The sequence below is a fragment of the Podarcis bocagei genome (assembly GCF_964188305.1).
Source record: "Podarcis bocagei genome assembly, chromosome: 9".
In the NCBI taxonomy this organism is placed as follows: Eukaryota; Metazoa; Chordata; class Lepidosauria; order Squamata; family Lacertidae; genus Podarcis; species Podarcis bocagei.
Window position 1 is genome coordinate 63,979,284 of NC_138134.1, and position 144,179 is coordinate 64,123,462.

The following is a 144,179-nucleotide window of genomic DNA, read 5'->3' on the forward strand; positions in this document are numbered from 1 at the left end:
CAAAGTTGGCACCTTACCCCAGATATGCCCACTCAGGCAGTTTTATCTACAGAACTGGCAATGTTACAGAAGCCCCTTAATACTAGTTCCACAGTGGTAAGAAATCAATCTTTTGATGCTTCATCTCCCTGCCTATTGACAAAACATTTTTGTTTAGGCAGGCCTATCCAGACCTGGGGACGTGGGTGGCGCTGTGAGTAAAACCTCAGTGCCTAGGACTAGCCGATTGCATGGTCGGCGGTTCAAATCCCCACGGCGGGGTGAGCTCCCATCTTTCGGTCCCAGCTCCTGCCCACCTAGCAGTTCGAAAGCACCCCTAAGTGCAAGTAGATGAATAGGTACCGCTTTATAGCGGGAAGGTAAACGGCGTTTCCGTGTGCTGCGCTGGTGCAGGATCGCCAGAGCAGCTTCGTCACGCTGGCCACATGACCCAGAAGTATCTCCAGACAGCGCTGGCCCCCAGCCTCTTAAGTGAGATGGGCGCACAACCCTAGAGTCAGACACAACTGGCCCGTACGGGCAGGGGTACCTTTACCTTTACCTTTATCCAGACCTGTAGAAGGTTGGCATGTGTTTTAACCTAGTTTTTAGCTCATCTTTGGTTTTCATTTATTAAAATGTTTAGTTGTTTTGAACACCTTTTTTAAAACTGTTAATTTTATTGTTTAAATCTCTTTGTAAACCACTTTGACGTTTTATTACAATCAAGTGGTTATATATAAATCTTGTGAAATTAAAAAATACTGTAAATGAAAAAAGATCAATACAAAGAGTTGTATTGGTAATTTCTCAAATTAGTGGTTTTTGTTAATATACATGCAAGATACAGATTCACGGTCATGTGTGCATTGACACATGTAAAGATCTGGTAACAAGCCCCTAGGCCTTCACAAAGTAGCTCACAATATATAAAAGCAATACAGATATATTAAAAACAATGAAATCTAATAAAATAAACCATCACACCAAAAGGATATTGATGCAATCATTGTCATTGTTCATTTACTTATATATACTGCATTTTTCCTCAAGTAAATCTGTGCTCAAAGCGGTTCACACAAAAATCGAAGTCTAAATACAGGAATACAAGAACAAAACATAATAAATCACATAATCAGTTACTGTATATGATCCCATCAAGATTGCTTTCGCGGAGTGTTTTTCCAATATGCACAGGTACACTGGAAATGCTGAAGGCACAAAACGATCAAATAAACTGAAGCAATCTAAGATTAAAGCAAACTGTGCACACATAATGCCATATACAAAATTAGAGTGTGTGGAGACAGAACAATGGAAAATTCCTAAATGCATTATTTCCACTTCGGGAACAAGACAGGGTAATTCAGAACTCCAAAATCTGGGGAGAAATTTGGATGAGAAGAGTTTGGGGGATCATCCTTTAAAGGATGTGAGGTGCTCTGAACATTTGCATAAATGCTAGGTATTATTATGCTCAATGGGTATAGCTGGTAAAAATGTCAGGGGCTGTTATGTTGAGTCTTTGAGCCATCGGTGCATCTCTGATTCAGAGGAAACAAAAAGTAATTTCCCCCTAAGCTAGTCTCAGGAAAGCCTTCACGGTCCTATAGATTTATCTTTCATTTGCATTCAATTGGCCATGCAATGGCCATCTAATCAGCTAAATGCAGGGCAGCGAGGCCACCTTCCTGCCTAATCAGCAGATAGTCAGCAATACTCACGTGGGCCATGGGCTACACAAATGTAACAGGCCTTTGGTCAGGCTACAGCAATGTAAAATGTTTGTGAGACGAATGGGATATAATAAGGCATCATTTCCCGTTTCCATCCTATATTTGTTGCATGCAGCACTGTTTCTTTTCCACCGCAGTTCGTCTTCTGCCAAAAACAATGTTGTTCATCTCATGAGAACATTAGAAGAGCCTGTTGGATCAGGTCAATGGTGGACTTCGTCCAACATCCTGTTTTTGCAGGGGTCACCCAGATGCGTGTGGAAAACCCTCTAGCAGGACCTGCGCACAGGAGCACTCTCTCCACCTGTGGTTCCCAGCAAATGGTATTCAGAAGCATTATTGCCTTTGACCTTGGAGGCAGTGCACAACCACTGTGGCTAGCAACCACAGCTAGCCTTATTCCCCTTGCATTTGTTCAGCCCTCTTTCAAAGCAGAGCAGAGCCATCAAAACATGATCTGTTGCTGACTGACCTTCCATGCCTTCCCTTCTAATCCTTATGTCTGTTTTTCTTCTTCAGTTGTCTCTAAAACATGGTATGTATTCTACAGTCTGGTCTCAACCTCTTGGCCTCCCATTGTATCTTACAAGACATTTTCAAGGCTCCCAGTACATTTCCGGGCACAATTCAAAGTGTTAGTGCTGACTTTAAAGCCCTAAACAGCCTCGGTCCAGTATACCTGAAGGAGCGTCTCCACCTCCATCGTTCTGCCTGGACACTGAGGTCCAGCGCCGAGGGCCTTCTGGCGGTTCCCTCACTGCGAGAAGCCAAGTTACAGGGAACCAGGCAGAGGGCCTTCTCAGTAGTGGCACCCGCCCTGTGGAACGCCCTCCCACTAGATGTCAAAGAGAACAACAACTACCAGACATTTAGAAGACATCTGAAGGCAGCCCTGTTAAGGGAAGCTTTTAATGTTTAACAGACCACTGTATTTTAATACTTTGTTGGAAGCCGCCCAGAGTGGCTGGGGAAACCCAGCCAGATGGACGGGGTATAAATAAATCATCATCATCATCATCATCATCATCTTGGCTTGGCTTTGGATGCCTTGGGCTAGTTTGGAAATTTAGGGACAATAGGAAGCTGCCATATACTGAGCCACATCCTGGGAAATGGCTTTGATTGGCCGGCGAAACCAGTTGAGGGTAGCTGGTGGGTCTCAAACCCTTGGTGATTTAGGGACTTGCCCTTGCATGCAAAGACAACCTCCAGCAGATTGAGCAGATGAGACCAATAGCGGCTCCAATGGTCAAGAAAGTAGTTTCTGCACGTGCCGTAGAGGGAAGTGAGGGACAGGTGGGGCTCGTCAACCTGGGAAGGTAGCCCATCTAGGAGAAAGAAAACTCTGATCCTAAACCTCCGCTGTCTTGAGGGATATATTTGGGAGAAGAAAAGGCTAAGGAGTAAACCCTACACAAATGCAGAGTGGAGTCCCTAAGGTGGTTGGATGGCACTTTGTGCACCGCTTTCCGGCAACTCCTGCAGCCAAGCTGGTGCCAACCATATTGCTGTGATTTCATTTGGACCACATCAGTGAGACTGAGGGTCTTGTCATCGGGACAGCTCAGGACTTCCATACACACTGCCCAGGCTTGCGCCCTGAGGGGGTGTGCTGCCAAATACAGCAGTTATTTTCAAAGATATCAGGACAAAAGGAATGAGGAGGTGGAAGAGAAACCAAAACAGTTTTATTAACAAATAAACAGCAAGCATACAAAGCATAACGTAAAACATACCCGACAAGGGCTACCCAATTTCCCCTTCTGGTGCCCGGAGCCCCAGGTAGACCAGCAGGAGAAAGACCCTGACCGTCGATCTCCCAGCATCAGGTCCTTTGATCTGGGCAGAAGCTCTCCAGACCCCTTCCACCTATGGCTTTTATAGCCTGCCTTGATGTAATCAAGTGCACCTGGCATTACTCATGATTAGCCCAGGACCCTGAGATGGAATGAATACAGAGCGGCTGAGAGTCTCCCACTACCTGCAGCCGGGCATCCAGCCAACATTTGCAACACAGAAGAACCCAAGAAACTCCCGACAGGTGTGTGAAACACAAGAATCAAACTGGGGATGTTAAAGGGAAAGGGACATGCCACCTAACTCCTCAAAATACAATTGTCTTCCGCATTTCCACTACAGGGGGTCACTTTGGTGCTGCTAACACAGCGGTTTGACTTCACCCCTAGAGGTGCACTCCACTGTCCCTGGACATTGCCAACTCTCAACTCCAACTCCCATCTAGCTTAGTCTTGTCTACACGGACCGGCTGTAGCTCTCCAGGATCTAAGAGCGGGTTCTTTCTTAGCCCCACCTGGAGATGCCACAGATCAAACCTGTGAACTTTTGCATGCAAAGCATGCAACTGTGGCCCCTTCCCAAACTTCATGTTTCACATGTGCCGTTTTTCAATAAGTCTAATTACTGTTTTATTTGTTGTCAAAAGTCCTGCCGCAGCAGGAGAGCTTACCTTGTAAACAATTCAATGATTTTTATTTATTTTTAAAATTCTCCTTACTTCTGATTGCACCTTTGTAAGACAAAGTTGTTTGCAATGAGGGATCCTCAACGAGATATGTTTTGCTTAGGTTCATCAGTGTCTTGTGTCTAATATATGGCATGACAGGCTGGGATGTAAGTGGCTCTTTGCTGTTCATTGACATGATGAATTGCATATAGACATTTCACACAGTGCACTTATTTAGTAACCTTGAAGTCAGGCTTCACATTTATCACTTGGGTGAATGTTAGCTAGGTCTCTGCATCATATTGTCTTCAGCATTAGTTATTCTATTTCAGTTGGAATTATTATTTTCTTCTTTTTGGTGGGCCATTTCATCTCTCATTACTTTTCCCCTCTTCTTTTTGGCATAAGCATTCCTGTTATTACAGTTGCCATCAAACTTTTGCTTGAGGAGAATCTGGGCTGTCTCATTCAAGCCAAACATCCACAAGGAATGTTGAGGAGAATTGATACTTTTGATAGGATTGATGACATTTCTCAGTAGCATTTTTTTTCTTTGCACATCTAGGGTTTCACAAAAGGTGGTAACCAACCACACTTCAGTAAAAGTGAGATGTGAGGGGGATATGAAGGATCCTCCTCAAGCGGCAGATTGGTATGAATGTCAAGGGAAGATGAGTGTTAAACACTGGGTGGTTTTTTAAATTAAAAAATATATATCTCTAAATAAGATCAGGCAAGGGATCAGGAGCTAACCTGAGCTTCATGAAATGGATGACATCAAGGAATCATGAGGACTTCCAATTGGAGGAGGAAGAAGTAGATGCTCAAAATCTGGGTTAAGGGCCATTTTCTCAAAAGTCAGTCCAGGCTGATCTGAACATTTCCATGTATATGAAAAGTGGTGGAGCCATTGCCATATTCTTCCAGCTGAAAAAGATTCCTGACTGCTCCAACAGGGCCATAGTTCAGTGATAGCTTTGCACACAGAAGGTTTCAGGTTCAATCCCCACCATCTCCATGTGGGGCTAGGAAATAACTCCACTACCACTCAGCATAGATGATATGGAGCTAGTTGGACCAATGATCTGACTCAGCATTTCTGTTGGGAACACACAACCCCATGTATGTGTATCTCTTTGTCTCATTGTGTGTTTTATCCCATTCTTGAATCACAGTCCTTTTCACCTGGCTGGCCTGGGTACTCTGAGCAAACATTATCGGAGGGAGAGAGAATTGGATGGCATTAGCGAGCCCCCGCCTACATGCACTGCTTAACTGCATTTAACTAGCACAGGTTTAGTGGCCTACCACCAAGGGTGCCATTTAGACCACCAGATGAGATTTTTGGAGTGGGTATCAACTGATTTTGGCTTACTGCATGAAGATTAATACCTGTGTAGAAACCTAAGAAGAATTTTCATCTTATTTGCAGTACAATTGGGATTTCCTCCTAAAGTTGCAGAGCTAATGTTACACTAGGGCAGGGGTCTGCAACCTTTAAGACAAAAAGAGCCACTTGGACCCGTTTCCGAAGGAAAAAAAAACTGGGAGCCGCAAAACTCGTCATTATAAAAATAACTTTTTTGTCACTTTTTTATTATTTCTTTGTTTGACCCCTCAGAATTACTCCTCCTCATAGAAATAAACGTTAAATTAACAAGTTACCTTTTTGTGTGTGTGTGTGTGTGTGTGTGTGTGTTCTTCACTCCCCTTCAAAACAGTGACCAGCGTACATGCCCCCTTTCAATGCAGTGACCAGCGTACATGCCCCTTACAATGTAGCGGGCGGGCGGGCGGGAAGGTGACGTTGGGACGGTGCGTGACTAACGCACACACCGCCCCCATGCGACGTCACAGCCAGTACAGCGCCTGCCACAGTGGGGAGTGTCGGGGTGCACAATGCACCTCCTCCCCTCGCTAGTATCCGCCCCGGAGCCGCGGCAAAGGTGTAAAAGAGCCACATGCGGCTCTGGAGCCGCGGGTTGCAGACCCCTGCACTAGGGTATTCAAAGCACAAGCAATCCTCCAACCCCTGCGAAAACAATGTGTCAGAGACCCCATGCTGCTCTGTGGTGTCCTTGTCCCAAGCACCGTTAATCTGCACTGTTTGCTCCTAACGGGCTTCCTGGTGCGCCAGCCCAGAGTGAAATAGATATAGTTGAGTAGCGCTAACGCATTGCGTTTCACACACATCCCCGCCATGTGTATTAATCTCCATGTTGGAGGAAGTAACGATGTGAGGCGGCCCTTCATTTCCTATTACTGGTGATCTCCTAAGCCTCCCATCCTTTCCAAAGGCACCGCTTTCTAATGAATACGTTCCACATTCAACATGATGAATGGTTTCAATTAAAAACAATCTTTGAGAAAATGTTGCTGTTGTATGGCAAACGAACATACAGCGTTATTCATTTATTCTCGCAGGCCATTGGAGCTAATGTGTCAGTTTTGTAAATTAAATGTTTGTGTGGATCCGGGGGGCTTCTGGGGTGGGGGTGGGGGCAGCGGAGGAGAGGCTTCGAGAAGAACCCTTTAAGCCTGAGAGCCATAAAGTCTAAAGAAAGCCAGCACGGTTCCCTTTTGACTAACAATTAAACAGAACACGGGAGCTCAGCCAGGCAGAGGAGAGTGAAAATACCACCCTGTTCCATGTGCCAGAGAGAAAATTGCATTGATATTTATAGAAGAAAAGATCTACCTGCGCTTAAGGCTTTTATAATTGTCAGAGGTGTCATTTGTAAAAGACAGCGAGGGCCGTGAATGCGTCAATGTCAAGAGAGCTGCGTGATCTCGGTAACTGCGAGAGGAAAACCCCACTGTTACTCTCACTTCTGTGAAGTTGCAAAGCCTTGGAAGGGAGGGCAGCTGTTGCAGGTTGGAGCTTTTAATTGGGAATTTCACTCCTTTCTTCCTTGGCTCAGGCGATTTTCCTCCTGTGGGCTTGCTGCAGCTGCCAAACCGCACACAAGCACCCAGTCGACCCAGCATTGTAAACAGAGGGCTTAATGCACAGGTCAGAGCATGCCTGCCAAGAGAATGGCTTCATTCTGTGAGCACCTCAGCTGCCTTGGGCCATGAGTGTGGTCCAAATTTGGCTGGCCAGATTCTTACTCTGGTTTTAAGTCCAGCTGAGTGAATTGACTATAACTTATATTTTCCAAAAATAAAGGAAACCTCTACAGCAGACCTGTGAACGCATAATTCACCACAGTATCACTGAAGTTAATGGAATGGCTGCTGTTATTGGATAAGAATTCTTAATTTCCTTTTTCTGTGTTCAACATGTTTTGCAGCCTTTATTTGCTTCATCCTTGCAATGACTGTGTTAAGAAAGTCACTTAGGGAGCAACTCCATGAACAGTAAAGGGTAAAGGGGACCCCTGACCGTTAAGTCCAGTCGCGGACGACTCTGGGGTTACGGCGCATATCTTGCTTTATTGGCCGAGGGAGCCCGCGTACAGCTTCTGGGTCATGTGGCCAGCATGACTAAGCCACTTCTGGTGAACCAGAGCAGTGCATGGAAACGCCGTTTACCTTCCTGCCGGAGCGGTACCTGTTTATCTACTTGCACTTTGAGATGCTTTCAAACTGCTAGGTGGGCAGGAGCTGGGACCGAGCAACGGGAGCTCATCCTGTTGCGGGGATTCGAACCGCTGACCTTCTGATCAGCAAGCCCTAGGCTCTGTGGTTTAGACCACAGCGCCAAGTTGGCGCAAATCAAGCCAGTGTAGAGTTACACCAGATCCAAACCCCACCCAGTGGTGCAGCTGCTCAGTCTAAGCCTGAAAAAAGGAGAATAAGCCTTTAAAATTGTTCTATGCCAGTCGGCCAGGTCACCTGACTGGGCTGAACAGGCTAAGGGTTCAGCCTAAGTCCTCCCTCTCTGGTATTACCCCTGCCACATTCACACTATGTCTCTTTCTGCCATTGGCTTGGCTAGTTTCAGGTGAACTAGGATGAGCAAATTACACTGGTGTGTCTTTGGCTGAGCCAGGGTTGGGGACTTGCTGCATACCCCTCAACCATCCCGATTTGACTGGGACATCCCAGAATTCCCAGGATGTCCTGTTTTGGCTCCCAAGCTCAGCGAGAGCCAGCTGGCTCCCACCAGAGTACAGGATCAGAAGACGCACGGTTTTTGGTGCCGCACTCTCACCTTGCAGCCATGCTCCCTCCTCTGCATCATATGGTCCAAACGGCACCTGTTTCTGGATGTTCTGAGTCCCACCACTAGGAAATTTGGCTGGGGGTGGTGGTGGTAGGAATCACTGTGGTCCTCGTGTGCATGCATGTGTATGTGTTATGGGGGCAGAAGGGGCTGGTAAGCAACTGTTGGAGCAGAGAGGCAAAGTGGTGGTGGGGTGACAGGATTGCCCCGAAATAATGGGACCAGATAAGTACTTACCTGGCAAGGGAGATACCATGATCACCAAATAATGGGACCCAGTTATTCCCAATTTAACAACAGTGAACTGCTGCTGAGTGACTTATTCAAGGGCAATGTAAGTCCATAACTAAGATGCAATCTGAACTCTGCTCGACAACAAGCTGTTCACTGAACTACAGTGCCTGTCACAACATTTGATAGAGATTTTTTTCTGAAGTCTGTGTAAGACATGATTCAGGATAGGAATTAGGATTTTGCTAGCAGAGAATTGTCTTCTGAAATGCCAGGCTGACTTACTAAAGCTGACGTTGCTTCCTTTAGATTTCTACAGTACACCAGCTGGGCAAATGGAGGTTGCACAAAACATTGATAGCATAACTCTATGCACATTTACTCAGAAGAAATCCTTGCTGCTTATTCCCAGGGAAGCGTGCATAGAACTACAACCTTAGTGCACACATTCTTCTTAGGTCACAGTTGCAAAACTGCTTTGTCATCTTAAACTATATATGCAAAACTGTTGATGTTATGTAACTGCAAGCTAAATAGACCTGTTGTTGAGCACCTGTTGACTACAAGACCTATGATGCAATTCAGTGTTGAGTTTAATGAGAATGTACAAAAACCACCTGAGATCTGAGGCTGAAGCAAATCATTGCAAATAATAGGAAGTGTGGAAATACAAATAGGACTTGTTGAAATTCGACCGGGCAGTTGGATTGACCATGGAAATTTGTGGCAATCCATAAAGGTGATTTAAAGCTGGAATACCCCCTGACTGATTTATGCTAAGTGGGGGGAAATGTTACAGCACTGTGACCTCTTGGTATGTAACCAGCACTGAATATTAATTCTCAAGCCCACTGTTGCAATTAAAGAAAAATATCTACATAGAAACTTACGGTATTAATATTTACCCAGTCAGTGGTGCATGATGCATTCTTACACATTTTAATTTTGAAGTCACACTTCCCAGAATAAGTGAATTCTTCATTCTTCTATATTTGCCCCGCAGAACATCCTAGTGCTGTTTGGAATTGATCCATTCTCTAATATTCTTCCTCCATATTATCATATGTTGAATGTCAACACTGGATATCAAATGTCAACTTATAATGTAGCAAATGCAGACTGTCAAATGCCACACATTGTCCAAGTCAAATATGGGATGTCAGGTGTCAAATATCAAATATCGAAATTTCAAATGTTTGACAAACAGACAACACCAGAATCCACAGTAACAATGTCTAGAAAAGACTGGAGCTGATGGTGACAGTCTATCATTATAGGAGTTGCAGGGGAAAGCTTATGAGCATTGGAAACTGGTCAGAGCAGAATGAGATCCCCAAACTCAAAAGAGGCATGCAAAAAGTGGGTAATTTGGACTGACTCCTGCACTGATGTCAGAACATGCATGTAAATGGGACACTAGCAGCTTGGATAGCTCAGTTGGTAGAGCATAAGACTCTTAATCTCATGGGCTGTGGGTTAAAGCCCCACATTGGGTGAAAGATTCCTGCATTGCAGGGGGTTGGACTAGATGATCTGTGTTGTCCCCCCCAACTCTGCCATTCTGTGATTCTATGGTAATGTGAAATGCCCTAGACGTGACATTCCACCCCTTTGAGCCTCTTTCTTTTACGGCCTTGCCAGACAAACCTCTCTCCAACTGAGTGTGTCAATACAACCTGATGGATAGGCTAGTAATACTCCCCCCACCATCCCGCTTTCTGCTGCAAAAGAAGTTCAAGAAAATCTATGGATGTGTTTACACATACCTTACTGCTTAACTTCTAATTTCATTCCCATGGCAACTTCAGAAATGTTAATGTGCATCGGTAGTCATTTTGCACACACAGTTCAATTAGGGACTTAATAACATCTCCTTTCCATGGTTCACCATGGTGTCTCCTGCATACAGACAGAAATAATACTTTCGGTTATCACAGGATCCCCTTGTGGTATTTTTATTTGGAATACTACTGTCTGCACTGGAAATTTGGGCTCGGTTCTCCAATCTGTTAAGGTCATCTTGAATTCCGATTCTGTCTTCTGTGGCAGTTCCTCCCAGTTTGGTGTCATCTGCAGATTTGATGAGCATCCCCTCAATTCCTTCACCCAAGTCATTTATAAATACTTTGAACAACAACAGACCCAGGACAGACGCTTGCTTGTGGCACCCCACTTGTCACTTTTCCCCAGGATGATGAGAAACCATTAATGGGTACTCTTTGGGTTCGGTCAGTGAAGCAGCTACAAATCCACAGTTACTTCGTTCAACCCACATTTTACCAGCTTCCTCACAAGAATATCATGGGAACTTTGTCAAAAACCTTACTGAGGTCAATATACACTATGTCCACAGCATCCCCCTGATTAACCAAGCCTGTAACTCCATCAGAAAAAGAAATGGGAGTCGTCTGGCATGGCTTGTTTTTGAGAAACCCATGCTGTGTCTTCATAATCACAGCATCCTTTTCTAAGTGCTCACAGGTTGCCTGTTTAATTATCGGTTCTAGGACCTTTCCTGGATCTTCTCCCCAACCCCTAACCCCCCGCTTTTTGAAGATGGGGACAACATTTGCCTGCTCTCCAAGAATTCTCAAAGATTATAGATTGTGGCATTACGCTAAAGGATTTTGCTTAGCATGGGTGTCACAGAAATACAGTAACTTTATCATTTAGATGTTGACCATGAAGACATTCATAGGTCTCTGGTGTCTGGGGTGGCAGGGTGAGGACAGGACTGCTCCATCCACCATGTTTCATGCTGGGTAATAATGCCAGAAGATGGGAGGGCATTGAAGGCACAGCAGGACTGAACTCAGATGTGTCCACATGAGTGCTAAAGCACTAGCAATGTGAGGGAGCCATGAATCATTTTTTTATATTAGTAATGATCATTGTCCATCCCAAGTAGCTTAATGTCAATCAGTACATTTGGGATAATATTGAGCCAGTGGTGGAAGTATGATGTCTAGGGAGAGAGGGACAAAAACCAATGGGGAATGATGAGCGCTCATTTGAATAAAACAACACGAGAGATTGATTGGGCTTTAATTCATAGATAATAGGGAAGTCTTTAACCTGTAGAAATATACCCATGAATCATATCAGACAGACTGCCATAGATAGGTCTTTAGGTAACAGGCTTTGCAACTGAGAAATAGAGTCATGTGAGACCTTCCTTAAACACACTACCAAACATACTCAAATTATTTTAACTTCCCTAAAAATTCTTCTAAAACGTTCCCTCTGAACAGGCCCAATATGCTCACCTCTGAATAAATCCTCCAAAGGAATGAAATTGATCCGTTTTTAGCAGGGCAACAAGAGCCATAAATTTGGCCCACTGGCACCTCCCCTCGATATAATTCCTGGCAGATATATTTTTAATGCAATTATGAATAAAATTCAGTAATTGTTAGATAGGGCCTGCACACAACAGAAAACCAGACTAGCCTTGGTCAAGAGATATGGTATAAATATGTTGAGTCTATTTGCTAGAATTGTAGTAAAAATAACTTATAATCTCCATTAAGCAATGTGGTATACCTATGGGAATTTAATTGCTTAATATCTTTAGTTTAGGAATGAGTAGTATTCTGTGGACTCTGGAATCTGTCCTCATGAAAGAATAGTGCTAAATAAGTCCAATAAGTGTGGAAAAAGATTTTCTGAGAAGTGTTTATAGTACTCCACACAGAACCAATCTGGTTCTGAAGATTTACCATTCTTTGATTCCTTAATCGCATTTCAAAATTATTTCTCACTGATTGTGGCTCAGGATCATAATACATCAAGAACTGCCTCTTCCCCATGAACCACCCTGGATCCTGCGAGCATCACATTATGCCCTGATTTGTGTGCCTCCACAAGAGCCCTGAAATGAAAATGGGACTTTTCTGCAGTGGCTCCCCACTTTTGGAATTCTCTCCCTAGGGAGGCTCACCTGATGCCTTCATTACATATCTTTAGATGCCAGGCGAAAACATTCCTCTCCTCCCAATCTATTACCTTTTAAACTGTTGGGGTGGGGGTATTGTTTATGTTTGTTACTATGTTATTTATTTCCGTGTTTTTATATTGTCCAGCGCTCTGAGCTGCAGACCTCTCACAGCAGGAAATGAAACCTGTGAACTAAGCCTTTGTTAGTTGATAGAGCCAGTAGCAGTAGATGCAAAATTCAGCGATAATGATCAAACAAGATGATTGCATAGGATCTCTCTCTGGGATCAGAGAGAGGAAAATTACTGAACTGTAATGTTGATGGGGCAACATTGCTTACTTGTTTAAGCACAATGTGTTATTGTGTTTCTTTGTAATGTTTATTTGTAACTATCTTAAGACTGTTTCCAGTACAACTTTGTAATTCATTCTTGTGGTGGAAAGCAAATTCATTTTCTACTCTGCACAAGGTCTAGATCAGGGATTTCACTCGCATCAACTCTAACATCCGCTTCTGCATAAATGACTTTATTCTGACCTTGTCCAACTGATCTCCCTCTTCTAACTTTTCGACCACACTCCCCTTCCCTTAGAAGCCTTGTCTTTTTCATTTGTGACTCTGAGGGAAGGGCTTGTATCTCCTTTTATTTTTTTATTGATGTGAGCCATTTTGGGAGCACATATGTGTCTGCAAAGCGGGATAAAAGTAACTGAGCAAGCACTCTGTTTCCTGCATCACTTTGGAAGAAGCAAGCCGCAAAGCAGAGGGCCGCGTAGATCTTCTGTTCTGAGACGTTTGTTTCCTGCCGTTCCTAGAGACAATAACGCTACTGAAACAGACCCTGCTCATTTTGCATGTTGTCGCATTCGAGAGGCATTCAAAGTGCTTGCTCAGTGGCCCATTCATAGCTAACCAAGCAAGGAATGATATGAAGTCAGAAGGCATTAATAGAGGTATTGCATTTATTTTTCGTGACTGGCTATTGTGATTGAGACTGCAGTTCAGTGCAAGAGCACATGTTTTGCATACAGAAGGTCCTCAGATCAATCCCTGGTATTGCTGCTTCAAAGGTTCTGAGATAGCAAAACCCAAGACCGGCTTGCAAAACTGTTGCAGATCACAGTGGGTCAGAGGGATTAACATAATAAGGGGGTGTCATATAAACGTAGGTGGAAAGATATTTTATTGTATTATTTGTATGATGTTAGCCACTCTGAGCCCGGCTCCGGCCGGGGAGGGTGGGGTACAAATAAAAAATTATTATTAATAATTTTATTTTTTAAAAAATAAATCACATTGATCACTTGAATTTGGTTTGGCATATGACATATTTGGGGGGACGCGGGTGGCGCTGTGGTCTAAACCACAGAGCCTAGGGCTTGCTGATCAGAAGGTCGGCAGTTTGAATCCCCGCGATGAGGTGAGCTCCCGTTGTTCAGTCCCTGCTCCTGCCCACCTAGCAGTTCGAAAGCACGTCAGTGTGCAAGTAGATAAATAGGTACCGCTCCAGTGGGAAGGTAAACAGCATTTCTGTGTGCTGCTCTTCTTCGTCAGAAGCAGCTTAGTCATGCTGGCCACATGACCCGGAAGCTGTCTGCAGACAAACATCGGCTCCCTCAGCCAGTAAAGCGAGATGAGTGCGCAACCTCAGAGTCGTTTGCGATTGGCCCTAACAGTCAGGGGTACCTTTACCTTTACCTATGACATATTTGATGGCTTTCTCAAATGATCACTTCAGCTTTTGGACCCATTGTGAAGTTTTAGTAGTCTGACTTCTAAAACTGCAATTCTATAGATACTTTATCTGTGAGTAAGCCTTGGTGAACACAATAAGGTTTACTTCTGAGTAGGGATAGGTGAATGTCCTTTTCTGTTTCTTTCTCTCTCTCATTTTTCCAGTCTTACTTTCAGTTCTCCACATTTGTGCTTCAGTATGCTTTTTTATTATTTAAAAAAAGTCCTCATAAGATTGTGCTGTAAATCTGTGGCCAACTGAATTCAGTATGTGGCTTTTGCCCCACTGCTGCAGACGTCTTTCTTTGAGCACATGCCAAAACATGGCAAATGCTGACTTCTGAGCAGAATAGTTGCATGGCTGAGAGCAACCAATCCTCCCTCCGCCGAACTAAAACAACAGAGCTTCCATGTATAACAGTTAAATAAACAAAGAGAGCATACAGTTGGGTGTGATCGTAATACATTCTTCTTATTCTTATCTCAGCATTACACAAACGGTGTGAGCTACACCTGATGAAACTCCCTTTATTAAAAGTGTATGAGCCACTTAGCCGGAGGAGAGTCCCACCTCTCACAAAAAGGCGTTCTGGCCTTGTTACTCTCACCTCTCTGACTATGAGTGTTTCAACATGACCTTCCCCCTGGATGGGGGTGCCCACATGGACTTAAAAAGTCTTGCGACTGACCATCTGCCAAGGGGGTTCAGCAGAGAGAGAGAGGGCAAGGAGCCCCAAGACAAGGTGCACAAGGTCCAGAGCCAGCCTGAATACAATGTTCCACTATTCTTGGGCTCGGTTCTCATGTCAAAGCAAGAACTGTGGAACTGACTCTCCCTTATTTCTCTCATTGAGCGACTCTCTACCTGTGGGCTTCTTATCGACATCAGGGTTGCCCAGAGGATGCTGGACTAGAAATGTGCTTGGTTTGATCTGGCAAATGCTTCTTATGTTCCTTATAGATATACAGTGGTACCTCGGGTTAAGAACTTAATTCATTCTGGAGGTCCGTTCTTAACCTGAAACTGTTCTTAACCTTGAAGCACCACTTTAGCTAATGGGGCCTCCCGCTGCTGCCACACAATTTCTGTTCTCATCCTGAAGCAAAGTTCTTAACCCGAGGTACTATTTCAGGGTTAGCGGAGTCTGTAACCTGAAGTGTCTGTAACCCAAGGTACCACTGTATACCTGTATATATCAACTTGACCTGATGATATTTGGGTGTTTTTTTAAAGAACTTCTTATTTGGCTTTTTAGTACTGGGGATTTAAGCCGCATTGGCCGCATTGGACTCAATCTTCTTGTCATGAAATTGTGCTTTTCTATGCATCCTGTCAGTCATTCTGCCATAGGTCTCTCTCTATAGTTAGTGCCTCTACATTTGGACTGCCACTAATTACTGCCGGAAATGTCCCATGCACTTGGCTGAAAGGCAAGCATTTTGTCCTAAATTACCCTCTGTCGGATCAAACCTCTCTAGGCCATTGCCAGCCACAAAGGCCACTCCCCCTTCCCTTAGTCTGACTGCAAAGGTTAAAAGAGGGGGCGTGTGTGCTGACTTCCCATTATGACCCCCAGTATGGTACCATTAAATCGCCCCTCTCTGTATAGGCTTAATTGGCCAATATATGATGGTTCCTATTGACTCTCTGTATTAAGGACACAGTGCGCTGTATTTGCAATGCATATAATTCATTATGTCAACGTCATTTTCATCGGCTGGTATTGTTCATCCCTTGCTGCTTCCCAAATTATTATTCCATGTGAATTTCCTACGTAATTAAGAGGTTTGGTTGTGGTTTCAAAGCAGAAATGACAAAAGGCAGAAATGCCTCCTGAAACTGGGTTGCATTCAGCATTGTTTGCCTAACCATTAGCTTAGGCCAGCAGATGTCAGCCTAAATTGAAAAATGGAGGTGGTGTGTATGGGAGGGGGAGAGTAAGGGTGAGTGGAATACTGTATCCTAATGTGAGCATTTCATGTGCCAGATGGGAATTTTACACAGACCGGCAGGAGAGGTAGCCAACAGTGGTTAAAATTCAGTGTTGGAAGTAGCTTGGTGACATGGCATATGCTGATAGCTTTTGCTTTTTTTTTTTTTGCGTGGGTGGGGGGATTATAGGACTTAATTGTATCATAGATCAATGATACTTTAATTTATGAGGATTGATTTTGTTAATTCAAGCAGTTCAAAAGGCACTGTTAAAGCTTCAGTTCGTTAAATTGACACTGGCTTGTGCTTCGCTCAGGCTGCCAGAAGATGAATGACTGTATATAGTTTGTACGTTTTCATTTTTCCTCTGTTTTATTTTAGCACCTGTCCCTTGCTGCGATTCACTTCTGAAGGAAAATATGGGAATCACATTGAACCCATGCTTCAGCATCACCATTGGCCTCCTGGCGCATTTCAAGGTACAAGGCTTTGGCCTAGAAAGTCCTGAACAGCTTCAGTCCTGCTGACCTTAAGCTATATCCAGATGGCATCTTTTCCCACTTATTGCAGCACTAAATCAAAAGTGAGGAAAATGTATCTCTACTATTCTTGTGGGACTGCAGTCGCTGAACTGACCATTTCAAGTAGGATCTGCATTCCCCAAATGGCTTGTAGATATCAGGCACACATGTCTGTGTAATCTCAACCCCTCCATTTTCTTACGTTGTAAACTGCCCTGTGGTCTGCTGGCAAACACCTCCTGACTGCCTTCTCCTTCTATATGTCCTGCTGCAACTTCCCAGATCTTCTGGCAGAAGCCCTCTAATTATTCCCTTTGTTATGTACTGAGTTGAATAGGATCCAAATTGCAGCAGTCTGATTAGTCCTAAAACAATAGGATTCAGAATGCAGCAGTCTGATTGGTCCTAGAACAATGCAGCAGTATGATTGGTTGGCAGGAACCACCCAATCCTGCTCCAGATAGAAGTGAATCCACAACCTGATTGGCTTACAGTAGAATTCCGGAATTAGCCAATCATGTGCAGCCCATTGTGTAAATAATGTATATAAAGCAGATACTGTGAGGGGACTTTCATTCATTCCTCCTCACCACTATGAGCTGAATAAAGAGCATGAAATCACTTTGCGACTCTGAGTATATTTCACCCTTCTTGCTTCAAGTCCACATGAAAGAGCACAGAGAGGGACACTTTTTCAGATAGATCATTTGCAGCTGTGGTCCTTCATTCCCAGGAGCCATGGAAGTCTTGTTCTCAGGGCTGGAGTTTGCTAACCAAGTTCAAGGATGAAACTAAGGTCCAAGTGTTCTCCTTTTCTCTAGTTCCCCCTCCTACTCCCCAGAAAAGTCTACTAAAAAAAAAAAGTCCAACTTGATGTTGTCATGCTCCAAGTTCTTTGCCCTCCTTCACTTCATTAGCTGGAGCTTGAGGGACAGGGGAAACTCGGGCCACAATGCTAAGATGGCAAATATTTTGTCAAGAGTGGCTCTAACGTTAGGCAGGGTGAGGCAGAAGATGCTGGGGAGTGGTGATGAGATGTTGGAGTACAGAGTCATGTGTCCCAAGTGACTTAATCATAAACCAGCCTCCTGCTCTCTGGTGTGGTAGAAAACGTGGTTTCATCTCCAGTCTTGAAATAAGATTCAGCTGCTAGTATGATCAGCTTCAGTATGTGAAATGACTGGGGACCATCTTGTCCAGTAAATAAAATAACCTGGGTCAGCCCTGTGTTTTGTTTTTGCTGCCAGGAGAGACGTTGTGGAGTTGCAGGGGTAGGTGGACAAACCCACATTTCCCATGACATGTTTTAAGCATGCATGAGATCACTTTAATTTACAGTGGTACCTAGGTTGTCAAACTTAATCCATTCCGGGAGTCCGTTTGACTCCCGGAACCATTCAAAAACCAAGGTGTGGCTTCCGATTAGCTGCAGGAGCTTCCTGCACTCAATTGGAAGCTGCGGGAGCTGCGTCACACGTCCGGCTTCCAAAAAATGTTTGCAAACTGGAACACTTACTTCAGGGTTCGCTGCATTCGGGAGCCAATTTGTTCATTAGCCAAGCTGTTCGACAGGTACCACTGTAGTGAGTATTTAATACTCTTAGTTTTACGTCTGAAATGTTGTTATCTGCCTTGGGCTAAGGTTGGGTCAAATTAGAAATCTGAATGTAAAATACATCAGCACATTTTACACTACTGAGGCAGCCTTCACCAGGGGCTCTTAAATCTTGTTCCTTTTTTAAAAAAACCCAAATGGGCTTGATGGCATCACACTGGCCTTCCATTATCAAGCATGTTCAAATAATTGTGTTTGGAGACTCTTAAAGATAGCACCCTCCTACTTTCTGATCTGCCGAATGCCAGGCTGGAAGCAAAGGCTTAGACTCCCTGTGTTTCTATAGCAAATGTGCCAACCAATGATCGATAATTTCACATAAGCAGGAAGATTGTTGGAAGAATGCGAGTGGTCAATTTGTTGAAATCATCTTGAAAATTCAAGTAAAATGTAAGAGAAAATACAGACTACTGTATGCAAATGTTTCAAAGAGTGTGAAAATTTGATTGTCAACCTTTTAATTGCACCAAGGATTACCTTGGCACGATATTGGAAAAAATTTCAACAACTCCATCTGTTAGAGAATGGCTACAGAAAGCATTAGAAGTTCCATGTATGAATAAACTAAGTGATTTAGGTAACGGTTTAAATAAGATATGGACAAATTATTTTCTCTTCTTAAAGACATTGCTTTATTTTGGGTTGGAATAACCATTTTGGACAAGAGATTACCGGTAGATATTTCTGTATTTAGAGAATGTTGAATTGATTTTTTTCCTTTCTTCTTCCCCTGATTGTAGCAGGTGGGAAACTTTAAAGCATTCTATTTGGGTAAATTCTTGATTAGTAACATTATGTTTAAAAGATTATTAAGGGGTCAGGTTTTGTTGTTTGTTCTTATTCATTTTGTGATACAATTATGCATGCAGTTATGATAATAATAAATGAATAGAAACTATTTTTTATTATAATACTTTAAAAGGGGTGGGGGTGGGGAAGAATGGAGGTCAGTCAATGAAAACTGATTAAGTGCATTATAGAATAAATCTGCCAGCCCCTTCATACTTAAGAATTACATAAGCCTATGGCTGTAGGAGAGATGGAAATGTATAGGAAGTTGTCAATAGCATGTAATGTTGTACATTTCATCTGGAACACCTGGTTCTGGACAGAGACAGGATACTGGGGGAAAGGCCCATTGGTCTCACCCAGCAAGGCATACAATACATTTCATTATAAGCTGTGATCTTTGCGGAAGTTTTTAAATGGTGTAAATTCTTGCCTGTTAAGCAGTAAACTAGGTTTGTTTCCTGTCGTCCTTGCTCACCCCTCCTGAATCCCATAGTCTTTCCCCATTTTTCATATGATTTGAGAAAAGCTGCCAAACAATGTTCTTCCTCTGTCACTTCCTGTTTTGCATGTGCAAACCCATGGACTTTGCAATGCTCAGCATAGCGCAGTGGCTTTCATTCCTTTTGTTGGCTCTCTCCTCTGACATCTGTTTTCCGCTCTTTCTTGTTCTGGTGCAGATTTGTTGTTATTATTGTGTTAGGTCCTACAAAATGGGAAACAAGTAAGCATGTAAGGAGATAGCTTTTTAGGAAGTCAGTTTCCAGTAAAAGGACTTGCCTAACTGCACCTTCTGTCTCTCTCTTTCCTTCACCTCAACTATCAACTATTAATACCTGCCTTTTTTGGAGAAGGAATTCTTTGGGTCACATGCAATGATCTCTCTCTCTCTCTCTCTCTCTCTCTCTCTCTCTCTCTCTCTCATATATCGGGATAGGCAACCTGTGGCTCTCAGCCTCATTTTATGCAACTGAAAGCACATCTTCAAATGGATTCAAATGGATCCATCAGCTGATGGATACTTACAGCAAACTCCTTTGAACTTGGACAGGTGCCAATCACCTGCTATCATCATGACATCAGCAGAATGACAGGTAGGTGGTTACACAGACTTGTCAAAACTGGCTCATGGAGCATGGGGAGATAAGGATCTGGTCCACTAGCCAAATCCAATTCTTCACTACTGCATTAAACTAATTTATGATCTCATCCTGGTGCGCATGGAGTTTGTGGAATAGTTTTGCAGATATATGTGAGGGAAAATCCTCCAACATCATTGGAAGGGGCTAGGGTATTGGACAAGGGCCTGGGAGATCAGGGTTGAAATCCCCACGCAACCATGAAACTCACCAGATGCCCTTACACCAGTCACTCTTTCTGCCTTTACCTTGCTGTGAGGATAAAATGGAGAGGGCAAGAACCACAGGCTATATACTGCCCTGAGCTGCTTGAAGAAACAATGGGATGGAAATGCAAGAGTCCTTGGGTAAGAAACCCTGCATGGGTGATTCTCCTTCACTACCAATTCACTACCCTTATTACCTGTTGCTCCTCTTCATCTCCTCATTGCTTCTTGGTCCTATCTACTTGCTTGACAGACAAGAAGAAGAGGAGGAGGAGGAGGAGGAGGAGGAGGAGGAGGAGGAGTTTGGATTTGATATCCTGCTTTATCACTACCCAAAGGAGTCTCAAAGCTGCTAACATTCTCCTTTCCCTTCCTCCCCCACAACAAACACTCTGTGAGGTGAAAGGGCCTGAGAGACTTCAAAGAAGTGTGACTGGCCCAAGGTCACCCAGCAGCTGCAAGTGGAGGAGCAGGGAAGCGAACCCGGTTCACCAGATTACGGATCTACTGCTCTTAACCACTACACTACACTGGCTCAGAGATGAAATGAGCAAGCAGTCAGGGATGTCTGCTCCCTCCGTAAGAACCACCAACATTGCCTGGAAGAGAGAGAGGCAGAGGTGGGTGAACAAGCAGGTTGGAGGGGACTTTTGCCACTGTGCATCAGCTGAGGTATTGTCCCTCAGCAGGTGCCCAAACACATCAACCCTTAGCTCTGGCCGTGCTGCTGCCAATCGAATATGCATTCTATTCCAGTTTCTTTCTGTTCTGCCCCCCTTCCCTCTCCACACAGCTCCAGCTGTAATCATCTCCCCCCCCCCCCCGCCGCCCAGTTTACATTCTTTGAGTTTGATGGTGTGGTGCATCCGCCTGCTATAAAGCACAGTTCATGAATCTCCGGGGAAGAGTCTGTCAGATTCGTCTGGTTGGTGATCATTTACAATTGTTGGCAGGCAGCATGTAACTGATCACAGAGCAAATGGAAAGCTGAGAGCCGGTGTGATGGGGAGTAGCACAGCCTCTCCAAGCGGAAACCAGAAAGCCTCTGGTTCAAATTTCACCCCAACCCTGAATTCATTCAATAGCCATAGGCAAAATTCCAGCGGTGTGGTGTTCCAGTCCTCCACTCCCAACTCCTACCACAAGCTTACTGGGTGAACTTTGGCAAGTCTCTCTCTCTCCTCCCCTCTCTAGCCATCTGCTTAACCTACCTCACAGGGTTGTCGTGAGGTCAAAATGGACTGGGGAGAATGATGGCCAAAATGACCCTTTCATTTTGCCACCAGCAACTAGGGCAGCATGAGAAACAAGGCTGTGCTGTACTCAGAGTAGACCCACTGAACAATGATTAAATTATAACAACACAACAAGACGGAAGAAGAAAAAAAAAAAGTGAGACAGATCACACATGGGTGAAGGGGAACGGTGGGTATAGGGGAATTTGAAATATTATTTATAATATAAAAGCTTTAATATAACATTTCTAACTGTGTTGTATTTGTATACAGCAAAGAGAAGTTTAGAGTAATTAGGTATATTTTAATTTAGTTAATGATGTAATAGGTTTATGTTAGAAAATGAATATGGATGTTGAATTTGATGTTTGTAATTTTTCTTTTTTCGGTTTTGGAAATAAAAAATTAAACAACAACAACAACTCAGAGTAGACCCACTTACATGAATGAAAAGTTTCCCATGTCCATTAACTTTAATAGGTCTACTCTGAGTAGGAAATTGTAGATTTTAGTGATTCTTAAGGAGATCTTTCTTTGAAACATCTATTCACACCACCAGCTTATTTCCCCTCATCCCCTCCACGTGGTCCAACAAAACCCTTCCCTACATGCTGCTAGTAAACCCCAGGATGGAAATTCACATTGGCATCATTTCCTGGAAGCTTCCTAGAAACTTTGAGGTGGAAACATTTTCAGATGTTTCTGTAAAGGTGATGAGAATTAACCCCTCCCCTCTCCAGGTGCTGCAGCCCTGATCCTGTTTGGTCTCCCTGAAGCTGCTATTGTGGCCCTTGAGATGTTGCTGGACTCCAACTCCCATCAGCCCTGGCTAGCATGGCCAATGGTCAGGAAGGATGGGAGCTGGAGTCCAGCAGCATCTGAAAACAAACCTGTTATATGCATAACCGCATTTAGTGCTACCACACTAGCATTGCAGGTCTTTAAGCAGAGGTTGCGTGGCCATCTGTCATCACTGCTTTAGTTGAGATTCTGGCATTGCAGGAGGTTAGATTAGATGACTCTTGAGGTCCCTTCCTTCCTGCTATCCATCCCTCCCCACCAGTACTTATATTAATATAATATAATCAAATAGGATATATGGTATGGTATGGTTTGGTATAGCATGGTATTGTGTAAAATAATATATTACATACAATCAATAGCTTGATTAATAGAGGGCCACATTTAACCACTGCAAGTCTGCATATATTATCAGAAGCAGGTCCTATTGAGTTCAATGGGACTGGTACCCAGGTAAGTGGGCACACGGTTGCAGAGTTTAGGACCCCCATGTGCTCCAATCCAGCCTTGCAGCCCCCAGAATAATCACCAAACAAGCTATAACCCACAGTTACCAAAGGATCTCGGCAACGTTTTCTCGGTTGCAAACGGACTTACGAGCAAAAGTCTAGATGTGCTGCACAAAATAAGATTTCCTTCGTTGCTTTTAGGAGATATCAAGGTTCGTGGATGACACCGTGCCTACAATCAATACCATCACCGACAATAGACAAGCCCAGCAACGTCGAGGCTGGCTGCACGCTGTTATCAGCATACATGAGCTCATGATCGGAATGCAAGTCTGCAAAAGGGCAGCCTTCACGCTGGGGGGAGATCAAAACCCAGACAGAAAATTTCTCATTAAGGTTGTTAGTTGAGAAGCAGCTTTGTTTCTGGCCTGTCATTGTCAGCACTTTTTCCCAATGATTTTAACTAGAAGAGCAGCAAATTAGATGTCTTCTTTTTTTCCTTCTTTTTTTTGAGGGGGGTGAAGAAGCGGGGGGGGGGGGGAGAGAACACACCACCCAGTTCCAAATCATCAGCATCTCCAACCCTGGTAGCTTTGTACTTTATGTGCGCAGACCCATATTTCATTGCATCCTCTCCGGTTAGAAAATAATGCAATTCCATTTCATATATTTCTCTAAATGGGCCAGGCAACATTAAGACCAAAAAAAAAGGGGAGGGAGAGAATAAGTTTGTACAAATGGGAATGCTATTAAACATTAATGTAGTGCCGTTTGCATATTTAGAATCTATTATTTTTTATTACCTTGGACGCTGCCAGGCTGTCTGTGGTGGGATTCAGCCATGTACCAGCATACCAGCACATTCAGGTTGTGCCATTAAAATGGGTTTGGTGCTTTGCCTCGACAAACGGACTTCCGAAATCAAAATCTGAGCTATATGCAGTAGGGAAAGTGATGGGGAAACAAATGCTTCAGTTTTTCAAATATTGTTTGGGGTGCAAGGCCCGATTTGCAGGATTGAAATGGAGTCCAGCAGATACCAAGCCTCCAACCCACGTCCCATTTCAGAATTTGCTGCTGCTGCCTACCACCAGTGGGAGAATCATCGGGAGGAGCTTACCACCTGCCTGGGCAAAGCTGGGGCCTCCGCCGTGACACAGCTGCAGTCCTCTCCAACAACAGAGGCCAACGAAACGGGCTGTGTGCCAGCTCCTAATCCCCCCATTGACTTCATGTGTTAGGACTGGACTCTACATCCTGCAGTTTCTCTCTTGTTCTGGCAACAGACGCTGCTCCCATTTCAAGAGCTTTATTTAACTAGCATAGCTCTTGTGTCATTGACATTTGCATGCAATAGCTGCATTATTATACAATAACCTGGGGAAATTCAACAGGTGGAGTCCCCCTCTCCTATCAGTGCAAGAAAATGCTACATCAATTAATTGGGGGGGAGGGGCTGCCAGGAGAAAAGGCAACACCCCTAATTTTAAGACAAATAGAATGTGCTTGCACACACACACACACACACACACACACACACACACACACGGTATACAAATGCACACACTCCAGAGATACACATTGCCCAACCAATTAATTACCATGCCAATTATCTTTGTTCAATGAGCAGAAGAAGAGATATGCTGCAACTCTACTCACAATGCAATGGGCTTTTACCTCTACAGGTTTATATCCAGCAGCCAAAAACAATGTTTTCCTTGCTTGTGCTAAGACATCCGCTGTCAAAAATGTGTGTTTCTTTTTCTACAAAAGAAGTTAACACTTTTCTCTTTTTATCTTCTTTCCACCCCTCCCGATAAAAGCATTGCATGTCTCCTCAGCCATCCACGTCTTGTCATGAAAAGGGAGAGAGAGAGAGAGATTCAGATTTTTTTTTTAAGGAAGTGATGCATTGAATGGCAATTTTTTTTTACCCGTTTCAATTTTCCCCCTCTAGTGCTCAATAAAAGTTCTTTATGTCTGTTGATCTATTCTTTTCTTTCACTTCCCCTTAGCGTCTCCTTGTTGACGTCCTAATGCCACCTTTTGCTTTATTCATGCCACCTCTATTATGTTATTAGTGCAACTAGTCAGAGGAAAATAAACTGAATTTTAAGCTTTAAAATGCAGTTGCACAAAAGAGTGGCCATGGCCCAATGAAGTGCAGCTTTTGAGAAAGATGTGGGGTGTGTGTGTGTGTGTGTGAATGAGGAATATGCATTTAATGCTTGCAGTTGTTTGTTGTTGTTTAGTCGTGACTGACTCTTCGTGACCCCATGCACCAGAGCGTGCCAGGCAGTCCTGTCTTCCACTGCCTCCCGCAGTTTGGTCAAACTCATGTTGGTAGCTTCGAGAACACTGTCCCACCATCTCCTCCTCTGTCATCCCCTTCTCCTTGTGCCCTCAATCTTTCCCAACATCAGGGTCTTTTCCAGGGAGTCTTCTCTTCTCATGAGGTGGCCAAAGTATTGGAGTCTCAGCTTCAGGATCTGTCCTTCCAGTGAGCACTCAGGGCTGATTTCCTTCAGAATGGATAGGTTTGATCTTCTTGCAGTCCATAGGGCTCTCAAGAGTCTCCTCCAGCACCATAATTCAAAAGCATCAATTCTTCGGCGATCAGCCTTCTTTATGGTCCAGCTGCAGTTGTTAGTGAGGAAGAAATGCAAAGTCTGTAGCTTGGGAGAAAGCCTTCCATCACCTTTGTGACAGCTGAGTCATAAAATATCCTTGTAAAAATTATTTTATATATTTATTAAAATGAGCCATGCTCAGGGAAAGTGAGGACACAGACAGCTTGGTGCTGCCCTCTGTCATGGGGTTAAACTTTTTTTCATTCTTTCTTTCCCTTTATTATTCCATTTATAGCCAACCTTTCTTCCAAGGAGCTCAATGTGGCATACATGGTTCTCCCCATTTTATCCCCACAACAACCTTGTGAGATAATAATAATAATAATAATAATAATAATAATAATAATAATAATGATAATATATTATTTATACTCCACCCATCTGGCTGGGTTTCCCCAATCACTCTGGGTGGCTTCCAACAAAGTATTAAAATACAGTGGTCTGCTAAACATTAAAAGCTTCCCTAAACAAGGCTGCCTTCATATGTCTTCGAAAAGCCTGGTAGTTGTTTTTCTCTTTGAAATCTGGTGGGAGGGTGTTCCACAGGGTGGGTGCCACTACCGAGAAGGCCCTCTGCCTGATTCCATGTAACTTGGCTTCTCGCAGTGAGGGAAATGCCAGAAGGCCTCAGTGCTGGACCTCAGTGTCTGGGCTGAATGATGGGGGTGGAGATGCTCCTTCAGGTATACTGGGCCGAGGCCATTTAGGGCTTTAAAGGTCAGCACCAACACTATGAATTGTGCCCAGAAACGTACTGGGAGCCAATGTAGGTCTTTCAGGACTGATATTATGTGGTCTCAGCGGCTGCTCCCAGTCACCAGTCTAGCTGCTGCATTCTGGATTAGTTGTAGTTTCCAGGTCACCTTCAAAGGTAGCCCCACATAGAGTGCATTGCAGTAGTCCAAATGAGAGATAACCCGAGCATGCACCACTCTGGTGAGGCAGTCCATGGGCAGGTAGGGTCTCAGCCTGCGTACCAGATGGAGCTGATAAACAGCTGCCCTGGACACAGAATTGACCTGTGCCTCCATGGACAGCTGTGAGATATTTACAGAATCACAGAGTTGGAAGAGACCCTGACGATCATCTAGTCCAATCCCCTCCAATGCAGGTTATCTGAGAAAGTGAGCGGGAACAAGTTCACCTTAGTGGGTTTCCAAACTCTATTTTTCAGGGATAGTCCTGGATTTACAGAAGCCGTACCAGTTTTTAATTTGACCCTGGAATGTCCCACTTTTCCTTAGGGCGTCCCTATTTTCCTTGGAGAAATGTTGGAGGGTGTGGATCTCATGACTGAGTGGAGATTTGAACTCTAGTCTCCCAGCTCCTAGTCCAACACTCTGACCACTACACCACACTGGCACCACTACCAAACCCCACACAGTTTGGAAGTGTTGACATGGTGTTTATACTGGATTTTGCTAGTAGGTTGGGCTTCTAAACCTTATTTCCACCTAAGTGGTTTAATTGGATTTTAATGACATGTGTTGTATTCTTTTTCTACATTTACTGTGGCTTTGGGAAGGATATATACATGATCTATAGGATAAATGTATTCTTTGTACAGGATTTTTTAAAAAACTTGTATCATCCCTTTGAATTACTTGGATTAACATGAGCTTCATTCTGTGTCTCTGGTTTTCAACAAGAAATCCATTAATTACATGTTTGCACTTATTTCTTTTGCCCCGCCCCTTTATTTTGACAATGTGAAGCTTCATTAGAGTCATCTTAAAAGGAATATCCCAGTAAATTTATACAATAAGGATATAAATAAGTTAAAACTATAAAATCAGATTGCCTGCTGATTAAAATGCCAGCTGAAATAATAATAAGAAAAGGTCTTCAGTAGCCACTGGAAGATCAATAGGGAGAGGGTCTGTCTGACTTTGACTTGAAGGAAGTACCATAAAATTGGACATACAATACATGACTCCTAGTGATTATAAGCTGTGCATGCCAACCATGGGGTACCATTAATAGTGATTCCTAAACTAGGCTTCCTCAACCTCAGCCCTCCAGATGTTTTTGGCCTACAACTCCCATGATCCCTAGCTAGCAGGACCCATGGTCAGGGATGATGGGAATTGTAATCTCAAAACATCTGGAGGGCCGAGGTTGAGGAAGCCTGTCCTAAACCTAAGTTGTTAACGGCCCTGTAAATTAATACAACAAACTTCATCCTGGTAGAGGAGCATATAGGCAGCTAAGTTTAAATTTTTAAGCACCAGAGGAGTATATTTCAGGCTGGTGGCAGTCTGTTTCTATCAACAATCTAGCTTCAGCCTTTTGCACCAGCTGGAGCAACTTGTTCTTCAGCTGAACACAGGGGTGCCGTGTCTCATTTTGTTACTTGTGGCAAAACAGGAAGTGCCACCTTGCCCTGTCCTGCCGCCGGTATTGCTTCTCTGCCCACCCTGCCCCCTCCGTCGCTGACAGAGAAGTGGAGCCGACTTCTGCACCAGCAACAGAGGCGGTGGGGCAGGTGGGGTTGTCTGTGGGGCTGCCGCCTTAGCTGACCCTGGCTGGACAAGGCATAGCCATCTGCCTGCAGCAGAAAGAGCTTGTAGAACCCCATGATGGAAGAAGGAGCTTCAGAGTGCAACTTGGGAATCATAGCTTTGAATGCTCCCCTACGTTGCAATAATTCTCTGCAAGTAGAAAATTAGCACAGCATGGAAAAGACCAGAACATGTCTCCCTGACATCTTCGCTTTCTACTTGCAGAGTTTCTTTCCCCCATGCGGAAGCATTTTCCACTCATGTAGTACCACCCTCCATCTTGCCTCAGGATCCTACCATCTCATTCTTCTGCATTTGTAGACCACGCCTGGATTGGGGTTGTTGTTTTTTCTTCCAGTGACACTGCATAATGGATTCTCTGCAGTTTTGTGAAGGGAGATCTCACACGGGGGTGTTTCAGCCTCCCTTGTCCCTTTTGTTTTCGCACAGGGTAATAATGTTGGCATCACAATTGCCCTGTCTTATGGAACCACGCCTTCCCTTCAGCAGCAAAGCAGGCGATTGAGGAGGCTGGCTAATGACCATCTGGATGCGCTTAAGTGCCTTGGCTGGGATGCCGATATTTCTAAGAAGCATCCACTTGCCAAGGAATCTGTGCCATGGCTAATCTCTCGCGCGGCAGCTCCATATTGAGATTCTCCATGACAGGCAGTTCTGGCAGGGTCCGGAGTGCTAAAATAGAATTTGCAATGCGTAAGGTGATCTGATACTGAAGAAATGGATGCCAATCAAGTAGCTGCAGTGGGTATCTAAGGCATGCCATCATCCTATTAATAGGAGTTAATCTGTGCTTGCAGTATAGTCTTAACATATTTTAAAGGGAAGGTGGAGTGGTAGAGCAACAGTGGTGGCAGTCCTGGCCCACCCATGAGGCAAGGTGGGGCAGTTGCCTCGGGCAGCACATCAAGCCTCTTCATCCACCTCTCGCTAGCTCGTCGGCTGCGCCTGCCCATATGGAACTAGGTACACCAATGGTTTTAGTTTAAGACAGCTTCCTATGTCCCTGTGACATCACACATGCTGAATGCTGTCAATTTAAGAGGTGGGGGAGTTCTTTCAGTTTGCATTTTAATCCGAGCCTACAAAAATTATACTTCCTGAGCCCATATGCTAACCAAAACACAGCTCTTCTTCAAAACTTCCGCTTTTCTGAATTTTACAGTGCAGTTCTCCAACCAAAGAATACACAGAAACTTGCATGTATTAGTGGAAGAGGGAACACAAAAATGCATATCTTAGTGAAAATAACATGCACAAAAGCAAGGAAAAAGCCTTCTATGCTTGCAAAGATTATATATATAAGGCAAAATTGCATGCAAAAATCTGTATGTTAGGAGTAAAGTGTATGAATGTTCATGTGCATTTAAAAAGAATTTACAAACCTATGTGGTAATGAGGTGAACTGATCTTAAGCCTGAAAATGAGAAGCTGAGAGAAATCAAACTTGGCAAATTTGTCCATCTCTCCTCAATGCCAATGAAATACACAAGTTGCTTCCCATATTGAGTAAAGAATTTAGTGCTATATCTTGAGACTTAATAGGTGTTGTTGCCTTTGGGTAGTATATAAGCAGAAAGCATGAATATAATCATAAACAACCTTCCCTCACGTGCTTTTACATGATCTGAAAAATAGATAAGAACTACAGTAATGAGTCACTGAACTCTTCCTCCCCACCTCTGCAAGGCAATTTGCAGAGGTCAGATTGCTTAGATAGTGTGGAGAGTGATTCTCTCTCTCTCTCTCTCTTTTTCGAGGCGTCTATCAATTTTGTCATGTGAGTTTTTAATTGCTATCCCTCCTGCCTTTGCTTCCAGATAACAAGGTGGAAGGCTGAAGCTCAATAGAGATTTCTTCCCCATTCTGTAGGAGGATTCCTTCTGGAGACAACTGGTGCCTTCCCTTCAGCTAACTTTTCTTGAAAGGAAAAGTGATGTGTGTGTGTATGTGCGTGTGTGCATGTGTGTGTGTGCGTGTGTGTGCGTGTGCCAGGTTCCTTAGGCTCCTTCCTGAACCAGCAGGGCTGGTATCCTAAGGCCAACATGCTTGGGCATCTTAGGATGGACCATATCGTTCTATGCTACCTACTGCCAACCTAGCAGTTCAAAAGCATGCCAGTGCAAGCAGATAAATAGGTACTGCTGTGGCAGGAAGGTAAACGGCATTTCCATGCGCTCTGGTTTCCGTCACGGTGTCCCATTGCACCAGAAGCGGTTTAGTCATGCTGGCTACATGACCCAGAAAGCTGTCTGTGGACAAACGCCGGCTCCCTCGGCCTGAAATCAAGATGAGCACCACAACCCCATAGTCACCTTTGACTGGACTTAACCGTCCAGGCGTCCTTGACCTTACCTTTTTTTACCTACTGTCAAGAACTGTCCTGGACCTCCTATTCTCCACTGCAACCTTGGCATGGCCATATGAACCTTCTTGTGTTGAATGGTGTTGACAAAGGGCCTCTGTGGAGTTCTAAGTGATTCAGGGGAAGCTCCACACATATCCCAGTAATAAATAGAATAACTTTTGAGATATGATTTCACCTTCTCAGCAGCTGAATTTGCTGCAAACCTGTGTTCTCTGGAAAATGCTTCTTGTCAGAGGTGCCAACTTGGATAAAATGACATGGTGCCTGAGACACAGTGCACAATACACCATTTAAATGGCAATGCCCATCAACTTTGGGAAGCATCCAGCCCCCTCAAATATTTTATTTGTGGGGCTGAAGGGACCTTGGCCCCTAGGAGTTGGCTCTTACGCTTCTTGCAATTGCTCAGGAATAAGGTCATCATGACTCTTCGATCCTGATCCAAAGAGGAGATTTCAACAGAAGCTATTTCTGACTCTCATCAATGAGAGCTCCCCCCAAATGCAAATAGGAGGTCTAAATCAAGTTCACAGCAGGGGGGGTCAAAGGTCACCTACCACTATGCTGTGTTGACCTTGCCACTGCCTCATCTCATCCTTTCTCTTGCCCAGTAATTTCCAGCGATGCTGGTGACATGAAGTCAGGTAAGCTCTGCCACCTTTACCTGCCGGCTGATGCTGGTATCTACATAATCTGTGGGCCAACACAAGATGGAGAAATTCAAGCAGTCCTGAAGCAACCAGGTGGGGAGAGCGCTGCAAAACGAATGAGTGAACAAACTCAAATGAGTTGTGTGGAAGGACTGAAAACTATGACAAAACTTCTCTGTAGAACAATAAATAATCTCAAGGTCTTCTTGTAATAGAGAAGAAAAGGGAAATTGGGGGGGCGTTGCTCACACGGGTGTTAATATCACATTCTGATTAATAGTCGGGGCTAGTTCCTGTTAACCGTTGGTTGAGGACAGGGAAAGCACAAAGCTGACATGCGTAAGATTAGGTAAAAATCACTTGGGAATTCACTTTCCGAAGTGTTGTACGTTTCACACCCTTTTAAAAAAGGGTTAATCAGGTCTTGGAAGTTGCTAGGTAACTGGGTGATACATTCATAGTACGATCAGTCGATGAGAGTTTGATTTTTACATTACAAGCTCATCAGGCCAGGAACCTGCGTCTTTATCTTTGTCTTGTAAAATGCAAAGTACCCTGTCAGCACGTAATTAACAATGCTAATATAATACTTGCTACTTTTCCCTTCTCCCGTTAGAGCTTTGTTGTGTATGAAGAAGAGATCCAAGGCTCAGAGAAATGGCGTCTTTCCTTGACGTGGGGGGTTTGTGTTTAAATCGTGTCTGCTTTCGAAACATTTCCTTGAAAGCACATAGAACCAAGTTTCTAATGGTGACTCAGGAATCAAATGGGGACTATTCACACAGTCAACCTTTCCTACCATCTTCCTGAAGCACACATGGAGAATAGGTGGACCAGCACCATACAGATACAACCAGCAGTGGTTTCCTTTAGCCACGGTTGGACGTTTTCTGTCAGTGGGCCATCCTGTCCTTGAAGCCTCCTCAGCTGTAGTGTGTCATATCCAGCATGTGAATAACTCCCTGGTTTTGCTAAGGAAGAAAAGGAGCATACAGTGGTACCTCGGGTTAGGTACTTAATTCATTCCAGAGGTCCGTTCTTAACCTGAAACTGTCCTTAACCTGAAGCACCACTTTAGCTAATGAGGCCTCCTGCTGCCGCCGCGCCACCGGAGCACGATTTCTGTTCTCATCCTGAAGCAAAGTTCTTAACCCGAGGTAATATTTCTGGGTTAGCGTAGTCTGTAACCTGAAGTGTATGTAACCTGAAGCGTCTGTAACCCGAGGTACCATTGTATATACAGTATATATATGATCAAGTCACTGGTCGGCTGTCTTTATCTTGGTGAACCCTGCAAATTATGCAGGCCTGGATAGGAGAATGAGAGAGGAAACTATCCATGGGAAATGTGGAGTCTTGTGCCTGAGGAGGGAAGCCAGGGGCTGTAACCATTGCGCTTCCACAGTGTCTTGGACCTGTGGGGCCCAGCTTGGTGGCCCCAGAAAGTTATCAGTAGCCAGACAGCTACCCTCCCTCTGTCGGCTGCCTGTTAAAATTCAGATTATGAACTCCAAAGGGCGGAGAGATGTCATGTCTTCTTTCCATTGCTTATGCCAGCTGAGTCAGTCAAAACATGCAGTGCTGATGGTGCTACTTAATTAATTGACCCTCACAGAAATGGGCTGTAGGAATCATTTTTTAGGCACTGGTCCCTTAGCTGTGCTGCAATTCACGCAATATAAAAACACAAAAATACCCCCTCATGCACAGTTTTAAAGGTCATAGATAAGGAGCCGCAGCAGAAGAGACCCATTCTCGTGCTACCACCCTCCGGACCTCATGTGGAGGAGCCACACAAAGGAGGGCCTTGGATGATGAGTGCAGGGTCTGGGTCAGTTCATATGGGGAGGGGCCGTCCTTGAGGTTTTAGCAACTCATCGGACAGATCTGAAACGTTTAAAACATAAGAAAGAGACAATCACCACTGTACCATGCAGCTTCTGTTAGGATCAGAGCAAGAATCCTAACAGCTTTTCCTCCTCTTACATTCAGTGTAGACAATACTGATCTTAGATGGGTCAATGGGCATTTTCACATTGCCACTTACTCTACATCCAACTTGTTCCAACCATTAGTTTTTGAAGCCACATCCACGCAATGTTAGTCAATTACTCATAGCAACTGTGGAAGCTGCCTTCTACTGAGTCAGACCATTGGTCCTCCCAGCTCAGTGGTGTCCACACCAGGCTTTCCTAAACTTGGGTCTCCAGCTGATTTTTGACTACAACACCCACCATCCCTAGCTAGCAGGACCAGTGGTCAGGGATGATGGGAATCGTAGTCCAAAAACAGCTGGAGACCCAAGTTTGGGAAACCCTGGTCTACATGGATGGGCAGTGGCTTCCAGGCTTTCAGGCCAGGGTCACTCCCAGACCTATCTGAAGATACCATTGGGGAGTGAACTGACTACTTCTACAGCACTGAGCTAGAGCCTTTCCCTGTAAGGGAATAAGGAAGTGAACATCTCCATCTACACCTTGCATTACCTTACGATTTTTATCTTTTCCTCTAACATTCCATAATAGCATGAATCTGTTTCTAAACCTTTAAACCAATCATTTGTCTAATGTACCAAATTGCCTGGCTATTTAGATTTTTGTAGTTTTCAGAATCCTTCATTAAGTGCTGTCCATTTAATAATCAGTTCTGTCTTAAAGAGTCTTTGATTACATTTCCACGGTCTCCAGACTGAGTGCCGGCTGAGGGACTGGCACTCTTTTTACCCCCGGGGAGCAGACCTGAGTGAAGTCCTCAAGGGGCCCACTCAGCTCTTGCCCCCCCAGAGCATGCCCGTCCCAAAACCCGCCTGCTATAGGCTAATCTGCTGTCGGGCCAAATTCAAAGTTCCTCAGCTGGCGGGAGACGCTGTTGCATCTTCTGCCAGCTGAGGGACCCAGCTGTAAGGGCCAATAGAGAATTTGGGGGCATCGCTGTACTGCAACCCCATGTTATCGCTGAAGGTAAGAGGAATTTTTGCAATGGTAAGAATGCGCAACACCGGGATTTGTTTCCCTGCTGGCATACTCTTCACAGTGTTCTTAAAGAAATGTAACAAACATCCCACCAAGTTCGTTTCAACTTTCACTACAAAAATTAGTGTTTCACATTGTCATCTATTTACTTGTCACAATCACAGCCTCCAGATTTTTCTTTCTTGGGAGGTTAGCTTTGTTATTGAGAGCGGCTCCACTTATTGCAATTGGCTCCATTCTTTCTATAGTTTTGTTGTTGTTTAGTCATTTAGTCGTGTCCGACTCTTTGTGACCCCATGGACCAGAGCACGCCAGGCACTCCTGTCCTCCACTGCCTCCCGCAGTTTGGTCAAACTCATGCTGGTAGCTTCAACAACACTGTCCAGCCATCTCATCCTTTGTCGCCCCCTTCTCCTTGTGCCCTCCATCTTTCCCAACATCAGGATCTTCCCCAGGGAGTCTTCTCTTCTCATGAGGTGGCCAAAGTACTGGAGCCTCAGCTTCAGGATCTGTCCTTCCAGTGAGCACTCAGGGCTGATTTCCTTAAGAATGGATAGGTTGAAGGATAAATTCAGTGCAGTTTACATTTAAAGGTAAATCTGATTCATGCTTTCCAGAACAATATGTGAACCAAAACACAGCCATCCTACAAAATTTGCACTTCTCTGACTTCTGAGATGCAGTAGTCCCGTCAAGCAGTGTATACCAGAGTGGATATATCAAGTTAAAGTGTGCTTACTAATGGACATAGTAGTGAAGCTAATATACATGTATGGAGCATCATTTATTTATTTGTCATGCATGCTTTAGTTGAGATTCTTGCATTGCAGGGGTTGGTCTAGATGATCCTCAGGGTACCTTCCAACTCTACATTTCTATGAGTCTATATACATTTTAGCTGAGCATTTTAGGATGTTTTCACTCTGATTTTTATACTTGATTTTAAGGGTTGTTTTAAAAGTCACTTTGAATTCACTTTTTTTTAAAAAAAAGCGACAAATAATAATAGCATTGCTTTGCAAAACATGTATATTAGGAAAATTGGATATGTGTATATGAGGAGAAATTTGAAATAAAATGCTCTTTAATTTTCAGGAGGACTTTTTTTTTTTAAAGTCACAAACTGATCAAGAAATGTGGAAAACTGAAGAGCTGAAAAAGGAGAGATTAAGAGAAACTGAAATTGACAGATTTGCACATCTCTATTCCATGAAAGTAGCCATCTGTCCAGATAACTATGTTCAAAGTCACCCATTCTCTTTCATTATTATTATTTTTTTACTACTGGGGGCTTGTAAATAAAGTGTGCAACTGGTACTGTTAAGCCAGGGAAATAGGATCTCTTGCTTCTTGTAAAACCTGCAGCTTGCAACAAAGTGTTTGGAAAAGTGACGTGCTGACAAACACTTTCAAGGATGGCTCACTTGGCATAAGTGAGGAAAGAATCGTGCAAAGCACCACGATAAATTGGATGGGCTTGTCAAAGCCAAAGCAGATAAAAATGTTGCCATGGTAATTGGGCTATCCAAATATACAGAGGAGGCAGCCTGCTATGTGCCGGGTGCCGGACTTGGCTACCGTTTTTTGAGCTTTGGGGAAGAGATAAGCGCTCACACTTGGATTATCAGGGAAAGCATAAAATGAATGTGCTGCAGGAGAGGCTATTTGCACTTATGCTTAAAGACAGTAGCAATGGGGAAGCTGGGAAGGTGGAGAGAAAAATCTGCAGGAAGCTGGGGTGATTGATTTCACTCTCTTCTGCATAATGGTTAGCCTGACCGATTTTATTGATCTGCAGCTATGGTCAATGACAAATGCTTCCTGAGACCAAGGTGTCGTTAGGCCTAGTAGCCCTCCTTTCCTGTTCCTAGACTTGCTGTAATGGTAAAAGAAGTGAGCTGGACCCAGGAAGGAAATGGGCTGTGGTGCCATTCTGGGAGACACTCTAGGATGGTTCACTAGTTGATGATACAGCATTAAGGGAGCCACATCTGCAGTTGGGTGTGGCTTGGTAGCAATGTGCATGGTCAGATATTTATCCCATTTTAAATTCAGTTCATTACATTTCTGCATCAGTTTGTGGATTTTTTAAAAATCCTCCTGAAAATTCACCAGCATTTCAATGTTTCCTGCTTGGCAGGGGGTTGGACTCGATGGCCCTTGTGGTCTCTTCCAACTCTATGATTCTATGATTCTATGATTCTAATGTGCCTTTCATTAATAGGTACATTTTTTTTTTGTATGCAACTTTGTCGTAATGTGTACATTTTTGCAAGCTGATTTAATGCATTTTTGGGGTGCTGTATTTCCACATGAATGTCTGCATTTCCATACATACTTACCTCTAATATAGACTTCTTCTTCTCCTTTTAGAACTGAATTGCAAAATTCAGAGGTGTGAACTTGGAAGGACAGCTGCATTTTAGTTCTTGGGACGTGCTAATAGATGGATTCACATTGAAATGTGAACTAAACCAAATTCCTCCCCATCCTTAATCATGATGGGAACAGGGCTGGGGACGATTACCTTTGCATTATGCTAAGGTTTATCCAGCTGCCACAGAGACAGCATTACTAATGCATCTCTATGCACCTGATGATGTGTGCTGCAATAGGGCTGTTTTAATGGGATTGCAATTGATGGCTGACACAGCAAGCTGGGCTTAGCTTACTGTTAGCGATCTACGATCTCCAATTAGTTCCTTCGGATAAGGGAACATCAGCAGACAAAAGAAGTTTCTCCTTCCAGTGTCTCTGCACTGCCAGCTGAAAATCAGCACAGAATTCAAGTCGAGATCAATTTGGGATACAGCAATGCCGAAAGCATGTATAATTTGCTTAAGAACAACAGACACCATCCCAGTTATTTTATTTTTTTATTAATGGAGTTTTACTAATGGAGTTATGTATTGTTACAGAATCACCAATAGATGGCAGGGACCATATTAAACTATAGACTTATTCAGGTTGTCCTTATAAGTTTCTCCCACTGTTAAGGCCATGTTCATGGAAGACAATCTTACTTGGCTATGAGTGATTACCAAAGAAGAGAAGAAGTATAAGCTTCTCATGTGCAGGTAACAGGAAATAACATAACATCTCCTGCTGGCCCCTCTTGTCGTTGTTGTTTAGTCATTTAGTCGTGTCCGACTCTTCATGACCCCAAGGACCAGAGCACGCCAGGCACTCCTGTCTTCCACTGCCTCCTGCAGTTTGGTCAAACTCATATTAGTAGCTTCGAGAACACTGTCCAACCATTTCGTCCTCTGTTGTCCCCTTCTCCTTGTGCCCTCAATCTTTCCCAACATCAGGGTCTTTTCCAGGGAGTCTTCTCTTCTCATGAGGTGGCCAAAGTATTGGAGCCTCAGCTTCAGGATCTGTCCTTCCAGTGAGCACTCAGGGGTGATTTCCTTCAGAATGGATAGGTTTGATCTTCTTGCAGTCCATGGGATTCTCAAGAGTCTCCTCCAGCACCATAATTCAAAAGCATCAATTCTTTGGCGATCAGCTTTCTTTATGGTTCAGCTCTCACTTCCATATATCACTACTGGGAAAACCATAGCTTTAACTATATGGACCTTTGTTGGCAAGGTGATGTTGTGGTCATGGACTGGCTGGATGCAGAGCACTGGTGGGAGGCACCAGCTGGGGAACCCCCAAGGGAAGAAGGCGATGTGCGGTCAGAGGGGGAAGATAGAGCAGAGTGGGAGGAGAATTTGAAGATGTAACATTTGTTAATAGGTAGTGGTGGAGGAGGAGCCAGAAGCCAATTTGCTCAATATTCATTTTTTTGGGGATGCCTTAATTTGAAGGGGCCATTAATTAATGCTGGGGTCCTGGAGGTGTCCACAAATTGTGCTTGCTGTGTGTTCTGTACACAAACCGACATGACAAAGACTGCAGATGTGGTGTTTTTTTGGTTTTGTTAATTCTTGTTTATTCCAAAAGAAGAATAATAATAAAAAGATGTGTTCAACAGAACTCTCAAAAGACTTGCATCACTCTTAGAAACATTATTTTGTCTTAATAGCCATCTGTTAAATTATTACTCGTAACCAACAAGCTTCAAGAGGACAACTATGGAGAAGTGTGTATAGGTGTTATTTTTTCAATAAGCAAATTGGGTGTGGTTTTCATTATAGGTATACTCTCAGTAAATGCGTTTATTTGAAAGGGTTATAGGTCAGAGGTCTGCTCTGGGGAAACGAAATTTGTTAGTATCAGGGAGGAAAATATACAACAAGAGAGCCTTATCAAGAAATGGACTTTAGAAGAAAACAATTAGCAACTCTGAAGATGGAGACCTGGCTTGAAGGATTAAGCAGGGAGGGCAGGAAGGGCAGTGAAAGTCATATTTAAAGAGAGAGACGCAGTCTCTGGTGGGTCATTTGAATTTCATCCGCAGAGTAATTTCCACGCTATTTAGCCCTATCCATGGCAGGAATAAAGAGGGCTAAACAGGTTATTAAACTGACAAAGTCATACAAGGGGTGGGGAGGGATTTAGCCATGTGGGCACGACATTTGATAAAATTCAATGATACGCTAGGATAGGTTAGTGACAAATGGGGGATTTTAAGTATTTACAGAAAGATAAGGTGCAGCTGATGAAAGAAATGGTTGGAATATATATATATATATATATATATATATATATATATATATATATATTCAGAGTTCATGGTATGTTGGAGATTACTTTTATAAACAGAAGACAGGATTAAAAAAGCAAAGCATGAGCTCAGCCAGTGTTATTCTTAACAGCAGTTGTAAATAATATTCAGTTCCTTTGCCGCAGTCTCCCACCCATTTTTTTTTGCCAAACATTTTAGCATCATGGATTCATTATCAGAGAATATGACCCAGCAGGAAGTGAGGGGGGAATGAATGTGTTAACCCCTTAATTGGTGCTATTAATTGTCTAATTTACGAGCCGCAGATTAAATATATGGATTGTTGATCAGGTTTTCATCAAAGCTCTCCCCTGTGAGTGGTGTACTGTGTAAACCATATAACTCCCTTGAATTAGGATATATATATATCTATATCTATCTATATCTATATCTATATCTATATCTATATCTATATCTATATCTATATCTATATCTATATATCTATATCTATATCTATATATATATATCCCCACATCAACAATTATTGCTGCTATTTTTAAAGCAAGAGAAACTACCATCAGGGCCGGCCCTACCATTCGGCAGAAGGAGGTGTACCCCTCAAGAAAGAGGTGCTGGGCAGGTGGCATGGGATGACACTATTCCATCACTAGTGTTAAGGTTCAAGTGGCAGCCCAGCTGGTTTCTGCACATGGACCAGGGAGCGGGCACTCTCTTGTCCTTTGCCTCAGGCACCAAAATGTCTTGGCCTGGCCCTGACTACTTCCATTCAGTTGCCTCATAGCATCACATTTCTTTTTGTGCTCTGATTGATTTCTTAATCTGTTCAGTGTGCACCGCACAATTTATTAAAAACTTATAGGACGTTCGCAATTACAGAGAATTTACACTTCCTGGAATTCTGCTGTTTAGATGGAATCTTTTCAAAGTAAAATGTGAATACCTTACATGTCTGACCAGCTACAAATTTGGGTATGAACAAAGAAAAATGAAAGGGTAGTGGTGAGACTAAACAGAAGCCAATTGAGTATATATGCAGGCGTGGTTTTATTTGGCCTATGTGCACATTGCTTCTTCAACTAAGTATTCTATGTAACCAAATGAAGAGTGAAACCTAATGATATCTGGCCATTTTGGACCCGGGATTCCAAAGCTTAGGTGCTTCCTAAGCATGCCCCTTTCACAGAAGTGGACCCATTGGGTTGGGAAAATCTCCCAGTGATGCAGTCCCATTCTGCTGGTCTGTTTATGTGACCATTCCAGTCACAAAGGTGGTGCCCTTCCCAGCTCAGTGGCCCCCGCCATCCCAACAGCTTCCTCCCAAAATCGAAAATGGTGTCATCATGATCTGCCTGGTACATGAGCAAATGGCTATGCCAGGACAGGGTGGGCAGAAGGAATCTACTGAGTGATTTGCAGTAGACACTACACATGTTTTGGAATCTCAGTAGCTTGACAAGAGCAACAACAAAAAAGCTTTCCACACGCTGAAGTGAAAGGCTGAACTGAAGGAAAATGGGAGGGAATCCAGGAATGGATCCTTGTGTGACAGGGCAGTAAGCTCAGTTCCAGAGTGAAGCATGCATTCAGAGGTCCCTAAAAACTTAGTGTATGTCTTGTTAAGTTGTGGGTGAACATATCAGACGACACAGCGATTCTTCAAACAGCTCTTCTTTATTCAGAGGCCAGACAGAAACTGAACTGAAGAGCTCAGTCAGCCTGCTTATATAGAGCTCCAGAACAATGTAACTGTTGCAACTTTCTAAAACTATCCAATCACTGAACGTCACTTTCAATCCTTCATTTGCATACAAACTATCCAATCACTGAACATCACTTTCGATCCTTCATTTGCATAACTATCTACAGTATCCCCCTGCTGGCCCAGGGTGAGAACTTCAGTACATAACATGTCTGCCCCCACCCTGAGCCACTATTGTACAACTGGCTGGTGGACCATAAAAGCAAGGCTTAAGTTTTACCCACTGGTAGCCTGCGTCACATGAATCTTGAAAGGAACTGAAATCAAATTCACTTAAACAATGGTGATAACATGCATAACTTCTTGTACATTTCTTTTATACTGGTGCAAAATAGCTGCATAAAAATAATGGACATACTGAAGACATTCAGCTGATGGGGTGCCTAGAACTATGGGAGACCTATTTACAAATACTTCCATTTTGCCAATCAAAGGTGCAATGGGACAGCTGGCCGTTTTCAAAATTTGACATTCAGGTAACTCCTATCTAATGAGATGGGCCTCATCACCTATTTTCCACAAGGCCTCCCCTGCTTTTAACATCTGTGTGGCAGGCAGAATGTTGCTTCCTACAGCACGAAGATGCTGATTTGGGAAAGAGGTTTCATGCCTCGTTTCTGCCTATCATGCAGCTGTTAAAAGAAAAGATGGCAGCCTCAAACAAGAGTTAATTTTATTAGAAGCAAAGGAGAAGAGTTTCCATTGTGGGTGACCGCTTTTCTATAGAATGGAATTTATGTGCGGTACAATATGTAGCCAGTAAATGTAGTGACAGGTGGGTATTTGGCTGGGATAGAGCCTGTTGCCAGCCTGAGCCAGACTTCTTGCCCATAGTTCAGTTCCAGTAAGGCATCTCCAGTAACCACTCTCTCCAGGTATTTGTTCTCCTTCGTGTTTTCAGACCGAAAGCCCAGCTTGTCTATTCCGTCGACCACTAGGTAGCCTGAGAGGAGCGGGCTGTTTGATTCAATGGTGTATTCGAAGACATAAATGCCAAGGTATGGCACACGGAACCGTCCATTTGCTGGGACATAGGAAGACCCATAGTTGACATCCAGATTGTTAAATCGAATAGGGCCAGGAGTATTCATTCCGTAGGTGTGCGAAGCAAAAAAGGCCACCATTGGTGCATATCTGTAAGACCCTTTTGTAAAATCTGCAAGGGGGGGGGGGAGGGAACAAACATAATGCAAAGATAAGCACATTTGCTAGAACCGTTGGGTGAAGCTAGATGCTATGGCAATCATGGGTCTGCTATTGAAATTGCCAGACAAATGTGTATTTCTTTCCGTCTTCCCCATAACATCCAATGAAACTCAGAAATGAAGGTTGAGGAGATCTCGAAGTTGCAATATCCTAAAATCTCCTCTGACCCTAGCCAGCATAGCTAATGGTTAATAATTATAAAAATTTATTCTTTATATGCCTCATGTCTGACTGGGTTGACCTAGCCACTCTGGGCAGCTTCCAAGAAATGATAAAAACCACAATAAAACATCAAACATAATAATCTCCCCTGAGCAGGGCTGCCTTCAGATGTCTTCTAAAAGTTAGATCGTTGTTTATTTCCTTGACATCTGTTGGGAGGGCGTTCCACAGGGCGGGCGCCACCACCGAGAATGCCCTCTGCCTGGTTCCCTGTAACCTCACTTCTCGCAGTGAGGGAACCGCCAGAAGGCCCTCAGAGCAGGAGCTCAGTGTCCGAGCTGAGTGATGGGAATGGAGACGGCCCTTCAGGTATACAGGGCCGAAGCCATTTAGGGGTTTAAAGGTCACAACCACTTATCCTTGGTTTAGCTGTTTTATGCCTGAGGAAGAGTTATAAGACTTGAAATTCATTGGGCTGATAAGACACCTTCTCCCTCCTTTACCTCACTGTGAACTCCGTCCTGTTGCCTGCCCCACAGCAGCCAATAGTACAAAGCAAAAAGGTGAGGAAACCAGCACAATGCTGTCATGTTACGGAGCGAGTGTAAGTACAGGCGAGCAGGAAGATCTACACGTAGGGCTGCTATTTTCGACGTTCACCCCACGTCTGCCATAACATCCAGATCTGCCTTTTGTTGTTTTCTCCTCAAGCGGAATTGCCTATTTAAATGGGATCAACTCTGTATTGCAGACACAGGGGTGGTTGTAAACTTTCCCCCCAGGCCTCCTGTCAAGTTCTCAAGAAGCTAAAGAAGAAAAGCGGAATGAATTCTTAAGTACTGTATAGAAAGCAATTTTCTCCACAATTAGCGTCAAACGCACCAATAGGGGAAAAAAATGCTTCTTTTTTTCGGAAACAGCAAGGAAATTTCAGTCTTGACTGTGCTGCATTATTAAGAAGAAAAGCTTTCATGCCATTCTCTTCCCCCCCAATGGCTGTGTCACAGATTTTTGCAAATGTAACATGCTTGCATATGCCCAAAATTTTGCTCGCAAGCAAAGATTGGGGAGATTTGGAAGCTTAATAATAATAATAATAATAAATGGGGAAATAAAAATGTCCTTTGTTTCGTTTCCTTCACCCGTAGCATATAAACCCATGCCTGCACCACTGTAAAAAAAAAGATTGAGAAACGACAAAATTGTGGCTGAGAGAGGCATAAAACACAGATTTCATGTATTCCTAATGCAAATCTCAGCTTGCTCATTTTTATAGCAAGTGTCACTGTGATGGCTCAACTGAACATTTGTGGCCGAGCAGAGTCTATATTGGTGCAAGAGCTCAAACCCAGACACAAATTCCTCCCACATTACAGTGGTACCTCTGGCTAAGAACTTCCGGAGGTCCGTTCTTAACCTGAAACTGTTCTTAACCTGAGGTACCACTTTAGCTAATGGGGCCTCCTCCTGCTGCTGTGCCGCTGCCGCTTCGTGATTTCTGTTCTCATCCTGAAGTAAAGTTCTTAACCCGAGGTATTATTTCTGAGTTAGTGGAGTCTGTAACCTGAAGCTTCTGTAACTTGAAAGGTCTGTAACCCACTGTATTATTTTTGTTACAAATGTTGTAACTCACTTAAGGGACATTTCATAAATCACTTTGGGAGGGAGACATCTAATAAATTTGAGGTGAATGCCTAAAAATGGAAGATGTGACTGTGATCAAACACAAGGTATCCCCACACTGTTGGAATAGATGACCGCTATGGTCCCTTCCAACTCTACAATTCTATGATTCTACCCCCATCCCCAATGACTGCCCTGGGCAGCTGAGTCTGGGAGCTCCTCTTCTAATTTCCCAGAATGCCCCAGAATGATGCTTCATTGGAGTTACTGTGGGAAATGAAAAATGGTGGATCTATCGGAGGGCTGATGCCACTGACTGCTGTTTCTGCATTCAGGGAAGTTTGCCAGGGTTGCCAAGTGATGAAGGAGGGATCCACCTTGGAACTGACCCTGTCCTCATGAGACTCCCTGTGGCTCCCTATTGAGTGTCTGCTCCGAGTTGTTGCTTGCACACTGTGCAAAATGGTCCAAAGGAGCTGAGCAGGAGTGTCAGCTTGGCCCCACGACTGTGGGTGTCCAGGGACGTGTGTGCCATGCAGCGTGCATGGCTCTGGTGCCAAAATTTGTGGGTGCCCGGCCCCTTCGTGGGGAATTTTGTGGGTGCTTGGGCACCCAGCACCCCAGGGAGCCGGCACCTATGGTGCTGAGAACATGTCACAAGCAACATGGTGAAATGATTACATTTGTCTAATCCTCTTTTAAAGCCATCCAAGATGCTGGCCATCACTGCCTCCTGTCGGAGCGTGTTCCATAGTTTAGCTATGTGCTGCACGAAGAAGGGATGAGTCTTTTTCAGAGCTCCCTTTTATGTAGATGGAGCCTGAAATATACTCAAAGTCGAGAGTGGATTTCATGCTCTTTATTCAGCTCATAGTGGTGAGGAGGAATGGGAGTTCCCCCAGAATGTCTGCCTTATATACATTATTTACAGAGTAGGCCCCACATGACTGGCTAATTTCGGGATTCTCCTGTAGGCCAATCAGGTTGTGGATTCCCTTCCACCTGGAGCTGGATTGGGTGGCTCCTGCGGACCAATCAGACTGCTGCATTCTGGATCCTATTGTTCTAGGACCAATCAGACTGCTGCATTCTGAATCCTATTGAACTCAGTACATAACAGAGCCAACATGCATCTCATTGTACATAAACTAGTGCGATTCACACCCTTTCCTGAACTCATGAAGAACCACAGGCAAGAGGCACCAATTCCATTTTCTCCCCTCCTGAGGGAATGTGAGAAAGGAACTTCTGCGGCACACACAGACCTCGAATGTCCGTTGCCTTTATTTATTTATTTATTTTTATTTTGAAATGGAAGGCGCAGCCTTAGTCAAACGCGTAATTTCCCAATAATGCAATTTCACAGCCTCTGTAACAAAAAAATTGCCAGCTTGCTCTGGCCTATTTATGATAGCGCTGCTCGGCTGACAACCCTCTTGTTCAATCCCTCCATAGAGCTGCTTGCTATTATTTTTTTTTATGGACAGGCTTGTGAAAGAAATCAAATTTTATACTTTGTGATGTGGGACGCATCAAAACGGGGGATTGCAGACTCTCATCATGAACCGAGTGCTTTAAAGGAGAGAGAGAAAGCCATGACTCTGCCGCTGGGGAGCTTTTGTCGAGAGGAACTAGGAGAGAGAACTTGGGTCTCGTAATCTCTGATCTACAGCAGAAGAGGCACAAGCAAAGGGATGGCTTAGGTCGTACTTATACTCGCCTATACTTGTAGGAGCGTTTTCCGCCACCATCTTCGTGCTGCAGTTGGCTCCTCCGAAAGGATAGCGGCAAGCGCAGACAAAGCTCTTCCTCTCATTGACACAGGTCCCCCCATTTTGGCACGGGGAGCTGCTGCAGCTCAGATAATCACCTGCATTGAATGGGAGAGAAGGACATGAAGGCACAGAAGCAAGGAGCTTTCGGGGAAGGCTTTGCAAAGACTTCCAGATCGCAGCTTCCTACCCCAACTCTTCCCTAGCTGTATCTGAATCTCAAGTTAGAGGCGATATGGGGAGAAAGACAACCGCCATTGTTTATTTGCATATAAATTACACCATTTCCCAGGATTGTGTGGTAGTGGTGTTTTTGCTTAATATTATTTGCCACTGGGGAATTTAGTCAGACACTGCTTGCTGCCACTGACTGGGTCTCGACTGGCTAATTGCTCCTCATTTCTGCCAACCCAAGGCATGAGGGAAGCGTTCAGTCCCAGCCTCCATGTCGAAACATACTGTCAAATAGTATTTTATCCCTCATTTATATGCTACTTAGCGCTTTACAATCCTGCTCCCATTTTACAGATGGGGAGCTCCCTTTGAGTCGCTTGCCCCAGGCCATGCAATTATCCTAGGGCAGAGCTGGAAGCATCTTGAAATTATAATAATAATAATAATAAATTTTATTTATATCCCGCCCTCCCCAGCCAAAGCCGGGCTCAGGGCGGCTAACAACAATCAAATAATCAGTAAAATAATCACACAATCTAAAAATATTCATTATAAAAATTAATTAAATCAAATTGATGGCAACCAATTAAGCAGAATTATGTGTAGGTTGCCAGAGGAGGGAGTCAGGCTGCGCCCTGACCAAAGGCCTGGCGGAACAACTCTGTCTTGCAGGCCCTGCGGAAAGATGTCAGGTCCCGCAGGGCCCTAGTCTCTTTTGACAGAGCATTCCACCAGTTTGGAGCTGCAGCCGAGAAGGCCCTGGCTCTAGTTGAGGCCAGCCTAACCTCTCTGAGGCCTGGGACCTTGAGGATGTTATTATTTGCAGACCGTAGGTTTCTCTGTGGGGCATACCAGGAGAGGCGGTCCCGTAGGTACGAGGGTCCTAGGCCGTATAGGGCTTTAAAGGTTAAAACCAGCACCTTAAACCTGATCCTGTACTCCACCGGGAGCCAGTGCAGCTAGTATAATACCGGATGAATGTGCTCTCGCAGCGGAGACCCCATAAGGAGTCTCGCCGCGGCATTCTGCACCCGCTGGAGTTTCTGGGTCAGTCTCAAGGGCAGCCCCACGTAGAGCGAGTTACAATAATCCAGTCTGGAGGTGACCGTCGCATGGATCACAGTGGCTAGGTCAGGACGAGAGAGATAAGGGGCCAACTGCTTAGCTTGGCGGAGATGAAAAAATGCCGCCTTTGTTATAGCTGTAATCTGCGACTCCATAGAGAGGGAGGTATCGAAGATTACACCCAAACTCTTAACGGACGGTGCTGGCACTAATTGCACCCCCGCAAGAGATGGGAGTTGCCCCCTCGATCCCATATCGTCCCGCCCCAGCCAGAGGACCTCTGTCTTCGAAGGATTTAACTTCAACCGGCTCCCACGTAACCATCCAGCCACAGCTTCCAGACATCTGGTCAGTGTGTCTGGGGCCGAGTCAGGATGGCCATCCATCAACAGATAGAGTTGGGTGTCATCAGCATACTGATGGCAACCCAGCCCAAAACTCCGGACAAGCTGGGCGAGGGGGCGCATAAAGATGTTAAAAAGCATCGGGGAGAGAATTGCACCCTGAGGCACTCCACACACCAAGGAGTGGCGTGATGACAATTCCCCCCCAAGCGCCACCCTCTGTCCCCGACCAGAGAGAAACGAGCGCAGCCATTGAAGGACTGTGCCCTGGATCCCCACGTCGGCAAGGCGGTGGTCCAGGAGTTCGTGATCGACCATGTCAAAGGCTGCTGACAGATCTAGAAGAATCAGCAGCCCTGACCCGCCTCGATCCAGCTGCCTGCGGAGATCATCTGTTAGGGCGACCAGAGCCGTCTCGGTCCCATGACCAGCACGGAAGCCGGACTGGAATGGGTCCAGAGCAGATGTTTCATCCAGAAACCTACCAAGCTGTTCAGCAACCACTCTCTCAATCACCTTACCCAGGAATGGAAGATTCGAGACCGGGCGGTAATTGGATAGATCTGAGGGATCTAATGATGTTTTCTTTAAGAGCGGACGCACCACCGCCTCCTTCAGTTCCCCTGGGAATATCCCGGTGCCAAGGGACAAATTGATGATATCCCCCAGGGGGCCCCGCACCTCGTCTGGACACGCTCTAATCAGCCATGACGGGCACGGGTCAAGAGGACAGGTGGTGGGCTTTCCAGCTTGGAGGAATCTGTCCACATCGGCTGGAGATATCCAGTCAAAGTGGTCCAATACTGGACCCGAGGACAGTCGAGGGGCCTCCAGTTCCTTTATTGTATCCAAATTGGCAGGGAGGTCATGGCGGAGCGACAAGACCTTCTCCGCAAAAAAGCTCGCAAATGCCTCACAGCTGTGTGTCAGATTGTTATATAAATTTGGCTGTCCCTCAAGGGACGTTAAAGACCGAATTATACTAAATAATTGCGCCGGGCGAGAGCTAGCGGATGCAATGGAGGCCGCGAAGTAAGACTTCTTAGCAGCCTTCACTGCCATCTCATAGGTTTTCATAAAAACCCTATAAGATGTTCTTGAGGCTCCGTCACGGGCACCCCGCCATACTCGCTCTAGCCGTCTGAGGTCCCGCTTCATTTTCCGAAGCTCCTCGGTAAACCAGGGAGCCCGGTTTCTGCGGGGTCGCAGAGGGCGCTTAGGTGCGATCTCATCAATGGCTGCCAGGAGCTGGGTATTCCAGCCCTCAACAAGCTCAGTCAATGAGTCGCCAGGGGGAGCAAGGTCCCGCAAGGCTTGACGGAATCTATCCGGGTCCATCAGCCTCCGCGGGCGAGCCCAAATCGGCTCGCCACCTAAGCAGGGTGGGGGTGGAAAGTCAATCCTGGCTTTCAGAGCGTAGTGATCAGACCATGGCACCTTCATCGAAGGAGACATGATCACATCTATACCGGCGCCAAAGATCAAATCCAGCGTGTGGCCTGCTTGATGTGTGGGGCCCGAAACAAACTGGGAGAGCCCTAGTGTCGCCATGGAAGACACCAGGTCCAGAGCCTGTGAGGAGGGAGTGGCATCAGCGTGGAAGTTGAAGTCTCCCAATACCAATAGGTTAGGGAACTCCAAGGCCCAGCCGGCCACCGCCTCCAGCAGGCCTGACAGGGTGGCTGCTGGTGCGCTAGGTGGCCGGTACACCAGCCAGACAGCCAAGCTCTCCTCGGAGCCCCACACTAGGCCAACACATTCAATGCCGGGGATCGATGGCGATGGTAGAGCCCTGAAAGAACAATCTTCCCGGATTAATACTGCCACCCCTCCCCCCCGGCCCACGGTCCGTGACTGGTGGAGGACGGAGAAACCCGGGGGCGCCATCTCTCGTAAGGTAACAGTTACCCCTTCGCGCACCCAGGTCTCCGTCACACAAGCCAGGTCAACTCCCTGCGAGATAAAGAAATCTCGCAGGGTAGCAGTTTTGTTGCCTATAGACCTGGCATTGCACAACACCAGTGAAGGAGGTGAGTAATCCTTGCTCGCCCTACCCTCGTCTCTCGGGATGGGGCGCAGATTGGAAGGGGTACGAGCATATCCATATCTCGATCCCCTTCGCCTATAACATCTGCCCCCACCGCCATACCTCCCTCGCCCCTCCACGGTCGCAATCCCAAGCCTCATACTAACCTCCATTTACAAATAGAAAACAAAACAACCAAAACAATTATGCCCAAACAAAACCAATCCCCGCCCCACTCAATGTCCACCCCCAAAAACAAAACAAAATGGAACAAACAAAAATACATAAATAAAAACCACCATTCACGGTGGTACAACAAAGTTAACAATAAAAGCACCCTTAAAACACCTTAAAATATATAAAAACATCTTTAACATTTGCAGCAGATAATGAAATAATATAATATTATAAAAAACAACAACCCCCATTTAAGATGCTGCAAATTAAAAGCAATTAAAACATTTAAAACTATTTTGTCCATTGCTGCCGGTAGCTGCTCTGTCCTCTAAACTGTGATGGTAGTGCAGGCCCCGCCCCCTAGGCCGGATGGAGTTGGCAGGAGAGGGAGCGGTCTTCCTAGCACTCACGAAGCAGCAACAGCAGTCGTGTCCCGGAGGCCTCTCTCAGACCTCTGATGCTGTGGCGATGAATGCAGGCCCCGCCCCCTAGGCCAGATGGAGTTGGCAGAAAGGGAGCGGTCCTCCCAACACTCACGCGAGCAGCAGCACCAGCAGTCTTGTCCCGGAGGCCTCTCCCAGGCCTCTTATGCTGTGGCGATGAGTGCAGGCCCCGCCCCTTAGGCCAGATGGAGTTGGCAGAAAGGGAGCGGTCCTCCCAACACTCACGCAAGCAGCAGCACCAGCAGTCTTGTCCCGGAGGCCTCTCCCAGGCCTCTTATGCTGTGGCGAGGAGTGCAGGCCCCGCCCCTTAGGCCAGATGGAGTTGGCAGAAAGGGAGCGGTCCTCCCAACACTCACGCGAGCAGCAGCACCAGCAGTCTTGTCCCGGAGGCCTCTCCCAGACCTCTTATGCTGTGGCGAGGAGTGCAGGCCCCGCCCCCTAGGCCAGATGGAGTTGGCAGAGAGGGAGCGGTCCTCCCAACACTCACGCGAGCAGCAGCACCAGCAGTCTTGTCCCGGAGGCCTCTCCCAGACCTCTTATGCTGTGGCGAGGAGTGCAGGCCCCGCCCCCTAGGCCAGATGGAGTTGGCAGAGAGGGAGCGGTCCTCCCAACACTCACGCGAGCAGCAGCAACAGCAGTCGTGTTGGTCCAATTAAAGATTGGGCAAAGGCTCTACCAGTCATAATATGCCATGTGAGGTGGGCATCTGCACATACAGAAACCTGAATCATACCATTTGTGTACTTCAGCAGGAGGCTCTCAACACATGCAGGTGTCTGTGTAGAGCAGTGATGGCCAAACTTGGCCCTTCAGCTGTTTTGGGAATACAGTTCCCATCATCCCTGACCACTGGTCCTGTTAGCTAGGGATGATGGGAGTTGTATTCCAAAAACAGCTGAAGGGCCAAGTTTGGCCACCATTGGTGTAGAGATAATGCATTATAGACATGGCAGAGGTAAGTGTCCCTGTCCCTCTGCCACCTTACAAACTAGCAAGTACTAAAGAGCTCCTATTCACGGGCGACACACCCTGCTTTGCCACCTGAGGAGAAAAAAGGAATGTGCCGCTTCCTGCCCCCACACTGCTGCCCTCCACTTCCTCTGCATGCCAGAACATACACATGCTTGCCAAACTCAGTGAGATTTGATGCTCACCTCTTTGCCCCAGGAGTGGGGAAGACGAGTGGCAACATGGTGCGTTGGAATGTCCCCTCCCCATCACTGTGGGGTGGGGAAGACAACGCCACACACTGGAACGCTTCCAGTAAGAGGGGGCATTCTGCTGGTGGCAGAAGCGGTGGGGCAGGTGGATCACCATCTCTTGCGCTTCTGCCGCCTGAGGCAGCTACCTCACCCTACTTTAAAGGCCGGCTGGCTCTGCTTCTATCTGTAGGCTAGGTGTGGGAAATCTTCCATATGTTGGTGAACTACAACTCCCATCATCCTTGGACGTTGGTCATGTTTGAGGGTCCGATGGGGGTTGGAGTTCATCAGGATCTGCAGGGGCAAAGATTTATCCCACCTGCCATAGACTGAAGAGGTAAGGTAAAGGTAAAGGGACCCCTGACCATTAGGTCCAGTTGTGGCCGACTCTGGGGTTGCGGCGCTCATCTCACTTTATTGACCAAGGGAGCCAGCGTACAACTTCCGGGTCATGTGGCCAGCATGACTAAGCCGTTTCTGGTGAACCAGAGCAGCGCATGGAAATGCTGTTTACCTTCCCACTGGAGCAGTACCTATTTATCTACTTGCACTTTGATGTGCTTTCGAACTGCTAGGTTGGCAGGAACAGGGAGCTCACCCCGTCGCGGGGATTCAAACCGCCGACCTTCTGATTGGCAAGTTCTAGGCTCTGTGGTTTAACCCACAGTGCCACCCGCATCCCTACAGACTGAAGAGGTACAATCACAGTAAAACTTGATTATCGCTTGATTCTATGCCATGGATAAACCGGGCTGAAGTGTGAGGGACAATTCCCCTTTCCCCTTGAACTGTCCACTGTAAATCACAGCTCTCTGTCATCTGGGGATTAGACAAATTGAATTGCCGGAGACTATTCAACAATTCCAGCTCTTAAGAGTCCTACGCAGTGACAATAGGGGTATGCACATTCTTGCGATGAGATTGCCAAGTGGGCCAGCCTCTGAAACTTGAAAGAAAGCAAGCCCAGGAACGCTCAAGAAGCAGGCTAGGTGTGGGGTGATGAAAAGGGTGTTTCAGAATAAGCGCTGATTGCCGGCAGATGTGTGGAATTGCCTCTTTTCACAGGCACTTCATCGGCACTCTGAGCTATCTTTAATTTCCAGCCCAGTCATTTCAGATGCCATGGCGCTCCTCGGTCGCAGCACTTCGACGGTGATGGATTTGAGCTTGCCAGGCTGAATGCAAAGCTTTGTGCGCTTCGTGCAAAGTGGGGGAGACCTCCCCCCACAACACACTGCTCCTGGGGGTAGACAGATGAGGTTTATGGACTGCAACATGCCAAGGAGTTTCTGTCCGACTTAAGTAATTATTTTCTCTCGCCGCTTTTCCCCCCGCGAACACATTGCATCTCATCTATCACAACAATAAGGCTCAGGATAAAGCAATGTAGGAGTGCAGTTCGAGTGCCAAGAGGAGAAGAGGAGAAGCTGCCTCACTTAGCTTCATATTTAGGGTTTGCCCAGAGATTGGAGGAAATCTACATACACACCAGGAGCTACTGCATGTTCTCACTATGGGGGCAAACCTAGGTTTGGACAGCATGGCTTCAGGCCACAGGTAAGGGTCACATAAATGGGAGATGCCTCATGTTAGCCTTGACCAAGCTTTTTCCTTCCAGATGTTTCAGATTACAGTGGTACCTCAGGTTAAGTACTTAATTCGTTCCGGAGGTCTGTACTTAACCTGAAACTGTTTTTAACCTGAAGCACCACTTTAGCTAATGGGGCCTTCTGCTGCCGGAGCACGATTTCTGTTCTCATCCTGAAGCAAAGTTCTTAACCTCAAGCACTATATCTGGGTTAGCGGAGTCTGTAACCTGAAGTGTATGTAACCTGAAGCGTATGTAACCTGAGGCACCACTGTACAACTCCCATCAACTCCAGCCAGCTGGGGTTGTGGCCCAAAACATCTGGAAGGAAAATGCTTGGTCAAGGCTGCCTGATAACAGCAGCAGCAGCAACAAAAATCCCATCACATTTATGTATTTATGACATGCATATACTGCTTTTTCCTCCAAGGAGTGCATGGTTCTTGCGCCCCTTGTTTTATCCTCACAACTACCCTATGAAGTAGGTTAGGCTGAGGGGCAGTGGCTGGGTTGGGCTGTCCTCACCCCACCGGCTGAAACTGTGGTCTCACAGGCCCTAGTTTGGCACTCTAACCCAGTGTTTCCCAACCTTTTTTGGGCAAAGGCACACTTGTTTCATGAAAAAAATCTCGAGGCACACCACCATTACAGCCCCGTGACGTCAGCGCGCAGCGTCATGCCGGGAGGGACATGAATTGCTAGCAAATTACATAATCACCTCCTTGAGGGCTGGCTCATCTTCTCCGAAGGCAGAACCCCATTAATTAACAGCACAGACTCACACCATAGCCAAGATGAGGGGGGAAAACCTCAGTCCTGCACAGTCATGCACATGTGGGGGCTAAATGAGGACGAAGACCGGGCAGAGAGCAGGGTTCAAATCACCCCACCTGGCCAGGACAATCCCTGGGTGCTCCCTTGGGCCACTCGCCTGACCCACCTCGCAGGGCTGTTGTTGCGAGGATAACACGGGAAGAACCACGCGCGCCCCCGGGAGCTCCTTGGAGGAGAAAGCGGGTGATGAATGCAATGCACGAAATATATGAGAGGCGACCAGGTTTTGCAGGTGAGGGTCCCCCGCCAGCCTCTGCTTCCAACACCCGGCGCAACGACGCCGAAGTTTCCCCCCAGGCTCGGCTCGGGGAGCAGCGCTGCTCCCCCCCGGCTCCCCTTCGCCCTCCCGGCTCTCTCTGCCGCCCACTGGGGACCCCCCTCACCTGCCAAGTCCGGAGCGCCGGTGGAAGTTGCATGCATGCATGCAGGGCGCCGCATTGCCATTGCATTGCACTGCACTCCATGCAACGCCTGCACGCATGCATTGCCTTGCACGCCCGCCAAGGGGTCTCCCCGCGGTCCGATGCATCCCCTCCGGCGCGGATGCAGCATTGCAAAAATAAAACCCCCCGACGCAGCCCTACCTGGGGGGCAGCCTCCGCCTCCGCTGCTCCACCTCCACGGGGATCCCCGGGCTCCATCCTGCCGCCCGATCTCCGCGGGGGCGCAGGCAGGCCGCGCGGGGTCTGCGCGGAAGAGCCCCTGCCCGCCCGCCCGGCTGCCGCCGCTGCGCTCATTCCATGGCCGGGAGAAGAGCGCTTCAAACAAAACGCCCGGCCCGCCAGGCCACGCTGGGAAACGTAGTTCGCGCACCCCACGCGGGCGCGGAGCCCAAGGGCGAGGGGACTACGGATCCCGGCAGCCCCCGCACCGGGGACGGAGGGGGAGAGGCCGGGTGCAGGGATGGAGGGACGGGTGGGCGAGCGAGTGAGTGAGTGGCAGCCGCCAAGCCTTGGCCAAGAGCCAGGAAGGGCCTCCCCGGAGGAGGAGGAGGAGGAGGGAGGCACAGAGCGGGAGGGAACCCCAGGGGTCATCTAGTGACTGCGCCCCAATCAAAAATTTGACTTTTAAAAAAAATCTTTCGAATTTTTTAATTTTTCCCGCGGCACACCAGGCAACATCTCGCGGCACACTAGTGTGCCGCGGAACAGTGGTTGGGAAACACTGCTCTAACCACTACACAACACTGTGGGGAAAGTGTAAGCTAAATTAAATCTCCTTGACATCATTCTGAGTCCCTTCTTCAGCTTATCCCCACTACTGTGACCTGTACGACAGTCTTCCCTTTGAAGGGCTGTCCAGCCCAAGTCTGGCGTAAAGAAGAAGTACCAAAAGAAAGAAGTGTGAGGACTTTAGAACTGAACTGAGCAGGCACATGAGCCCCCTAGCCACTCTCTTCCCCACTATGGAGATGTGCTGTATTTCTCTTTAAATGACAGCCATCATTTCTAAGTTTGTAGCTATGCCTATACAGAAATAACTTTCTAAATTGGCTCCCACGCACATAGATTAGCATACGCAAGTTTTATGTAAATATCCACCCTCTTCACCAGCGATGCATTTCCTATTTTGTTGTGATACATAAATGTGCATTCTAGTCTCCTGCAAGTGTATGCTAGCCAGTGGCGTAGCGTGGGGGGTGCAGGGGGGGCCGGCCGCACCGGGCACAACATCTGGGGGTTAGGGTTAGGGGGCGCAAATCCACGGGTTAGGAGGCGCAAATTACTTGCCTTGCCCCGGGTGCTGACAACCCACGCTACGCCACTGATGCTAGCGCATGGATGAAGGAGTGGGGCAGGGACAACATGGTAAGGTGTCCTCTCTCCTATGAAATATCCCAATATTTAAATGGATATCCAGGAATAGATTTTCCCTATGTCCAGTGTCAGAGACACGGGAGGAGATGATGTGACAGTGAATGGTCCAGCTTTCTCCTTCTTCTTTCCCCCCACTTACTTGAGCCGAAAGAAAGACTCACTGCTGATGCTCTGTAAGCTGAAACCTCAACGTCTGCATCTCAGAAGGGCAATTTTCCTTTCCTTTCCAGGGAATTTGTTGCCCCTACACCGAGTTAATTTGCCTTGTATTTTAATGTGGGTGGGGACAGAAAAGGAAAAGATAGACCACCCACTGGCCACCTTGACTAGCAATAAAAATCCCCCCCCACCACCTGAAGGGAATCACAATGTGCACCCTATTTATTTTGAATTTTATTAGTGGGGTAATGATGTGATGATTGAATTGAATGGGGGTAGTTAATAAAGGGAAATTGATTTCAGATTGATTTCTGGATGATCTCGGTGATAAATTAATTGAGTAAGAACTTATTTGGGTGATCTTACTGGGGTGCAAATCAATTTAAAGATTTGAGGGGAGTGATTTGCATGGGTAAGTAATTGGCTTCCCTTCTGTGAAATTCAAATTCTGCTAATTATTTTCAAATTTGCATTTAGATGCATATAAATTAGCACATGCAAATTCTATGCAGATTGGTGGTCCTCTTTTACAGTGGTGCATATCCTCTTTTTCGGGCAGTGTGTCAACTACCACCCTAGGCAGCGTCCTAAAGCCACACCCCTGGCACTTGCAACTTCCATATGATAAAGAGATGAAGATATGATGAAGATAAAGAGAAACCCAAAACAGTGATCTAGGTGTCTCTGTGGACAGAGATTTATTGTATACAATAATGAGCTTCTAGCTCAGTGGGAATTTGAACTCCGGTCTCCCAGGTCCTAGTCTGACACTCTAACCACTGTACCACACTAAGGTGAATTTCCTTTACATCATTTGAAGCCCTCTTTGGCCTATCCTCTCTAGTGTGATCATCTGTCCTGCTTTTCAGCGGCAGTGAGAAACCAAAAAAGAGGGTGAGGAACCATATCTCAAGACATCCCACTGAAGATTGAGCATGCTCAGTAGCCATAGAATGCTACTGGCTCTGTGTGTGCATGTGTGTGTGTGTGTGTGTGTGTGTGAGAGAGAGAGAGAGAGAGAGAGAGAGAGAGAGAGAGAGAGAGAAATGGATGGGTTGGAACAGGAATGAAACAAAGTGTCTTGGACGCGGTCATTGTGGATTGGCTGGAACACTGATCAGGAGGATTTCATACTGCAACATTTTGTTGCAGGTCCCACTTGTTCTACATACTAATAAGGAGTTTATCCTCTACATAGAATCACAGAATTGTAGAGTTGGAAAGGACCTTCCAGCGGTTCTCAACCGGTGGGTCCCCAGATGTTGTTGGACTACAACTCCCATCATCCCTAGCTAGCAAGGCCAGAGCTCAGGGATGATGGGAGTTGTAGTCCAACAACATCTGGGGACCCACAGGTTGAGAACCACTGAACCTCCTGCAATGTAGGGATATGCAGCTGTTTCATACGGGGATCGAACCTGCAACCTGCACCACGCTTTAATCAACTGAGCTATCCAGGCTCAAATGGTGCCATCCTCTTTAGTGGTGTGTGTAGCGGGAAACGGAAAGAGATGTGTGAGAGAGGACAAAAGTAATCCGAAAGGAGCTCAGACAACGTGGAATGTTGTCTGGTTATTGGGGGTGGAGTAGGGTTGCCATATTTCAGGAAGTAAAAAATTCGGACACAAAAGTCAAGCTTTTTGAGGGGATGTTGCAGGGTATGCTATGTGCATCGTGTGGCGATGCCTTGAGGCCGCCAGTGTGCCACATATCAGCTCTGTGTAAATAAAAGATCCACATTGCCTCTGTCTCAATAGTCTGTGAACCAATGTAATAATGATGGGAAGCTATTTCAATTTGTTTCAGGATGGCCGAACGGCTTATTTTTGTCCATCACCTAAGGGGACCTAAGGACTGAATGAGCAGGGATGGCATGTACTGCCCTCTCTCCCGCTGACAAGAGTTCGGTTTGGGGAGGGCCGCTGGTACTGCAGCAATAAGAAGTTGCTGCTCTTGTAGCTACTCCATTTTTTCCGAGACAGAGTCAGTGCTTTCCCTCTGCGCTAAATTGCAAACAACAACAAAAACCCCTTTCATCTGTCTCCTGCCCTATTGCACTGAATATGCAAAGTTGAAGCATGGAGAGTCAAACTGAATTAGGGTAACGATCAATCTCTCGCAATTAAAACTCAGAGTGCAAAAGACGTTCACAAAGGCGCTTTGGCACCGAACAACAACAAAGCAATAGTGGACGCCTCGGTGTTTGGGATGCCACCGGATGCGGTTGGCATTTACAGCTAAACATTTTTGAGAGCCGGCGTGGCATATTGGGTAGCCTAGGACGGTGGGAGACCAGGGTTCGAATCGCAACTCAACCATGAAGCTCACTCGGCCAGGCCAGCCTAATCTACCTCACAGGGGTGTCATGGCAAGGATAAAATGGAGAGGAGGAGAACCATGTAGACTCTTTAGTGGAATAGTGAGGCGCAAATGTAAGAATGAATAAATATTTTGTGGCCTCCATTTCCCCCAGAAGGCTTGTTGGGTTTCTAGAGGCTCAGACTCAGACTATGGGAGTAGAAGGGGGGAAGGTTTAGGGGTCAGAGCGGCAGGTGGTTTAGAAAGCCTGGAGACAAAAAAAATTGGAAAAAGAAAACTCAAGCCTCTTCCTCGCACTGACCTCCAATTGCTCTTTCTCCCTATATGTCCACCTCTCCTTCTTTCAAAGAGAAATGGACTAACGCTGGAAGAAAATCTGTGAAAATGGGTTACCTTAGAGAAGAGAGAGAATGAAGATAGGCAATTAGAGTGTCCATTTTGGCATCACCAAAAGAGAAGACACCAATTTACATAAAATGTGCATGTGTTAATTTATATCTATCCATGCAAACATTAGACATAATGTACTAGAATTTAAATAGAAATATACCTCAGCATAATGGGCAAGTGTGGACCTGTATGTGCCTGCTCAGTCTGCTGCCCAGGTGCAAGCTGTTCATGGGAGACTTTAGGGTCACATTCAAACCATACATCTAAATCATTGTGCTGCCACTTTAAACACTTTAAACACTTTAAACAGAATTCTCCCAAAGAATTCTGGGAGCTGTAGTTCATTAAGAGTACTCACAGAAGAATCTGAAGAAGTGTGCATGCACACAAAATGCACCCAGAACAAACTTGGTTGGTCCCTAAGGTGCTGCTGGACAATTTTCTTATTTTCTTATTTATTTCGACTGCGTCAGACCAACACGGCTACCTACCTGAATCTAGAATCACAGACTTACAGTTTACAGAGTGGTTTAAGAATCAATCCCACCTCACAGGGAATTCTGAGAAGTGTAAGGTAAAGGACCCCCGGACGGTTAAGTCCAGTCAAAGGCGACTATGGGGGTATGGCGCTCATCTCGCTTTCAGGTGGAAGGAGCTGGCGTTTGTCCACAGACAGCTTTCCGGGTCATGCGGCAAGCATGACTGGTCACTACTGGCGCAATGGAACACCGTGACAGAAGCCAGAGTGCACAGAAACACTGTTTGCCTTCCCGCCACAGCGGTATCTATTTATCTACCTGTACTGGTGTGCTTTTGAACTCCTAGGTTGGCAGGAGCTGGGACAGAGCAACAGGAGCTTATTCCGTTGCAGGGATTTGAACTGCTGACCTTCCGATGAGCAAGTCCAAGAGGCTCAGTGGTATAGCTCTGTAAGGAGAATAGAGTCTTCTAACAACTCTCAGCATTCTGACCAAACTACAGCTCCCAGGAATTTTTTTGGGGAAAGGCACGACTGTTTCAAGAGGTATTGTACCAGAGGCAATACTTGTGCCCAAGATTGGGGGGCCCGGTACATGTCGTGTGAGTGTGACATCGTGCGCATGACGCTTGATGCATCTGCGATGTTGCATCAGCGGAAGGAATGGGGAGCACAGAGGGAGGCTGTTTGCAGGCTGGAGGCTGGTGTGTTTGGGGCCCCGCGATATTGGGGTGGGGGCTTGGCCCCCTGCCAGCAAATATTGAGGGGGGCAAAGCCCCTTCTGTCCCTGCCTCCTGCTTCAGCCCACCAAACCATCTCATGTTTCCCTGAACCCCTGTGGATTTTCTGCTCCCATTTTCATTTCTGATGGAATCCTCTGACATCTCTATCAGGGCAGTGCACTGCTTATAATGCCAACTGGGTCCCCCCCCCCCCCCGGGTGGTGGGGAGCCTGATATCAGTTCCTACCATGTAGTAAAAGTGGGAGTGGGAGAGTGTCAGACCGGCTGAAGAGAGAGGTGGTTTTCTTTGCCTTAAAGCTTTTGTTGACCCATTGAGGGCTGGTCCCCTCGCCTCCCTGCCCCCATCATCCCCACAGCAACACCACCTATAGCAACAGCAGCAGAGTGTTGGAGGAGATCACCTCCTCCCCTCTCAGTTTGCCAAGGTAAAGCTCGGAATTGTCATCGGAGAGGGTTCTTTTTATTCTCTGCTGCCGCTGCTGAAATTTTTAATGCTGCATTATGCATTCTACTTTGTGGTTTAGAATTGTACCTTTATATGGTTTTTTTATTGTTACCGTAAGCTGCTCAGGGTACTTGGTTAATGGGTGGCACATAAATACTATTAATTAATGAATGAATATGTAAATCTCGGGCTGCTCTCTGCTGGGAGTGTGGCTGGGGAATTAGAGTGGAAAAACGCTGAGGGGAAGGGGTTGGGAGAGAGAGAGCAGAGAAAGGGGAATCTCCACCTGTTTAAACTAGGCTAGGTGGTGCGATAGACAGCAGGTGTCTGTTGAAGCAGAGGAGAAATTGCTCAGGAAGAAACCTGAGTGGTGTACCCCTCCTGTGACAGTTTCTTCAGGTGTAGCCCTGCTGCAAGAGACAAAGGGGAGGAGGTGGCAGGAGGATGCTAAGATTGGAGGGGTTTTCCACCACTCTCCCCCTCTGTCTGAGAGTTCTGACTGAAGCCCAGACAAAGCTGGAACTCTGGTACAGTATAAGGATTCCAGATAGATAATTTGGCAATTCTGGTATGACTTGTTGTTGGCATCTGTCTGTCTCAGGTGCCCATGGAGTGTGTCTTCAGGTGTAAAGTCAAACAGCTGCAATAACAGCACCGAAATGCCCACTCTGGGGTGCAAGCCTGGATAGTGTGTATGGAGGTCCTGGGCTTCCCAGATGACTCACAGATGTGGTCCAAAGGAAAGCAGAGCAATATGTTCGGCACTAGTTTAGCTGCAGGAGTTGCTGGAAGGAGGCGTACAAGGTGCCATCCAACCATCTTAGGTAGGTGCACTCGCTCACAGAGTTAGAGACACAGCAGTAGCAGTCTGCTCAAAAGCATATAGCATTATTGAGCTCCACCATGACTGCCTATTGCTAAGGTAAAGGTAAAGGGACCCCTGACCATTAGGTCCAGTCGTGACCGACTCTGGGGTTGTGGCACACATTTCTCTTTATTGGCTGAGGCAGCTGGCGTACAGATTCCGGGTCACGTGGCCAGCAAGACTAATCCGCTTCTGGCGAACCAGAGCAGCGCACGGAAACACCGTTTACCTTCCCGCTGGAGCAGTACCTATTTATTTACTTGCACTTTGACGTGCTTTCAAACTACTAGGTTGGCAGGAGCAGGGGCCGAGCAACGGGAGCTCACCCCGTCGTGGGGATTCAAACTGCCAACCTTCTGATTGGCAAGCCCTAGGCTCTGGCTAGCCAGCTCCAAAAGCTCATGGCCCTTCTTCCTTCTCTGCCCATATTTTAAAACATGCAACCTGCTCCTTTCAACCCTCACCTTGCAAGTTAGCACAACTTTCTTCCCTGATGGGCCATGAGCGTTGATTAAGGAAGCATCAATAGGGAACCATAAACCAGCAGGCTATGCAAGAACTTAGGGATGTGGGTAAGCAATGTAGATATTGTTGAACTCCAATTCCCATCAGTCTCAGCCAGCACAGCCAATGGTCAGGAATGATGAGAGTTATAGTCCAGCAACATCTTGAAGGCACTGTGTTGGCTCCCCTGACCTAGAGAAAAAAGCACATTCTCTTCACTTGGATAGCTCAGTTGATTAGAGCGTGGCGGTGATAAAGCCAAGGTTGCAGGTCCGATCCCTGTATATGACGGCTGCATATTCCTGCGTTGCAAAGAATTGGGCTAGATGTTCCTCAGGATCCCTTCCAACTCCACAATCCTATGAATCTATGAACAGAATAGCATATTCTGGAAACACTGCAACAATTCATTGGGCCATAGGTCATTGGTGAAGTACAGTGGTACCTCTGGTTACGTACTTAATTCATTCCGGAGGTCCGTCCTTAACCTGAAACTGTTCTTAACCTGAAGCACCACTTTAGCTAATGGGGCCTCCTGCTGCTGCCGCACCACCGGAGCACGATTTTTGTTCTCATCATGAAGCAAAGTTCTAAACCCGAGGTACTATTTCTGGGTTAGCAGAGTCTGTAACCTGAAGCTTCTGCAACCCGAAGCGTATGTAACCCGAGGTACCACTGTACATGATTTTCAAACAGAAAAGCACAGATTCCACCCCTGTCATCTCCAGTAAAGAATGTCAGGTATCAGTTGTGAAAAAAGACTCCTACATGAGATCCTTGGAAGCCAATAAGGAATACTGAGCTAGATGGACCAGCGGACTGAGGTAGCTTCATATTTCCACTCCCACTTCCCACTGTCCTGGAAATAATCTTTGTCACATATATGTGTTGAATGCAATACTGCCTGTTGTGAAGGAGCAGCTTTGGCTGGAACATGGTAAAGTTTCGCATGGAAAGATGCTGTTCAGCCCACAAAAAAGGCCAAGGCACTTCATCCACACAGCTGCTGACTTCTGCTGTTTCACTGCTGCGCAGAAAATGCTTCCAGCGGTTTAAGGCAGAATGAGTAAGCAGCGAGATATGAAATAAAGTGGAAACATTATTGAAGCCCCAATCCACTTTAAACTTCCTGCGTGCTTGATTATCAGATGAACTGCAAGCACTTGACTCGAGGCATGTCTTGAGCGTGTGCACCGAGGTGGAAGGAATGGAAATAAAGAAAAAGATGACGGGGGACATAAAAGAATAAAAATGCCTTTGCCGTTCACCAATTTACCTTATTGTGCACAAAACAATGTCATTTTGTCAAAGGCTTCTCTCCTGAAATATCGTTTTAAATTTGATCTCAGATTATTTGGTCGGTATAAAAACTAGTGCTAATTTGGTCTGGATTGACCTGGATTCCGTATTTCCACAGTCCTCTTGCAAAGTGCACTCAATCCTTTCCTACTAAATTAGGGACCTGGATGCAAATTCCATCCTTACACTCCATAACAATTTGACTAGATTTCCCCAGAGCACCATGCACAATGCGCTGTTCAGCCACAGTGAATTAACTGTACGCTGTTCCTTAAGCACAACCCACCTTGTACACCCTCCACTTCCTCTGTTCCCTTGGCGAGACCCTTCTGCAGCCTTACATCAAGAGTCCTGCCAGAGAGCTAACTAAAGCCCCACAAACAGCAGTTAATTTACCAACCCCTGTGTGAAGCCTAATTTCTGCCATCACCATTCAACAGACAACACAAGAACAGAGATTCCACAGGACCAAATGGTGCAATGGGGCGATCCCACTGAGTTGCCCTCCTGACAGCGATGCCAATGTCACACGCAGGAATTGTGGGGCCCCCACCTTTTCACTATTCCCATAAGTGACAGTGATGACAGCTCTATGGGGCCACCTAGATTTGCTGGGGATTTGAACTTGGGACTTACCGGTAACTGGATTCAAAATGGTGGTGGTGGCGTGATGTGCTTTATGTGTACTAGTTACAGCCTCTGCCAGCTAGTTCCAAGTGGACCAGGGGGATGCAATGTTTTCACACCCTCCTGGGAGGAAAAACATTTGCACCCAGTGCAAATTACAGCTTTGGCTTCCAGGGCTCTCTGCTCACATGCAGAATCTCATTCTCTGCACCGAGAGCATTTGAAGAACATAATATTTGATTCTTATAGCATCCAAGCCATGCAGTTGGGAAGGGCCATGGCTCACTGGCAGAGCACAAGTGCTGAATGCAAAAGGTTCAACCCTTGACATCTCCACATGGGACTGAGAAAGACCATTGCTTGAAACCTTGGACAGTCAGTGTCAACCAGTGTCAACAATACTGGCCTAGATGGACTTCCCATAAGGCAGTGGTTCTCAACCTGTGGGTCCCCAGATGTTGTTGGACTACAGCTCCCATCATCCCTGAGCTCTGGCCTTGCTAGTTAGGGGTGATGGGAATTGTAGTTCAACAACATCTGGGGACCCACAGGTTGAGAAAGGCTGCCATAAGGCATCTTCCTATGTCCCTACAGAAATCCGTGTGGATAAGTTGCAAGTTTGGGCAACATCACTAGTAGTAGTATTAGAAAGCCTTACCTGCTTCTGAAGCAGTGTCTGTGTTTCTCTGCATTCGTCCAGCCTGGTTTGCGGTCGTGCTCACTGGGATCTTTTTCACTGGCGGTGGCTTTTTAGAAACAGGAGGAGTTGCCTTCAGACGTTTGGTAATAGTGTCCACTGCCTCATCTAGGGACTTGTCTACATACCAGGTTAGATTGGATAGGATTGTTCCTGCTTTGACCTCCAGCATGGATTCTGTGAGCTCTTGCAAGCCTTTCTGAAATAGCAAGTTGTCTGGATGAGCGGCTTTCACTAACCTGGGGATGCTGGCATTCATTCCCTTTAGGCTTCCTGAGACAACCTCACACAAGCTCCGTGCTTCATAGGCAGTCTTGTTTAACACAGGGATGGTCACAGAGAAGCGTATGGATTTGGCTTCTAGCGCCCTGATTCTGGAACTCAAGGCCTGAACCTGAAGAGAGATCACTTTATCCTTTTCCGTGGAAGCAGCTTTGATGTTTCTTACTGTGACGCAGTTGTTTGCTAAAAACTTGGTTATTTTTGCTTCCACTGCCGCCAGGCGACCTTCATAATCTTCATGTTCCTGAGTGGAGCGTGACCCCTTTCCATCCAGGTGGCCAATGTCATGATGATGCTCTTGCAGGTTTAATGTTGCATTTAGATTATGGCGAACTATGCTGAGATCACCAGATGATGAAGAAGAAGAATGGATGGCGTTTGAAGTAAAGACACCTTTCCTGTTCTCATTGACTAGCACCTGAAGGGATTCATTCATCTCTTGAAACCGAGGTATTAATGTCAATATGCTTTCCATCTTCTCAGCACTACTACAGCAGGCCTTCGTTTCATTCTTCATAGTACTCAATGTTTCTTTGAGCACATAGTTATCCTGGATAGTATCAATGGCGCTGTTGATAACCATCATGGTCTTGTTTAAGCCATCCTCCATTAAAATGAAACATTCATTAATACGCCTCTCAGAGATTTCATTGTAAGCCTGAGCCTCATCTTTAAGCTCCTTCTTGCTTTTGACGAGTTCTTCAGTGGTGGAACTTAGTCCTGCCACAACACTGGTTAAATTTTCCAGCTTTCTGCTTATAGCTTCCATTGCAATCTGTTGCTCATATTCCGATGTAAGGCTGAAGGGAACCCCTTGCTCAATCAAGGGTTGGAGGATCTCCATATCGTAACAGAGGTCATTAATTTGCTCGTTCATCTTGTCCATCTTATCATCCAAGGGAAACACAAGGTTCTCCATGCTTTTATTTAAGGAGTGCATGTTCTCTTCCATGCCCTTCAGTCGTGTTTGGAAGTCCCGCCGGCATTTGGACAATATGCTGCTGCACTCTCCATGTAAGTTATCTCTCTGGATCTCCAACGCTACGGTGAGGTTACTGATCTTGCTGTCTTGGACTCTGAGGTCATCATAGAGCTGCAGAACCATCAGACTCTGTGTTTTCACTTTCTCGTGAAGACCAACCATGTAATCTGTAAGGTTATCGGTTATTGAGTTCCCTGCTGTTGGGATGTTCTGGTCTGAGATCCGTTCAGCTGTTAACAGCTGTTCATGCACTTCTTTCATTTGAGTCAGAGTCCTGTTCAGAGATTCATAGTATATGTTGCTCCTTGAACTTTGATGCTCCAAGGCTGCTTCTATTGACCTCTGATGTTCCTGCAGGTCTTCAATTGGCTTCTCACATGTAATGCTTATATCCTCTTCAATATGGAGGATCTGGGTCCTTATATCTAGGATTTCTATCCTCGTGGGCCTGCTTTCTATATCTGCAGCCAATTTGTTGTGAGAAGCATTCAAGCTTTTGATCATTTGTTTGATGTTCTCAAGATCTGCAGACAGACCAGATGTAATCTTGAAAATCTGGGCCACTGTCTCTTGTGTTTCACTCTGGGATGCTTTCACCTGCTCTCTTACAATTTCTTTGACTAGCTCAGCAATGCTTTTGGACTTGAGATCTAGAGGGGGGGAAGACACAATGCCTTAATAAATAAAGAGCAGGTTGGAAAGAAAGGGAAGCAAAAATTCAATACTTGAGCATTATGTATGTATCTATGTTTGTATAGCAATCACACTCTCCCCACCTCTTATGCGGTGGAATATTTCAGTTGCTGAATCTCAAGAGGGTTCTGTGTTTGAATAGTGCTTGTGCTAGTTGCTCTCATCCTTTTAATCAGTTTTGCTGTCCTGAGGGAGAAGCCATAATATGCTGTTCCCTGCAATTATAGACTACTATGACAAGGTGAAATGTAACCATGGCTTCTAGCTTAGTAGACCATAGATTTAAAAGACCTATCACTCAGGCAGATACACCGTTAACTTTCCAGGAAAACGGTGGACTGCCAGGAAGACAGCAGAGGCTCTCAAGATATTTTAATTGTCAGCCACCTAATTAGCACTGAAAGCACCTCCTGAATTTTGTTATTTCGGAGTGAAAAAGAAAACAGAGCTAGTCTGCCCTGCCTTTTTCAAGAGGGTGCAAGCGAACTTTTTTTGTGGGGGGGGGGAGAGCATGCAGTAGCATTCTGTAATGCCTTAAAGGCAGAAACATTTTTGTGGCCCAAGATTGAATAGGCTGGAATCTTCTTATTAAATCAGGTGTCACCAACCCAGTGCCTGTGGACCCCATGGTGTTACCAAAGTCTTGCACTGCGCCCCAGACTCTGAACTTTCATTTTTTTTTAAAAAAAAAATGTAAATAAATCAAGTCTCTAGCTCTCCTAGAAAGAAAGTTATGGGCCAAAATGTGCAGGCACCTTCTAAGCAGTGATACTGGTACAGTGGTACCTCAGGTTAAGTACTTAATTCGTTCCGGAGGTCCGTACTTAACCTGAAACTGTTCTTAACCTGAAGCACCACTTTAGCTAATGGGGCCTCCTGCTGCTGCTGCGCCACCAGAGCAAGATTTCTGTTCTCATCCTGAAGCAAAGTTCTTAACCTGAAGCACTATTTCTGGGTTAGCAGAGTCTGTAACCTGAAGCATATGTAATCTGAAGCGTATGTAACCCGAGGTACCACTGTACTGAATACTGAGGAATGCTCCCTGCTGCTGTTGGACAACAACAGCATCAGTGTGCATGCACACATGTGTAAAATGAATATTTTGTGATCTCCACAAGCAGGACCAGCAGGTCACAGCTGACTTCTGATGGTGAGCATAAGGTTGTCGGAGACGGCTGTCTCTTTAATGTTGTGCGATGCCACCGCTACCCCAGATGCAATTTTGTGGATGGCGCCCCCAGTACTCTCTCAAAATGTGCCCAGCATTCCGAAAAGGTTGTCAACCCCCGTATTATTATGGGTCTGATGAAGCGTGTTCCAGACTACAAAAGGCTGTGACCCAATAAATTTCTTAAGATGCTAAGCTCGCAAGCACAGCTAATGTGCAAGGTAAAATGAATTGTAGCCCAACAAGATCTGGTGGGCACTACACTGGCATCTCCTGCCATACCACAATGACTCTCCGCAGGAACGTGGCAATGAAGCAGCAGTGGCAGGAGCAATATTATCCCCCACACCTCCAAAGGTCAAGAACTCCATACTGAAGAATTAGAAAGCCATATTAGAAGGAATAAGGGACATTTCACTATTCCCTTCTACGTGTGGGCTGAAACAGGGGGCAATGACTGTAGCCATCTTGAATATTTAGTTTCTGAGTATGAGTGACAAGCACCTGCAGTGCTCATATTTAGTTAAATGCAACAAAGCAGTGGCAGATGTATGTATTTATATACACTTTTATCCACCCTGTGTGAGAAAACCCTCTTCAGTTAGCGTACAGAGTACACAACAAACAAGTATAATTTAGATGAATTAGGTTTGATTTAGAAAGGCATCTGAGTTCAATCTATTCAGCTGCGTCTTTAATACCAATGATTATGGGTTAAAGTGACAATATGGTTGAATAGCAGTTTTTAAAAATAATAGTAATAATAATAATGCTCTATCACATGGAAAAGAAAATGCAAAACAATGTATATCCATCTATATCTTTCATCTATGATCTATCTCTCTGTCTATCCAGGCATTGGTGTACAAAGCCATATACAGCTTGGGAGCAGAATACTTTAAATATCCTCCCACTCCCAACATACTCAACTGATTGCTGCATTCTGCAGTACAAAACACCCTTCAGATACCATCATAATTCCGCACGATACCGAAATTGGAACTTTTGGAACTCCCTTCCACTTTATATCAGACAGAAGCCTTCTCTATTGCATTTTGGCATCTGCTAAAGATGTTCGTCTTCTCAATGGAGGTCTATCCCAGCTGATATCTAAATTTGATTTTATGTAGGTGCTGTTGTTTCATTTGCTTTGGGGTGTTGTTTTTTTAAAAAAAATGTTATAGATGTAACTGTTTAATATACGTTTTAATTATACTGTAAATCACTTTGGGATGCTTCGTGGGAAATACTCTATAGTACACTAAGTAGAAATTGAGGTTTTAAGCTGGTATAATCATTAGTATAACAACATGACCAAAAAAATTGCAAACTTTCACCTAACCTGCGGCAGAAAAAGAAAAGGGGAAGAAAGAGAAGGTTTAACTAATCAGAATACAAGGAGGGATTTGTGACAGGAATTGCATGTGACCACATGATGTCGAAACAAAGACTTGTCTTGTGGGGGTCAATTAAAGAATTCCCTCATCTCTTGCCAAATCCTAAATCAGTGCTAATTGGCTAAAGAAACTTAAACAATCACTAATTGTTTAACAGAGTAAAAGCCACCCTGAACTAAAATGAAATAATCTCCTCAGAAGATTATGTTTCTGTGGGGCTCTACAGGCAGAAAAGCTCTGAAAGATGAGAAGAATTACATTAAAACCCATAACTTTGTACTTGTTTACTTATCCTGCTCTCCTCTAACAAAGCGTTCAGTGTTTAGACAGCCTAGATTTATAAGACCCTTGGCCCAGTTCTCCTTATTCCGAAACATTAACCCGAATGCAAGTACAGCAAAATATTTCAGCTGACAAGTGCAACAAAGTGCACAAAGGAAGGCAGGAAACTTTGAGCTCAGTGTCTGAAAGGGAAGCTTCATGGTGCTCCAAGGGCTCCAGGCACTTTGCCTCAGTAATTCTTACAGCAGCTTATGAAGTAGGCTGCTGTTCTTGCCCCCATATAGGCTGAGATAAAGTGGTTTGCCTGAGGCCACCTACTGAGTTTGTAGCTGAGGTAGCATCTGAACCAGAACTCAGTTGGATATGTTGGGACTGAGATGATACTTAAGGTATTCTGGACCCAAGTTGCATAGGGCTTTGTACACCTATCTGTACACCCAGGAGTTTTCTCCGTCTGTAGACTCTATCTGTAGACTATGGAAGTGAGAGCTGGACCATAAAGAAGGCTGATCGCTGAAGAATTGGTGCTTTTAAATTATGGTGCTGGAGGAGACTCTTGAGAGTCCCATGGACTGCAAGAAGATCAAACCTATCCATTCTGAAGGAAATCAGCCTGAGTGCTGACTGGAAGCACAGATCCTGAATCTGAGGCTCCAATACTTCATGAGAAGAGAAGACTCCCTGGAAAAGACCCTGAGGTTGGGAAAGATTGAGGGCACAAGGAGAATGGGACGACAGAGGACGAGATGGTTGGACAGTGTTCTCGAAGCTGCCAACATGAGTTTGACCAAACTGCAGGAGGCAGTGGAAGACAGGAGTGCCTGGTGTGCTCTGGTCCATGGGGTCATGAAGAGTCAGACATGACTAAACGACTACAACAACTTCCGTGCAGCTGTGCCAAAATGAATTTCTGTGCCAAAATGAATTTGTGTTCTCTGCCCTCTCCCTTTCTCTAACACACTGACAACTCAGCATGTGACCAGGGCCCCTTCTACACCATACATTTAAAACACTGTGATACCCCTTTAAAGAGTCATGGCATCCCTCAAGGAATTCTGGGAGCTGCAGTGTGTTAAGGGGGCTGAGAGCATGTCATCTGAAGCATGTGGCAATGGAGCAAGCAGCCATGGAATGGCAAGGAACAAAGCCAGCTAAAGTCCTCTTTTGTCTGTTTCTTCCAGGTGGCAGATGTACTCCTAGATGGCATCTTTTGAAAAGTCCTGAGGTTGCTGAGTTTTTTAAACAACAACACAGTGATCTTCTTCTGATAAATTTATCTATATAAGGGGCTGCTGCATTGGAAGCGATAATAGTTATTGAAATGCAGTTGAGTTTTGAGCACTTGCGTGTGTTTCTGTTTGAAAAAGCAGCAAAGCCAAAGAATAGCAGCAGATTTTTAGGGAAAGGGGGTGGGAGAGAAGTCAGTCTTGACATGCACATTGCATCTTGTGAAATAGTCCAGCAAACTCTTCTGCTGCTTAGATGAAGAGGTTGCCAGAGGGTTTTCCAGCTGAGTAATATAATGGGAAGTAGGTGGTGGAGGAGGGTGATTTTCTTAAAGATGCGATTTCATAAGGTGGCACGCGCATCACTTGGCCGTGTACTCATTCATTTAAAACAAGGTGGATTACAGGTGTTTTCGTATTTCCAAAAAAAAAAAAAGCAAAGAAGAAAATCAAAACAGTTGTCACTTCTCTCTCAATTTCCATATGAAAAGAAATCACATATTGAATATTCTCTTAAACTGCCAGGGCATTTCCTTCTTTCTTTTTTGCAAGAAAACAAGTGAGAGATTCCATGACTAGGGTCAAGCTTACATGGCTCTTTCATTCAGCAGCAACCTCATTGTTCTTTCTGCCTAGCTATGTATCTTCATTGAGTTTAATGGCGGCATGTCACAGCTAGACATTCATCCTCCTGCCACCCACCAAGGCTCGCAGAAGTCATCACCCCCCTCTCTCCCAGCTCTCCTCAATTTGACTTTTAATGGAAGGATGGAGAAGAATGAGGACGGTTCAGAGGTCCCCTTAGGTTATGCAAAGGTCATCTCTGAAAATAGGGTGGAAGGTTGCAAAGAACAAATGCAGAAGGCGGGACAGATCCAGCATAAATCTAATACAGGCAGAAAACAGGAAGGCAGGAAGTAGAAGGGCACTCTTAAGTAAAGAAAGGCACTGAGGCCTCCAAGCTTGGCTTAGGCTACATTAGCGTAGGCTAAGCTCTCATAGAATCTCAGAATTGTAGGGTACAGTTGGAAGGGATACGGAGAGTCATCTAGTCCAACTTTCTGCAATCCAGGAATCCAGAATCATGATACACCGATGAGTAAATTCTATAGATACAGTAGTGTGATTTGAAGAAAGGGAGAGAGTGCCCAGAATGACAATTTACTGGGCCATTTTTTAATTTAAAAATTTACTATTAGTTTGTTTGTTTCTTCCCATGGAAAAATCCAAAAGCAATTTAACAATAAATCATGATTTAATCTCTGCTGAATCTCTATTGTCAGGGTGTTCCACAGGACTGGGCCGATGACACTCAAGGCTTGATTTCTCACTGTTGTCAAATGAGCCTCACCAATTCTGGGAATGACCAAACACCCATGTTCTGGACTCCAGCTCATTAATATCAGGCAGACCTTGCGTTTGTACCATTTCTGATGCCTGCTAAAAATACTCTTGTTCAGGCAAGCTTCTCCAGACAGGTTATTTCATCGTGTATATCTGCTGTTAAACTCTGTTGGTTTTACCTATATTTTGATCATTTTATTTATTTTATTGGCATCTTCATATGACCATTTTATGCAATTTTATGTAAACCGCTTAGAGGTTTATTTATTCATTTTTAGATTGAGCACTCTATCAATCATATTCAATAAATGAATGAATGAAAGAATGAATTTAGAACTCATAGATGAGCAGAAATGAAGAAGAAAAAAAGACAAAATGAAGTAGGCTACATTCTAGAGGCATATTCTGGCCAAAATGAAGGATGAGGAAGTGCGAATAGTTTCAACAAGGAAAGAGTGAAGCACATATCTAAACCTTGGGACATATGCCTAGAGAAGTGGGCATTCCCACAATGGAATACCCACAATTCTTTTGGATGCCAACTCCCGTCAGCCCCTGCCAGGATGGCTAATGGTCAAGGAATGATAGGAACAGGAGTCCAGCAATATCTGAAGGGCCATAACTTACCCATCTCTGTTGTTGCAGGATTGCAGGATTCTATTTTGCAATCAAGCTAGGACTGCATGAAAATTGAAAGTAACCACTGGACTGTAGGGGCGGGCATAAAGATGGTAAAAGAAGAATATAGAGAATTGGAAATAAATCTTCCTTTGGGGGATAAGGAGCTGGAGGGAAAGAGATGCTGAGGTTGGGAATCAGTCTTCTGTTGATAGTAGAGTTGCTCTGCAAGGCTGGCAGAACAATGCAGAGAGCAGTACCCAAATATGCTGCAGAAAAAGGAAGCCTTTTCAAAGGAAAAATCACAATGCTACTTCACTAGCACAGTCTCCATGCACACACACACACACACACACACACACACACACACTGTGCGCTACTAGAAGGATCGAGTCCCGTCAAGTCCCCAGGCTTATAATGAAAAGCTAATAAAAGAAGCTAATAGTAGTACTTTCATAAAAGAAAGTGGTCAGAAGGATAATGCAATTTGTAAATAACTCACATAAATCAAAGAGAAAGCCACCAGACAGGGAGTGGATCCGAGGTTAGCCTGGGACAAAGCTGATGTAACATGGGAAGGAAATTTCATTTTAAAAGCATCTAAAGCAAAATGCTGCCTCTATGGAGCCAATGATACAAATCTGTCGGGAAGTTTGGTATCAGTGAATGATTTAGGAACACAGAATGCTGGGGCACTGCTGAAACAAGTGAGTGTGGAAGTGATCTGTGTCTGGATGAGAGATGCATGTAAACTGTGCTAAGCCTTCCCTGAGGATCATCTAGTATAACCTCCTGCAATACAGGGGAAGGAAGATAAGGCTGTAGCTCAGTCAGTAGAACATAAGACTCTTAATCTCAGGTTCGTGGGTTCGAGCCCCACATTGGGCAAAAGATTCCTGCATTGCAGGGGGTTGGACTAGATGACCCTTGTAGTCCTTTCTGACTCTATGATTCTGTATTTCTTTGATGGGGTTCCAACAATTTACACACACAGAGAGAGAGGCTCTTTCTAGCATAGCAGCGGTTCACAGAGGGATTGTGAATCTGGGAATTTCTGCAAGTAGATCATGGCTTGCTGTCTTCAAAGGGTCAAATGGATTGGGTTTCATATGATCATAGTAATTTTCTTTTGTGCGTGAGCATAGAACCTTACTGTGCAATTGACAATTTAAGTGAATCCAAATGCAGCAAGGAAGTGGGATAAGATCTGACACTGGTTTTTCCAGAGGTACATGTGCAAGTAACAGATTAACCTGCAGGGAACACACAAAAATGGATGGGAAGGAAGCTGACAGGAAATGGAAAATGTTCAAAGCCATATTGGACATATACCCAAGGGTCAAGAATGCCACATAGCAATAAAATGCACCAGGATGGGGGCGGGGGGAGGAACAGGATGGATGGGAGATGTGGTCTAAATATGACTGGGCTATTTGAGAGCAGTATCCAGAGCTCAGAAACTGCTGAGGCAAGTAAGGAATGGACCTGCAATGCATGAAGATATCTCCAAGGGGCTTTTAGAGGCTCAAAAGTATGCTATTTCTGCATTACTACTCAAAGGCAATAGACATTCAAACACAATATGCAGCACAACGAAGACCCAGGGACAAAATTCAATTGACGACAAACAAAGCGAACTGCTGAATGAAGATCCAGCATGTTATGTACTGAAGTTCTCACCCTGGGCCAGCAGGGGGATACTGTAGATAGTTATGCAAATGAAGGATCGAAAGTGACGTTCAGTGATTGGATAGTTTTAGAAAGTTGCTACAGTAACGTTGTACTGGAGCTCTATATAAGCAGGCTGACTGAGCCCTTCAGCTCAATTCTGTTCTGGCCTCTGAATAAAGAAGAGCTATTTGAAGAATCCCTGTGTCGTCTGATATGTTCACCCACAACTTAACACAGCACATTACTTGGGGCCTTTGCAGATGCAATGTGCCCGCTTGTAATCACATGCGTGGCAGCACGTTCTTCTAAGCTGAGCTTGCCGTCCAGACTGTGGATTCTGCCCACTCATGAAACTGGGTGGGCAAGAAAGTGAGACATTCCCAGGGGGCGGACCCAACTGGGCCCACAGGCTTCTCTTGGATCCGCCCCCTTGAATAAAAAGGGCCCCACCTCCTACTTCAACAGCCACTTTGTCGTCGGATCCTCCACCCTCCCTCTCTGTTCTGCTGCTGTGTTTGGTGATGAAGACCTTGCTATGGATTTTGTCGGCTGCTATATTTGGGGACGGGTAGGAATTTTCCCACTTGGCAAATTGGCACCAACTTGGTGGTTTTCACCTTCTTCATAGCAATCATCACAACTCTGAAAGAAAGGGGGTGTCCCGTTAAAGGGGTCCAAGGGAGCGGCTTCTGTCCAGATGCCCAGATGGGGGTTAGGGCCACAGCACTCCCCAGGTGACAATCCAGCGAGGGAGATGCTATTTGATGTAGATCATAGGACACCCTCACTTCCGGTTGACCCCAGTGAGTGGGCAGGAAGTGGTGGCTTTACCCAACGCCTATACCAAACCTCTTTACACCTGTAGTCAATATAGTTGTGGCCTGATTTGACCCAAATATGCCTAGTCATGTCCCTTTACTTACTGTTTTAAGATGAGAGGGGGCACTTACGTACACAACTACAAAAACTCTGCGCAACCTGTTCGTCCAGGGATGGGATGAGCATCCACGACAGGAGCGCTAAAGGCTTTATCATTCCACCTTCAACACTTTGGCCTATGGGGTACGCCCAATCACCTTTTTTTCCTTCTTCTTCTTTCTTTTTAAGTAACAGAACAAAGGAAAACGTACTTCCCTGGCAGAATGTGGAATAATGGAACAGGACAGCCTAAGTCCATTTCTAATAGTTTCTTTCTCTCTTTTTCCTCCTCTTTCTCTTTCCCTGGCACTTTTAACTGGGTGAGTGATTGCATTAATTTCTTTCTTTTACCTTTTAGAAAAGCCTGGAAGTCTCTGCCCTTATCTTCATTGATTTTGCCTTCCAGAGAGGAGAGTGTCTCGCTCACATCACTCACGACGGCAGAAATGTTGTCAACCTTCTTCTGTAGCAAAGTCAGTCTCATCTCCTGGCTGCTAATCTGCTCATTCATTTTTTGCGCAACTGCTAGGTCAGGGTTAGTGGGAGGGAGAATGGAATAAAAGGAGAGGGAAGAAAGAAAGTCACTAAATTAAATTGCCCCCCCCCAAAAAAGCAAGCACAGAAACAAATTCCACGAGCAATTGCCAGAAACGAAAAGTTTCTGCAGTCATTAATAAGAATGGGCCATTCTGATTTTTGTCATGTATCTTCAGCTATGAGTGACATTCATACAAGCACAGCAGCAAATAATTGCTGAATAATCCATATTCATTATAGAGTAGTTATAATTCCAGGAGAGTATATGGAATAGTTAAGAGAAATTTAATGAGCCTAAGTGGAGCTTTCTTCCACCTAGTTAGTTTTCTATAGAGGATTCAGTTTTACTTTTTAAATTAGGGACGGGGAGCCTCCCCCCCTTTTGCCTTCATTCCCTTGTGGGTAATCTTCTGGGGGCCACAAGCCCATGGTGGTTGGGACCTGAGGAAAAAATGGGTGAAGCAGCAGCTAAGACTCTTTCTTCTGTACAGTAAAAACCAGAGACTTTTGCATACACCAACCCTACATACAGCTCCCTATCCTCCATCTAGGCATGCAAAATGCATTATCACAGATCAAGGACATATCCACTGTGCAAAAGCACTTGAGGAGAGTGCAGATTGAGGCAGGGGTTTGGGAAAGGGACATGGCCTAGGAAGAATTCTGAGGGCCATATTTGGCCCCTGGGCATGAGTTATCTGAACTCTGGTTTAAATAAAGGCATTATACTCCTGCATTTTACCCCCAAAAATTGATCTAGCTGCCTTTCTGCGAACAGTAGATTGCACCACAAAAAAGCATAGCTTGTTATCTCTGGACCACTGAATGGAATCACCTTGGGGGTTCTTTCGGGTCCTTTGCTGTTGTTGATACTCAGATGGCCTCAAGTGGCATGGAGTGCCTACGATCAGCTTCAGCTGGTGGCCCAAGTGCTCCCCTAGCTGGACTGGGAAAGCCAGTCTGTGTTCTAGTAACCTCTAGGTTATATTACTGCAACATGTTCTGCATAGGGCTGCCTCTGAAGATGGTTTGGAAACTTCACCTGGTGTAGAATTCAATAGCCAAGTTGCTCACAGATGGAGCAGGTTGTATCAATCCTGGCCCAACTGCACAGGCTGCTGATTAGTTTCTGGGCCCAATTCAAAGTGCTGGCTTTGACCTATAAAGCCTTAAATAGCTAAGAACCAGAGTACATCAAGGAGTGCCTCTCCCATGTGCACCATTCCAGACTCTATCATCATCAACTGAGGCCTTTTGTGTGACTCCTCCGCAAGAGAGGGTGGAAACACAAGAACGGGCCTTTTCTGCAGTGACTCCCCATTTGTAGAATGATCTCCCCAGGGAGGTTCAGCTGGCACCTTCATTTAGGCACCAGGTAAAAATGTCCCTCTTCAACCTGGTGTTCAGCCGATTAACATCCCGTACCCTTTCAAATGTGTTTCTGGGTAGGGGCTAGGGCAAGGGGGGCTATTGGTTTGTTCTGTTCTTGTTTTTATTATGTATTTCGGGGGTTTTTTTGTCTTGCATTTTTATGTTTTGAACTGCCCTGTGATCTACGGATTTAATAAATAATGGTAACAGTAACCAGCAGCCAGTGCCCACTCCCAGTTTTGCAGGGCCCTTGGTCCAGATGTCCTCACCTTGCCACTGTCATCACTACCCATTGCATTCTCCCCGAATCTGCACCAGAACCCAGAAGGAGAGGACAAGGCAAGCTGAAGCCCTTGCTCCTTTCTGTTATGTATGCCCATTCATTGCTCTGCTCATGGATTTGCATCTGTAGCCCTGCCCGCAACCTTCATGCACCTGGAGAGAACAGACAGAGACCTCAAGGAGAAAGACACCTGACGGTGCCCCCTTCCCTGGCTGCAGTGTAGGCCTGATTATATGAGCCCTTGCCCCTGGCCCTGGCACCAGCAGCAGAAAAGATTGGCCATTAGCAATCATTTAACATATGTCACCGGAGCCCCTGACTTTATATTGCTTTTGTTGTTCCTTATCGGGCTGTTGTATCCAATAATGTCGTCCCGGAAAATGAATTTCCCACCAAGTGCGGCGGTGCCCGTGTAAGCCCATTCTCTATCAATATTCTGTTTTGCCCCCTCACCTTTCTGAGCAGACCCCACAAAGGAAAACAAGATTGCAAGAGACTCCAATGCTTCATCACATCGCTTTCAGTGGCCGGGGGGATTTCTTTTGTTCTGGTTTTAATAAATAGTGTTGACAATGATTGTGTTAGGGACTGCAGTAATTACAACCGCTGACCTGGGTCGCTGGGATCCTGCTGTTGCTGCTCTGGGCTCCCTGGTGTCCCCCCGCCGACAGCTGCGTTGCTCTCCGCTTGGTTGCTGTGTAGAAGCAATTGATCCTGTTGGGCTAAAACGGGGGAGAAGAATAAGGGTGAGCGAAACATTCGGCGTGACTAATTCACCCAGTACGCGGCAATATCATCGCCGGTGCACTCCGGTGCCCCCCAGCTCTTAGTCAGCTAAATCCTAATCGTTTGTGCTGATTCCCGAGTTAGCTGCTTTGCCCATCTGGACCACATGCTATGCCACCATATTGGCGGGGGATAGTGAATGGCTTTAATTCTTACCAGAGAGGATTATAAGTGTCTCCTTCAGGTTGCAATTGATTGTGATTTGCAGGAGCTCGTGCTAATGCAAGGTTCGCCCTCCCTTATCATTAGGAACACTTGGAGAGCGGCAAGATTAATGTTGAAGTGGAGGCTTAAAGAAGGGCATAGAGCAAGCCCCACATAGTAATTACATCGTGCCCATTGCTCAGCTCCAGTGATCATGGGGAAGAGTAATCCAGGTAATGGGCCCGTATTAGGAATGCCATGGAAGTGTGCGAGGTTTAGATCTGGAATTCAGCTATGCCCTTTCACAATGCTCACATCTGAGCTACTAGATGTAAATCTGCAGCACACTTGGGGGTGGATATTTGCTGGAATTTTGGGGGACAGAGAGACAGAATCTCACTGAGGCTTGGACTAACCTAGCTGACCTTTGTGTTGTCTGTGAAACGTTCACTATGGGATTCAGGTTCCACACACAGATATGGAAAACTGAGTGGTTTATTTAACCAGGTTATGTGCCGCTCCCTGGCTGATGTCCCAAGCACAGGCCCACAGCAAGGTTTTTCCTATTCTAAGAGAAGACATGAAGAGGGGAGTTTATATTTAAGAGGACAGTGTACAGTTAATTCAGCATTCCTGAATATAACAGACTTTCTATGGAGAGAGAGGGAGAGAGAATTTGGGAACCTGAAAATGCCTGTGATTTGAAAACTCCAGTTCTCATTGTCACTGAATGCTGAAGACACACCTCTGGAAGATAGATGAGAACTCTATTATCTCTCTTCTTAAGCAAGAACAGAACTTCTGACTCTGCTCAGATGCATCTAAGTCCAGTGCCACCTAGTGACTAAGCTACAAAATGGCACTATCCACCCAGTCGCTAATGCAGGACAAATAATGTCAATTTTAGTTTGATTAAGTCAAGTTGCTATTGACTTGATTGGCAGTCCAGTCCATGTCCAGTGTAAACTTGAAGAGCCCTAAGAAAGGAGAGCATCAGGGACCTTGAAGATATCTATCAACAGTCAGTACCTGGACAGCAGACCAAATAGGCACACACTGGTCACCTGGTCCCAGTCCCTGGTCTTCCCTTCTCTAGGGAGATACATTATAATCTCTCATTGTGGGACTAGTAAAGCTTCCAGTGACATTGTCAAGTGTGCGATGGAGCCCAGCTCAGAACAGAATCAAGCTAAAGTGATGCATTTCCTATAATTTATCCAGCAATCTTGAAAATATATATAGCATTTTACTCAAGCTCATTCTGAATCGAGACAGGGGGAGTTTGCCCATCATCACTAATAATATCACTCTCTGTGCTCTAGATAAGAATGAAGAATAATTAAATCTGTATTCAGCAGTTACCCAAGGGGCATGCAAGAGAACCATATCATTTTTAATAACGAAGGAACAAAATTGCACTCCAGATACTTGAGAATACTCTGAACTGATCTCTTCAGAGAGGCCCTTTCCAGTGAGTGTGAGCAGCAGGGATTCTACAGTAAATTGCCACAGTGTTGGCAATGCGTTTTCTGTTTTATGGAAATGGGTTATCATTTATTTGTGCATATACTATTGCACTGTTTACACAGCACATCTCACTACAATGGTAAGGATGACACCAAGCTGCAATGCTTGGGATTTCTGTATTGCCAGTTGAGACGTCAAGGTGCATGTTGTATCAAGCAAATCAGAACTCAACTGTTATAGCTGTTTTGGGATACTGAGAGGAGGGGGAGGCCAGACTCAGTTTGAGGGATCTGTTGACATAATGCGCTTTGGTAGGTGCCCACAGACCCTGAAGGACTTATCTGGTAATAGGCAATAGCAATGCTCCAATGAGCACTGGGCAGGCAGTTTGGAAACACCATATATTTCCCACAATGCCTTGGAGCAGGGGTAGGGAATATTTCGCAGTCTGAGGGCCGCATTACTTTTGGGACAACCTTTCAAGGACCATATGCCAGTGATGGGCAGTTTCTATCTCATTAACTAGCTCATTCTAAGCTGACTGGCAGCAGTTCTCTGTGGCTTCAGACAGAGATGTTTACCAGCCATATAAAGACATACCAGAGATTGACCTTCAGGCCCTTTGCTTGTAAAGAAAGCGCTCTACCAGCGAGATGTGAGCCACCTCAGCCACACACACGGGACATTTCTGAGCACATTTGTTGTCTGGGGGGGGGGCAAGATATCCTTCTGTAAATATACCCCCATTTGTAATTTCATCAATCAAAGTCACACACATTTCAGTGGAGAGTATCTGGCTTTTGAGCAGGCACCAGCAGCGGCTGCTGGCTCTGAGCACCAAGAAGGATGAATGCGGAGCCATAGCAAAATCTCCACGTATCCTTGAAATAGATCCCAGCTGAAATTATGAAAAGAGGAAGGATTTCAAATGAAGGGTGCTCACTAAAAATGAGCATTACATGCTGGCAAAATCAGTATCATGAGCCACGTAGTTTTGAACCTCGGCCATCTCACTAGCTTGTGCTGTCATTTAAAATGCTATGTTCTGCTCAGGGTAGAAGAGTCAGATCACTCATTTGTTGCAGGCAGAAAGCAGCCCCCATGGGTGGGTCAGGGGAGAAAAAGCAGTCACTGTGAGAAAAATTATATTGTGCACTAGCCTAGGGGGTGGAGAGGAAGTCATCCAGGGCAGATACTAGTGTGGACCTATCTAATTTGCACATTCTGAACCAGGATGCAATGCAGCTATCCTATGAAATAAGCACATCTAATCTGGAAATGCACACTAAATGTGTACAGATTTCCATGCAGACATCTTTTTTTTGTTTTTGTTTTTTAAAAATGCAAATGGGAGTGAAAATGAACCAAAAGAAACTTAAGCTCGGAAATCTGAGAAGCTGAGAGAAAATGGAATTGGCAGATCTCCATGGAATGATCAGAGCAGCAGTTCTCTTGCTGGAAGCAGCAGGTAGGAAGATTACACCAGTCCTGAAAGGCCTACAGTGGCTCCCAGTACGTTTCCGAGCACAGGTTAAAGTGTTGGTGCTGACCTTTAAAGCCCTAGACGGCCTCAGTCCAGTATACCTGAAAGAGCGTCTCCACCCCCTATCATTCAGCCCGGACACTGAGGTCCAGCGCCGAGGGCCTTCTGGCGGCTCCCTCACTGCAAGAAGTGAGGTTACAGGGAACCAGGCAGAGGGCCTTCTCAGTGGTGGCGCCCGCCCTGTGGAACGCCCTCACATTAGAGGTCAGGAAATAAACAACTATCTGACTTTTAGAAGACATCTGAAGGCAGCCCTGTTTAGGGAAGTTTTTAATGTTTGATAGTTTATTGTGCTTTTAATTCTGTTGGGAGGTGCCCAGATGGGTGGGGTATAAATAAATCATCATCATCATCATCATCATCATCATCATCATCATCATCATCATCTGCCTTTTCAGTCCTACTCTGTATTGCCTACACTGAATGGCAGATTCAGTGCCATTCAGAAAATGAGTCTTTTTCAGCCCTGCCTGGAGAGGCCAGGAAATGAACCTGTGAATTTATGCATGCAAGGCAAATGCTCTACCACTGAACGTCTTTCTGTGTCACCGTGCCCCTTCTCTCTCAAAAAAAGTTACAGTGTACACCATCCTGCCCAACTTCTGATCCCCCAAGTCCAAGGCAAATGCACAACCCCCGATATAAATTGCCATTTGCCAGGTGCCCGAGAAGCCTTCTCTTCTTACAGTCCCAAGCAGCAGCAAAGGCAGAAGGTTTGAGCCCCTGGAGAACCACCATTCATGGTGAGTGAACAGTGTTTCGCTTGGTAGGTTGCAAAGCATACAGCAACATATTTACACAGAAGGTTGCTAAATATTAGAGCCTAGTGAAAGAGTTTGCTGGGGGCACGGGAGGAAGAAGAAAGAGAAAAGTCACCATGGATCTCAGCTATGACCTTAAACTGAATTTAAATAAAGAGGGGGACCTTTCTCTAGGTACAAAAGGATTAAGGAAAATAGTTTGACTCTCCATCCCTGCCCTCTTATCTTAGTTTCAACAGATCCACTGGGCTTGCTGCTGTTTGCAGATAAATGCCTCGGGGGTCACAGGGTTGCCAGGAAGAAAGAGACGAGGGAGCTGAGGTTTGTCGCTCGGTTGACGTGATTTCTAACTCCTTCTGCTGTTTGTTATAGGAAAGGCAGTTCAATATTGGGACCCAGTTCAAAAATCTAGTATCTCTGTCAGCTGAAGGATCAAGCAGTTGCAAAGAGGATATTTTAAAAGCTCTGATTCAATCAGCATTTGTGCGTTTCCACATTTCGAAGGTGTGGACCTAGCTTTAAGTTTCCTGAAGGCACTTTTTCTGTCTCTGTCGCTTCCTCCTCTAGTACTTTGAATATATGAGGCAATGCCTTTTACAGCTGGTCCATCTTGCCTGCTGTTAGCCACTCTGACTAACATAAGAAGAGCCGGCTGGATCAGGACGAAGGGGCCCATCGGGTCAAACACCCTGTTCTCACAATGGCCAATCCGATGCTTGTGGGGAACCCTCAGACAGGAGCAGAGCACAAGAGCATTTTTCTCCCCTCTGGTTTCCAGCATCTCCAACTGTGGAGACAGAGCATAGCCATCACGGCTAGTAGATGTTAATAGCCTTGGCCTGCACAACTTTGTCTAATCCTCTTTTAAAGCCATCCAAGATGGTGGGCATCATTGCCTCCTGTGGGAGTGAGTGTCATAGTTTAATTATGTGCTGCATGAAGAAGTACATTCTTGCATTTGTCCTGAATCTTCCAACATTCAGCCTCATTGGATGTCCATGAGATGTCCCAGGTTGAATCCTCAGGTGGGGTGGATGGCCCAGTGGTCCGGCTCAGGATAAAGAAGTTTCCTGTGTTCCTATTGTGCTGGGCCCGGGGGTAACCCAAGTAACGCGGTCCAGGTCCGGTCCCAAATCCAAGGGTTCCGCGAGTAGTCAGTCCGACAGGACCAAGGCAGGACACGAGGCAGGAAACCAGGCAAGGTCAGGCACAGGATCACAGGCAGGTTCTGGCAAACAGCAACATTGCTCCCGCAACCTGGGGCCTTTTATCCAGCAGCCTTTTATCTCTGCTGGGGTAGTGGCAGGTCCTGACTCACCTCCCTGTCTCACCCAAAGGCGAGCACTCCTCCTGCGAGTACTCAGGTCTCTCCTTCTCTCAGACCTCAGTCTCTGCAGCTCAGGAGACGTCGGTGGGTTACTAGACCCAGGGGCTGCCTCAGCCTCTCCTGACCCAACCGGTAGTGGAGCAGCTGTAAGTGATGGCCCAGCTGAAGGCAACGAGGTAATCCCCACATCTGGAGCCAGGGCAGGCTCAGGCCTCTGACTTGGCCCAGCTAGTGCTTGTTGCAGGGGAACCTGTGCAGACTGGGGCTCTTCAGAATCAGGCCCCAGACTTTGCCTCAGCTGGTGTGGACTGAGACTCCTCTGGCTCCGAGTCTGAGCCCGAGTCCCAGGCCATCACACCTATGCCCCTAGATTTTTCATCCCATGTGGACCCTTCCTCCTTAGGAGACACCTGGCTGACTAAGGCAGCCAGGTGGGATGAGGGGCCAAGAGGATGCAATCCTGTGGCAATGAGGCTCTTTGGGCTGCCTTTGAACCACTGTGGATTTCTCCAAGTCTCTGTTGAAGTGGGGCTCTTATCAGGGCCCCAAGCCTCTTTCTCAGAAGAGGTGTTTCCAGGGTCTGGGTCAGACAAGATTTTGGCAGGTAGAAGAAGAAGAAGAGTTTGGATTTGATATCCCGCCTTTCACTCCCCTTCAGGAGTCTCAAAGCGGCTAACAATCTCCTTTCCCTTCCTCCCCCACAACAAACACTCTGTGAGGTGAGTGGGGCTGAGAGACTTCAAAGAAGTGTGACTGGCCCAAGGTCACCCAGCAGCTGCATGTGGAGGAGCGGAGACGCGAACCCGGTTACCCAGATTACGTGACTACCGCTCTTAACCACTACACCACACTGGCTAGGTGTGTGGCTACACCACACTAGGTGTCTCCTAGCTGACTCTTGGGCACTTCCCAGGCTCGCATGCTTCCTGACTGACAGATAGGATGACGGTATCCAAAATGCAGGAGCCCCAGGACGAACAAGCCTTCCAGATGACACAAATACCTTCTATCTGCTGTAATTGCAGAAAGCAACAATTAGGTGCTCCACAGGGGCCTGTGAGATCTAGCTGTCCTCAAAGCCTATCATAGCAGCAGTCAAGGCTGCAATGTAAGCTGGAAGCTCGGCTCACATTCTCAGTGGCCGCTGTTATCTTCATAAGGCCATAGCTGTCAACAGGAGTTAAATACTTGCATTCATCCCAATTAATTACATAGGATTTATCAGGTGGCAGCGTGACGATACAATCTGTGACGGGGGGAATCAGTTACTCTCCGGTGATAAAGGGCCACCTGATGGATGTCCTTTTATTCTTCCGCTTACCATTCTTTTGTTCCCAAATATACGGGCTGCCAATGTGAAGGTGCTTCCCCCGCCCCCCAGTCAATCCTTGCAGCACCCTCCTAATTAAATCAGCTAGGTGGTTGCTTTGAGATATGATGCAGATTTCACAATCCCCTCTCTTCCTTTCAGCTTCGCACGTACCCTTTAAAGGTGGACTATTTCACATAATACCCAGAGGCAAGCATGGGTTTGCCACTGAGTGTACAGTTAATACTGCAGCCAATCGTGACTCTGGGGCGAGCATGCATCTGATAAGTTCCTCTTTGTATCTCTTGTGCTTCGTATTTTTCAGGTCCGCTCTTCAAGGAGGTGCCAAAGCTCACAGAAAGAGTGCCTGCTTTGTGTTCTGTAGTCACAGTTTTAAACCCCAGCATTTCCAATTCAAATGACTAGGTAGCAGGAAATATCCCTGCCCGAGACCACGGAGAGATGCTGCCGTTGAGAGGAAACGATATGGGGCTAGATAGAGGAATATATGTTCTACGGCACTTTCCTATGTTCCACTTAAAATATATTAGGCTATACCACCTGGGATAGTGCAGCTGGTAGAGCACGAGCCTCTTAATCTCCAGGTCGTGGGTTTGAGCCCCATGTTGGGCAAAAGATTTCTGCCTTGCGGGGGGTCATCTAGTCTGATGACCTTCATGGTCCCTTCCAACTCTACAATTCTATCTGATACATTTAAAGCACTAGGTAAAGGTAAAGGGACCCCTGACCATTAGGTCCAGTCGTGGCCGACTCTGGGGTTGTGGCGCTCATCTCGCTTTATTGGCCGAGGGAGCCGGCGTATAGCCAGCATGTGGCCAGCATGACTAAGCTGCTTCTGGCGAACCAGAGCAGTGCACGGAAACCCCGTTTACCTTCCCACCAGAGCGGTACCTATTTATCTACTTGCACTTTGACATGCTTTAGAACTGCTAGGTTGGCAGGAGCTGGGACTGAACAATGGGAGCTCACCCCGTCGCGGGGATTTGAACCGCCGACCTTCTGATCGGCAAGTCCTAGGCTCTGTGGTTTAACCCACAGCGCCACCTGCGCCCCTTTTAAAGCACTAGGATACCACTTTAAATAGTCATGGCTTCCCCCAAAGAATGCTGGTAAGTGGTGTTTTGTTAAGGGTACTACAGTTCCCAGGGTGGTTGAACCATCCATCTCTCTTCCCAGAGAACTCTGGGAACTCTCATTCTGCAACAGTGACTGATAATGGGGAGCACATCTAAAAGTAGTGTGATTCCCCTTAGGAGTCGTTTCATTGACTGCTTACACCGGTTTAATAAATCCCCAATGAATTTTGTAGACGGGCTTAAGTCTTAATTCTTCTCCTTTGTCTGCTGCTCTATACTGCAGTTGGCCTCCTGTTATTGTGAACATTATACAGCCATCTACTGGGAAAAGTCTATAAATGTTGAGCTTTTCGTCTTCTGTTTAGAATTAGTCGCAGGACTGAAAATTCTTTGCACCTGATAAAAACAGGTTCTATTGAAAGGAATCCCACGTGGGTTTTCAGAAACATTTATATTTATTTAATTAGTTAATTAGTTGCCTTTTCTATGGGTCCCAAGGCAATTTGCAAAAATACTGCAAAGACAACTAAAAAACAGTTTTTTAAAACTGTGTAAACAACTGAAGATTTGGTTTCAAAAAAAAACACAACATGAACCCCAAAGGCAGAGACGTTTTCACCTAGCTTGAAAAACTTGTCAAAACAAACATGTATTCAGCTGTACCCAGTAAGTAGAGGAATTCTTTTTCACAGAAGTGGGATAGTCACACAGAAAGCCCCACTCTGAGTTACTATGGAGCAGAGAAATTCTGCAGTATTGGAGCTCAGATGTTAGACTCCAACTCCCAATACTGTAAGAGGCAGGAAACATCCATAGCACATTTGGGCTAGCAACATGCATTTATGTTTTCTGTAGATCCCAAGACAGAACCTTCCCAAGAAATTTCACTTGCTTTACTGCAACTTTTCTAGTTCCACTTGAAATTTTCACTCGAGCAGAAACGTCCAAGCCTGCCTTGAGATTTTGCTTAAATAAACTTTGCTGGCTTTCAGAATCTTAAGGCCCGTTGCCATTTGGAATTTGCACGCGGGTAAGAGAGAGAGAGATGCCAACATGGTGGGTGAGAAGCAAATTTCAAAATTGGGGCACGGTGCCTTGCCAAAAAAGAAGGAATGCTTCATCAAAGAAGAGGCTTTCCTAAAATTTTCATACTCTGATTTATATGCATAAGTGCAACTTTAGAAACTATATAATTTAAATAGAAATTCAATACCTCTTACTATAGTGAGGAAGACTCTGACTAGCTGACCTGTGTGCACCTGCTCAGGGTTCATTCAGATGCAGTGACTATCACATTAGTGTTCCATTTTGTTAATAGGTAGATTGTGGGCCAGAAAAATGGTTGAAGGGGAGGCATATTAACCTCAGGAAGATGTACTAGGAAGATGTGTGCTCTTCCATACCCTTGTGGAGCTCTCATTCATTTCAGTGGGCCTATTCAGGAGTACTCTGACCTTAGACTTGTGGTCCTCCCGATGTTGTTGGACTACAACTCCCATCACCCCCACTGACCATTCCTCACACTGGCTGGGGCTGGAACGAGTTGTAGTCCTACAACATCCGGAGGACCACAGGTTCCGCATCCCTGTCTTAGCCAATCAGAACCTCTGAAGGACAACCTCAAGTTCATCAATCCCAATAAAATTTCCCAGCAAGGCACTGCTTATCCACTGTGGACATCACAGTGGTTGCTATGGCTTGGATACAGCACATCCCTTCTGTTCAGGTAAGCAGACCTTCTGTCCTGCAGAGCACATGGAAGTGAAGCAAGGAAATGTTGTTTTCTCTGGTTGCCCCCTCCTTCTGGACTGGCCCCTGCAACTTCCCATAGGGAAGGGCCTTTGCTCAGTAGCAGAGTACCTGCTCTGCATGCAGAAGCCTCTGGGTTCAATCCCCAGTATCTCTAGGTCCCAGGCCCTAAGGAAGTTAGATTATCCTCCACTAGGGCCAGGGGCTTCTCAGTGATGCCTCTGACCTGGTGGAATGCTCTGCCCCATGAGACCAGGGCCTTGCAGGATTTAACCTCCTTCCACAGGGCCTGTAAGACAGAGCTATTCCGCCTGGCTTTCAACTTGAACTTAGCCTGATCTTTTATTCCCCTTCCTTCCCTCCCCCTCCCCTTTTTATGAAGATTACCTGCTCTGGGATCCCACAGCTAATTCTCCCCTGGTTTCCACACTGGCCCAAATTGGACTAATTTAGCCAGCTAGCCCTGGTGATCATCTAATGTTTATTGGATGGATTTCCCCCCTAAATTGATTTTTGAATTCTGAATTTATTGTTATTTGTGTTTTATACTGTATTTTATGCTGTTTTTTGTCGCATCAATTAAGTGTTTTAAATTTGTTGTTAGCCACCCTGAGCCCCGTTTTTGAACGGGGAAGGGTGGGGTATAAATAAAAAATTATTATTTATTATAGGTAGGGTTGCTAAATATCCCTTCCTAAAACCCATAGAGCAACTTCCAGTTAGTGCAAACAATACTGAGATGGATGGACCAATGGTAAGGTGGTTGCCTGTGCTCCTATTTTCTTCTGGATTATCTCCCAACCCTTCAGAGTAGGCTTTCTTTTTTGGGTTGGGGGGCAAAAGGGAAACCTGAGGCCCAAGATCAAACTCATGCTCATGGAACTGTGGCTATTGTCCAATAATAACAAGAGCAACAAGCCTCCTTCCTTGGAGGTTTTTAAGCAGAGGTTGGATGGCCATCTTTCATGGATACTTTAGCTGAGATTCCTGCATTGCAGGGGGTTGGACTGGATGATCCCTGGAGGTCCCTTCCAACTCTACCATTCTTTGATTCTATGAAGCCTTGAAAACATTTTAGATCCATGTTGCCTGGGATCCCAGATGTAAAAGCATGACGAACAAACAGTCCCCATTAGAGTTAATCCAAAACATCTACCTTCTTTCAGCCATGTATAAGAGAGACTCTTGTTTCCACAGGGGATTCCCGTGCCGCTGCCAGTATTAAGATTTTCCTCTCTTAGATGCGAACGGCAGTGACTTCTCTACATTTCTGCCCATAAATTTTTAATCACAGCCTCTTCTCTACCGCCGATGATTGAGTTCCCTACCGCAGCTAATGGCATTTCTTGTAATATTCATCCATTTAAAATATGTATGTGGATGCCATATCTTATTTTTCAAGGGGAGCTTGTATAAGGCCACAAGCAAGTAATAGCAGTCGCAAGCCTGTTAAACCACGACACACTTGCCATATGTTTGATCACGGGCGCAGTCGTAAAATACAGGACTCCCTGTCTCAAGCAGGCAATGTTTCACACAAGGTCGGTGCAATAGTCTGCGTGGCATTTTGCCATCTGCCTCAATCTTAATCCAAATGAAGCCCCGGCTATAAATTTAGTTTGACTTCAATGGGAATGGGATTGAGTGTCTAAATGTATGCCCTCTGGCTGAAATACATTCAGAGACAGCGTACCTTAAAAAGTCAGGGGGGCAAGCTACTCTAGGTGGATTAATTTTTAAACAAGAGGCATTTGCTGAGTAATTACTTTATGAAATGGTTCTTTGAACCAGACAGGCTTCTTCTGCTAGGGCCAAACTAACCACCGTACTAACCAGAGGCACCATCTTCTCCGGATGATTGAGGGGGTCCAATGCAATGTCCTGGTGTCATGTGGCCAGCATCACATGACGTCCTGACAACTTGTGCGTGACGTTCTGAGGAGCCATGGGTTGGAGATGAAAACCCTCTGAACATTGAGGGGGATCAGCTCCCTCAGAAAATAAATTGGGATGGGGCAAAAGTGCCTCGGCCCCTAGGAGTTGGCGGCTGTGATACTATACAGTACTGAAGATTCATTCCTTTGCTGTGCCTGATTTATTAGGATCAGCTGGGATTAAAACCAGACTCTTCCTGGTTTGTCCAAGACTCCCGCAGAGCCAATCCAAGACATTCTGCTGCCTGTTCAAAGGTGACCCCCATTAAACATCCAGAACCCAAACAGACCAACAACATTGCTAAAGTGACAGCATCCTTCACTGTACCTGACAAGCATGGGATGATGGGAGTTGTAGTTCAGCAACATCTGGTGGGCCAGAGAATCCCCACACCTGATCTGGAAGGGCTTCCATTTCCATCTGCTGCAAGCAGATTCCCTCCCGCTTCCAGCCATTTTGTAGCCTGGTCAGATTGCTTGCCAGGAAGGGTTAATATCTCCATACCCATACCTTTGGGCTGGCACGTTGCTCCGCTGTATCCGGGGCAGCACTTCCAGTCCAGTGATGTCACTATCATATGTTTGACCCTGTAAGCTTGGCGAGTCCTTGACTGGGAGCTGCAAGGTGATTTGGAAAGCAAACGTTAGCGGGGCTCTGTCTCAGATGAATGGACATGATACAGGATGATACATCAGTAATAGGCCACTGAGGGATTATTTTTGAAGTCTATTGATTGCGTCCTGTACAAGACCACAAGCAAACGCTTTTACAGAACAGCCTCGTGTCAAACCTAGTGAAAATAAAGACCTCAGGAGCACAGCTGAAATTAAGAGTTGAGGCAGGGGGGTGGTTTTATTTATTTATGTAGGCATTGATTTAAAATACTTAGCCACTCTTCAGCGAAAGATCTTGGAGCAGCTTCCAAAGTTGGGCAATGGAATGTTAAAACCATATTTTTTATAATAAAAAAATCCCACAAAGATAACAAGATACAGCAGAGCAATAAGAAAGCAATATAAACCCACTAAAAAGATATCAAGCTATTAGAAGGCCTGGGCAGCTTATATAGGTTTTATCTGACCAAAAAATAAAATAAAGAAATGAAGGGGGTGTCTCTGGGGAGAGCCTTCCAGAGATGAAGAGCCACAACTGAAAAGGCCCTGTTTCCTGTCAACATCCACCCATTGACACCAAAGAGATTAAAAGCAGAGCCATGGGGGCTTTTCTTAATGCTCAGGCACGTTCATGGAAGAAAGGGCACTCCTTCATGTCTCTGGAAGGCAGAAATTTGGGGTGAATGGTAGATGTCAACATCTTATATAATGTACAAACCAAATCCAGAGGATCCCCCCTCTGTCAGGAGCAGATGCCAGGAGCCAGTCAGCAATAACTTGCATAGTTTCAGTGAAGTTAAGTCTTTATTCAAAGAAACAAGACAGCTCAGAATGTCAAGTCTAGAGAGTATAGCAACTCTTCCCGTAGAACTTGCCCTTATGAGGCAGTTGCCAAGACTAAAGGCTCCTGCCTCCCAATAGTCAGCTATGTCTCCTCCTCTCCAGGGCTTTTTCCAAGCAATCGGAGACTGTGCCTGCGTACCTGTCGTTGCTCCTCCTGCTTCATGCTTGTTGCAGCATGGGTGGGACACCTATGCCTCCCACAAGCATGACCCACCACTGCTTCGTGGCCACCCTCCTCTCCAGCCTCCGCTTCTGCCTCTGGTTCTGGACTGCTCTCTGCCACAGACTCTCCCTGCTCATTAAACCCTGTTGCCTCTTCATCTTCTGACACCTCCTCCTCCCAGGCTGCTCCCTCTGGCCACTCACTGTCATCCCAGCGCCAGCCCCCTGGCTCTGAGCCTTCTCACCTTTGGGGGTTCCCCAGATGTTGCCTCCCATTGTTCCGACTCCTGCCAGTCCATTACACCCTCCCACTTTAACCCAAGTCTTCCCGCACTGGTTGCATTTACACAATAAAACCTAAACCCTGCAAAACGTAATAGCCTAATGTGCACTGCCTGAAATCCAGTTTCATAGCCACCAACCCCTCTTGTTAATATGTTCAGTGATTTTGAATCTGGGAGGGCAAGAAGCAGGTGGGAAGAAGTGCCAATAAAGGTGTGTGGCTTGGGGAGAGTCCCAGGGGCCACAGAGAGAGCTTAGAGGGCCATCTGTGGAGCCCAGGCCAGAAGTTCCCCATCTCTGGCATGGATCATGTTCTGTTGGTCTGACTTGTCCGTGCTCCAGGTGCTTTATGAAGCAGAGAAAGGAGGATGCAGGTTGTTCCTCGAGAAACCAGAAGACCGTGACAAATGCCATAGGAAAGGACGGTGCTCATTCCTTACTTGAAGGGAAATCTCATTAAAAACGAAAGGAGGGAAACAACAACTTAAATTAAAAAGCAAATTACATAAAAAAGCCATCCTATTTGTAGCCCTTGCCATAGAGGTTTCTGTTTGAATTTTCATTCCCTTCGCGGGGGCAAAAATGAGTGCTTGGGAGTGCAGTGGGCTAAGGGCAAACTGGGTAAATATTCATTTTTAAGTAGCTAAAATTATGCCTTGCGCTTCAGCATGACTATGAATAAGCAGCCCAGCAAATACGTGTCATTAAGAGCACGGAATTCAGTTCCAAAATATTCATGTCCACTCAACGCTTCCGCTCAAGTGAGTCCCCGGGAACCTTCTTGGTTTTCTAGAGGAACACATAATTAACATGGAGATTTCTGAAAGCAAACTGCTTCTTAGGTGTCTTCCTACTTATTTCTTACCAAAGGGGTCTGCCTAAGATGGCCTTCGATGCAGAAGCACACACACTTGTGGCGTTGACATCTGGAATGCATGGCAAGGAACTTGCAGGACATCAACTGCCTTATAATGCCCATGCCAGTCGTAGTCATCATTGTGCCCTCCAGATGTTGTCGGACTTCATCTCCCATCAGCCCTGGCCATGGGTCATGTTAGTTAGTCTGGAGGGCACTTAGTTATCCCTGGTGAATACGGAAAGGCTATAGCTCTCCAAGTGAATCTCACAATGCAAAACACAAGTTGTGGGCACCTGGTGTCCACACATCTCAGTGTGTGAGTTATGGCTTTGCGCTCAAGTAGTACAGCAGCCATGTTTGTTTGCGGAAGGCACTGTAGCTTAGTGGAAGGGCATCTGCTCTCCTCTGCCAGTCAATGCCTGTTATACATTATAATCCATTTTATCCATTTATGCTGAGCCTGATTAAAAACTCAAACACACAAAACTTGGCTTTAGAATCCATGCTAAAACCACAGCAGTAACCGCACAGCAATTATATGCTGTCAGTAGGTTTTCCAGCTGAATGAAAAGATCTGTGCCTCAGGCATTTGTTTTGTATGTTTTTTAAAACCTCTGTTCAGTTGCGCTTGTACTGTTTGTAAATTATTTTGGCTGTTTCTAAGGATATGTCTGTAATAGGGACATATGTGTGGAAGGTGAGTCACAGATGTATTATTACAATGTGGCTTCTGTGGCAGACGGTGGGATTTCATACTGATGACTGGGAGGCCACTGGGCTGGCAAGAAGGTCTTCACATGGGCAGAGTAACAGGACCTGGAAGGCTCGCTTGCTGCTGCTGCTGCTCTCCCACATAAGCCCTGTTGGACTGGGGCTTCCCTTTCCCTTATTGATGAAACACTTGCCTGGAAAAAAGCCATCATCTTTATGATATAAGCACATGTACATCACATAGAATCATGGAATTGTAGAGTTGAAAGGGACCCCAAGAGAAATCTAGTCCAACTCCCTGAATGAAGGAATCACAGGTAAAGAATCCCTGTCAGATGGCCATCTGTTTAAAAGCCTCCAACGAAGGGGAGTCCAGTCTAATTCACACGTTACCTTAAAACATAAGCAGAACAGAGCATAATGTGCAAAGAGGTTCCTTCTTAGATGTGGTTGTTCCTGCATTCGGATGTAAGAAATAACCCCACCGCTATGCTTGAACTGAGTGTTGGTTTTGATGCTGAAACTCCTGTTGAAAAGCTCCTGACTACCATGTGCTAATGAGTAAGCAAAATTACGTGAATGTACCATGCCATTGTAAAGAGAAGTTGTTTGCCAGCTGAGTATTTCAAAGGTTTTTCCTCATCATGCCTTAAAGTCCCTTTCACATATATATTACTCTGCAAGGATAAATAAACTGTTCGGATTGCCTTGGGTTGTAAATCTGTTATACTGTACTCAGCTCTTTAAGTTAAAATCTGAGCTAAAACTAATACTGTAGCCTGACTTGACTCAAAGAAGACAAGATTCTGAGACACAAATCCATGCCCAGTTGAAATACAGAATGGCTCTGGAATCAATCTCTCTCTCTCTCTCTCTTCTCATTCTTGGTCAGAGAATATCTCAGATTCAGCAAGAGAGACTTGAAAATTGAAAAAAAAGGGTATGAGTTTTATGAGGGGAGATGGTCTGGATTTTAAATTGCTTCGATGCCTCTGTTGTTTCTTAGGTATATGCAAACCTGCCACCTAGTGGGAAATGGTGAGTGTTTGGAACAGGTTTGTAAGGTACAGGGGGAAATTCACCAGTGGTGCAGTAGTAAGTTTTGAAATGCACAAGGAATTCATCATGGAGTCATGCTCACACAGAGAGTCTGTAGGCAGCTGTGCTGATCTCTCTCTCTCCCTCTCCCTCTCTCTCTCTCTCTCTCTCTCTCTCTCTCTCTCTCTCTCTCTCTGTGTGTGTGTGTGTGTGTTAGAGAGGAGAGAGAGAGAGAGAGAGAGAGAGAGAGAGAGAGAGAGAGAGAAGGAGCATCTGAATTCTAGCTGCTGGAATTACAAGAGGGGAAAGGGCTTTCCCGCTCAAGTCCTATAAGCATCTGGTTGGCCATCATGAAAATACTATGTTGGACTCAATGGCCTTTGGCCTTTGACTGGATATCCCAGCTGGTTAGAGCGTGGTGCTGATAACGCCAAGGTTCCAGGTTCGATCCCTGTATGGGATAACTGCATTGCAGGGGATTGGACTAGATCCTCAGGGTCCCTTCCAACTTTACAATTCTATGATCTAGCAGGCCCCTTCTTGTTACACGGCAAAATACCCATATTAGGATCAGCTGAAAGTCACACAACAATTAGCTGGCAAAGGATTGTGTGGAGGTTCGTACATTGAATGTTGGTGAGGGATACCTGGGTTCTCATCCGTCATGAGCCATGAAGTTCAGCTGGATGACCTTGGGCCAATCACTTTCTACCTGATAAAAGGACTGTGTGCTGCAATGGACCACTCCTCCAATTCATCACTTTGCAAGCTTATAAAAACCAGCATCCATTGGGACGGGTAGGATGGAAGACAGCTATACCTTGATCCGCAGGGTCCTGCAATCCAGGTACATGGCTTGGCTCTGCCCGATGCATACGTTTCTATGTTGTCAACCACGATGGTGGGCTGGAGTCTTGTGTGAACATAGGCACACCAGTTCCTGCGTAAATAGGAGGGAGGGAAAGCAAAATTGTAGACAATTGATATCATAAATTTAAAAAAAGATAAATGGGAATTGGGGGAACTCCATGCTGTGACTGTCTGTTGCTACATATGCCGTGAGTGTCATGGACAAGTTGCTGGTCCTCACTGTGCTCTGAATTCCACCTACAAAATAGGCATAATTAAACGAGGGAGGTCAACAAGCCTCCCAGTGGCTCCACCCTGGATGCAGCTGTTTGCCGAGGGAAGATGTGTGTCCTTGTTTACAGAGGGCAGTCCTCTATTTGAAGGTTTGGATAAAGGATAAAAGGACCAAACAAAGGGAAAGTCAAAGGAGACTTGAAGTTGCCCATCAACAGTTATCACCTGGGCAAACTAGGTGGGCATGAGGATACCTGGTCACTGTGTGGGAAGATGAATTGCATTTCTAGTTAAATTCTACAATTTTTTTTCCAAATTTGCATCTGGATATCTAGATAAGCAGTTTGCATAATTTTACGCAAATCTGTCTCCTTGTTTGCGACGCATCTCCCTTCCTTTTAATGTGATACATTGCACTGCAGCGATGGGGCAGGCATAGGAAGGTGCCTGGAGAGCTTGGCTTTCTCTTGGAACAGCCTGTGATGACTCTGGTGACAATATGCAGACGGAAGGAGTTGGAGGTGCCAGTGTGGTGTAGTGGTTAAAAGCGGTGGACTGGTAATCTGGTGAACCGGGTTCGCTTCCCCGCTCCTCCACATGCAGCTGCTGGGTGACCTTGGGTTAGTCACACTTCTCTGAGGTTTCTCAGCCCCACCCACCTCACAGAGTGTTTGTTGTGGGGGAGGAAGGGAAAGGAGAATGTTAGCCGCTTTGAGACTCCTTCGGGTAGTGATAACGCAGGATATCAAATCCAAACTCCTCCAAGACCCCATTCGAAGTCGCCACCAGAGCGAAGGCAGATTTAGGGCAGCGCCACCTGATTGCTGAGCCTAGGGGGCGCTGCAGGGCTTCTCAACAAGGACAGAATAAATTGAGCAGAACGAAAGGTGAGAGGGTGCTGAACTTCAGCCTTGCATAGGATGTTCCTCAAATTTGAAAGACTAAAGTCCACCCCGACCTGGGTTTGTCCCTGGAATGCAAGGATACTGCTGTGCTTTCACTTTCTGACAAGGTCGCTCTTCAGCTATTGAGTAATGGTTTTCAGAGCCAATGCATTTCCCCTTTAGTCCCTTTAATGTTTCTTTTTCCATTCTTTGTGGGGGCTCCAGGGGATCTGCAGCAGGGCAATAATTCTTTTTAATTGGTATGCATGTATATAAAAATCAATATTTCTGTATGAAGCTTTGTTTGGGTTTTTCCCCTGCAGTAAACCTATAGATGTGATTTGAGGGTAATTTTCTTTTCCCCTGTCCCTTTCACTCCTTTTTTTCCTTCTGGCGTTGTCAGGAAGAAGCAATTTAAGTGAAATAAAAATGTGCTATAATAATTTACCATTGTTGTTATTATCATCGTCTTCATCATCATTATCATCAATATTATGAATATCACACCACTGGGGTTGCATTTCAGAGAAAGTTCTAACATTGCAGGAGATAAGATGCACACACACACACACACACACTTTCCATGTGTTTAGCTGGGAAGGGAGGGAGGTAAATATCTCTCCCTTGGAGTTAGAAAAGGAAAAGGAAAAAAGCATACGGCAATTTTAAAATTATTATTATTATTATTATTATTTTGCTGGATCAGGCTTGGAATGAGTGAATCATCTATTTAACACTTTTAACTCTGTTCACTATTTCATCCTGTTTCCACATTTATCTGAATTCTTTAAAAAAGAACTTTGTATGAAAATGTGCATTTAAATGCACATTTAAATGTGTATTTTCAAACATATTTTCTTACAAAATAACTTTTCCAAATGTCTTCTCTCTCAAGAAAACACATTTTCAAATGAACTTTGAAGCCTTTTGTTTGAGATTTCCACATGCCTGCTTTAACCATAACACTTCTTCTAAGGAGTTTTGGGCATTAAACATTGTTTCGCCGCCACCAGAACTTTGTCCTCACAATGGTCCAGTGAGGTAGATCAGGCTGACACACAGCCTCAGAGTCCCCTGCGAGCCTGAGAACCAACCGGAGATTTGGACCCAGGTTATCCCCAGTTCAAGCCTAACACACTGCCTATGAACCCCACACGGCTGGAAGAGGCTGCCTCCGATCTTCCTGGGTACAAAGTAAAAATGGATGACGGTGTCCTGATGATGGGTCCTTTGCATTGGCCAGACTTCCGTGCATATGCCAGAGTTGGCAAGGCAGGCATAACTCATCGATTACATGCTGACACTGATGCGTTTTGGAGCAGCTGCCTTGGGGCCTTGGCAAATGCCTTGACCAAATTGCCCCGTGGAGCCAGCCTTGATCATTCATAACAATGATCATTTGGGAAAGCAAGGTGATGAAAGAGGGGGGAAAGAACCAACAACCCATATCCTTTCTTTTTAAAAGCAAGCTTGCAAGGATAGGGGGGAAATGAGTTAATCCGAATGCTCATTAGCAAAAGAATATTAGGAGGGCGGGCTGTGGTGCTAGAATCCAAAGGGAGTGTCGTCTGCTGGCTTAAGGGGTTGGCTAGACTTTTCTACCTTCTGCACATATGGTGCAGTTGGCAGCACAGGCCCTAACTGGGTACAAGCTGGTGTGTTTTGGAGCCATCAATCTCAGCCTGCATCCCAGCAGCATCCCTGGACCACCCTGGCTGAGTCTGGCTGGGTGCCCCCATTCTCTTCATCTCCCCACCACTGCGCCAGTCATGTGAAGTTTTATTAATGCGAAATGAGAACATCTTTCGCCGGATTTATTAGTAACAGTAGCATTATTCTTGCCAAGAGCAAATGCCTTGAATTCCTGCCTGTACCTGCAAGGTAGAAGAAGAGTTTGGATTTGATATCCCGATTTATCACTACCCGAAGGCGTCTCAGAGCGGCTAACATTCTCCTTTCCCTTCCTCCCCCACAACAAACACTCTGTGAGGTGAGTGGGGCTGAGAGACTTCAGAGAAGTGTGACTGGCCCAAGGTCACCCAGCAGCTGCATGTGGAGGAGCAGAGATGCGAACCTGGTTCACCAGATTACGAATCTACCGCTCTTAACCACTACACCACACTGGCTCTCTTTCCAGGCTGATTCCTTCCAGCTTGCAGGTCTGAAGGGGAGCCTACCTTATCCAAACTTTCCAAAACAATATGAATAAGAAACACAGCCTTCCTTCAAAATCCACACTTCTTCCAGTTTCGCAATGCAATTCTCCAAGCAAACAATGCACATTGTTACAGGTCTGGTGTAGCAGAGTTTGGGGTGCAAGGGTTAGAATGTTAGGTAATGTTAGAAATCAAGGAAGGGTAGGATTCAGGTAGAGGGACGCGAGTGGTGCTGCCGCGCCGCCGGAGCACGATTTCTGTTCTCATCCTGAAGCAAAGTTCTTAACTTGAAGCACTATTTCTGGGTTGGCGGAGTCTGTAACCTGAAGCGGATGTAACCTGAAGCGTATGTAACCCGAGGTACCACTGTAGACACAAAAATTGCATAGAAAATGTGTATCTTATGAAAAGATATACATTGATGCATTGAGATGCCGATTAATTATCATGAGGAATTTTAAAATAAAAACAAAACAAAACAAAATGCAAAGAAGAACTGGACGTAAGACTTGGGAAATGAGAGGAAAAAATAGGGAGCCAGCTGCACACCTGTAATTATAACATTATAAGTGCATTACAAAAATGTGACACCAGATGGCAGTGTAAAGCTCAATGGCTTTACATTTTATAGCGGGTTTTCTTCCATAGCATTTCCATAGTGTTTTTTATATCTGTGTAGATCCGGCCCAAGAGTGATGTATTTGCCCAGCCCTACCCTCTATCAACTCATATCCATCATGGTAAAACACAACAGAGACCCACCCACAGACATATAACATGGGGGCCTCTGAAACCCCCCTCATTTTTGCAAGAGACAAGTGACTCTGCAAATAATGGGGTGGTTTTTGCCCAGTCTTAATTCAGATAAAGTTTTCCCTGATCCCACCCCCAACAATCAATTCACTGTATGGGAAACGAAGGGGGGCAGAAGCAAAAACAGCACTTCCCCCTACTTTCTCTCAGCAATTCCTTATGACTTCCCACTTGTTAATAATGTGTGTTGAAGCTCCCTTTATGGATTTGCATTAGTTGCTGATATTATTCTTGTTATTCTTTCTCCTCCTCCTCCTTTTAATTTATTACCCACCCTAAGGCCAGAGAGTGAGTCACAGCAACTTAAAACGCAACATTAAAACAGCTTTTAAAGTTTCCAAATTACAGAGAATGCAACCACAAAATACGGGATGGGTTCTGAAAATATACAGCTCAGGTGTCAAAGGCTCCAAGCACTTTCGCAGCATCTTTTAAAAGTTATCAGGCTGGTCTTTTTCTAGTGTGCAGGTGAAGTAAGTGGTGGGGAAAGCTTTGCGAGCCTGGCCAGTCTTTTGTAATGATAAATACTTAGTTCCTGAGCCAGGTCACAGCCTCACACGCTATTCATATCTTAAGACAGGATTTGTGAAGGAAAAGACAATGGGGAGGCTTTCCCATTTTCCTTTGACCTTGCGGAGAAAACATTTGCTCAGTTTGGGAATCAAAATGGTTTCAGGTCGGTCTTCCTGTGCTGATCTATGTACGTGCTTGGTTGGTATGAATGTTTAACATATATCTAAGACCTCAAAATTCCTATCAAACCAGTAGCTCAGTTGGTTAGAGTGTGGTGCTGATAATGCCAAGGTTGCAGGTTAAAACCCCATATGGGGCCAGTGGCGTAGCGTGGGTTGTCAGCACCCGGGGCAAGGCAAGTAATTTGCGCCCCCTAACCCCTAACCTGCCGCCGCTGCCAGCCTCTTCTTGCTGCTGCCTGGTCTTGTCTGGTGTGGTTCTCTCCCGCACTCAGCGCTGCGCTGGGCGGCCGCTGCACTGTCCCTCCCCCAGATAGTCCCTCGCTCTCTCTCTGCACCACACGCCTGCCCCCCCCTCCACAGTGGGCGGCGACCCGGCGGCTCGGATCGGATTCGCACAGCCAGCACTGCAGTGAGAGAGAGTGAGTGAGCCAGATAGGGGCAGAGAGCTGAGAGTGCGAGCGCGCCCCCCCCCAGATGTTGCGCCTGGTGCGGCTGGCCCCCCCCTGCACCCCCCACGCTACGCCACTGTATGGGGCAGCTGTATATTCCTGAATTGCAGAGAGTTGGACTAGATGATCCTCAGGGTCCCTTCCGACTCTACAATTCAATGATGACTCATGGTTCATGTGTTCCTAAAATTACCCAGCAGATGGCAACCTTCCCTAACACACAAGCATATCAGTCTCTCAATATTCTTATATTAGGCTTTGCAAAAAAAAAAAAAAAGTTCTTATATTTTAATTCTGTATTTAATTCTATAGTTTTATATTCAATAATAATAATATTAATAACAATAGGAAGTTGAATTATGGTGTCATAGTAGTGTCTTATAGAGCTATTTCTCCTTTTGAGTTCTCTGCTCCCACAGCATTGGAACGCAGTTAATAGTACCTCCACTATATTAGACTCTGTATGCTTCCGAACGCCAGTTGCTGGAAACCTCAGGACGGGTGAGAGTAGGATGCTGGACTAGATAGGCCACTGGCCTGATCCTGCAGACTCTTCTCATGTTCTTAGCAGGAGAAACAACGAAGTCATGCTTACAGTGGTGTGGTTCAATCACCCCCAGATTTCTTCCCTGCATGCAAGTTGATATTGCATGTCATGCAAACACATGTGAATTTGCAAAAAAAAGCAAGCAAGTGACAAACAAACCAGGTCCTGTAATCCCTGCAGCTGCGGAAGACCTAATGGCATGCTAAGCACAGTGATAAATTAATAGTGTGTGATGGGGCGGCTGAACTTGCTGTCTGAACAGCAGCAGAGATGTGGGAGGAAAGCACAGTTTTTAATGGATAAGCAATGCATGCGCCATTTGTCTCCTGCTGTGCTCTGGATGTGTGTTTGCCTTGAATTTAATTGCTGAGCTGTTTTAATGCACTGGGTGTTTTTTTTTAACATATATTGTCTTATGCAATTTTATTGTTCACACAGCTCAGAGAGAATTCTTTCTCTAAGAGGTGAACAAACATCACCGGATGAAAGTGGCTGCGGGGAGGGCTGCACTGGGGGGGGGGGGATGCCCCCATCGCCTATCACAGGGGCAGGGAAACTTTTTCCAATCCAAGGCTGCATTCCTTTCTGTGCAACTTCCCAAGGGCCACAAGGCAGTGGTGGACAGGGTTGGAGGCAAAAGTGTTTGGAGCCAGTTATGAAACTTTTAAAGGTAAAGGGACCCCTGACCATTAGGTCCTGTCGTGACTGACTTTGGGGTTGCAGCGCTCATCTCGCTTTATTGGCTGAGGGAGCCGGTGTACAGCTTCCAGGTCATGTGGCCAGCATGACTAAGCCGCTTCTGGTGAACCAGAGCAGTGCACGGAAACGCCGTTTACCTTCTCGCCGGAGCCTATTTATCTACTTGCACTTTGACGTGCTTTCGAACTGCTAGGTTGGCAGGAGCAGGGACCAAGCAATGAGAGCTCACCCTGTCCCAGGGATTCGAACCGCCAACCTTCTGATTGGCAAGTCCTAGTCTCTGTGCTTTAACCCACAGCACCACTCATGTCTCACCCATGAAACTTTTACCTTTACACAAAAGGTAGGCTACTTTCTTCGCAAATGCTCTCAAACACCTCTCTGGATTAGAGTTCAAAGACAGCTCCCATCACCCAAAAACATGCAAAGCAGAGCCGGGGCTGGATTTTCTCCCCAGGCTGCAGGCTCCTTACCCTTGATCCATTAGAAAATGTAGCCAGGCTTTGCCACTGTTTGATGCGCCATGTGTCTGGGGCAGGCGCATGCCCCCTTGCTGGGGCCACGAGGCCAGCCCTCAGCGCTAAAGCAACATCAACCATCAGAACGATGCCACAACTGACTGTTCTGCAACCTAATAATGTTGTGGTCATGTTTAAGCCATCACCTGTCAGTTATTGCACCCACGCCTGACTCTGTGTGGGTCCACAAACCGAAATGGACAGATGGCAGCGTGGTGTAGTGGTTAGAGTGTCAGACTAGGACCTTGGAGACTAGAGTTCAAATCCCTGCTCAGCCATGAAGCTCATTAGCTGACCTTCGGCCAGTTGCCATCTCTCAGTGTGACCTCACAGGGTTGGTGTGAGGATAAAATGGAGAGTGGAGAGAAAACCATGTACGCCACTTTGAGGAAAGGTGGGATAGAAATGTAATAACATGAAAACTAATAATGATATGCATCCATTCCTACTTTGGCTCAGCTCTGTTTCAAACAGAGGGAAAGCTTGTCACTCTGCCAGCGCATTACGCAGAAGCAGCAATGTATAAAAGCTTCTTACTGTGGGCTTCTCCGGAAAATCTCAGCGCTTGACTCAGGAGCATCACACTTTCTGTGGAGTCCTGGTGCCTCTTCCTTAGGAATCACATGGGTTAAGAAGTGTGTATAGAAGGTTCTGCTTCCATGTGGAAGGTTGCCATGGAAAAGAGATCTTCCAACAGTCGTAACATTTGGAGCAGTCTTTGGTGTCTGTTTTATGCCAAAGCAACTGTGTCAGGCAAGGACTCATTTGCAAAGTGATCATGAGGAAGACTTGCACTTGCTACTTACGAGGATTCCCCTCCCCCCCTTTTAAAACTGAAGCTTCTTTTCTTTGAAGCAATTCTGAATTGAGATGACTTTTTCAACAGTGCATCACGATAAAAGCCAGGCAAGCCTTACTGGGGAATCCCTGTTACAGTCATACCTCTTGTTACGTTTGCTTCAGGTTAAGTCTTTTCAGGTTGTGTCCTGTGGTGACCCGGAAGTACCGGAAAGGGTTACTTCTTGGTTTCGCCGCTCGCGCATGCACAGACGCGCAAAATGATGTCACATGCATGCGCAGAAGCGGCAAATGGCGACCTGCATCTGTGCAGACGCGGGTTGCATTCCTTTCAGGTTGCAAACGGGGCTCCGGAATGGATCCTGTTCACAACCAGAGGTACCACTGTATTTATTTAGTTATTTGCAAAATAAAATAAAAAACCCTGTACCATCAAAAGATATCACAGCCATGAAAATGTAAGATCAGCAATAACATTGCATTCAGAGAACACGTCAAGAAGATTATCACAAAGCAGCAGATCCATTGAGAACATCAAACATAAACAGATCACCTCTCAGGGGAAAGCCTGAGTTTTAATCAGGTGCCTAAATGCCAGTATGGTATATGCCTGCCTGATATCCATTCAAAGCACATGCCAAAGGGTTACCATGCTGATGATACTGAGCATAAGATGAGCCTATGGAAAATACAACACGGCTGAGAGCATCTCTTCCTTATGCCTATAGCCCATGATTCAGAGGTTAATTCCAAATAGTGGGTGATGTAAATAAACAGTGTTTGATGTTTTAATTTGCTGGAAGTTGCCCAGGTGGCTGGGGCAACCCATTCAGATGAGGGCATAATAACAATATGTTTGTTGTTGTTGTTGATGCGGGAGGAGCTGTGGTCTAAACCACTGAGCCTCTTGAGCTTGCCGATCAGAAGGTGGGCGCTTTGAAACCCTGCAACGGGGTGAGCTCCCATTGCTCTGTCCCAGTTCCTGCCGACCTAGCAGTTCAAAAGCACACCTGTGCAAGTAGATAAATAGGTACTGTTGCGGCGGGAAGGTAAATGGCATTTCCATTCTCTCTGGTTTCTGTCACGGTGTTCCATTGCGCCAGAAGCGATTTAGTCCTGCTGGCCACATCACCCAGAAAGCTGTCTGTGGACAAACGCCAGCTCCCTCAGCCTGAAAGTGAAATGAGTGCCGCAACCCCATAGTTGCCTTTGACTGGACTTAACTGTCCAGGGGTCCTTTACCTTTAGCTTACCTTTATAACAAAACCATACATGCTTTTGAAATGTAATGTGGTTTCCAAAACTAACTCAAAAGGGGCTTTCAACTGGGCATCTCCACACCATGTGGACAAGGGGTGCAGTTTCTGCTATGTATTTCTTTGTAGAAGTATTTAAATACTGCCTTATCACAAAACATTAGGGAGGGGGTACAGCGGCATAGACAATACCCTTTAAAAGCAACACAGGACCACCAGTAAAAGACCAGCCACTCAATAATATATTTTTTAGGCCTGCTGGCTTTTAAAAATAAATGAAAAGTCATCAACAGAAAGTAAAAGCGAGGGTAGTAGCATAGGACCGGTGACATTAAATGCCTGGTTTCTGGTTGGGGTCAGTTGGACTTTATTAACACAGTAAAAATCTAGCAGGCCTCATCTGGAAGATCTCACATTGAGAACACCTCAGAACAGGCATAACAATTCGCAACTGGACCTCTGTAGCATCCAGCAAAAATAATAATAACTTAAATGGCCTTTATTTCTTTAAATGTTGCTTAGAGAACCAAACCCATCTATCCCTCATATCTGATGGACCCAGTACAGTGGTACCCCAGGTTAAGTACTTAATTCATTCCGGAGGTCCGTACTTAACCTGAAACTGTTCTTAACCTGAAGTACCACTTTAGCTAATGGGGCCTCCTGCTGCTGCCATGCAACGCCGCCGGAGCCCGATTTCTGTTCTTATCCTGAAGCAAAGTTCTTAACCTGAAGCACTATTTCTGGGTTAGCGGAGTGTGTAACCTGAAGCATATGTAACCTGAAGCATATGTAACCTGAAGTGTATGTAAGCCGAGGTACCACTGTATGAGGCAGATTGGGAATACCAGGCCAAACCATAAGCAGCGGTTAAAGGTTTCAGGTATGAGTCGCCTCACAGGGTCCCCTGCCAAGAATGTGCTTTTCTGCTCCAGAACAGGTTGTACTACATAACTAATAACATGGAAAGGAAATAACATGTGTTTTCTGCAGGATTCGAGGCCTTGACACTTTGTACTACATTGTGGCAAACGCTTCTTTTCTCTCATCACTTGTTCCCTTTGTCCATGCAGCAGCTATAATGTTTGGACGGTGAATCATCTGGTTCCTGTATCCAGGATGCTGTCATTTTATTTTATTTTATTTAACCAAATTGTGGTTACTTTACCACCCAGGGTGACATTTTCCACCTCATGACAAAAACACAAGAGTCCTGCTGCATCAGGCCAGAGGCCCACCTACTCCTGCATTTTGCCCTCCCAGTTGCCAACCAGAGGCCTCTTGGAAGCCTTCAAGATGGACATGAGCACAGTAGCCAACTTTTGCTCAAGCAGTGGGGACCTCGGAGACCTCAGGGGTCTCAAATTTCTGTGGTACTCTGTGTGACACCAAAATCCGCCCCCTGTAGCGCCCAAGAAGCTCTGCACCCAGTATTATGGATCCCATTGCAGGACCCAGCCTCAACAGTGGGACTCTGAGTATTTACTGGGTCTCCATAATACTTTGCTGTTGATGCGACAGACATAGGGTGGTAGGCAACAAATCAGATAGTGCAAGGATTTCCACTTGTGCAATGAAACCTCTCCTCCCTTTTCCCTCCCCATGACCCCCAATGCCCTCCCCAAAGCTGCTCCAGAGAACTGGGGAAAACCAAGAACAGATTTAGAGGTTGCAAGGGGAGAGGAGAACAAAAGAAAGTTGCACTGCACAGCCAAAAGTCTTTGCACTGGCTAGTCTACTTCAATGGGTGCCGCCTTTGTATTGTTTTCCCGATGCAAGTGTGGACAGGGGAGGGTTGATGGAGTCAGGACAAGGCAAGCGATGCTCTTACAGCCCTGGCAAAGTCACCCAGTGCTTTCCTTTCCTTTTGTATAGTATTGTGGAAATTTAATATAGCAGCCACCTGGCGCTGCTATGGAGCCATTCACAGGGCGACTGTGACGCTGGGTGGGAGCGAGTGATTGTAGGTTTCAGCATTGACAGGCTCATAAAAATAGAGGAACAGCAGTGGTTTGAGCAAAACTGAACCCACTATGTAAACAGTGCAACAGGGAATTACTTTACTGCTAAATTTAATGTGGGAGTCAACCACTGCTGTTTTCGAGACAAGTGCGCACACATGAAGGGCGTTTAAGGCTGAAGCTTTGAGACAGTGAATTGGCATGCAGGTTTTGAGCTAATAAATGTGTTTATTTACTCAATATTTATTTTTGAAATACCCTTCATCGTAATGATCTTAGGATAGGGTACAATGTCTAGTTAGTGATTTACTTTATACGATTTTATTTGTTGGTTAAATATCCGTACGGTCCTTCATTTGAGGATCACAAAGCAGTTTACAACAATTTACTGCTTGATTATGAGGGGGTGGGGAGGAAATCAAATTGCTATTTTGCATAATTAAACTTTTTCTTAATATATCTAATTTCTTATATCTACTTTGCAACTATTACTGAAGTTCCTTGATGCTGCAACAGAATTTAAACTACTATATTTATTTTTCAAATATTCTTTGAAAACCTCCCATTTTGAAACAATTCCTGTTTTGATTTATTCTTTATTTTTTCTGATAGACCGTCTAATTTGGCATATTCTGTCAGCTTTTGGATCCAATCTTGTATAGAGGGGATTTCATTATGATAAAAGTGTGTATTGGCAATAAGTACTATGAAATCGAAATATGGAATAGATGGGAGGTTGGGTCTTTAGAGTTAAAACCAATATATATTTTATTGTTTGTTAAGAAAATTATGTGTTTATGGTTATTCCTGTGTGTAATTTGGTGTTTGTGTTTTTTCTTTTTTATTGCTGTATCAATAAAAATTAAAAACAAAATCAAATTGCAATGCACTTATATGAAACACAGAAACCATAAGGACCACAAATTACAGAAAGAGCAGGTCATAAGGGCACTCGCTTCTCTTTTCCAGCCTATTCTTGGGCTTGCAAGATCAAGGGGAGTTAATCTGGCAATTAGCAGAGGGGCTAAAATCAGCTTGGAGCCAGTTATGAACTTAGAAGACTTCTTCACCTGTTCAAGATTCCAGAGCCGGAATAGGATGCATTACCGTCACTCTGATTTGGCTTCAGCTATCAAGGCATAATGCTGCCTTGAAGCCAAGCAAGAGAAAGGGTTATTCATCTGGGCACTCTGGAGTTATTATTAGGGGCAGAGCCATAGCTCTGTGGCATAGCTTCTTCCAGTTTCAATCCGTGGCATCTCAGGGTAGGGCTGGGAGAGACCCCAGCCTGAAATCCAAGGGAGAAGCTTCCAGTCAGTGTAGGCAAAACTGAGCTGGATAGATCAATTGTCACTTAATAGAAGTTGGCTTCCTGTGTTCCTGCGTCAAGTCAGGAAAGGGGAGAAATTCAGTTCAGCTTGCACTCTAATGCAGACCTACCCGGTTTGCACTTCCCATTACATTATGTGGACAGAAATGCCGTTATCCTGCAAAATCTGCATTTCTCAAAAATTTACAGGGTGGTTCCCGAGCAAAAAGAAGTATACACAAATCTGTATATTTGGGGAACGCTTGCATTAAATTGCATATGTTAAGTGAAAATAACATCCCCAAATGTTCCATATTAGGGGGAATTGCTTGTAAAAAAAAGCCTACCAAAATGTGTGCATTAGAGGGGAAATGTACCCTAATATCCTAACAATTTTTTAATGAGTTGTTTTTTTAATTGAAAAAATGACAAACGGATGGAGAAATAGGATGCACTGATCTTAAATGTGAAGCTAGGAGAAGCCACAGTTGACGATTTGCCCCATCCCTAGTGACAGGACCACGAAACAGGCAATGATGTGTGGAGGCAGATAAGGAGGGGGCTTCCTGAACCTTTGGCCCTCCCCTCTTGCATCCTCACTTTCTGAGACAATAAAGTTCTAAAAGTATGTTTTCAGGACCCTCCCTAGCCCCTTGTAACTGCAATTTGTTTTAACTGATTTTAATACTGAACTTTAACTTCTTGTAACTTGGTTCTGGGACCTGTTGGCGAAGGACAGGTAATAAAATTATTATTATTAAAGAGGATGATGGAACTTTTAGCTCTAAGGTGTGCGACTCCTAACCAGGAGAACATGCACAATTTGCTCCTTAGCATGAAAAATTGCTCTCATCTTCCAACAGGTGGCAACGTAAGAAGCTACTTCTCAGAAGATAAGGATGCACCTTGACGCATTTCCTTTTCTAAAAACCTTTATCACAGGCCTTTCTTCACATTGGGGTTTTTTGTTTTTTTTTGAGTGTTCATTAAATTTCTCATCTGTGAGGTATTCGTTATGCAAATGGCGTTGGATGAGGCAGGTGTGTCTTCTGCAAAGCACAGCAAGCAGGTGTGATGCATCGCTAGAGTCGAGGAGTTTGGAACAAAAGACCTTGCCTTCACTAGCATTGGGATACCTTGTGTGAATGGAAGTGTGCGTGCAGAAAAGTTCTTAAAGTCTGCAATTTGGTGCTGGAAGTGAAGCAAGAAGAAAAGTAGGAACACTTCTGGCAGCTTTCAGAGAGAAGAGTTCTCTGCTTTCATGTTAAACGGCAGCACTTTGGAAGATGGCAAAAACAAAACAAAAAACAAACACAACCCACTGCCAGGCTTCTATTGATGGTCCAGATTAGAAAGAAATATTTCTCCCCCTGTGATTATAATCTCATAGCTAAGCATCACCTTCACAGTCAAAGGAGTCTTGAGAGACAAATTAGATTCTTGGCTCTACGTTTCCCACACTGTTCAACAAGCACACGATGTCACGATGCTACCTAGTAATCTTCCCTACATGAGGGAAGCTTGGAAAACATGTACTTAGATTTGGTTGTGTGTAGTTTTGTAAGCCACCGGGTGTGTGTTTTCTGCAATTAACATCCCTTAAAAATAAAAAAAAAGCTCTGATTTATCTGCAGCAGGTTGTATCGCACCTCCTTCCCCCTGTGCATGAAAAGGTGGCGGAAGGAAAGGCTGTCAGATTACCTGGAATGTTTGTAATGTAATTGCACCTAAGAGGTCCAAGGGGCCTTATTGCAGCCTGCTCCAGCCTGGTGCTTCCCAGAGGTTTTTGACTACAACTTCCATCAGCCCATTCCAACATGATCATTCTCACTGGGACTGTGGCAGTTGCAGTCAAAAAGAACTGGAAAACACCTGCTTGAGGGAAGACTGACTTATTCTGTGCTTAGGGGGGAGACAGAATTCTTAAACTAGGAGCAAAGAGCTAGCAAAAAGGCTCCCAGGGCAGCTTTCGAATATCAACGAGAAAGTCCTTGCCCTCACAAAAGGAAAAGGGACTGGGGAGGGAGGAGGAAAAAACGCAATCTCAATCTCTCACTCATAGTTACAGAGGCTTTGTAGGCAGCGGCAGCAGCAGTGGACATATTTAGAAACATTTGTGGCTTTTCAGCAAAGCTGATGGAAGGCATGATAATAGCATGATAATAGATCATGGCTAGTAGCTCTTAATAGCCTTGGCTTCCGAGACTTTGTCTAATCCTCTTTTAGAGTCATCCAAGTGGCAGGGAGTTCTATAGTTTAACTCTGTGAAAAAAATCTTTCTTTGATCTGTCCTGCACACCTAACAATCATCTCCACTGGATGTCCACAAGTTCTAGCTCTATGAGAGAGGAGGAATAACTCTTCTCTACTCACTTTCTCCATTAATCACACTTTCCCCAGTCAGGGGCTAAAGAAGTTGCAGTGACCAAATTCTTTTGTCCTGTGTACCCCTGCTTAACACCCTGCATTGCATCTGTTTCCCTGTGGAGCCTACCACGTCTCTACAAAACATGGGAGTGTGCAAGCCGTGGGCTTCTGCTGCTTTCCGGAACATTTTAATATGTTTTCCAAAGCTGGATTCATCTCCAGGCTTATAGTCCTTTAATATCCGGTCTGGTTCATAGTGTTAAATTTATTTCTGTAATATAATGCTATTATTTCAGCAGGCAAAAACAGCAAAAATGCACATGGGGGAAACACTAAGCATTTCAATGCTCTCATAATTTGTACACATTGTCCCTGCACATACCATCTGAACAAATGGCTTCATTTCGCCACATAGTCATTATTCATGTAATTCGGGCAAATGCATTCCGAAAATAAAAAAGTGGGTGATTAGAATGGGTTGCATCCATCTTTCTTTGGAGCTGTTCCATGCATGTCCGAAGTAGCTCCCACTAGGTCAGATAGAATGTACCCTCCAGGAAGCATTCGTTGGATTGCAACCCTGGCCTGAGAGCAGCTAAATGACTCAGATTTTTAAACAACTTAGAATTAGCACCCAGGAGTGTGGTGTAGTGGTTAGAGCAAGGGTATTCAATGTGGTGCCCTCCAGCTGTTGTTGGACTCCAACTCCCACGAATCCCTGACCATTGTCCGTGTTGCCTGGGGAGGATGGGAGTTGTAATCTGACGATGTCATCTGTCTAATTCTAGATAAGAGCATCTGGTTAGGACTGTTCACCAGTTCAAACACCCCACTCAGCTATGAAGCTCACTGCATGATTTTGGGCCAATCGCCACCTCGCAACATAATCTACCTCTCAGGGTTGCTGTGAGGATAAAGGCTGGGAGAGAGAGAAATGGACAGCCATGGGTATCATATCTTAAGTTTCTTAGAGGAGAGAGTGGTTGCTGGCATCTATCTGTCTTGAGAGACAGTGGAGGGTGCCTCTGAGGGTGAAGTCAAACTGTGGTGCTAGCAGAAGTGACCTCTCTGGGGTGCAAGCCTGGGCCGTGTGTATGGAGGTCCTGGGCTGCCTAGACAACAAGACCCAACTCTCAGCCATGTAGACCAAAGGAAAGCAGAGCAATACGTTTGGCACCAGCTTGGCTGCAGGAGTTGCCAGAAGGAGATGTAAGCCTAAGGGACTCCACTCCAGATCTGTGTAGGGTTTACTCCTTAGCCATTACTTCTCCCAAAGATGTCCCTCAAGGCAGCAGAGGTTTAGGATCAGAGTTTTCCTTCTCCTAGACTGCTACCTTCCCAGGGTGAAAAGCCCCATCTGCCCCTCACTTCAGCACATACAAAAACCGCCTTCTTGACCATTGGACCCACTATTGGTCTTGTCCACTCAATCTGCTGGAGCCTGTCTCCTCATGCAGGGGAAGAAGAAGAAGAAGAAGAAGAAGAAGAAGAAGAAGAAGAAGAAGAAGAAGAAGAAGAAGAAGAAGAAGAGTAGTAGTAGTAGTAGTAGTAGTAGTAGTTTGGATTTGATATCCCGCTTTATCACTACCTGAAGGAGTCTCAAAGCGGCTAACATTCTCCTTTCCCTTCCTTCCCCACAACAAACACTCTGTGAGGTGAGTGAGGCTGAGACACTTCAGAGAAGTGTGACTAGCCCAAGGTCACCCAGCAGCTGCATGTGGAGGAGCGGAGACGTGAACCCGGTTCCCCAGATTACGAATCTACCACTCTTAACCAATACTGGCTCTCAACTAACTCACCAAGCATTCAAAACCCATTGCCTATCTTCACCTGGTTTAGCCGGCCAAATGGAACCATTCCCGGGGTGTGGCTGTTGTTGCATGCAGACAGCTTCTGGGAGCCACAGGTGAGAGCTGAGTGTCAGGTGGGGACCAAAGGTCGACATATTATCTAGAAGGAGAACAATGTGTGTCCAACCCCTACCACCCCTCCCCGAACACCCTATACATCCCAAGAGGAGAGGTCCTCCACTCAGGCAAGCAAGACTATGTATTCAAGTCAGGCAAATACAGTCAAGAGTGCCAAGCAGGGCTTGTGAGGGGTGTGGTCAGCGTGTGCATAACTTGACCACCGTAACTTGGATCTAGGATTCTAAACCATGGTTTGTCCTCAAAACAATGGCTTGCTGTGTTCTCTCTGTATGTTGCCAATGCAACAATAAAGCATTTGTCAGTTACCAGGTACTGCACAGGACAGGACATTCCTAAACCCCTCTTCCCCTTTACTAAATTTCTGTTTGTTTTGTTTTTTAATACTGCAATACCTTGCACTACAGACTCTCGCTGAAATCCTGCACGTAGGTGTATAAGCTTTATCTCCCGGTGAAATCAACAGGATTTAAACAGTGTAACTACTTGCAGGATCACAGCCACTCCTCCCATCACTGCACTTTGTCAGTTTGGAGCAGCCAACCCTCTTTAGCTATGACCTTACTTCCAGGCCTTTATCCCAGGAATTCCAGGACTTCCAGGCCTTTATCCCAGGAATTCAGGCCAAATTCAGCACTAGAAGGAGCCTTGCACAGGATGCCATGAGTTGAGTCGGGTTCTCTAGGTACAATGAGCAAAGAGGAGGGGGGGGGAGAGTTAAATGGTTCTGCTTACTTTCCTCTGGTGGTTTCAAAGCTGGGCTTTTTGAGATCTGCATTCTGCTTGCTGCTATCTTCTGAGTGTCTGGAAGACCTGCTCGCCATAGTCCCTTGGTTTTTCTCAGAAACTTCCTTTGGAGGAAGGCGATTCCAAGGATGGTATGGTGGAGGAACCCCTGCATTGCTAGGCAGGATGAATCGCTTCCCGTTGGGAGAACCGCTGTCACTGTTATTCCCTGGGCTAGGAGTTACGGTAAGGGCCAAGGGTGTCTTCTGCCCTGATGGAGTTTGCAACCCCTGTGCCTCTTTCGTGGCTAGAGGAGAGCTGTGCTTTTCACCTTCCTCTTGGCTTGCATTCAGCAAAGCATCCGGCTTCTCTGAAGCAGGAGGCAGGGAGGTTGCCGATACGTTTCTGAGGTCCTGCGTTTCAGGTGAAGTCAAGCCCAGGTGGCTGCTCTCCGCTGCGCTCTCCACCGCAGGTGCGCTGGTTGCTTCGACTTCTGCACTGCTGCATCCCAAGGCCAGCAAGCTCAGCAGCAAGAATACCCCCCTCATTCTCTTGGCTTGTGAGAACTTTGCAGCGACTCTCTCATATATAGAAGACTCTGGATACTTCCCTGTCTCAAAGCCGCCGCTTTCACAATGAACCTGCAGTGAATCCCCGGTTGGGGATTTTATTTGTGGCGGAGAGAGGAAACAGGTTTTTGAGTGTTTGAAGCTGGACCGAGGAAGCTCCCTTTCCTGTTTCGATGGATTCCTCTGTGACCTGCGACCTCTTGGAGCTCTGGAGCCAGTAAGTTGTAGGGGAAAGCAAAGAGGGCTGCCTTTGTTGGAGCTACAGGATGAGGAATAATGGCACAATGCGAACGTGGAAATATACTGTCCATGAAACCGCTTCAAGGGGGATGGGTGGGGAATAAGAAGTGCTGAGTAACTTCCTTTTGACGTTGGTTAGCAGCAAAGAACATGAGAGACCTGCCCAATATGATGGAATCCTAAAGTCCCACATCCCTATGCTGAAGCACATGCAAAACAGCTCCCAAGGAGCACATGTCACTACTCTGTTCTCTCTGCCACAATGGCCCAGATACAAGCCTTGCTCACACTGTAGCTATTTTTGTACTTTTTTGAGGCCAGAGTGGATATGCTTAAAAACCTCCAGTCCATAACAGGGCTGGATTAACCATTAAGCAAAATGTGCATCAAGGAAAAGGGGGCGCCACAGAAATTTTCCATTGCCGAATTCACCATAGACCACATGGTGCAGCTGAACCAAAAAAAGGCTCCCACAATAAATGGAGTTAAAATACAACAATAAAAAGTAAATAAATAAATAAAGTGGTACCTTGGGTTACATACACTTCAGGTTACATACGCTTCAGGTTACAGACTCCACTAACCCAGAAATATTACCTTGGGTTAAGAACTTTGCTTCAGGATGAGAACAGAAATCGTGCTCCAGCGGCGCAGCGGCAGCAGGAGGCTCCATTAGCTAAATTGGTGCTTCAGGTTAAGAACAGTTTCAGGTTAAAAACGGACCTCCGGAACGAATTAAGTACTTAAGTACTTAACCCCAGGTACCACTGTATACACAAATAACAATTATTTTCCATCATACTGTAGGTTTTGTTTCATTTCCAGGGGGGGGGCGTTATTTTACGGTTTATTATTGTTTATATTTTGAATTAGATATATGTGGGGAACCAAAATCTTTTAAGTGTTGAGGGCTTCTAAATCTGGCCCTGTTCCACAACCTCCTGATAGAGTCCACTCAATTGTGGAATGGACTCCCACCGGAATCTCCTTCATTGGAGGTTTTTAAGCAGAGGTTGGATAACCATCTGTCATGGATGCCTTAGTTGAGATTCCTGGTGTCAGCTTGCCAGCTGCACGCGTTGCTGCACTTAGCAGAAAGACACTCCCAGCAGCCAGCCATAAATTCCTTTCTTTATTTCCTTCTGACAAGATTACATGCCGAATAAACAAAGCGACCCGTCTCTCATGATGCGTTGCTCTAACTACTTTCTCTTTTCCCTCTCCCTCAAGACCAACAGAGCCAACGGCTCAGTCCCTTCCGTTTTCCCCGTGACGTGGATCCCCTTCTCTCAGAAGCACCCCTTCCTCCCCAGACTCACTATCCTCTTCTCTGTCTTCTGAGGAGGACTCAGTACTGATCAGTGGGGATCGTTCCCTGTATCCTCTAATTCTTTCTTCCCTCGCTGCCTGCAGTTCCCTGACACCTGGATTGCAGGGGGTTGGACTAGATGGCATTTGGGGGCCCTTCAAACTCTATGATTCTGTGATTCTGTGCACCCTGACCTCACCACTGCCCTTCCTCTTTTTTTATATAAAATTTTTATTGGTTTTTCACAATTTATATAAACACAAACAATACACAATACAAACAAACAAACACATAAACAAACATGTATAATTTCAAATCCTTTTTTCTTAAACCTTACTTCACCGACTTCCCCGTACCTCCCCTTTCTGCATCCCAATTTCCAAATTTGTTTCAGCAAATCCTCCCCCTTGATTTTATCTAATTTTCCCTTATTCTTTTCTTTTACTTAAACTATTACGGCTGTAGTCGTCTTTTTTCTATAACCTCAACATTTTAGCACTCATTAATTTTACAATATTTCTTAAGATAAATTTTAAATTTCTTCCAATCTTCTTCCGCCGTCTCTTTCCCCTGGTCTCGGATTCTGCCAGTCATTTCAGCCAGTCCCATATAGTCTATCACCTTCATCTGCCATTCTTCCAGAGTGGGTAGATCCTGTGTCTTCCAATACTTTGCGATGAGAATTCTTGCTGCTGTAGTAGCATACATAAAAAAAGTCCTGTCCTTCTTTGGCACCAATTGGCCGACAATGCCCAAGAGAAAGGCTTCTGGTTTCTTGGGGAAAGTACATTTAAGTACCTTTTTCATTTCATTATATATCATTTCCCAGAAAGCCTTAATCTTCGGGCACGTCCACCAAAGGTGATAAAAAGTACCTTCAATTTCTTTACATTTCCAACACTTATTATGAGGCAAATGATAGATTTTTGCAAGCTTGACTGGGGTCATGTACCACCTATAAATCATTTTCATAATATTCTCTCTTAAGGCATTACATGCCGTAAATTTTATACCGGTGGTCCACAACTGTTCCCAGTCACCACTGCCCTTCCTCACCCCACCCTATCACCATCCAGGCAAGCTGCAGCATCGCTGGTGTGAGAGGGCAGGTAATAATAATAATAATAATAATAATAATAATAATAATAATAATAATAATTTATATCCCGCCCTCACCGGCCAGAGCCAGGCTCAGGACAGCTAACACCAGTAAAATTACAGTAAAAACATAATGGGGGGGGGAACCAATTTAAATTACAGATTAAAATGCAATTTAAAATGCAGCCTCATTTTAAAAGTAGCCCATAGATCAAAACCATAAGGGGAGGGAAACATAAGGGTCAGACTGAGTCCAAACCAAAGGCTAGGCGGAACAGCTCTGTCTTGCAGGCCCTGTGGAAAGATGTCAAGTCCCGCAGGGCCCTAGTCTCTTCTGACAGAGCGCTCCACCAAGTCGGGGCCAGTACTGAAAAGGCCCTGGCCCTAGTTGAGACCAATCTAACCACCTTGTGACTTGGGACCTCCAAAATGTTGTCATTTGTGGACCTTAAAGTCCTCCGCGGGGCATACCAGGAGAGGCGGTCCCGTAGGTGCGTGGAGGCCGCCTTATAGTGAATCAGACCATTGGTCCATTTAGCCTAGTCTTGTTAACACAAACTGGCAGGAGGTCTCTGGGGTTTCAGTCAAGGGTCTTTCCGGAGATGCCAGGGATTTAACCTGAGGTCATTTGAATGCAAAGCAGGCACTCAAGCACTGAACTATGGAGGTTCCCCAAGCTGCTTCCCACTGTACAGCCTGGTACTGAAGTGAAAACACCAGAATCTGGCGCAGTCATTCAGATCAAATGCAAAGAGAAGTGGGCCTTTTTGTTGCAGCCTGCCAAAGATTGTGGAGTGCACGGACTAATTGTAACTGAATGGCAGTCATCTTCTCTCTGAGCAAGTCTGGGCAGCTGCTGAAGTGGCCTCCTGAATTATCTGCCGCGAGTGCAAGAGGTTCCTCACATCCCTGCAGCTGACAGCATCTCATTAGCGACACTTCTCAGGAATGGGCGAAGGCTGCTGAAGACATAAACAACTCCGATTAGCTGGGCAGAGCTGCTGCGCTAAGTTACAGCTGTAACGGTCGATAATGTGCTGGGCAATTCGGGAAGGAAGCCAGGACAGTGACAACGGAGCCAGATGCCCCATATTCCTCATGCGTATGTGGCCTTGTGCTTTCAGAAGCCAAACACTCAGGTTTTTGAGCCTGGAATACACCTTCACAAAAGGGTAATTGCTATGTAGGTAAAAGTAACAGGGCAGTCTGGAGGGGGGAAAGCAGGATTTAATAGGTGAAATATACTCGGAGTCGAGAGTGGATTTCATGCTCTTTATCCAGCTCATAGTGGTGAGGAGGAATAGAAGTTCCCCCACAATATCTGCTTTATATACATTATTTACACAATGGGCTGCACATGATTGGCTAATTCCAGGATTCTCCTGTAGGCCAATCAGGTTGTGGATTCACTTCCGCCTGGAGCTGGATTGGGTGGCTCCTGCAGACCAATCATACTGCTGCATTGTTCTAGGACCAATCAGACTGCTGCATTCTGAATCTTATTGTTCTAGGACCAATCAGACTGCTGCCTTTTGGATCCTATTGTTCTAGGACCAATCAGACTGCTGCCTTTTGGATCCTATTGTTCTAGGACCAATCAGACTGCTGCATTTTGGATCCTATTGTTCTAGGACCAATCAGACTGCTGCATTTTGGATCCTATTCAACTCAGTACATAACAATAGGACAGGGGAGTAAAAGCCCAGACGCCTGCATTTCAGGGTGGCCGCTCGGCAGTCGAGGCTACAATCAATTACCCTTCATTTCAAGCACACCTCAAAGTAGATGCTATAGCAATCTGAACTTATGTGCAGGGGACAGAGCTTCCCCCCAATTTTAGAAGGGAAGGGATGGAAATTAAGCCCACAATTAGAAATCCAGAAAAAGAAGGGGGAAGGGGTGTTTGGTGTGTTGTGGAGCCGGCATATGTCTCCTAGACATGGACCTGACATGGAGACGATGGCCAGCTTGATTACTGAGCTCAGCGCTCTAGGATCCCACCCTGCAGGGTTGGTGTCAACCTTTCGACACCAGTGTGGTGTAGTGGTTAAGAGTGGTAGACTTGTAATCTGGTGAACCGGGTTCACGTCTCTGCTCCTCCACATGCAGCTGCTGGGTGACCTTGGGCTAGTCACACTTCTCTGAAGTCTCTCAGCCCTGCTCACCTCACAGAGTGTTTGTTGTGGGGGAGGAAGGGAAAGGAGAATGTTAGCCGCTTTGAGACTCCTTCGGGTAGTGATAAAGCGGGATATCAAATCCAAACTCTTCTTCTTCTTTCAGAGTCCCTGCAGAGACTCTGTGGGTTTTGAAAGAGATGAGGAACAACAAGGGAATCTGTGGGGCAGTTTTGGTTTTATTTCATTTTCTTAGCTGTTCTTCATTGAAAATGCAACTTCACAGCAGGTCACACCTTCTTTACTCACCTCAAGGTTTCGGTATCACATAATAGGGTAGTCATGAGGAGGAGCACAGCTTTGGTTCCTTTCAGTACTAGGATCTCTCAGCTTTGCATTTTTCCAATTTTCAAATTAGTTCACATTTCCACATCAATTGGCAATTTTTTAATGAAAAAAAAGAAGTCGTCATGAAACTTTTCTTGTCATCTATGTTTACATGAACATTTTTGCAAAAGCATTTCCTTCTAATATAATGCATTTTGGTGTTATTTTCACCAATGTATAGTCATTTATTTGCATTTTTGGTACACAACACTTTCTGGAGAACTGCATTGCAAATTTTGGAGATGGGGTTTCCAGCAACTAGTATTCAGAAGCATTGCTGCCTTGAACTGTGGAGGCAAAGCACAGCCAGCATGGTTCATAGGCCTTGATAACCCTCTCCTCCATGAATTGATCTAATCCTCTTTTAATACAGTGGTACCTCGGGTTAAGTACTTAATTCGTTCCAGAGGTCCGTTCTTAACCTGAAACTGTTCTTAACCTGAAGCACCACTTTAGCTAATGTGGCCGCACGCTTCCACTGCACCGCAAGAACACAACTTCTGTTCTCATCCTGAAGCAAAGTTCTTAACCTGAAGCACTATTTCTGGGTTAGTGGAGTCTGTAACCTGAAGCGTATGTAGCCTGAGGTACCACTGTAAATGGATATGCACAAAGAGTTGGGGGAAAGTACCAGGGCTTGTTTTTGTTGTAATATATTTTGGTAATGTAATACCTCCCCCCCTTCTTATGAAAAGAGAAGTGAGAACATTTTGATCTTTGCAGGAGGTTTAGAAAATAGATGGTATATAGCTGAACACCATTGCAACACTCAAAAGATAAAACACAGGATTTCTTAAGACGATGGAGTTACTGCTTACGAAAGGGAAGTGAATGCAAGCTGGTGCAACAAGTTTCTAGAAAGGGTTTTGGGGTTCCCCTGTCCTTCCACACCCAGCATGGATGGGAACTGTGAAAAGCACCAACGTCATTTCTTAGTACCGATGACTAGAAATGAAACCATATGTTTGGAGAAAGGAGGGAGTACAAAAAAGTTGTGTATTAATTGAAGCTGGGTTCGAAGGTTGTTTATAAGATGGTAATGTATGAGCCAAAGTTCACAAGAATCTAAGAAGAGTCCGGCTGGATCAGACCAAAGAGCTTTCTAAGCCACCATCCTGTCTCTCACATTGGTGAACCTGATGCCTTTGGGAAGCCCAGAAGCAGGAAGTGAGCAAAAGCAACTGGTATTCAGAGGCATGCTATGGTTGCCAGCCTTCAAACAAGCCAAGATATTAAAGCACAGTGTGAAGCTAGTTTAAACATCCTGGCTTTTTCTGAAGCTGGCAACTATAGTTTCCTGGTTCCACCAGAACAGGAAACTATGGTTAATTAGAGGCTTCCTGGTTTAATTGTGGCTTCTGCAAAGAAAGGGGTAAAGCAACTCTTTGGGCTAGCAAAAGATGAGATATGATCCTCCAAACTAGCTGAAGTTATTGGAAAGGGCCAGTCATTTAGCTTTCATATTGTTACAAGCCACCCCAATCTCTGAGCGGTGTGAGTTTCCAGGGGTACCAGGCATGTTTACCAGGGGCTGAGTTTCCTTTTGGACAATGAGGCACAGCAGAGACTGTGGTGTCTTTATGGTATATGGTTTATTTACACATATATACAACCTGAGTCTACAATGGAGAGAATGCAGAACGTTCACATTCCCACAAGGGCCCTGTTCCTTCCATTGCTGCAGCCTCAGATTCCAGGAGACCCCAAACATCGGGTCTGACCCTCTCTGCAACATAAAACAGGAAGCCCACCTGATGCTCTGCTTGCCGCCCCCTCCGCTCCAGCTTGCAAAATGCAACTGTTTCTCCTTCCACCTACCTCACTGCACACTGCAGTTCTGCCCCTCTCTCCTGAAACTCTGTCCTTTTGTCTCTGCTAACTCAGGGAGGGGTTTCCCCCCTTTGCTTTCTGAATCAGAGAGTCTCTTCATCAGCCATTTCTTTGCGCTTTTTTAATGGTCCATCTCTCCAGGCAATGATTTCATCAGAAAGCCAGCCTGGGTTATAGTTTAACATGTTAAATACAACATGTCTGGCACCCTGGAATTAGAAGCGTGGCCCAGAATTAGAAGGGGGAGTCCAGAGACCCCAGAACCTTAACAACAATATGTACACACAATCCTGCAATCAGTGCTAACTTTCCAAAGGAGAGGAGTGAGGATGCTGACATCAGATAGCATCAGAAAGATGAATAGTACTAATAAAATGGAATAGTCCATCAAACTTTATAAGAAATAAGTTACTGTTGCCTATGCTTGGAAGTGGAAGGATAACAAGAGTAATTGATCCTCTCCCCTCCCCTCCGCTGCCACTGCCCTTCTCTGATTTGTTACTTCTATGATAAAATATGCCGTAAGTCTTTCTTCTGGACTATTCTTCATTCACCACCTTCCTCAATCATATTTAATGGAGAAACAAATGCTGGCTTTGAATATGATCAGCCTCAGAAGCACAGAATGTGGGAAAGTGCAGTAGATACCAACTATTTGGCTGCTATTCCTTTGCATAATAGACAAGCTCATTCTTTGTGCAATATTGTTTCTAATATGGTTCAAGAAGGCTATGTAAAGTCAGGCCTCAGCTGCACTATCGAGTTAAAGCAGTATCATAGCACTTTAAACTGTCATGACTTCCCCCAAAGAATCCTGGAAGCTGTGGGGTTAGGAGTTCTGAGAATTGATAGAGCTAAAGCACTGCAGTTCCCATGAAAATTCACCAGCATTTTAGTGTGAATTTCTCCTAAGCACAATTTTGAAGGCAATTTTGACTAATGTACACATTTTCGCAAGGAATTCCTCCTAATGTAATGCATTTTTATCGTTCTGAACACAATCATTTTTAGGCACCCTTTCCACTAATATATCCATTTTTGTATACATCACAAAATTTCAGATATGTGCACGTTTTTGAAGGATAGCTTTTTTTCAGTTCCCATATTGTTTTGAAAATGCAAATTCGATAGATTTGGTTTTCAATGTGAACCAAATTAAATTTCTCGCGCATTCCTACATCAAGTTGATGGGGGGAAATAAGGTTTTTTATTAAGAAAAAGCTCACACTCATGGCTGTTCATGGTGTCTAATGTACTTCAAGCTCCTCCCCGCCATCAGAGGCACTGATGCCTTCTGCTTTGTGTCACAAGAGATGCTGCCATGCTCAGGATACCCACTCTTCATCTTTAAGCTTGAGGCAAAATAATTCTCTCGAGCTCATAAAGGAAAAGATTGGAGGGAGGAACCACAAAACGGAAACCCCAGTTTCTCACATGGAAAGCAAAGTACAAAGGCGTGGATCCATGACTCCTCCTTTTCATTATTCATGAGCTGGCCGTTCTTCTTTCAAGCAGGTGAAAGCACATTCCTCCTGAGCAAACAGCACGTGATTTCTTGTTGCAATCAAGCACATTGTGAAGCGGATCCTATTTGTTCTTCATCTGGATTTACTGATGACCTCTCTTCGTATGATTTACCAGTGTCCATCTTCTGCCTGTGGAGAGACAGTAGAAGAAAACACACATCTCACTAAGGGCTGGTGGGATTGTGGCTGGAAGCATGTGAGGCTTCATAAAAGATGGGGTTGTTGCGCTGGCATGGTTACGGCACTTGTTACCAGACACATAAATCAGGAACCATATTATAGAGATTCTGGCCCTCCCAGGTTCCATATATCACTGCCTCCCACTTCTCAGTATCACCGCGAGGAAGGCAAAGAGCCTATAAAAATCAATATTTTTGGTCTAGCAGGAAACCTTAGTTGCGTTTTATTTACTAGCTGTGTTGAATAGCACACACTCAAGAAGATGAGTACATATTAAGCCTTTACGTCAAAGAGTCAAGGATGTCTCTTTTTCTTAACTAAGCACCCTCCATCGAAGGGTGAATATTGCAAGAAACATCTGACAGATCTAATGCTTTTTCTCATAATGGTGAGATATAGGAAACTGTCGGATGAACTAACTTTGCAGGTTAAGACGCTCTCAATCAACAGAGTCTGAAGACGATTGGGATAGGGGGCTGAAATTTCTGAGACAGAAATTTTTATTATACTTACACACATGATAATGTGTCCACGATGCCACAAGTTGCCAGCAGAAATGTTAGGCAGTGGGAAGAAAGCCTTCCATGTTGATTGGGGATGACCTGTAGAGTTCAAGGGGAGTGTTGCCCTCCAGACATTGTTGGACTACAACTCCTATCAACCACAGCCAGCATGGCCAGTGGTCAGCAACTGGGAGTTGTAGTCCAGCAAGAAGGGAATCATGTTGGCCATGTGTCCTCTTCATGGCAACTGGATCACAAGACGTTGCCCATCATTATGTTCTGAGGGGATCCCATTTTAGCAAAATAATGAGGTCACTGCTGAATGACCTAAATCTATCACCTAGCTGTCTATAGCTATAGTGCCAAGGATTAACTGAAATGTCCCAATAAAACTGAGTGAGCCACTGCAATAAAATAATTTAACAATGAAATGTCAAATGCAATATGCAAGCAAAATATCCTCCCCTGCCCAATAAATTACTCTCCATTTCCAGAAAAGCTCTGCTTTGAGACCTCAAGCAAAATGTGTGCTCAGTTAAGTTCAGGGCTGTGATAAAATGACGACAGTGAGCTTATTAAATGAACCTGCTCCTTGGTATTTTTAAACCTCTCACAGTAAAAGCTGAGGACAAAGGCAAAGCACAGCATACGTTGGTTTGTACTCCTACTTGTAAGAAAATGATGAAAGCCCTCCATTTTATTTCAATGGTTCACATTCTGTTTTTTCTGCTAGGAGCTAGGAGAAGCTGGATGAACAAATGAGATCGGTTGCCCTGACCCCTCACATACTGGGTTCCATCTTGACACGCACAGGCAGAGAGTTTCTGAACAACGGATCCTTAAACGTTGCAAAATTAATAACAAGGATTTCATTTGCAAGTGGAAGGTGCCTCTCAAACACTGAAGAGAATGTTAATGGGAGAAGGACTGTGATACAGAAGATGGTGCAGATTTAGGCCCCATTTGCACTAGTCATTTAAAACAGTGTCATGCCATATTCTGATTCAGGAAGAAACTTTTTCCCAGCGTCTTCATGGTCTTTCTCCAAAAGACTTAGGGTGAAGTGCAGGTGAATGGGGATGGAGACATTGCAGTACCCTCAGAGGCCGAGAAGCAGCCACAGTACAGCTGGGACCAGCAAACCAAGTTTTTAATTATCTTTAGTGTAAGTAGTCAAGGTGGCACTGTGGTCTAAACCACAGAGCCTAGGGCTTGCCGATCAGAAGGTCGGTGGTTTGAATCCCCACAACAGGGTGAGCTCCTGTTGCTCGGTCCCAGCTCCTGCCAACTTAGCAGTTTGAAAGCACGAAGTGCAAGTAGATAAATAGGTACCACTCCAGTGGGAAGGTAAATGGTGTTTTTGTGCACTGCTCTGGTTCACCAGAAGCAGCTTGATCATGCTGGCCACATGACCCAGAAAGATGTCTGCGGACAAACGCCGGCTCCCTCGGCAAGTAAAGCGAGATGAGCGCCGCAACCCCGGAGTCGTCCGTGACTGGACTTAACAGTTAGGGGTCCCTTTACCTTTAAGTAGTCAAGAAGGCAGTTTCTACATGTTCTGTTGAGGGACCTGTGGGGCAGATGAGGCTCACCAACCTGGGAAGGTGACCCATCTAGGTGAAGGAAAACTCTGATCCTAAATCTCTGCTGCCTGGTGGCCATGCTTATTCAAGAGAAAGCATATTCAGGAGTAAACCCTGCTGCCTTGCAGCACATCATCTTTTAAGAAAAAAAGGCTAAGGAATAAACCGTACACAAATCCAGAGGGCAGCCCCTAAGACAGTTGCGTGGCGCATCATATGCCTCCTTCCTGCAAGTCCTGCAGCCAAGCTGGTGCCAAAGGTATTGCCATCACCTGTGTGGAGCCTCAATCATTAGACAAGTTTCAGCAGCCAACACATGGTGTCAGAAATGGGATTGTTCCACACAGACAAATACCAAAAAAGAAAAGTGCAGCAGAACAAGAAATAGAAATGGAAATACCGCAAAGAATTGAGAGAAGTGAATCGAGCTGTACAAAACCCTTTTATTAAACCAATTAATCGGCCAGTATGGTTCAGACCTTTAATTTAATAGTTAAAATCCAACACAGGAGCCAATATGTGAAATAAGCTGGTATACGTGGCTTGTTTTCAGTTCTCATTTTCAGCAAGCTAGTTCATGCTCTGGGTTGCCAGTGCATGTGTGTGCCAGCATGGAAATTTAATTTGAATTGCCTCTTTTGAGCATCACCTCCCAATTTGCTCGGGAGGACATGAAAAGACGGCCTTCTACCATCAAACTGAATAAAACTGCAGACATAAAAGTAGCCAGCAGCTTGGATGTAGCAGTTTATTAGTTAAACTGGGTAATCAGATTTGAAAAGACACTATAATTGAGATCAAGGAGTGGAAATGTGCTGCATTAGGTTGTTATGGTAACTGGGGGTGTGCGTGAAGATGGAGCCTTAAAGAGAAAAGGCTCTGGGAAATGCTAAGTTCACAGTGTGATGAAGTTACCCAGGTGGAAAAGGCGGACACCACAGAAGATTTGCACCATCTCATTTGGAATACCTAGGGAACCTCTGCAATCGGGTGTCCCCCATATAACTATGTCTCTGGCTTTGTGTTGGTCTTGTTTTTGGGGACAAGATCCAGGAAGAGGGATGGTGGATATGGTAGTGTATCTCAAGACCTTGCAGTATGATACATACCATTTTTTCGCTCCATAGGACGCACTTTTTCCCTCTTAAAAACTAAGGGGGAAAGTCTGTGCGTCCTATGGAGCGAATGCAGGGGGGAGGCAAGCAGGAAAAGCCCCCAAGAGCCGTACACAAGCTTCACGTGGCTCTTGTGGGCTTTTCCCCAGGAGGGAGAAGGGACTGATGCAGCCAGTCCATCCCGTTGAAAAGCCTTGCACAACCTCTCCAGCCAGGGGAGGCTACGCAAGGCTAAAGAAGCCAAGGCAGCGAGTGCAATCCATCCCGCTTGCTGTGCAAGGCTAAAGAGGCTGCGCAAGGCGAAAGAGGAAGCCAAGGCAGTGAGCCAAGGATTGTGCTCGCTGCCTTGGCTTCTTTAGCCGAGCTGGAGAGGTTTAGCTCCTAACTGGAGAGGTTGCGCGGCTATGGCAGAAGCCAAGACAGCCAGCAGGATGGATCCCGCATGCTGTCTTGGCTTCTTTGCTCTTCGGGGCTGGGGAGGAACCCGGGCTTCCCCCGCAGCCCCGAGAAGCTCTGGGAGAAATGGACAGGATATTTTTTTTCTTGATTTCCCCCTCTAAAAACTAGGTGCGTCTTGTAGTCCGGTGCGTCCTATAGAGCGAAAAATACGGTAATAATATTATAGCACACTTTTTAATCTCAATGTCTTGGGACCCGGGTAACTTAAGGACCAACTTCTACAACACACCTTTAAAAACAATGGTTCCCAAGAATTCTTGGGGGGAAGCCATGACTGCTTCAAGTAGTATGATACTACTTTAAATGTATAATGTAGATGAGGCTAGAGAAAAAACATCCCTGCTGTCTTTTGCCATGTCGGTGGCCAGTATGCGGGGCCTTACAGGTAGCGACTGAATACAACCCTCAACATTAAATAAATAAATAAAAACAACCCCAACAGTAGATGGTTGTAAACCCAGATTTGCTACTGACTATAGATTTGATTGGTGTGCTGACCATACCAAATTCCATTTTCTGTTCAATGCACTTCTACGAATTTTGCAAATGTGAATTTGCTGCAACCGCACTTCATGCATTCAGATACAATACATATTCAGTGTACACCTTAAAATGTAATGTTTTATTCTTTAAATCCATGGCCTTTTAAATTGTTGGGGGGGGATATAACTCTGTGGTTTTATGCTGTAAACTGCCCTGTGATCTTTGGATGAAGGGTGGTGTAGAGATTTTAATAAATATAACATTTATGTTATTAATGATATACATTTTATTAAATGAAATTAAAAAGTGAATGAAATATCAAAATAAATTCTTGATCCCTGCTGCAATTTCATTGTAAAACACATCTTTAAGCTTTCCTTTTTGGAAGCAATAAAATACTGCTAAAGCAACTCATTCCACGGCATTTTTTCATAAATGAAAGTAACAGTTACAGTGCATATTTGGCATGGAAACTGCAACACAGGTCACACATTAAGCAGCTTGTGCTAATTGCCAGAATGATTTATAGTTTTATTTTTAATTTAGCCATCAGCTAATTTATTAGATCGGTATTAGAACAACAGAGCAGAACCAACAGGATTTATAAACAGATCAATCACAATTCTCTCTCTTCAAAAACACAGATTGTCAACAGAAATGGGTAAAAATTGTTGTGTATGCATATGTTTTAATTCATAACCCCCACCTCCCCAAGAGATTTAGTGAAATTTAACCATAAATAGCTTAGAAGGAGTTTTGGTTTGTTTGTCTATACAGTGCTACCTTGGGTTACATACGCTTCAGGTTACATGCGCTTCTGGTTACAGACTCTGCTAACCCAGAAATAGTACCTCAGGTTAAGAACTTTGCTTCAGGAAGAGAACAGAAATCGGGCTCTGGCAGTGCGGCAGCAGCAGGAGGCCCCATTAGCTAAAGTGGTGCTTCAGGTTAAGAACAGTTTCAGGTTAAGAATGGACTTCTGGAACAAATTAAGTACTTAACCTGAGGTACCACTGTATTAACCTTCAAATTCCATATTTCAACCCACTCATCTGTAGTCACCAAAATGCATATCTATTGCTGAAACCAGATGTTTGATCCAGTGGTTGGTTATAACCTCTGGACTTCCGGGTCTTGCAAAGGGGACTCTTGAGATGGGAATGTATAGATAGTAAATCTATTTTAAAGTATGGCAAACCATCAGCACTGCATTTTGGGGAGGGCCCTCATTCTGCAAAGTAGGCCCCCGGACTTCTGCCCCCCCACAACGCCTGCCCTGATGACACCTCTGATTTGGTGGCAAGAAAAGAACTGGAAAAACAGGTTGTCCCTTCTATGCTTCAAAGATGGCAAGGCTTTTATAAATAATTTGCACAAAGGTCACAGCAAATGGTGTGTGTGCTTAAGCTTTCCCCAGATGGACATGTCAGTTGGGGAAAATGGTGGACAGAAGAATGGATAAGTGCTCACCTCCTCCAATTTCACATGAAGTCCATCACACCCTTTGAAACAGGAATCGTTTCCTTTTTCTGATACCGTCCCTCACAAAACACCAGCTAATGTATTTTGCCACCTGATGTCCATGCAGAGTTGTAATGTCTGAACAGGGTATGCATGCATAAAATCCTCGGCATGTTGGCTCAGATTACTTGATGTCCTAGATAAGTCCCAGAAGTGTTTTGTTTTAAAATCTGAACTGTGTGTGTGTGTGCTACAATTTAAACAACTGTAGACTTATCTAAGGGACACGGGTGGCGCTGTGGTCTAAACCACTGAGCCTAGGGCTTGCCAATCAGAAGGTCGGTGGTTTGAATCCCCGCGACAGGCTGAGCTCCCATTGTTCGGTCCCAGCTCCTGCCAACCTAGCAGTTTCAAAGCACTTCAAAGTGCAAGTAGATAAAAAGGTACCACTCCGGCAGAAAGGTAAACAGCGTTTCTGTGCACTGCTCTGGTTTGCCAGAAGAGGCTTAGTCATGCTGGCCATATGACCCGGAAAAACTGTCCACAGACAAACGTTGGCTCCCTTGGCCAGTAAAGTGAGATGAGTGCTGCAACCCCAGAGTGGTTCGCGACTGGACTTAACTGTCAGGGGTCCTTTACCTTTAACTTTTTAGACTTACCTAAAAGAAATGGAATTGTTTGTTTAAAAAGGCTGTAAAATATGATATAGCAACTGCTGTTCTAGCATCCCAGATGGATGACCACCCGTCCTTTGCTAAACAAATTCGAATGAGTCCATCCAACCACCTTTCAAGACAGTCTGTTCGGTGGTGGACTTTGGGCTTTCAAATTTTAGCAGCATCCTATGCAATACCAAAAATCGGTGCCCCCACCCCACCTTTTGCCTTCCATTTTACATCATTGTTGTGGCACTCCCTGCAGCGCCCTCTCAGCTTAACAGCCAATGTGAGCAAACTGGTCACACTCCCCCAGACTCCCCTCTGGTCTGTTCCACTGTCAAACATCTCACACCACCCAGATGTTCTTCCAAATTTTGATTACCATCCCCTTTCTTTAATTTGATCCCATTGGCCTATATCCTCTTCTCCACAGCAACAGATTTGTCTTTTTCTCCATCTCTGCCAGCCCATTATTTTTAATCATACTGGTTTGGAGCAGACAGAGAACCCCTCACACAGCGCTTCCCCACCCCATTGAACTATAGGGACTCCTTTAGGCATTCTGCACTGCACTCATCGTGTACTATCCCAGATTTAATGAGTGAATTCCGCCCCAGCGGTCAATGCCCCACATGCACACCCCTAGAATTAAATCCTCTAAAATCCCCTGACATGGCTGGAAGCCATGCAATTAGTGTAACGGATGCTTAGAAGAAGGCAAAAGTGAGGGCAGAGATTAGTGGCTGGCTAAGGAGAGTAGCAAGAAGGGAGTGGATGCTTTGTTAACTGGGGGAAAATGAAATACATGAAAGTAAGTTTGTGTTGGTCCAGGGCAGGGGGAGTTTCTGCCATACATTAGAAGAGGAAAGGAAGGTTGTCTGTTGGAACTGGAATGGAAGTTAGTTTTGGACAAGCAAAAGGTCCAAAGGACAGAGGAAGAAGGAAAAGGGGTTGGACCAGTTGCTATCTCAAAGCCTAATGCAGGCATCCCCAAACTCAGCCCTCCAGATGTTTTGGGACTACAACTCCCATCATCCCTAGCTAACAGGACCAGTGGTCAGGGATGATAGGAACTGTAGTCCCAAAACATCTGGAGGGCCGAGTTTGGGGATGCCTGGCCTAATGTGTCTCACAGGATTGTAGAGGGGGTAAAAGTGGAGTATTAACATAATAATAAATTGAAGCAATGGATCACCAGGGATAGCTCAGTTTGGTAGAGCATGAGGCTCTTGATCTCAGGGTTGTGGGTTCAAGCCCCACATTGTGAAAAAGATTCCTGCATTGTAGGGGGTTGAACTAGAAGACCCTTGTGGTCCTTTCCAACTCTACAGTTTTATGATTCTATGGTTACTCGTTGCAGCAACCATATAAGGAAATGTGAAGCTGCCTTGGATCAGTGCATTTGCAAGCAGACTCTACTGATATGTGCTGAGAACATATTGTACCGTGAAACCCTGTGCATTTCTGCTTAGAAGTCAAGCACACAGAATTCGGTGGGACATACTCCTAGTGTGATGGCCTGGGAATCTGATTCAGAGGCTGAACCAGAGGAATCCCAGCCTGCACGGGAGTCCCCGCCTCCAGGGCCGGCTGAGCCGGGGCAGGGCCTTGAATCTGAAGGGCCCGTACCTGTGTCGGATCCTCAGCAGCAGACACCAGATTAATCCACTCTGGCTCCGGGGGTGATTGAGGACCCATTGCCTGCAGGTGCCCCTCTCCCAGCCCTGTCAGGGGAAGGTGAGGCGGCCTCTGGGTCCAGTAACCCTCCAGCCTGTGGGAGCAACATCGTTGGAAACCTGTTTCTGCCAGCACCCAGACCTGTTTTTCCGGAGTTCCCGGCCACGCCCGGCTTCTTGCTTTGGACCCTGCTTCGCCCTTGGTGGACAGTCTCCAGACCCTCAACCCAGGACCGGACTCTGACCATGCCTCACGGTAACCCCCCCCCCCGGGACCAGCACACCTAGGTAAAAGACTGTGGCTTCAAAGATCTGCCATCTTTTGAATTTATAGCTGCTTCTGCTATCTGTCTCTTCGCCACATAGTGGAAGTGAAACATAAGGCTTAGTTTGGGTAAAAAGGACCGTTGAGCAATGTTCAGGCTGAAAAGATACAGCAAGTGGAGTGAATATAAAGAATATGCTTCAGGTTCATTAGGATAGAATCATAATTTTCTGCAGCTGTCTGAACTCTTGAGGGGGTGGTGGTAAGTTCTCATTGAGCCACACTTGGCGCTAATACGTTCACAGAGTGGCTTGTTAGGTCAGTGGTTTGCAGAGGGGCATAGTCCGGAGGGGGGGAAGCTGGGAAATACTGGGTGAGGAACAGCTAGAAGAGGAAAACACCAGGGGAGAGACAGCTGGCAGATTCAGTGTCCTTGGACAGCATTCTTGACCCCCCCTTCACCTAGGACTCGACGGGCTCCGAGAGTGATGGAACAGAAAACGCAAAGACAACAAGCTCAGATTACCAGACGTAGGAGTGATGTTGAGTAATGGGGACAAAGGGGGTAAACCTTTACAGGGAGCAACATCGTTTTTAGAGAGATATGCATCCCTTTGTCTCTCGCTGTGATTATTAAAGAAACTATCTGGTAAGAATGCTCTTTTCATTTGATTGACTTAATTACTGCCACAGGGGGAGGGATTCGATTCCCCGAAGCCTGACAGCATGTCAGTTTAATGGAAGCAAAAAGAGAATGTGCCCACTATGGAGGAAAATCCACAATGTGGGCACCATGCCAGGAAAAAAAATCCTATATTCAGAAAGCAAAGGTACCAAGAGTAGAGTTGTACTAGATGACCTGGGCACTACTAGTGCCAGAAGAACGTCATAGTTTCCTATAAATCTCAGTATTTTGCCTTCCAATCTGAGTCAGAGAAAAGTTTCTCCCAGCCTTCTTTCCAATTACTTGACTGACAGAAGCAAAATGTCCTCACCAAGGATCCATACAAAGATCTCAGTTGCCACGGGAAAATTGCAGGTGCCATAGGGACATTTGATTTCCCATGGTATCTTATGTCTGAGACACGGGTGTGGTTTTTTAAAAGAAAAAGTGATAGTTTTGATGTTGATTAGCATAGCAGTGCTGGGGACAGAATAGGTGGTTAATCACTTTCCCATGTGTCATTTTCCTACTTTAAATACCCCACCCACCCAGAGCTGCTATTAGCTCTGCTGGGGTGGGGTACCGGCATGATAATACAAGTATCTATTATTCCTACCCCTTCTGCCCCTCCCCCCAAAAAACCACTGGGCTAATAGCAGTTTCAGTAAGAAATCTGGGTTGGAAAAACAAGGCCAAGCAGGGGAGAAGCTAAGCACCACCTTCTGAAGCAACAATGCTCTGTTCAAAATTGGAACTCATTGCAGCTGCTTTTGAGTTAAAGGGGGTTGAGAGCCCAATCACGGATCTGCTGTACCAAATTTGTTCTGGGCCTTAATCACATCATCCTGGCGATCCAAGAAGGTTTATTTATGGAAGGGTGGGGAGAATTAACACATTTTAGCTACAATCCTATGTAATCAAGGTTAGGATTTCAGCCTTTGACCTTTATTTCTCTGGTATTTTGCTGGTCCTTCAAATCCATTATAGTAGTTTACTACATCGCGGCTTTAAAAGAATCAATACTCAGTTTAAAGGAGTCAATTTTAAAGCCTCCCTGGAGAAACTTTCCGTTCACTTGAAGTATCTTCACTGTTGTTCCAAGAAACTCTGGGGCGTATCTCTCAATCATAGCCTCCAAAATGAAAAGATCTATTTACGAAATTTCCCTGTCTGTATTTTCAGACCTTTTATGTGGGGGGGGGGGCAGTTTGCTTTGAGAATTTCCTGTGGGGAAAATAAGATAAACAACCTGACTAGTCAGATTGACCTTTATTATTGTAAGAGTTTTACAATTGCAGCCACGCAGGATTTTTATTGCCCCGGGGGGGGGGGTATTGGGCTTCATTATATACTCAAGTATACTCACCAAAAACGTTGCATAAACTGAAAATGGAACTATTTTGGATATTTTAATTTTGTTAAAACATTATGGGGATTTCAAGGGCATCCAAAATAAGGGGTATTCCACATAACACTTCTGCTGCCACCAGATTTCACCAAAAGTCCAACGTGAAGCAAATTTGAAGGTTTCTTCTCAGGTGAAACATCCTAGGCATTTAAAAGGAAGCTACAAGCTTGGCAATAAGATGAGCAAATGTTCTCAGAGATAGCAAACAGGAGATGGGCCACAGATTCAAAATCTGCATCTAGACATATAAATTAGCAGGTGCACATTTTATACAAATCCATATCTTTTGTTATCCTCCACTTTTAGTGATGCAAAGAAGACACCCTAGATCTGATGAACTTTAAGAGGAAACAAAAAACGCCCTCTCATAAGACTATTGGAATTTCTTCAGGGTGGAATTATAGGTTGTCTCTATTTCAGCCTATTTCAGCTAAAACAGATGGCTTGTTCATGTGTTATCCTGAATGCAGGTACAATCATTCTCTTCATATCTTTGTATGAAAGAGTGTACACTTGTTGATGTGTACACCTCAGCTATTGTGCACAAACCGTACACTCGTTACATGAGATAATAACTGTATGAGTATACATTTCTGCTATTGGTGTACATAAGTTCACACACCCGTTGAACGCAATGTGTGAATTCCCTTAAAGTCTCCCTGAACACGTGTTCTCTCTTCCCAGCTGCTTCTGCTGTGCTTAAAGTCATGGTTTGGGAAAGACTTCTAGGGTTGGAAAAAAGCCATTGCCTGATGGCCAGCACAAAGCCTCTCAACCTTCACAGTCCTTCCTCTGAAAACAGCTCTCTTGTGAAGTCTCCTAGGGCTGGAGGGTGAGGCAAGTCAGGTGAACAAATCCATTGCCTAGTGGCCAGCAGAAAGTCTCTGCTGCAATAACTGGCAGCAGCTCCCAAGGGTTTAAAATTGGACTCTCCCAGCCCTTTCTGGTGGTGCTAAGGGGCTTCCTATGTCCCTGTCATTCTGAGCACCAGCAGCACTCATTTTAGAAACCAGGAACTGTTATGTTCTGCTCCATGATTATTCTCTTCATTTGGATGGGTATTTGGGGGGAGGTTTGCATTCACCAGCAAAAACGAGAAGAGGTTTGTCTGGCGCTTTATCCTTAGCACATCACTCACAATAGTCTCCCTGACATGCTTTCCTTAAGCACTTGTAAGGCTGTCATTATTTCGAAATGGCTGGACTGACTCCATGAAAATGATTAACGTAAATCACAGAGCAACATCCCGGCTGGGGTGAGCAGGGTGAGTTTCAATGACATCAACAATCTAATTTTATCTAGTGCATCATGGGGGAACCGATTCAATATTTTACAACACAGGGTCAAGGTGGGGGTGGCTTGATTTATATCATCAAGCAAGTTGGCTTGGGAATCAATAAGGGGCAGAGCAATCCTACGCTCCAGTTATCCCAGAATGCCAGGGAGAGAGCGCTGGCATCCCATACTTCCTCAGCCTTCTGGGAGGGGAAAGGAAAGACACTGAAAATTAGAAAGCAGGGTAAAAATAGCGGGCATGCCATCAGCATCCTGGAAATATGGGCAAGTCGGAGTAAATATACAAACTATTTGAAAAATAATTGTAATGCACAAATTACGCTAGTAGGACTGCAAGAAGTTTTGTAAGGAGGACTATTTGAAATATTGCAAGAAAGACTATGAGGAGAGTTATTAAAGGTGAAGGTAAAGGGACCCCTGACCATTAGGTCCAGTTGTGACCGACTCTGGGGTTGTGGCGCTCATCTCGCTTTATTGACTGAGAGAGCCGGCGTACAGCTTCCGGGTCATGTGGCTAGCATGACTAAGCCGCTTCTGGCGAACCAGAGCAGTGCACGGAAATGCTGTTTACCTTCTCGCCGGAGCGGTACCTAGTTATCTACTTGCACTTTGACGTGCTTTCGAACTGCTAGGTTGGCAGGAGCAGGGACCGAGCAACGGGAGCTCACCCTGTTGTGGGGATTCAAACCGCCGACCTTCTGATCGGCAAGTCTGTGGTTTAACCCACAGCGCCACCCGCGTCCCTCGGAGAGTTATTAGTTAATGATAACTAAGAGTAATAGAGAAATTAAGAAATGCAGAATAAGTGATAAAGAACGAAAAATTACAGAGGTGTTGACGGAAGTCGAAAACATTTTGTAAGATATGAAGTTATGTTATATGATTGTTGGAAATGATATGTTAAAAAACCCCAATAAAAATGTGTGTGTGTGTGTGTGTGTGTGTGTGTGTGTGTGTGTACAAAATATGGGCAAGTCTATCCAAGGTGGGCTACTGCTGTTGACAGTGTTAGTATATTTCCGTTCCACCTTAAAAGGGAGCAGGCTTTTGTGAGTCACAGAGTCTGCGTATTTCCTGTTCACAGGAAGTTTATGTTTTCTATTGCTTTCGTTTCTCTCTTGGTGCCTGAACACTGAAGCAGGCGGTCATGTTTTTTCTTTGTTCTGACCAACGCTGAATAAACTTAAATAATGCTCTCCTGCGTGCATCTTTCGCTGTGCATTATCTGCTGATAAGAGCGTGCATCAGCTCTGGAATGTGGCAAGCTATTTCTGGAGCTCGTGTCGCTAATTGCTGATACTGCGTGTCTACAGGAGATCGATGGACGTCCGGAGGCGACGTGGGGCCATGATGGACTTTGTCTCCCTGGCAGTATCCCAACAGACAGCCCATGGGTCTCTCCCACACTTGGAGGTCAAGACCTTAAATGATATATTAGGGATGGATAAACTCCAGTTTCTACCTAACTTGAAATCTGCTGTCTGGAGGTGCCTCACATAGAGCTTATATCTGAAACTAAAGCAAAATAGCTCTAAACTCTTCAGTCTCATTTGTGGGAGGGCAACAAGGGTCCTCTTCCAGGGATTCTTTGGGTGGTGGTGGAGATTTGCAAAGAGGGGTATTTGGTTGCATAAAAAGGGCTCGTCAAAGATATGTTGCTGCCCACCACCCCAGAAAAGAGACAAGGCCTCCCACATGTGCCTCTCCCCTCCTCCCTGACAGTAAAAATGCAACCATCATAAATTGGACCTGAATTTTCTGCCTTTTCATGCTGCTCCTGGAGGGCCGATGGCTAATGTGACCGTCTTCCTTTGAATGATGAGAAAATAACTGGAAACTCCTTCTAGAAAGGGGGAGAGTGTAAACACAAATTGTTTAGTCATGTCCGACTCTTCGTGACCCCATGGACCAGAGCACGCCAGGCACTCCTGTCTTCCACTGCCTCCTGCAGTTTGGTCAAACTCTTGCTGGTAGCTTTGAGAACACTGTCCAACCATCTCGTCCTCTGTCGTCCCCTTCTCCTTCTGCCCTCTATATTTCCCAACATCAGGGTCTTTTCCAGGGAGTATTCTCTTCTCATGAGGTGGCCAAAGTATTGGAGCCTAAGCTTCAGGATCTGCCCTTCCAGTGAGCACTCAGGACTGATTTCCTTCAGAATGGATATGTTCTTGCAGTCCATGGGACTCTCAAGAGTCTCCTCCAGCACCATAATTCAAAAGCATCAATTCTTAGGTGACCAGCTTTCTTTATGGTCCAGCTCTCACACAAATAATACAAAATGCTGTAAGTCGCCTCTCCTGTAATATCCTTGGAGGGGGATTAGGGGTAGGGGTAGTACACCACACGATGTGCTGATGTCATGTGCACACATTACATGCTGTGCAGGCACATTGCGTGCCATGCTGATGTCAGTCATGCATGTTGTGCAACATGCTGACATGTCCCTCCTTGCACCAATCAAATTAATTTCAAATTAACAAGTGGTCCTGCTCTTTCCTGGCTTCTGAGGTTTTTCTTGCAAATCTTTTCTTGCAAATCTTTATTTAATGCATACCTTTAAGCCTAGAATCAGAAGTGCTGGAAACTTGTCTTTTTGCAAAATGAAAGCTGAGCTTCTAAGGATGTTAGATACTCTGCTGAGTACCAATGTTCATTTTCTGTGCCTGCACAGAATCACAGAAAGTCACACTCTTTATACTTTATAGTCCTAATCTCATTCATTTATCCACCAAAAACACCGAACTCTTTCGCATTTGAGATATTTGAAATTCAAACCAGGTTTCTGAAAACCAATTTCGAAGCCCAAGTGGGACCTCCCACAACTCCTGGCATGTGAATAAAATCTGGCTGAGAAGCATCACTTTCATTTCTTCAAAACTATCAATTTCCCCGGACAGCTTTAAACGCAGAGCCAGCTTTCTGTTCTGTCTGTCCATAGTCTACTGATCTGGAACAGAGCAGGCTATGTGGAAATCATGAAGGCTCCCTCTGGTATCACAAGAAGCTGCAATCACTCTGTTGTCAGACTGTATGTGCAGTGTGTGGACATGACGTGCAGGAGAGCAAAAAAGGAGTGGGTCCATTCAGGCAAGGGAACCACAAGGACCAAAATGTCACTATTCTCAAGCGGAAGGTAAGAATTGGGACCAACTAATGCCTTAAGCCCATGATAGCCACTGAGATGCCCTCTGAAACCCTTGAACTACAATTCCCACTATCCCTGCTCCTTGGCCATGCTGCCTGGGACTGATGGGAGTTTGAGTTCAGCAGCATCTTCAGCTATGAAATAAATAAAAAACAAAGGAGAGAAACAGCAAAGGGAATGGAAGCAACAATAGAAATAAAGAAAGGAAAAAGAGGAAGAGAGAAGAATAAAATAAAGAAAACAACAGAAAAAGGAACATTAGCAAAAGATTTAAAAAAGAACTCCTGGTTTTTAATCCACCAGTTACATGAAAAAAAGAAAATATGGTTATTTAAAACCTTCTGTCCATGTGAACATCCATCTTCTCCACTTTCTGTTAGACAATATTTAAGTCAGGGTGCCTCAGAATCATTCATTTCTTTTTCCTATGAAAAGTCCAAGATAATTTTATGTTGTTGTTGTTGTTAATTTATTTAACCATATTTTTTTTCTTTTTAATTTTACTTCTGTTAATTCCCACCACCATTACTCCATACTGAATAAGACTAAATTCTTCCACCCGTGTCAATATTAAAGTGTATGATCACACTTCGGGTCTGTACTCCATTTTTTGTTTCTCATTATATATCCTCTAGATCAGTGATGGCCAGACTTGGCCTTCCAGCTGTTTTGAGACTACAGTTCCCATCATCCCTGACCACTGGTCCTGTTAGCTAGGGATGATGGGAGATGTAGTCCCAAAACAGCTGGAGGGCCAAGTTTGGCCATCACTGCTCTAGAGGGAAAAAGCTATTGCCAGTATTGGAAGCCTAGTCTTAGCCCCAGCTCTGAGAATGACCATTCCTGTGGGTCACAAGAAAAGGGGACTTCTCTTAAAGTTCTCATCAAACTTGAAGAAAGGGAAGCAGACTGGCTGGGTTGTTTGTCGTTTGTGATCTGCTTTGCTTTTAACTTTGGCACAATAGCCTGGATTTTTTGAAGAAAGGTCATATGTCGAGCTCGGTTGCCAACAATTTTTGAGAGAAGTTGGATTTTCTTTTGGTAAAAATCAGCAGTATATTTACAGAAAAACCTAGTAAGTCTGATCCACTTGGTTCAGTATTGTCTATGGCAGCAGTTCTATGGGATATCAGACAAGGGTCTCCAATCCTGCCTAGAGATTGAACCAGGCAAATTGAAACAGGCAGAATCAGGGATTGAACCAGAGACCTTCTACATGCAAAGTGTTGGTGCTGACCTTTAAAGCCCTAAACGGCCTCGGTCCAGTATATCTGAAGGAGCGTCTCCACCCCCATTGTTCAGCCCAGACACTGAGGTCTAGCAACGAGGGCCTTCTGCCGGTTCCCTCATTGCGAGAAGTGAGGTTACAGGTGTCAAAGAGAACAACAACTAACAGACTTTTAGAAGACATTTGAAGGCAGCCCTGTTTAGGGAAGCTTTTAATGTTTGATGTATTACAGTATTTTAATATTTTTTAGGAAGCCGCCCAGAGTGGCTGGGGAAGCCCAGGCAGATGGGTGGGGTGTAAATAATAAATTATTATTATTATTATTATTATTATTATTATTATTATTATTATTATTAAGCTAGGGCCCTTGTGCACTCAAAAGCAAGGTTGTTGAATTTTAGCCCCAGCTTAGCATTTCGCTCCCTGCTGCAAGATGAGACAACATGTATTACCTCCCTCAGCCAGCAGCCACCCACCCTCACAGCTGTGAGAGAAGAGTGGTGGTGACGGAAGAATGTGGCCACCTCAGACTGGCAGCTGGGGGCTGCTCTCCAACCCACTTGCCTGTGACGCTTCCTATTTTACAGCAGAACTCAAGCTCAGCACATCCTATGGGAGCCAGTGTGGTGTAGTGGTTAGGAGCGGTAGTCTCATAATCTGGGGAACCGGGTTCGCGTCTCTGCTCCTCCACACGCAGCTACTGGGTGACCTTGGGCCAGTCACACTTCTCTGAAGTCTCTCAGCCCCACTCACCTCACAGAGTGTTTGTTGTGGGGGAGGAAGGGAAAGGAGATTGTTAGCCGCTTTGAGACTCCTTAGGGTAGTGATAAAGCAGGATATCAAATCCAAACTCTTCTTCTATTGTTGAGCGCCAGCTTCAGGAGCAAAGACAAAGCTCTTCCTATGAGCTATGCATATATCAGAAAGTTTTTGGCATCCACACTGCTGCTATGGAGTCCACTAGGATTCACCCCACAACCAGCTTCAGGTTTCCCCCTGAAATGAAAAGTTGGCATCCCTAGGAAGCTGGCGCTGTGTGAAGTCAGACTATTGGTCTGTCTAGTTCAGAGTCATCTATACTGGGTTCTTGAGATAACCAACATGGGGCTTCCTAGCTGTTGTTTGACTACAACTCCCATCAACCCCAGCCAACATAGCCAATGGCCAAGGATGATGGGAACTGGTGTGCAGCAACAGCTATGTTGGTTACCACTGGTCTACACTGGTTGCAAGCTTGATTTCATATTAGAATCTTTCTTGGAGATGCTGGAATTGAACCGTGGACGTTATCTATGTGCTTTGCCACTTTCCTGCACACTGTTGTGTAGATATGCTCCTGGTGTGCAGGAAATATTAACAGTGTGTACATGCATTCATGCACATCTTCGCAGGGCTCGCCCAGCACATTTGCCATGTACGTGCTTTTGGATGGCTTTAACAGCACTTCACATTGTTTCATATGTTTGGATATTTCATCTACTGTTTTATGTGGAAGTTACAGGCCTGGTTTGGACAAGGGGTATTACAAGCACTTATCTATATCTAAATCCTAGAATCTGTATGCGCAATCTAGATTTCTCTATTGTACTGTGCTAAGGAATATGCTTCTCCTCCCCTGAGAGAAGAACACTGAAAAACCAGTGAAGTAAATTGTTCTCTCAGTTCCCTAGAGATCTTGTTAGTTGAGAATACAATTCAGCAAAAAGGAAGCAAATCGGCTTTCTGGCGGCATTTAGGGTTTTCAGTTAGGTAATTGTTTAAAAAAGGAGGGGAGTGGTATGGCAGAGTTGGTGGAAGTAAGGCTGCAATCCTGTGCATACTTGCTTGGGTGTAAACCCAATTAATCTCAATAGAACCAACTTCTGAGTAGACATGAAGAGGTTTGGGCTATCTATCCCTTATGCATCAGTCACACAAATTCTAAAAGAGTTACTGGGAATTAAGGGTCAATGATTTCGGAAAGAGATCTACCTTTTTGTAGGTCTCTTTTCTTGCCCTTGTGCTGGCCACTGCTGCTTTCTGCACAGTTGGAGCAATGCAGCCTTTACCAACTAGGTGCCTTCCAGCTACAACTCCCACCAGCCTGGTGACTTGAGATACAATTCTCATCAGCTTCAGCAAATGCTCTTCACGCTTGAGCTCCACAGCCACCGGCATTCAGAGACACCTTGTCTCCAACTGTGGAGGTAGAACACAGCCATGTTGTCTAGCAGCCAAGGATAGGCTTTTCCTCCCTGGATTCTCTAAACCCCTTTTAAAGACATCCAGAGGGGTGGCCTGTCAGGAGTTCAGCCTACACTCGAGTAGGACTACACTCGAGTAGGACCCAGCTGGCATGTTCCCTCCCTCCTGGTTGATCGTTCAGGAGCTTCAAAAGCTTTCTTCAGCCCTAACATCACAGCGACCGATGCCAACAGACATCGGCACACTTAGGGATCCACAGAGTTTGCGCAACTTGCGTGACAGACCTCAGCAACTCAGCATTTTGGCTAATCTACTTTATTAACATATAAACACACACGGAGCACTGCAGCATGGCTCCCTCTCTCTCTAGCATCAGACAGCAAAGAGAAAGAACAAAGGACAATAGTCCCACTTCACGGAACACAGTAACACAAACATCCCGTCTCCGTCTCTTCCCACTCTGTGGAGTCAAAACATATATCGTCATGTGAAAGACAACAATCCCATGACTGCAATCATGGAGCAGGAATTCTAACATGGCCATCAGTACCCCTTGTGATAGCACAGTTGCACATTCTTCACTATGTGCTGTATGGAGAAATGTTCCTTTTTGCCTACCCTGAATCTCTCACTATTCAGCTTCTTTGCATGACCGTTGGTATTACGAAAAAGGGAGGGAAAAAATCATTGTTGGCTTTCTCTACACCTTACACATTTCTATCCTGTTCCCCCTTATCTCCCCCCCCAACTAAAAAGCCTCTAATGTTTCAACCCTCCTGCCCCAGAGAGTTTTTCCATCCCAATGATCATTTCCTGAAAATTTTCCAGCCCTACGGCATCCTCTTTGAGGTGTGGCAGCCTGTACACAGGATTCCAAGTGTGGTCACACCACGTATGGTGATGGCTACTGAGACTTTACAAAATGGACACATTCACAGAGGATGGGTATTTCAACAGCTAATGGCCATGATAAGGAATCAGGTGTTCAAAGGCAGCACACCTCTTATGAACTGGGTTAGCAGATACTTGGCTGTTGTCATCAGGACTTGCTTCTGGTCTCTTTGGGGGCACCTGCATGACTGCAGAGGGAAGCGGGATGTTGGACAAAATGGACATTTGGACCTCTTTTTATGTCCATGGAGAACAATAGCACTAGACAGAAAGGTGAGTGGCAGCTAGAACCTGCATGCTGTAACCTGTAAGCAGATGCCATGCAGCAAGGGAGAAGGGATAGACCTCAGGCACATCCTTTATGTCTAATTATTGGCATTTCCAAGTTGGGCTGGGGAAAACCCTTGACTGAAACCTGGAGATCATTGCAGATCAGGGGTATGGAACAAATTCATGGAAGATAAGACTATCAGTGGCTAATTAACTTGATGGTTATGTTCTGCCTCTACAGCGAGAGACAACATGCTTCTGAATACCTGTTAAGAACAGCATCCTGTGGTCACCCAGTGGTCACCCAGACATCTGTGGGAGACCTCAAGTAGAGGGTTGGACACTAGAGCACTCTTCCCTCCAGTGGAAAGGCCTCTTTGTGCTTCTTGAAATTTTAGGTGCTGTTTGTGGGTTTTCCATTTGCATCTGGTTGGCTGCTGTAGGCCACTGGCCCCTCTGGATGTTATTAGACTCCAACCCCCATTAGCCCCAGCCAGCACAGTCAATGGTCATTTGGAGGAAATGGATGGGGGTCCAGCAACATCTAGAGAGCTGCTGGTTCCCCATACCTGTTGGAGATGATGCTGAATTTGATGGACAAAATCATGATTTGTAATAAGGCAGCTTCCTATGTCAAACCAAGTGGGAGGTGGGAGGACTGCATATTTTAGTTGCATTTAAATACATTTTCATGGCCTGAATCTTGTATGGTTTTTAATAAAAGAGAACCATCTCCCACGAGTTAGGGATGCTATCTGGAAGTACCAGACGCCAGGGAGACTAGCTATAATTACAGTCTAGACATTCAACCTTTCTGAAGACACAAGGTTTTGTGAGCACTGAACTTTAAATAAAATGTAAATTAAGCTGAATTGTGGAGATATGTTCCTCTCCCTTTCCCACATCTCATACTCCAGAATGGAAATCACAGTTTAAAACTGTTCAAGAAAAATAAGTATGCTTCACCAATAACAGTGTGATCCTAGGAACGTCTAATCAGAAGAAAGTACCACTGAGTTCAGTGGTGTGACTTATTCCCAGGTCAGTGTGTATAGGATTGAAGCCTATATCTGTCACACACTGAAGTTTCCGAACCATCTCCAGAGGCAGCCACACATATAAAGCACTGCAGTAATCTAACCTAGAGGTTAGGGGAAATTGCTCTGCAAAATGTGTACACTGGGCAAAATTGCAGAGCAAAATGTGTAAGGCGAAATTCATACCCAAATGCTGATGAGTTAGCATTAGGACTCTTTTTTAAAAAAAGTAAATCACAAACTGATGTGAAAATGTCAAGAACTGAACTTAACAGTGGAAAAATGAGAAACCAAGAAAAACCAAAAATGACAAATTCACCAATTCCTACCGTTTTGTCTAATAACCACCAAGAAAAATTACTGTTCTTATCCTTTCTCTTCCCAGCATGTTAGAGAGACATGAATATTCCCTCAAACTCCTTCCCTTCCCTTGCCTGATGGTTGAGCTGCCTGAGAGCCAGATGAAACACATTTATGTAAGACAATTGCTTTAAAAACACACAGAGGGCTACAGGAGGTGGTTATATAAAGCTTGAAGGATTAGTCGCTGTGCTCTACCGGATGACTTTGTTATCAGGAAGAGAACTTGCTTTGCTTAAAAAACGGAGGACAGAAGGAACATGAAGAAGGGAACCATAGAAAACTTTGCTGAGTTCTTTGGAAAAGAGTTAAACTTTGTGTGATGTAGAAAAGAACATGACTGCTTGCTTGCAATGCGAAGAATTATAATCAAACCATGGGGGAAGTTAAAGAATGTGAGTGGTATTCAATGAAATAATTGCAAAGCGGAACTAATTCCACTTACTGTACACTATGGGACTTCCATTTCTCTCCAGACACCCCATGCTATCCCCCAACCTCTTCCAGAAGGTCAAGAAAAAACTAGAACAGATTTTTGGGGGGCAAAGGAGGAGAAGGGGGAACCAGGGGCGAACGAAGGCGTTGCAACACCCGGGGCAGGGTGTCGCTACTTACAGCACATGTGCGGTGTCACTACGCACGACGTGTGCACCGTACGTAGTGACGCCGCACATGCGCTGTACATAGCGGTTTGCCGGCACCGGTGCTCCAGCACTGTATGGATGGTGCCAGGATCCTCTGCTCGCAGTTGCAGCAGCGAACGGAAGATCCTCTACATGCGGCTGTAATGGCGATGGAGGGATCCCATGGCTGTCCATACAGCGCGGGAGCGGTGCCGGTGGCAAACCGCTATGTACAGCGCATCTGCGGCGGCGTTAAGTACAGCGCATTTGTGTGACACTGCACATGCTCTGTACATAGCGGTTTGCCGCTGGCACCAGGATCCTCTGCTCGTGGCTGCAGCCACGAACGGAGGATCTGCCACATGCAGCTGCGGCGACACGATGGCTGCTTGTGCTGCCATGGCGGGGTGAGCTCCAGTGGGGTGCTTTCTTGTCATCCCCCCAGACATGGCACCTGGGGCGCCCTGTACCCCCATTGCGACGCCACTGGGGGAAACAGGTCTGTTGCCCAAGCAGAAGTCATTCTGTTTTTGCAATTATTCAGTTGAATATCTCCCCTGATTAATAATATTATTTGTTTACCAATAATCAAGACAGGAGGTGCTTTAGCCCTGAAGTGACATGCAGTATCTTTGCTAAAAATATCTAATTGGAATTGAGCACTGATGGCCTTTGATGGCTACCAATACATCTGACCTGGTTTGGTCATGCAGAAGGAGACGGTTTAATAGTTCAGCATGATGCCAATGAAGGAAACAGAAGATTGATATCTCTAAGCTGTACTTTTGTACTTTTGTACTGTTTTATTGTTGTTAGCCGCCCTGAGCCCGACTTCGGCTGGGGAGGGCAGGATATAAATAAAATTTATTGTTATTATTATTATTATTAAGTACCTGGCAAGGGGGGGGGTTAATACTACTGAGGATCTGTCCTCCCATCCTCAACCTGTATCTTATAAAATAAACAGTAAATAAACAGTAAATAAACAGTAAACAGTAAATAAATAAACAGTAAAAATAATAAATCCTATCAGTGCTCTTGTGGAAATGGACCCTGTAAACGGTTGCACTTCAAACTTTGCTTTGTTCATGGAAATGCAAAGCACAAAACTATGAGTTATACTTGGGAAAATTGTGATATAAATGTTCCTATGTTCCCAAAGCATTTCCCATCAATTATCTCAGTGATCTGTACAACAGTTCCTTCGTAAACCTGGAACCTTCCACCTGTTCTTGAATTTCAGTTCCAAGCCAGCATGACCAATGCTTGGTCAGGGATGGCGGGAGCTGCAATTCACCCCTGTCTTAAAATAAGTCAACTTTATCCCCATTCTGCAGATTGGAGAGTTAAAGCTGAGGCTGGGAGAAAGCAGCTTACCTAAAGTAATTCAGCCATGAGCTCATAGCTGAGGCAGGAGGTGAACAAGAGTGTGCGGCCCATTTCTCAATCACTTCATTCCTGCACTGCAGGGCATTGGACTAGATGACCCTTGGTTCATTAGCTCTGTATCATTGGACGAACAGGCAAGCCCATGCCTTTGTGTATTTCCATTCACAGCTTTGGAAATCAGGGCACATTTTAGAGGAATGGGGTAATTTGGGTGGCATAAAAGAGCCAAAATGCACAAATCAAAACTGCCATGTGCTACAGCTCTTGCAGGGCTCCACCAGTTCAGACCACAGGAGGCATCTTTGAATGATCTCCATACAAAGCACACCCCTGACTATGTGACGCTAGCACGGGCTGGGAAACTGTTCTCCGTAGACCTATCTCTCTGAGGCGCTTTGTCTCCGCAAGGAAGCTTTTAATATGGGGCGCACACATGCCTTTAAAAGCTTACCACATCCATTTACTCTGTTAGATTTTCTGTCCGCGGTGACTTACTTATGCATGCATTTGTTTTGTAAAGAAGACCAACAACAGGGTGCGGCGGTACAAGTTCGCGTCCCCCTGATCTGAATGTTCCAGGAACACCTTCATTCAAGAGGGAGCCTGGCCCGAGATGGGAAGGAGCAGGGAGCAAGGGGGCGTGGGTAAGGGAGGAGGGGTGGGGCAACAAGACCATCAAGACCTGCATAATACTCCCCCCCACCCCCTTTCCACCAGGAATGTCCCCTTCCTACTCTCAAGGCGCCCCACCTGTTGCCATTGCAATCTCGTTCCCTCCAGCCGCGGAAATGCTTCCTATCCCTTCCTCATCATGCAATCGCTCTCTCTCTCTCTGGAGGAGGCTGCTCGTTCCCGGGCGGAGCCACGAGAAGATGGAGAGACAGAGGGAAAGAGGGAGGGCGGGGAGGGCGGTGTTCTCTCCCTGGGCTGAGCTCGTGGGCGCTGCCTGTCTTCTTACCTGACAAATCAGGCGGAGAGAAGAGGCTGCGAAAAGGAGCGAGAGAGTGAAGCTTTGCTCCCCCAACCAACACACACACACACACACACACACACACACACACACCAGGCGCCTTGGAACTGGAGGGCAGGATCTCTCGCCCCCCTCGGTCCTTTCCCTCCAACTCCTTCCAGCTTTGCGGAACTGGGACCACCTGGGTACCACTAGACACGGCTGGACTCTTCTCTCCCTGTATCCTTTAGCAGCCATGTACT

General features: G+C 45.4%; 1 protein-coding gene and 2 long non-coding RNA genes across 4 annotated transcripts; 1 reads left to right on the forward strand and 2 right to left on the reverse strand.

Moving 5' to 3' along the window:
• Positions 1 to 18,598: 18,598 nt before the first annotated feature.
• Positions 18,599 to 23,759, forward strand: LOC308594436. The gene is made up of 3 exons (XR_014011478.1): positions 18,599 to 18,708; positions 20,045 to 20,201; positions 23,139 to 23,759. It is a non-coding gene; the product is annotated as an uncharacterized lncRNA (long non-coding RNA).
• Positions 23,760 to 36,943: 13,184 nt separating this feature from the next.
• LOC308594424 lies at positions 36,944 to 40,317 on the reverse strand. The gene is made up of 2 exons (XR_014011465.1): positions 39,222 to 40,317; positions 36,944 to 39,133 (listed from the first exon to the last, which is right to left on the reverse strand). It is a non-coding gene; the product is annotated as an uncharacterized lncRNA (long non-coding RNA).
• A 44-nt stretch (positions 40,318 to 40,361) lies between these two features.
• On the reverse strand, positions 40,362 to 111,674 carry MMRN1 (multimerin 1). 2 transcript variants are annotated; one of them, XM_081206949.1, is made up of 8 exons: positions 111,025 to 111,674; positions 93,647 to 93,766; positions 88,828 to 88,934; positions 76,811 to 76,921; positions 74,360 to 74,533; positions 63,389 to 65,341; positions 45,180 to 45,329; positions 40,362 to 41,624 (listed from the first exon to the last, which is right to left on the reverse strand). In XM_081206949.1, exons 1-8 carry the CDS (start codon positions 111,561 to 111,563, stop codon positions 41,203 to 41,205), a joined length of 3,576 nt encoding a protein of 1,191 aa, XP_081063075.1. In that variant the 5' UTR covers positions 111,564 to 111,674; the 3' UTR covers positions 40,362 to 41,202. The 2 variants fall into 2 exon arrangements, with proteins under 2 accessions (XP_081063075.1, XP_081063076.1); XM_081206950.1 differs by having other exon boundaries at positions 74,360 to 74,530; positions 111,025 to 111,673.
• Between the last annotated feature and the right edge of the window lie 32,505 nt (positions 111,675 to 144,179).

Bases quoted from the DNA above. Each gene is read 5' to 3' on its own strand.
- MMRN1 (XM_081206949.1), bottom strand. From the start codon at position 111,563: ATGAGGGGGGTATTCTTGCTGCTGAGCTTGCTGGCCTTGGGATGCAGC. The intron at 74,534-76,810 runs GTCAGCGGTTGT...ACCCTGACCTAG, and splicing joins GCAGGATCCCAGCGACCCAG to CAGTTGCGCAAAAAATGAAT. The intron at 41,625-45,179 runs GCGAGTATAAGT...CCCCCCTTGCAG, and splicing joins AAACGCTCCTACAAGTATAG to ATTTTACAAAAGGGTCTTAC.